This window comes from Megalobrama amblycephala, linkage group LG13 (genome assembly GCF_018812025.1).
Source record: "Megalobrama amblycephala isolate DHTTF-2021 linkage group LG13, ASM1881202v1, whole genome shotgun sequence".
Classification (NCBI taxonomy): domain Eukaryota; kingdom Metazoa; phylum Chordata; class Actinopteri; order Cypriniformes; family Xenocyprididae; genus Megalobrama; species Megalobrama amblycephala.
Window position 1 is genome coordinate 34,877,059 of NC_063056.1, and position 144,179 is coordinate 35,021,237.

The 144,179-nt window shown below is 37.4% G+C and overlaps 4 protein-coding genes across 8 annotated transcripts in view; 1 reads left to right on the forward strand and 3 right to left on the reverse strand.

Moving 5' to 3' along the window:
- Positions 1-24,693: 24,693 nt before the first annotated feature.
- On the reverse strand, positions 24,694-86,716 carry bcam (basal cell adhesion molecule (Lutheran blood group)). Of its 2 annotated transcripts, XM_048152419.1 has the most exons (17): positions 86,496-86,716; positions 43,229-43,356; positions 42,502-42,715; positions 39,372-39,448; positions 38,197-38,293; positions 37,040-37,222; positions 36,821-36,942; positions 36,588-36,738; positions 35,507-35,622; positions 34,231-34,372; positions 30,946-31,070; positions 30,697-30,835; positions 29,707-29,745; positions 29,180-29,200; positions 28,696-28,837; positions 28,262-28,361; positions 24,694-27,484 (listed from the first exon to the last, which is right to left on the reverse strand). In XM_048152419.1, the coding sequence occupies exons 1-17, from the start codon at positions 86,557-86,559 to the stop codon at positions 27,479-27,481; spliced, it is 1,866 nt and encodes a 621-aa protein (XP_048008376.1). In that variant the 5' UTR covers positions 86,560-86,716; the 3' UTR covers positions 24,694-27,478. The 2 variants fall into 2 exon arrangements, with proteins under 2 accessions (XP_048008376.1, XP_048008377.1); XM_048152420.1 differs by lacking the exon at positions 29,180-29,200.
- A 29,285-nt stretch (positions 86,717-116,001) lies between these two features.
- On the reverse strand, positions 116,002-122,657 carry rps19 (ribosomal protein S19). The gene is made up of 6 exons (XM_048153622.1): positions 122,581-122,657; positions 121,852-121,928; positions 121,636-121,736; positions 117,395-117,578; positions 116,929-116,983; positions 116,002-116,058 (listed from the first exon to the last, which is right to left on the reverse strand). Exons 2-6 carry the CDS (start codon positions 121,926-121,928, stop codon positions 116,032-116,034), a joined length of 444 nt encoding a protein of 147 aa, XP_048009579.1. The 5' UTR covers positions 122,581-122,657; the 3' UTR covers positions 116,002-116,031.
- An 8,377-nt stretch (positions 122,658-131,034) lies between these two features.
- Positions 131,035-132,726, forward strand: LOC125244184. Its single transcript, XM_048154221.1, has 2 exons — positions 131,035-131,623; positions 131,826-132,726. The coding sequence occupies exons 1-2, from the start codon at positions 131,283-131,285 to the stop codon at positions 132,664-132,666; spliced, it is 1,182 nt and encodes a 393-aa protein (XP_048010178.1). The 5' UTR covers positions 131,035-131,282; the 3' UTR covers positions 132,667-132,726.
- Positions 132,727-135,756: 3,030 nt separating this feature from the next.
- The window catches only part of cadm4 (cell adhesion molecule 4), a 155,598-nt gene continuing 147,175 nt past the window's right edge, over positions 135,757-144,179 (reverse strand). For all 4 annotated transcript variants that reach the window (XM_048154218.1, XM_048154219.1, XM_048154220.1 and 1 more), the window contains 2 exons: positions 142,134-142,262; positions 135,757-137,374 (listed from right to left, as the gene is read on the reverse strand). In XM_048154218.1, coding sequence (XP_048010175.1) covers positions 137,265-137,374; positions 142,134-142,262 — 239 coding nt within the window. In that variant the 3' untranslated portion in view covers positions 135,757-137,264. The remainder of the gene's footprint in view (positions 137,375-142,133; positions 142,263-144,179) is intronic.

The window sequence follows — 144,179 nt, forward strand, 5'->3', positions numbered from 1 at the left end:
TGTAAATATTACACAAAATAAGTCTACATCAGTCATCCTGCATCTGACATTGCTGAAACTGATAAGATATAACATATAGGCTTAGATTAAGCCAGGATTAGGCCTTAGTTCAATTAGGATGTTTAAAAGTCCAGTGTGTAATATTTATGAGGACCTATTGACAGAAATACAATAAAATATACATAACTATGTTTTCAGTGGTGTATAAGACCTTACATAATGAACCGTTTCTATCTACATACACCGCGGGTCCCCTTACATCAAAGTCGCCATTTTGCGCTGCCATGTTTCTACAGCTGCCCTAATGACTTTTGCTAGCTAACAGGTGGGCTAGTATCAACGGCTAAAATCATGCAAAAAGTTTTACAACTAACCAGATTGTCCGATTTCTTCGCTTATTCTCTTCCAGGCAAGGTCCTTTTTATTCCTGTCTCGATAAAAAATATAATGACACATCATAGAGCTCAGGGTGGCCACACACAGCGACATCTTTGTTCTGGTCTCCACCACTGATCACATCATAAACACGTTACTACCAAAGCAGAGTCCCTGATTGGTTAACGCGCCGCGAATTTACGCCAAAGTTCAGATTTTTCAACTCGGGCGTTTGGGCGTCAGACGCTCAATTCGCGCGTCAACGGCCGATTCGCGCCGCGCTAGACGCTTGATTCGCGCCGCAGGACACCTAGACGCGCGTTTAAATTGACTTAACATGTAAATCAGACGCCTCAGACGGCCCAGACGCGTTCGGTGTGAACGCAGCATAAATGGACAAACTGCTCTATAGAACGCGTTTGCTTGACTGGCTACTCTCTGCTGTATCATGCCCTGTTTACACTAGTGCGTTTTCGCCAGGCACGTGCACAGGTAGGGCTCAACCTGTGCAGAGCACATGCCCTTTTTGTCCTTTCACTCCGAAGTGCCCTTTTTTTGGAGGCGTTTTATTTTATTTATTTATTTTCTTCAATAAATCAATGCTATTGGTCGCCGTTTACGTCTGTCTGTCTGATTTACAAATATATTTAGCCTAATAAAAGTATTAAAACGAGTTTGTGACAAAATCTTTTTGGATCCGCTCAAACTGTCAGTCAAACCTCTTAACTCCGCCCCCTAAGTGCAGCGAACTGAAGTTCCACAGCAGAGCAGCTGAACGTCTTACAACGGTAAATAAATATATTGTTGTTTGAATAAGTAGGCTACAACGTTGTTTCTACGAAAGAAACACGAGTATGTCTATAAAGTGTCATATTTTATGCATTTTGAGGCCTGAGACCGGTGGCGGAGAGAGAGGGAGGGGGCTAACATTTGTTAGTCAATGTTAGTCATAGCCAATAGCCTACAAATAGCCTTAAATTGCCTGTGCATACAGTACAGTAGTATTACATCTTTTATAAATTGAGATTTTGGCCAAACGTATTTAACAACCGGAAAAACTGAGCGCTCATAACCTATTGATGATGACGTAGCCTAATGTGGTGATGTTTTTGCACATTGCACATTTGCACACATTTGCTGGTCAAAAACCATGTCAAAAACCCAGCATAACTGCATTTGAGTTTGACACAAGCGACTGAGTGATCCTCGTCAGCTAGGTAAAATATATTTCTAAGAAATTTCTTCTTTGATTTATGATGGCTATCTGCTGATACACTTAATTCATTAACATTTAATCATATTATATGGTCACACAGTATGGTTAATGTTTACGATGTTAATATGTATTTGCTCGCTAGATATTTTTTTTTTTTTTTTTTTTTTTTTATGTGGTATTGTATACTCCCCGCTCGTCTTCACACGTATAAACATGGTTTTACTACAGTAATGTAAACTAAAAACATATATATATATATATATATATATATATAAGCGTTTGAGACTATTATTTTGTGTTATTTATTTGGTGGGGTGTGGGGGAGGGGGGTGCCCTTTTTCAGTTTCAGCACATGCCCCTCAAAAGGTCTGTGCACGGCCCTGGTTTTCGCTTTAAAACGCATACGTTTTGCTACGGTTACGCCTGTCATTTTACACTAAGTTGACGTTTTCGAACCTTGAAAACAGAGACTTTTGAAAACGCTGCAGACCACATTTTAGTTTGAAAATGTTGTGTTTCTATGGAGCCCTGGACATGACATGCAGGGGGAAAAATGTAGGCTAAATCGGGCGCACAATTTATTAATTCGTTCCCTCGATTTACTAAAATGTGCGCACGATTTACTATTTCACTCCCTCAATTTATAAATCATAATTTATAAATCGAGGGAACGAAATAGTAAATCATGTGCACGTTTTAGTAAATCGAGGGAACGAATTAGTAAATCGTGCGCACGATTTAATTTTTTTCTTGCATTTCATGTGCGGGGCTCCGTACATTTCAGTATAAACTCAGACGACAACATCTTTGTCCTGTGTCGGCCACCGTAGCTTCTCTAAGCGCTTCAAAAGGTGGAGGTGGACTGAGCCGTTGGTGCAATTCGAAACCTCACCGCTAGATGTCGCTAAAATTTACAAACTGCACCTTGATGTAGCTTTCATAAATGTGCCTTAGAAAAAAGCATTACTGGTGTGCATCTTGAGACAAAACAATGGCACTGACATATTTTAAGATATGTCTATGTAAGTTGCTTTCAGTTAAAACTGCTCAAACATGCATTTTAGTCTTAAGCCTTGTCTGTGGAACCGGGGGATAATTATTATGCAACATCAGATTGACTTTTTCAACTATGCTGGCAAACCTTCCTCAAGTATCTGTCCACATATCTGTGACACAGTCTTCAGTGTCACATGATCCTTCAGAAATCATTCTAATGCTGCATGTGGTGGTTTCAGTGGTTTGGGGCAGAAGATGATCAGGGAATAACAACTTAAATTTCAGTCTGTTCTTAGAAGAGTTGGAAGAGTGATTGAGACAGATTGGCACAGCATGAGGGAGAGTTAATAATGACTGTACTATTTCTTTATGTTTCACCCCATATGAACACTGCAACCCTGTAGTCATGCTCTCTATACACACTCATTTTAGGTTAAAATATTTATAAAAATATTTTAAGTGTCGGCCGTGGCACACAGCATGCAGTGTTCTTTGCTCCGGGGCAACAGCTGAATTCAGATGAAAAGCTTTCTGAAAGGGATTCAAAACAACAACCTTCCTGTTTAGCCACCTGTCACATCAAAAATACAATAAATATCATCTATCACTTTCTACTGAGAATTGATTGATTTCAGATCTCCATTCTCCGTTATAATGTCAAAATACAAGTGTGTTATTAATCTAATTCTGTTTATATATATATATATATATATATATATATATATATATATATATTCTATAATATTCCTAAATCTGTATAACTAATAGATTATAAACAGTATTTACAGACACAAGTGAGTTTTATGGGAAATGCCACTTTCATTGACTAAGCCTGATAAGAAAAACAAACATGAATGTACTCTGATAAAATTGTGCAACAGTGACGATCAATTATTAACTGATGTTACTTACCATCTTGTTGGCAAAATGATTGCCTGCCTTCACATTGCATAAAAAGAGGTGAAAATACAGCAAAAGTTAACATGATGCTGATTAGCACTATTTAATAATCTCTTTTGACATTAATTTATTTATTCTTTTATTTTTAGTTCTTTTAAGGTTTGGGGAACATTATTTGGTGGACCTACAGGGAACATTCAGGACATTCTGGGAATGTTTAGGGGACTATTACTATAGGACGTTCTGCAGCAACGTCCCGAATGTTCTGTAAAAGTCCGGAATTTTCATCACCTTTTGAGAACTTTTAAGCACACGCACACTCTGAGATCAAATCTGTGCGTACGTACACTTTATAAATGAGGCCCTTAATGTCTTCTTTTATCTTGAGTTGATTTCATCTAAGACTGTGGCTGAAGTCAGTTGTAGCTCTTGTGTTTCTGTTTGTCTCTTTTTTTTTCTGTTCTCTTCTTTCCTTCAGTGATTTTGCTTGTTAACAGGCTTGTTAATGCTATGATGATTCTATAAATAATATATAAAGATTTTGTGGCTCAGATAAGGTCCAGTTCTGGTTTATTTTTTTGCCCTTGGCTGACATATGGCATTGTTATGGCCTGCTTGTGGCTCAGATCTGGTAAACAGGAGCAGTCTGCCCAAGTGCCATCATTCCACGCCACATGTGGCCCAGATCACTCGTGGCAGATGTTGGCCGGAATTTAGGCCGGCACAAAGTTACTATCTGGGGAGTGACATTTGGAACTCATTTATAGAGTTATTCTTATTAAAAATATATGTTGATAATGATTAAACACTTCAGTGCCCCCCAAATGCAAATGTGTGTTTGTGTGTGTGCGTGAGAGAGTCTGGTGGTCACTCATCCAATACGTGAGAGTACAGATAATGCATCTGTGTGTGTGTGTGTGTGTGTGTGTGTGTATACGTTTACGTCTGACAGACTTGCCAAAAACACAAGCCAAAGTCATATACTGTACTGTACTTAGCTAACAGAAATGAAGTCTTATATTCAGATTTAGTTACACTCCTTTCTAATAGTTACATTTCCAATACATTCTTGTGAGAACTGAATCTTACAGATCTCCCTTCTTCCTCCCTTCACTGTCTTCATCGATCTCTCAGTCTCTCTCTCTCTCTCTCTCTTTCTTTCTCTGAGATTAAACTGTGGCTCCATGTGTTCGTATAAATAAACATGTTCTCTTTGCAGACAGCACCTGAAAAATATATAAATAATAACCAGAAAAATCAAACAATAAAATTATGCTAATGTGTCCTTTCTTTAATGGGTTCTTTATCTGGAGGAGTGTCTCCAGGCTAATTTTCTGCTCTCAGGTGTTGAGCAAGTGTTTTACATTTCTCTGTTTTTCCATTGATGTGCAGTCCACTGGGATACCTCAGGTTTTCTATCCTTCATGCCTAATTCACTTTGATAAAAGCCATTAATGCTGCATGAGGAACACACACGCACATACACACACACACACACACACACACACAGACAGAGAGAGAGAGCTGTTTCTCAGGTCTTTATGTTTTGAACTGTATTAATCTTTGCTTTTAATGAGCTCACTAAAAATTTTGGCCAGTGTTATTTACATGACCTATGCATGTTTGAACAAATCTTTGCTTTTTCCTTTATCAGCACTAGATGGCAGCAGATCAATATTATTATTTTATGACTCCAAGGCCCCCATTATCTTGTTTTAGGTCTAGATTGCACTTTTAAAATGAGGCTATATCATATATCCAAGTTTTCCAAGACTGTGGAAACCCTGGTTCTTCAAAGAAAAGAAAAGAAATGTTGAGGGGTACATTACAATAAGAAATATCTTCCTTTTTAGCTGTTTTACCTCGTTGTAAAACTTGTTTTGTCTTATTTTAAATTATTTTAGGCCATCTTGAAGTCTGCTTGGTTGTTTGCTGAGGGCCCAGACACCCTTGTTGAGAACCACTGGTCTATAATACCTCTGTCTGTTAGCATTACTATTCATAATAAATTATTAATATTTATTAAATTTATTAAATAACATGCATAATTAATGTTTATTTATATTAATAATAAACAAAAAATGTCACTGGTTAAACATCTAATATAATATAATGAAATACACTATATATTTTGCTTTATATATATATATATATATATATATATATATATATATATATACAGTGGGTACGGAAAGTATTCAGACCCCCTTAAATTTTTCACTCTTTGTTATATTGCAGCCATTTGCTAAAATCATTTAAGTTCATTTTTTTCCTCATTAATGTACACACAGCACCCCATATTGACAGAAAAACACATAATTGTTGACATTTTTGCAGATGTATTAAAAAAGAAAAACTGAAATATCACATGGTCCTAAGTATTCAGACCCTTTGCTGTGACACTCATATATTTAACTCAGGTGCTGTCCATTTCTTCTGATCATCCTTGAGATGGTTCTACACCTTCATTTGAGTCCAGCTGTGTTTGATTATACTGATTGGACTTGATTAGGAAAGCCACACACCTGTCTATATAAGACCTTACAGCTCACAGTGCATGTCAGAGCAAATGAGAATCATGAGGTCAAAGGAACTGCCTGAAGAGCTCAGAGACAGAATTGTGGCAAGGCACAGATCTGGTCAAGGTTACAAAAAAAATTCTGCTGCACTTAAGGTTCCTAAGAGCACAGTGACCTCCATAATCCTTAAATGGAAGACGTTTGGGACGACCAGAACCCTTCCTAGAGCTGGCCGTCCGGCCAAACTGAGCTATCGGGGGAGAAGAGCCTTGGTGAGAGAGGTAAAGAAGAACCCAAAGATCACTGTGGCTGAGCTCCAGAGATGCAGTCGGGAGATGGGAGAAAGTTGTAGAAAGTCAACCATCACTGCAGTCCTCCACCAGTCGGGGCTTTATGGCAGAGTGGCCCGACGGAAGCCTCTCCTCAGTGCAAGACACATGAAAGCCCGCATGGAGTTTGCTAAAAAAAACACCTGAAGGACTCCAAGATGGTGAGAAATAAGATTCTCTGGTCTGATGAGACCAAGATAGAACTTTTTGGCCTTAATTCTAAGCGGTATGTGTGGAGAAAACCAGGCACTGCTCATCACCTGTCCAATACAGTCCCAACAGTGAAGCATGGTGGTGGCAGCATCATGCTGTGGGGGTGTTTTTCAGCTGCAGGGACAGGACGAATGGTTGCAATTGAGGGAAAGATGAATGCGGCCAAGTACAGGGATATCCTGGACGAAAACCTTCTCCAGAGTGCTCAGGATCTCAGACTGGGCCGAAGGTTTACCTTCCAACAAGACAATGACCCTAAGCACACAGCTAAAATAAAGAAAGAGTGGCTTCACAACAACTCCGTGACTGTTCTTGAATGGCCCAGCCAGAGCCCTGACTTAAACCCAATTGAGCATCTCTGGAGAGACCTAAAAATGGCTGTCCACCAACGTTTACCATCCAACCTGACAGAACTGGAGAGGATCTGCAAGGAGGAATGGCAGAGGATCCCCAAATCCAGGTGTGAAAAACTTGCATCTTTCCCAAAAAGACTCATGGCTGTATTAGATCAAAAGCTTCTACTAAATACTGAGCAAAGGGTATGAATACTTAGGACCATGTGATATTTCAGTTTTTCTTTTTTAATAAATCTGCAAAAATGTCAACAATTCTGTGTTTTTCTGTCAATATGGGGTGCTGTGTGTACATTAATGAGGAAAAAAAAATGAACTTAAATGATTTTAGCAAATGGCTGCAATATAACAAAGAGTGAGAAATTTAAGGGGGTCTGAATACTTTCTGTACCCACTGTATATATATATATATATATATATATATATATATATATATATATATATATATATATATATATATGTATATGTATATACATGGCTACTTCTGAATTGCAGTCAATAGAGAAAGAGGGTTTTTGCACCCACATGGTGTATACTCACTAGCAAAACCTTGACCTCTTGATTTCGTCATATCAGCTGCAAAACATGGATTTGTCAAACACTGAAGAGGGAAACAGGGATAAAGTGGGAAAAAGAAAGAGAATGAAAGTCAAATGTTTCAAATTCTCATCTTAGGAGTGTCAGTAATTCACGCATATCTCCCTTGCACTCGCTCGCTTGCACACGCACACACACACACACACACACACACACACACACACACACACACACACACACAGACAGAAGTGACAGCTGTGTCCATTAATACTTCTACCAAAACTGGAGTCACTCCACCATCTGTCTTTCCTCCACTGTCATCTATTTATCTTGTTTTCTTTCTCTCACTACCTCATTCTTCTCCACCCATCACCCATTCCAAAAGATCTCTCCCTGCCTGCTCCATCCTTTCCTCTTATCTGTCTTTCAATAGAAAAAAAAAAAAAATGAAAAGAAAAATCGAAAATTATCAAAACATTCTTTGCCCTTTTTAAAGACTTTCTTCTGTTTGTTTTAAGCATAAACTGATTTGTTATTATTATTATTAAAAGAACAATAAAACAATTTTCATTAACAAATAAGCTTAAAAATTATTTTTTTAAGGATTTTTAGTAATACATTTTATTTTAAGTTTTATTTTAAGCTCTTTATTTTAAGGTCTTTTCTTTAAAAAATGTTTGACAAAATACAATATAAAATTAAAAAAAGTTCAGTAATACTTAAAAAAAAAAAAAAGAAATGTCAATGGTGTATAAGAAAAAATCATTTTTTGTCTTTGTTTCTGTTGTGTCTGTTTATTTTTGTAAAACTATCTTATACCCTTTTCTTTTTTTTCATTGCTATATAACCCACCTGCATAACGTCTGTCGTTTATTCTCATTTACACAGACCAGTGCACTTGTTTTTTAAACGCTCTCAAACAATCTCTCACACATTAAATGAAATTCCTCTCTATTTATCTGAATTTCAAGCTTAAATAGAGATGGAAAGCAGACTTATTACTGTACCAGGAGTCCAGGACGCACATTCCCCTGCTAGTGGTGTTCATCATTCAACAGACCCCACACACTGCATTTCTACTTTCTACTTCATAACTTCATTTCAAAACTCTCTCATGTGTCTTGTCTTTAACAATAAACTGAAGCACATTAGCAACAGATTTCTGACAAAGAGAAAGTGCTTTTTGTGTAGAGCAAATGCTTCTGCAATATAAATGGTCTTTTCTTTCTATTTGTCTTTGCCATCTCAAACTAAAGGAGTGTGTAAATACGTATCTCAGTAAGTGCTTTTTCATCTCACTTTACCTTCTCTCTCCATCTGCTCTCTTCTCATTTTCCCTAAATCAGCTACAACACTGTATTTGGATTCCCATTCTGTCTAAATACACATGCCTCATTTTAGACATACAGCAAGATAAATGGTTGCAACAGTGACTACAGTATAAATGGTGCTGGATTCTGTCGCCCTCTTTTGCATAGCAGATAGACTGTCCACCTACCTCTGTTTATCATGTGGCTGTGTAAACTCTCTGTGGTCATTTGCTCCATGCCACCCCTCCCTCCTCCATTGTTTCTACAGGCTGCTAAGTGAGTGCTGATTCTCTGTTCTAATGGTTTCATTGAAGGGCTTTTAATACTGACTGAGTGATCTAGAGTCTTCAACAGCTACCATATTGATCTCAAGTGTGTTGAGATAAAAGGACACCTGTGTTTCATAATAACAGCATTCATTCAAGCTCAAGGTTTACCAACATAATAATACGTTTGGTGACAAGTGGATAATGCATCACGCTCGTTTGTATTTTATGCTGGTAATCCACACTGAAATCGCTTTTTGTTTTTGCTATTTTTTTTTTAAGTTGATTGGCTTACCTTTCTAAATAATTCAGATTACAGCACACTTGTGAGTGTGATATGGCTTTTATACAATAGTTGTATAAGTTTAATGTAATTAATTTAGAGTAACTTAAATTTCAGACAAAACTTGGCCAGCTAGTTTGTGATTTCTTCTCTGCTAATGAAAATAGTCGTCAAAGATGAAAAATGAAAAAGTTTGTTTGATGAAAAAGCAGTGAATACATATTAAAACCACTTGTTTTGTAAAATCAAATCAAAAATGAATCATGAGGGGTTTTTTTGTTTTGATTTGTTGATTACTTCAATATTTACATAGGGGCAAATTATAATTTTTAATTCAATTATAATTATAATAAAAAAATGTACAATATCACAAAACTGCATGAGCAAACTAATGGAAAATGGAAGCTCACCTCTTTTTTATTTGAGTGGAATTTTAAACTACTCAGTCTTGCTGCTTTTGCATTCAATTGGCTTTTTACTGGTAGAGGATCCAGAGAGATCAAACGGTTTTGGCATTAATGTAGCTGAAAAGCATCTGTAATGAAAACAGCGGCTTCACATCTCAAATCGACGACTGTGATAGTAGCACTCTTTCTCCTGCTTCCACACAGATACATATTTATCTACCACCTATTTAATCAACACAATTTTACCGCATACCAAAAGCAGTAAACAAATTTTGTCTACACTGTAAAAAACAATAAGTAAAATTTACGTAATTTTTCTTTTTGCACGCATATTTTTAAGCAAATTTCAAATATGGAATTAAGTAACTCTACTTAACTAAGATACGTAAAATTAACAAAGAAAATAAGTAATTTTAACTTGGCCAGGAAAAGGTTGTTAATTTCTATTTTGAAGTTTCTTTTGCAATACATTTTATTCAAGCAATATAACATTGAATTAAACCATGCTTTTAAAGTAGAGTTGTGACGTTCGCGAACGAACCGATTCTTTTAAACGGCTCATAAACATGAACGATGGGAGCCGAGTCGCGGCTGGAGGGGAGCCGTTCTTTCTGTCGTTCTTTTTTCCTATGCGTGTTTCACACAGATGCACACAAATGAGCTCCTCCGCGAGACAGAACAGTTATAGGGGGAGGGGCGCACCCAGCGCAGGCCAACCCTTTATAGCGTGATGATATTAGTTATTAGTTGTGCACGCATCCTTCACGTGAGTACTCCAGTGGAAAAAAACCCTGCGTTCCTCTGTCATTGGGTAGGAGCGGAGCCATGACGTGTAAACAAAGTTTACAGTAGTAATAGTATGTAGTATGTAGACATTTCCATTTTATTTATTCTAATTTTATCTACTTTAAATATTTTTTGTTTTCTATCAAAATGTTCTTGTGTGGAAGTGTTTGTAGTAAAAGCTGTTTTGCTTGTTTTTGATGTTTATTTGTGAGTAGGTATTGTATGAATAACATAAGTCAACGTAGCTTTACACACACACACACACACACACACACACACACACACACACACACTTTGTACTAAAGGTAAATCCAAAATAGTGATGTCACTGTCTAAGCAGAGGGATTTGTGCAACCCTATGGAATATAGTCCACACATGACAAATGAGGTAATAATCAATATTTCAGAATAATTCAAACTCAGATATTGGTGTGTGATATCCGAGTTTTAATTATTTGACTACAAATCTCACCTCATCATTCCTCCCAGTGATTATTTCCAGGATAAACTGAGATGCCCCCAAGCTGGCTTCTTAAAACTGACTAAATATTTAAAAAGAGCCAAAAGAGGATGAAAGGAACGGATCGCGAAGATCCGGATCCCCTCAAAGAGCCATAAATCCCATCACTATTTTAAAGTGTATGCTTTACATAAAAACATCTAAGTAAATAATACATATTTTCATAATAAAAGTAACATAGTACCTGTTCTAAACACAGAGACCTCAGTATTTGGTACACAATACACAATGATGGTAACATTCGATGGATCGCTTTGAGTGTGAATGTGGCATTTTGAGTAGAAAATGAACTCCAAATATCACAAAATGACAAGTTACTAAACATAACCACAAAAGCAATGATAAAACAGTGTAAAAACAGCTGGAAAACAGCTGGAAAACTTAACCTCATTAATTATTCAAGGCCCAGTGCATGATAGGAACACCAGTATCAGAAAAGTTGAGTATTTTTAATTAATTTTATAATGTTGATATTTATGCTTTAATTTCTACAAGCTTAAATTGAGTACTAATATAGGATTTACTTAGTTTTTTAAATTCTTGCCTGAACTAACTTTTTCATGTAAAAATTACTTTTGTTTTTTCTGTAGTATATACTTCACCATGAAATCATTTTTTTTACAGTGTACAAAGTAAAAGTTTAATACAAATAAAACTCTCCTTCTTTTTTGTTTAAAACAATTTTCTTTTTCAATTTATTTGAATCACTGCCAGTGCATATAGGGAGCCATATTGATGAATTCATTTTTGCCACTGCGTTTTAAATAGCATGTTTACTTAACCTTTGGTAAGATTACAGAGAATTGTGTAGAACAAGCTGCATCTTGTGTGTGTGTGTGTGTGTGTGCGCCAGTCTGAAAATACATTGCTAAAAGGCATGACTGTGTGAGTACTGTATAGAGATGTGTGCACACACATCCAGTGTGTTCAAAAGACCCAGAATTTCCTATGCAAAACACCTGTGTGTGTTTTATATAAAAGAATGCTGAAAAGAACTTGTAGCCTGAGGACATACAAAACTGACACACACTTTTTACAACAACATAAAATACCCAGAATATTTTCAAGAGACTTAACATAAAACATGTTCAAGAAAAAGGCAGGAGCGAATAGATATACTCTACAGGTCACTTACACGCACACGTACACATGCATACAGTACATGAAAATGTGCAAAAGAACTGACAAGACCTGTCATCGGCAGTTTATAATGGCACTTACAGGAATTCAGATGTTAAAAGCACTTTTTACGCCATTGCAAACAGAACCCTGAGGCGGAACACAGCCTGAGTGACAGAGACAGGCTTTACTTTTCATGAATAAAGTTATTCAGATATCTTCAGTGTTTGGGGGAACTCATTACAAGTAACCTGAGTTACGTAGTCAGATTACTCTTTTTGGTAACACTTTACAATACGGGTGCACTAATATGCATTAATTTATGCTTAACTAATTGAAGTACATGGCTCCAACCCATTGTGGTAGTTAACACATTAATTTACACTTTTAGTTAATAAAATAAGTTATTAAGGAATTAATACATTATGACACATTTAATTAATAACAATTCATATATTACTTAATCTATTAATCATATAGAATCTTTATTAGTTGCTGATGTAGTAAATATTAATGAATGGTTTAGTTCTTCATGAGTCATACATTAACACATGATTATATGTGCATTAATTAAGCATGAATTAATGCATATTAGTGCACCGAATTGTAAAGTGTTACCCTTTTTTCAAGTAACTAAAGTAACGCATTACTTTTTCAATTCACAACAAAATATCTAAGTTACTTTTTCAAATAAGTAGCGCAAGTTAATTTTCACAGTTATTGACTGACAGCTCTGGTAGCCCGTTTCCGCCAATAAATAAAAAACAAAACAGTAATTGCGACTTTTTATCTCAGAATTCTGACTTTATATCACACAATTGCGAGTTTATCTCGCAATTCTGATTTTATATCAAGCAATTGCGAGTTTATCTCTCAGAATTGTGACTTTATATAATGCCATTGTGAGTTTATATCTCAGAATTGTGACTTTATAACTTGCAATTGTGAGAAAAAAAAGTCACAGTTGTGAGAAAAAAAGTCAGAATTATGAGGAAAAAAAGTCACAATTACTGTTGTTGTTTTTTTTTTTTTTAGTGGCAGAAAGGGGCTTCCATACACACTATTAGCCCAGATAAGTTGAATTTACTTAAAAAATTTGAGGAAACTGGTTGCCCTAAAAAAATTAAGTAATGATTAAGTAATGTGAACTTAATAATTCGAGTTCATTTAACTTAAAATGTTTTGTAATATTAATTACTTTGTAGTTATTACACCTAGTATATTTAAGTTCAATGTACTAAGCAAGTTAACTTGCCACCAATCAAAATTCATCCATGCCTCCCATCATGCATTGCTGCATGAATAAATTATGAGCTGAATTGTCTTAGTAATTTTCTTAAATATTCTCACTATTTAAATTTTGCTGTTTTTCTGTGACTTTTTAGTAGCTTGTTGATCTGTTTATCAGAATATGTTGCTTGTCACCGTTGTTGAGATTCATACGCTGATTCTTGATGTCTGTGTGTCTATTTTTTTTTGTGTGTGATAAGGACAACTTTTAAAAAAAAAAAATTTGTATTGTAAAAGTTGATCTTCTGCTGTAGAATCACAGTGCTGCTGTAATCAATAGTGTAAATTTAACTCAGAGATTGGGCTCTAAATGAGTTCAGTGATTCAGATCAAATAATGATTATGTGAAAACATAATCAACACCACCTGATCATCTTTAACTTTGCTTGTCTGGTTGGTTTTAATGCAGTTAAAACTGCCCAAACAAAATCTAATATTAAAAAGTCAAGGGTCAAGAGCTCAACTAAAACAAACCCTGACCTTGATGATGGTAACTTAAAAATTGTGATTTTCTCCTTTGGTGAAAAACTATAAAAAGGTAAATGTTTGGAAAAAATGTCTGTAGAACAGCCAAAACAAATGTTCCAACTGCTCATCAACAGCTCCTTGAATTCACACACACCACGACAAAATGGTGTCATTACCTGCCGCAAACCAGTGTGTAGGAGGCGTGGTCAGGAGAAAAAACTTCATAATTTAAGTGCATTTAACTTACATTTATTAACACATTCAAATATGCCCACAAATTAGTAGAATATACTTATATTTTATAAGTAATGCAACCAAACTTAAATATTTTAAGTATATTGTAATTATATTTTTAAGTAAATATAAAATCCGGGCTAAGAGTGCAGCACTCCTTTCCCCATGTTGAAAGAAATAAAGTGCAGAGGCGTTGTGTGCGCTGTGTGAACATGACGGTTATTGTAGTTCTAGACTAAATGTGAACATGCATTTATTCAATTTAACCATAATAATAAGCAAAAATGACTTTAGATTAGATTTAGAAATAAGAGTTTGAATTTCCTTCTCCTGTATCCTATTCTGCTTTAATCCAGAATGGCAGCACAGCTGAAAGGTTTGTGTTGCGCCCTCTACTGTACAGGAGTAAACATGTATTTCCTTCAGTCTGACGCTTATTCATTTCACTTTTGGTATGAAAGGGCCTTTACATTTTCTCAATTAGTTACTTTTTTTAGGGAGTAACGCAATATTGTAATGTATTACTTTTAAAAGTAACTTTCCCCAACTATGGATATCTTTATTATAAGAGCATCATTAATAGACAGACAGACAGACAAATAGATAGATAGATAGATAGATAGATAGATAGATAGATAGATAGATAGATAGATAGATAGATAGATAGATAGATAGATAGATAGATAGATAGATAGATTGATTGATTGATTGATTGATTGATTGATTGATTGATTGATTGATTTTAAACATATCTGAGCAAAATGCCTCTGTTGTTAAAGTGTCCATTGAAACTCAGGCTAATTTTGAATGACTGCCAACAGAGAAAGATGTTTTTAGAACCAGATGGTGTAGTTACAGCATTTACCAGCAAGGGCTAAAAAGCCAAACCTTGACCTTGACCTTACATACATGTGAGTTATGTATGTGGTCCCTGGAAATGTATTTGAGATGCATGTTAATAACATGTGTAAACAGTGGGATGGATGTTAATACCAATGGTTGGTTGACCTAAGACTGATGAGATATCATTATTAGGCTCTAAAGTAAACCACTTAACCACAGGGAGGGATTGTCTTTGCAATGCACAATGTAAACCCACAAGACGAAAAGAATGTTGACATTGCTATCCTGCTCCTTGTTTTAGTAAAAATATTGAGAGACACTATTCAGAGGTTTACCATTACTCTCCATGAGTGAGGAGAAGAAACTATCCAGAGCTCAAACCAGGCACTACCAGTGTGTGCAAACTAAATAAAGGGATATAGAAAATCACTCACAAATTCATTAATTCACACTCCCATTGTATAAAAATGTCCCATATGTGCACAAAATTATTGTATGCATAATCTTTAATGGAAGTAGAGATATCCTAAAACAAATCTCCCTTTAATGTTCTTGTCATTTAGGAAGAAATATGAAAGAAACACATTCACATTCACTCTTGAGAGCCAGACAGGTCATCTCGAGTGCTCGGCGGTGGACTAAAGCCCAAGTAGTACTGATAAACAGAGAGGGCTCAGCTATGTGAGTAATGTCAAGGCTTTTCTGCTATCTCTTCTTTAAAGCATGAGAAATTCCCTCCCAAATACTGACAACCATAATACACCCATACGCCTGATGGTTCGGGTGTTTCTGACATCTCTTCTCATCAGTCACAGAATCTAATTAAAAAACAATAAACTCATCACAAAAGCAGCTAATTAAAAAAAATGTCTCACTTGAAGTAGCAAAGCGAGATAATTTTGCTAATCTTCAAGGCTGGTTTGATAACATTCTGCTCTGAACCCGAACACAGCAGGGGATGTAATGGAGGGCCGAGTATAACGAGAAACTGAGGAGGTCTCGCTCACTGCGTCATTAATGAGCAAATTAAGTGTACACGCAATGACATGTAACATGCACACACACACACAGATGTGCAATTAGCAGTTTAAGAGAAATCCCAATGAAATCAAGCCACAAAGCTCCCTCCGATGACAGAAAGGGATTATGGGTAAGAAAATATGAGTCATTGGAAAGAGTATGAAAGCTCATTAGAACACAGCCCTGAGTGTATGGAAAGAACTGTACAGGCATACCAGTAATTTAGTCATATCTTGATATTTGCATCTTCATGTTCTTTGCCTAAAAGGACTGAATGTTTACAAGAATATTACCTTAAATCAGGGGTCTCAAACTCAAATTGGCGGGGGGCCATTTCTGTGATTGACACCTCATAGGAGGGCCATATTAACATTCAAGCGCATGAAAGCGCAAAATTTCAGAAAATTTACTTTCCTTTGCATTATTTCTCATTTACTTCAAATTTCATTAGGCCTACTAAAAAATTTTATACCTATACTATAAATATTTTATTTAGCCTACCATACTAAATGTAAACAGCAGTGTCTCTCTCATTGTTACAGAGTGTAATATAATTATATAATACTATTACTAATATAATACTACTTATAATACTACTAATTTAATACTACTAATATACTAATATAATACTATTAATTGCAATAGTCTGGTGCAACTTCTCACATCCAAAAAGGTGCATGGAATAAAAAAAATTGTAATTTAGGAACAAAACCAGCAACACTTGTGGCGTGGAGGGGTCAGAAATAAACAAAAAACTGGAGCTATATATATATACTTTATTTTGCCAAAAAATAAAAATCTCTCATTGTTACATACATTATTAGTTTTTAACATTTACACAGCTGAGACACAATTGTCCAAGGTGCCATTTGAGCATCGGTAACGTTTAATAGTTGCATCGGACGCGTTTCGGTGGTTTAAATCGACGCTCGTGATTTAAAGTCGAGTGCTTTTACTGTAATTTAGGCAAGCGCGCTCATAATAGAAGCGACGCGGTTGAGAGCGCGGCTCATGGTTGCATAGCAACGACAGACGCCACTGGAGCGAAAGCGCTTTGGAAATAAGGAGAATGGGGCGCGGCCGCTTATGTGACGCGATATGTGAATGCCCCCATAGAACGGTGACTTTTTCTTTGCATATCAGACCGGTAGCAACTAGTGAATAATAATAATAATAATAATAATAATAATAATTTAGCGGGCCGGATTATGTTTTATTTTTGAGATCGATTGCGGGCCAGATAGAGGGGGAGGGCGGGCCGTAAATGGCCTGCGGGCCGGCAGTTTGAGACCACTGCCTTAAATGCAAATGTTTAAGCAGGGTTTTTTCTTGTCATACCAAGCACCCTTTTACATGTCTATGTGAGACAAAACTCTCTCAGACACTTGTGCTGAATGATATAACAGCAGGATAGCACAGACTGATGGCATGTCCAGGCAGATCATACAGCTGCCCTCAGTTCCAAAGAAACAATTTAACATTTTTTTAGGGGAAGTTCACACTGAACACGTTTTGCAGTTAATGCGAGAAGCAAGGCAGCGCACAAAATCCAACACAATTTCCAGTTTCCAGTAAAAGGGCTAATGAGAATAAAGTAAGTAATATTCAGCTGGTCATGTGATCTCATCACCAACAATTTTTACAATAAGTATTCAAATTCATCATCATATATGATGATGTACTCATTTTTTAATGAGGAAAAAATGACTGAGTGTACCTTTAAGTGGCATAATTCGGTTTCAGGCAGTGTTGTTATAGTTAGCTAAGGGGCCGTTTGCATGATGCCGTTTTCAACTAAAAACGGAAAACTTTTTGTGCTTTGGCTGTTCATATACACGACAACGGCATTTTGGGTGCCTGAAAATGCAAAGGTCTGGAAACGGGTTTTTCAAGTTTTTTGAAAATGGTCTCCGTGTAAACAACAAAAACGCGAATCTGTGAAAATGATGACGTCATGCACATGCACATTATATGTTCAGTCTATAGTGTTTCATCGCCATCTGATGGCCTGCCAGCAGAAGCGTTTTTGGTCATTTTCACAGATTCATGTGAATGGGGATCGTTTTGACAATGGTGTTGTCTGTATGCGGAAAACTCAAAGGAAAAACTTCTCACTTTTAATCATAGGTTATCATTGTTGTGTAAACGTACCCTAAAATTAAAGGTGCAATATGCAAAAATTTTGCAGTAAAATATCCAAAAACCACTAGGCCAGTGTTATATATTTTGTTCACTTGAATACTTACAATATCCCAAATGTTTGCAACTATTTGTAAATCATGAGAAAATTGCGATTTTAACCAAGTCTGATGTGTGAGAAGTCGCCTGTCAGTTGCGTCATACCCGTGTTACCCTCGGTTTCCGGTTTTATTTCGTAGAAACCATGGAAACACCAAAGACGCTTTAAAATTTACATGTTATAATAGGCAAGGGAACGGCTGTTTTGATATATTTATAGACAGAAAACTAATTATTGTTATATAGCGCAACACGTTTAAATCTAGTTTTCTTGATTTTTTTGCGAGTATCATACTTCACCATGCCTCAGAGAAAAACACTATTTTGTGAAGTAGCTAACATAGCATAATCAGATGCAGCTTTATCTGTAATAACGGTAATACCGAATTTTCTCCATCATACAATACGTTTTAAAATTAACTGCATGCCATTTATCAACATAAGCCCTCCAGCTTTTAATATGATATTCTAAAATCGATCTAGCTTACTGCAGTGTGCAACAAGTGTCTCACAGCAGCTGCTGAGCGAACGCACAGAGTAACATTATAACATTTTCAACACTCAAATGTATCTAATATGATAAACAGAGCTGTGTTACCTCATTCTCATGACCGGAAAAGCGGAAGCAGCGCCGGTGACTGTGGCATAATAAAAGTTATGTTGCTCGTTTTTTGCGCAATTGCTCCAGCAGCCTTGTTCAGCTCCCACAACACTACAGTAATCTTCATACTACAGTAATGTTAATAATCGCATCCATGATCATGATTTCTTCCCGAGTCCTATCCCAATTCTTTTCCACCGGCTGTTGAGGTGAAGACCACATGTCCCAAGATTCTGCGTCATCAAGCTATTCCTTTTTTTTTTGAATAGGCCTCTAGCGACCTCTATCAGACAGAAAATATTACATAATATATAAGAAAAATATTCTCTAAAAATATTCTATACGAAAGACATTTTTATTTATAACACGTGAGTAAGGTATTTTATTGAACAGATAAATTGCCATATGTAGCTCTCTAACACCATGTCTATACCGGATGTGAGCAGTGCAATGTGACAGAAGACAATAGAACTCATTATAATCAGTGATATCGTCTACACTGGATGTGGCGCCATGCCACGCAACGTGACACGACGCAACACAACGCGACAAATCCCCGACAGTAAACAGATACCCCATTGTATTTCTGACGTAGTCCAAGTGCTTTCCAACAGTCTCTTGTTGCGTTCAGTGTAGACAGCTTTTAGCTGTTGTGGTGCGACGCAATAAATGTCTTTTCTGGTGTAGACACTGTGCAACAGAGTTCATTGTAAAGCATTATAGTGAAGGGTCATTTCATTATGGGTTGTTGTAGTGCTGTCCTGGAATTTATTTTCAAGAAAGTACAGTGTCTATTAATGAGTATAGCTACAGTAACATCTTCAGCTAGTCAGCTTGAGATCCTTTCTATTTAAACTGGCTATGTCTCTTAGGACTAGTATTCAATGTTTTATGAGCAGTAGGATAAACTCTTTTTTTCCTAGTTATGAGAAAGAAACATGCAGAGCCAAAGCGCAGCCAAAACAATGTTCTTCTGCAAAATGCATGCAGTACATAGAAGTTACATAGTGTACCTTTAATTACTCACTCACATAGCCTAATAAATAAGTATACATAAAAAGTACAGAGTAGATTAGTATTGGCAGAAGGAGAGTCACTTGCTTTGATGAGGGAGAATCATCATTAAATCAATGGAATAGAGTCAGAATTTAGTGTCTCCATTCACTAAATGAAATGCACAGCAATGTGCTTGAGAGCATCTGATATAGCTGACTCACTCATATCCTCTCTCTCTCTCTTATTATTCACATAATTATCCAAGCATCCTTCCTAATTCTATCCATAAGAATATCTACTGATCTAAAATGGCTTTTTCAACTGCAGCCTGTTGGAACACGTCATTTCCTTTCCTATTAAACATCTCTTCTTATCTGCAAACAAATATGATTTCATTTTCCATTTTCCATCCTTATTTTCATCCCAATATCAAACTGCATTAACATGCATTTGTTCCTGTGCTGATGGTCTGATGGGTGAATGAGCTGTCTGAATCAATGATTTACGAGGGATCTTTAATGTATATCTGTCTCATTCCCCAAACTCAAGCGGACAGCACAAGCAAATAATGTTAATCACACCTGAGGGTGTATCTTGCTGTCTAGTATGTATTTAAAATGATCCCCTTACATGCAAATTTCAACACAGGAGGAATTTCAGTACCTTGACAGATACCTAGCAAGCCGAGACAAGGATGAACAAGGCTCTATGTGAAGATTTGATGACATATTGGCTGTGTCAGCTGTCCAAATATACCGTCTATTTTAAGACATAACTATCTTGAGGGTATGTATTCACAGTTTATCTAGTACATCATCAAGGTACTTTTAGTGCACTACACCTGCATTTTTCAGTGTACAATACAATGCTCACACTACTACTAAATGGCATAGAATATTGCATACTATGCAAAATGGGACCACCTTCATTCTGATAGCTCAATAAATATTGGTGCTGTCACATTTACCATTGTTCTGCACATTTTCACGGGCAAAATCAAGTCATTTCAATAGGAATTCACTTGATCATGAATTTTGCATAAGTACACAGTATTTCCCAATGCAGATTTTGCAATGGATTCAACTCAAGTTGGTCACGCATTGACCATCAGAATGCTTCTTAGTTAAAAAGCAAATTCTGAGTGAGTAGCACTTCTTTCAGACGAACACAATCAGAGAGATATTTAAAAATATCCTTAGTCCTCCAATGTTTATAATGGTTGTGAATGGGGTGCCACGTTTTGAAGTAAAAAATAATGCATCTATTTATAATAAAAAAAAGTAATCCATATGACTCCAGTGGGTTAATAAAGGCCTTCTGAAGCAATATGTTTTTGTAAGAAAATATCCATAATTAAAATTTTATAAATTCAAATAACTAGCTTCCAGCGGATGCAGAATGCTCAAGTCAATTTGCGGCGGAAGAGTATAGAGGGTATGCACGTGACGTCACCGTCGACCGTTACGACTGCGGTCACGCTCACTGAGTGGCAAAAGACTGAGCGGCAGCATTGGTTTTCAGCGTGAATATCACGAAAAACACACAAAACACTTCCAAAACAGGAAATAGCTTTGACACAAAACCTGAGGTATATATTTAAAGACTGCCGAAAGCTATAGAAAAAAGAAGCAAATAGGTCGCTGCAATTCACAGAAACAGCTGGACTCCAGCAGAGAAACATGAATTTGTAGTTATCATTTTGTGTCAAATTGTTGGATTTTGAGGTAAAATCATAGCGTATATATTGTATTGTTATATATTGTTGATAACTCATCAATTAAATATTTTCCATATTCTGCATAATTTGGGTGTTTTTAAATAAACAACACTGACAAAAAACAATAAAACTATCTATGTTTTAAGGCTGGACAATATGACGATATAACATTGATATAAGTGATTACGAGGATTTAAACCTACCTATATTGTAGTTATATAAAATATTCACAGGCAGATTTGCTTTATGTATTTCCCCAGCGTCAAATCAGGCACATATAAATGTCAGGAAACACGACTCCTGGCTGCATGTCAATATCCATGGATTAGGTTTATTTGACAAGTTGTAAGGAACACATTAATTTCCAACCTTTAGTGTAATCGTTTGTTTTACTCCAGTTTTCGCAGTTTCCCCTATTAAATCCAGTCATGCAGCAGGTTCTTTTGCCACTCAGTCCAGCGGAGGGAGCGCGTTTTCGGCGGGAAAGTGACGTCGATGCATACCCTCTATTCGGTTAAGTCTGACGTCACGCGGCAGCGCTTCCGGGTCCTAACGCTCTATCTCATACCTCAAGAAAACAACAAACGATGCTAATATACACACACGATATGGTGTAATACTACAAAAAAATTATAATCATAACCTTTATTTCCATACCAAAATTCCAGATGGCCAGACAATGATTCATCTTTTATAAATCGTTAAAATATTAATGTCTGTGATGCTGTGAGCACGGAGACTGTTGTGTAGACTGTAAGTATTTAAAATGTTTAACTTTACAAAATGATTGATGTTTAATATGAATATATAGCGCTCATAAACGGCCGTCGATGGCATTCTCAAGTGAAATGTGTCAAGGCTTGGACCCGGAAACGGCGTTCCTTACGTCACGACTTAACAAGCGGATAGTTTGACCTGACACACAACGTAATGACAGACACAGAGGCACAGAGGATAGAGCAAAACAAATCACCGGTCACGGATTATAAATCTATAACGATCATTTTTAAAGAAAAAATTTGGAGGATTTCGATATAATGCTGCGTTCACACCGAACGCGTCTGGGGCGTCAAATTCTCGCCAGACGCGTCTAGTTGGACGCTTGAACATTTTGAAGTCAGACGCTTCAGACGCGCGTAAAATTCGCTCAATTCGCGCGTCTAAACAAAGTGTGTTCAGACGCGAATTCGCATCATGGGAGGGGCTTTCATCTCTTTCTGCACAGATCCTCTGAATAAACACATAATCTCGTCAGTTGGAAACCTGTAGCGGCAATTTTACTCGGTTATGCCGGCCGACTTTTGCTAGCTAGAAGGTGGGCTAGTATCAACGGCTAAAATCATGCAAAAAGTTTTACAACTAACCAGATTTCTTCGCTTATTCTCTTCCAGGCAAGGTCCTTTTTATTCCTGTCTCGATAAAAATATAATGACACATCATAGAGCTCAGGGTGGCCACACACAGCGACATCTTTGTTCTGGTCTCCACCACTGATCACATCATAAACACGTTACTACCAAAGCAGAGTCCCTGATTGGTTAACGCGCCGCGAATTTACGCCAAAGTTCAGATTTTTCAACTCGGGCGTTTGGGCGTCAGACGCTCAATTCGCGCGTCAGCCGCGTGAACGCTCAATTCGCGCCGCGCCATTCGCGCGTCAACGGCCGATTCGCGCCGCGCTAGACGCTTGATTCGCGCCGCAAGACACCTAGACGCGCGTTTACATTGACTTAACATGTAAATCAGACGCCTCAGACGCCCCAGACGCGTTCGATGTGAACGCAGCATAAGAGAAGAGGAGCTTAAATTTGTTGCACAGCCCTATTTTGAACCGCGAGAGGCGTCTAAGCTTACAATACTCCTACATCCTGCGTCACACATCCCGTCAGAAGATTACCCGTTTGCTGAGCTTTCTTCGTGCGGTCATCCACCGGAAGCTAGTTATTTTAATTTATAAAGTTTTAAATATGGATACTTTTCTTATAAAAATTAATTGCTTCACTTTAGAAGGCTTTTATTAACCCTCTGGAGTAGTATGGATTACTTTTTTTATGGATGGATGCATTATTTTTTACTTCAAAATGCGGCCGCCATTCACAACCATTATAAACCTTGGAGGACTAAGTATATTTTTAAATATATCTCGGATTGTGTTCGTCTGAAAAAAGATAATAGCTATACACCTAGGATGGCTTGAGGGTGAGTAAATCATGGGATAATTTTAATTTTTTGGGTGAACTATCCATTTAAGTGATAAGCCTAACTGTCACTGCAAATATTTTTCTGTAACGACCGGCTAGCTGGACATTATCAAGCTTATTACATGGCTGCTAACAAAATAAATGATTAAACATTATTTTGAGTTTAAATTATTTTATGTAATAAAAGATGGGGATAAATGTGGAGAGTCCAAACGTATATCATTACTAGCCTAAATGTTTAGGCTTTTCCAAACTCTGGGTTCTCTCGGGAGTTTAGGTTTTTGATTTACAAGTAATATAATCTCTGTGGTTGACATTGCTGAAATTTGAAACTTTCACGTTTTGTTCTACAATTTAAATATCATATTCACAAATCAAAATGAATTTGAAAATCTGAAAATCCAGGTTTTAGCAATAGCCTATATAAACATGTTAAAGGAAGTGAAAGGCAGGTTTAGCAGCGTTACAATCGTGTCACTCGACACTCAATTGCAAGTGTGAACACAATCCTCAGCAAGGTTCCTATAGCTGTATTTCACTAAATACGACAGTGTATTCTCACAAAGATGAAATAACCAAACCCCACGCCTATCAGATTACATAATGTAATGATCATAGTTAAATGTCATTCAATTACGGAAGCGTGTATCTGTCCTCCAAAGCGTCTTTACATGTAAAGAGCCCTTAGGGGGGGTTTGCACCATCATTTAACGTTTAACAAGATCATACATGATATACTTATCTGACGGTTACAAAAGATTAAAGCCTGTTAAATCTGAACTGTCATTAGAAGTAAAGAACAAATACTGAAACCCCAAAGGGAAACTTGAAATGAATGTTAAGGCGAGAAACAATGTTTAACATAGGCCTACTCAATTGATTTAGCCATTTAAATGATGAAGTTACCTCAGGGTTACAGCAAATTTAGAACGTTTTGGACACAAAACATGAGACAGTTTGGGATTTGTTGTTGTTGTTGTTGCTTTTTTTTTTTTTTGGGCAGTATAAACTCTACACAGTTCCAATCAGAAAAAGACAAGCTACAAAGTTCACAAATGTGTACCACAAAATATACAGTAGACCTGGAGGACACAAGCAACTGCAGACATCCATAAAGTATGACATCTTATTCAAAACTTCTTTCTTATCAGCGAAATTTGCAAAATCATTCAGTAGTTAAGACATGTAGCCTATATCCTCCTTAAGAAAAGTTTTTTCTTTCACAATATTCTAAAAAATTGGTGTTCAAATATTTTGGTATGCAAATATTGACCATAACTCTAAATCACACATTGCATTGACAGAACATACGACTACATTTTGCAAAATGATATCAATAAATGTGAAAAATAGCATTAAAATAAAAAGTAAAATATATTCCATGAGGAGTCTGAGACAGGGGCCTTTACAAACTGGCCATCATACTTTTTCCAGTGTGTGAGATGTTCAGATATGTATTAGCTCATGTTCCATGTGTCTAGTGGACAATTAATACATACAGATTCATTAACACTCAACTACACACAAAGATTCAGTAGGTAAAAAAAAATAATGTTATATCCAAGCAAAACCCTTTCTCACCCTCTATCTATCTCATTTCTCCTCAGTCCTCTCTTTAACCTCATTCAGTTGTACTAGAATCACTGTTTTGTTGGAACAGAAAAGCACTGAATGTATGTGTATGTGTGTCTATGGCCATATTGAGAAATTGCACAAATGTTAGAAAAACTGTCCCTGGGTGTTGCTCTGACATGCAGAGGACCCGACTCAAAGAATAGCAGATTGTGAATCTATCATTTGAAGCAAATAACAAGGCCCATGGCTTGGTTTAACATTAAGGCCTGGGAAAAAATGACAGGGTGTTCCAACAACATAGTGATTCTAGAATGTTCCAGCTGTGCCATCTGAACAACAGTGTGCTATTACTGAGAAAGATACAAAATACATATATAAGCTAAACACAAAACCCTGGAACATCACATACAAGCTTAAAGAAATTGTTTTTACACCCTATGTTCAAATTTTGGTTTAAAAAAAACAAACAAAATGAAAGCTGCAATGAATATCAATATTGATAAATAACAAAAAAGATCATCACTCTGTAACAGCAGTGGAAAAATTCTGGTTCTGTCCCTTACATTTTTCTTGTTTATCTACTTGCTCTCAGAATTTAAAAGTATAGTTCACCCAAAAATGACAATTATGTCATAATTTACTCATTTATCCTCATGTAATCGCAAACATATTTTAGAAGATATTTTAAAAATGTGTTTTGTTGTTGTTTATACAATGAAAATGACAGGGATCTGGTGTTGTTTGGACTCCACTAACTTTAATTATGCACAAAAACAGATAAAACCTTCTTTTGTGTTCCTCAAGAAGTCCTCTAGGTTTGGAATTACATGAGGGTGAGTAAATGACATAATTCATTTTTGGGTGAACTATGCTTTTAAAGTATAAGTTTCGCTAAACACAGAGCAACAACTTTTAAGTTTTTTTATTAAAAAAAAAAAAAAAAAAAAGGCTGAAGGTGTTTAATTTGATTTGTTTCTCTAAATATATAAATAATGCCAACCTAGTGATATTAAAAGCATTGGTAAAAGAAAATTTAGATTTGTGCTCATTCAGTAGATATTTTCCAATCACTTTTTAGCACTTTAATCATTCAAAAAGAAAAGTTAAGGTGAGAATATATAAACTAATGCTTCGGGAGCCATTTTAAAAGACAAAAACCCAGAAGATAGGTCTGACCTGTCCCATTACTAACCCATGTTTAATAATTACAGAGTTAGGTTAAAGTCTTTGAACATGTTTGAGCTGTCCAGTGGAATTCAGTACAGTGCAGAGGAAATGAGATGATTGAGTTAGTTGTGAACCACTTCTACAACTTTCAGACTTGAGCTATTGGGCTAATGGGTCTGTCCATTCAGATATATGGTTTGATTCTCACACTCTTTCTTTCTTTGCGCCATCACTGGCTTTTGGTTTTAGGACATTATCGTGTGGAATTTAGGACATGGTCTAAATTATGGGCAAAAAACAAATGTTTGACTATACAAAGGCTGATATGAATAACAGAGTTTGATCATTTCACCAGTGTTGAATGTACAGCCGGACAGTGTATGTAATGACACATTCATATGCTCCATGCAGTATAGTGGTCTGTAGGGTCTACTACTCAGGATAATGTCATGTGTGCAGTTCACAATCAAAAATGTACACAGTAAGAGAGTGCACTGTAATGCAAAAAAGAGTCTGTACTGCACTATTCAATAACATGAACTAATCAACATAATCAGGGTGCAGCACAGTAGGAAGAGCAACCCCCAGTGTCCACAGTGACTTTTCTGATTTGTTTTGGGTAGATGAACACTAAGCTGCATTAAGCACACTTTAGAGTCGTATTGCCTAGTCATTCTGACTGGACAAATATTGGCTTGATTACACAATCAGGACACAGTAGAAACCCTTATCAAAATAACGCAGATTTACATTTATTGCCCCTCCCACTTCTAAACTGAAACCCACCCTCAGTTCAACACCATAGCCCCTTCATACAAACCTCCCAACTCCCCACCCCGGCTCCAAAAAAAAAAAAAAAACTGTACAGCCAAAATGAATTCATCTTTTCGGTCCTCCATCTTCTCTCTTCTCCTCCATCAGAGCACTCTTAATTCCACCACATCATCCTCTTTGCCTCTGGAGAGATCATGTTCTTATTTGTCTCTTATCTTCTTCATTTTAACACTGTGAAAGAGGAAAGGTTGTTAATGAATACATGCTATTGTTACAAGCCATAATTTAGCTGCTTAAAGTAATATAATTCTTAAAAGTGACACTGATGCAGTGAATTATTAGTCAAAAAAAAAAAAAATCATACTATGCAGTTCATGCTAATATTAATATTTTTTTTTTAATTCTTATAGTTAATTAAAACTATAAAAAAAAGTTTGCATTAATTGACAAAGCTGAAATAAAATAAAATATAAATATTAGTCGAAAAATGTAAACTTAAAAAACTTAAATTGAAATGTTGCCTTGGCAATAAACTGAAATAAAATAAGTTGAGGTACTAAAATGGCTAAAAGTAAAAATGAAATAAAATAGATTGAAGCTATATAGAAGTATTTAAAGAATAAAAAAAAATGACAAATTAATTAATTACTAAAACAAACTAATTTTAAAATGAAAACTGAAATAAAAAATAAAAAAATAATTCAAAAAGTTTATTAATGTATATGTGTGTGTGCGTCTGTTCAGTTTAGTTTCATTATCATCATTATCAGTCTGTTTTCATTCATCACATGTGTTTCTTTGTTGGACACCATGGACACAAACTAATCATCACAGCTGTTCCTCATTTGAGTTAATCATCTGTGTATTTAAGTTACTCTGTCATTGAATCTTCATCATCGTTTTCATTGGGAAGAACCTTAGCGTTACAGTATATATATATATATATATATATATATATATATATATATATAAAACCAGAACCACTATGCTATATGCTAAACCCCTCACCTGTTCTGGATGTGGTTTGTTTAACAGACCAGTCTCTTCATTGCCTTTCTCACTGGACTTCATCTCCACCACAATACCACTTTTCACATCCCCAGATGGCCTGCAAAGAGGAATAACCAAGAAAGAAATGATGAGAATGAATATGTGGACATGTGGCCTGCAAACAGTGCTTTTTTCTCTAGATTTAGCAACTTCCCCACCCCTTTTAAGACTTTTTTCAAAAGCCTAGCAACAAATCTAGCAACTTCTTAGACAAACCTTATTTAGATTCTGTGACTTGCCCACTTGTCTATATTTATATTAATATAAATCAGTGGACTCGCCAATATGACGTCATCTAGCGACATTTAGCGACCAGTTTTTAGCTACTTTTAACTGAAAGCAATTGTCAACACTGCCTGCAAATGTTGGTTTTTATGGTTTGTGCTACTTACACATCCTTCTTGTCCTTTTTCCCACAGCTCAGCTTGCCCTTCTTACTGAGGAAGAAGAGCAGAGCCACCATGATGAGAAGCAGCAGAACACACACCACCACGGCGATCACGACCGCACTCGAACCCCCCTGCTGTTTCTCCGCTGAGAATAACGAACAAGAAGAGAGTTGATGAGAAGTTGATGGTTAATAGTGAGTGTGAAGAAGTAACACAATTGGGTGGGAGAGGAAGAGAAAGGGGGACACAGGGGGATCGAGCGTGTTGAGGAGGGTGGGGAGGAAGTAAATCAGAACAATAAGCAATTGTTCTTATGTCGACAGTAAATGCAAGACCCATAAGGTAATCGTTGCCAAATATGGTCACAGTTTGAGAAATGATATACAAACACACAAACACTCTCACAGCTGTAAGCAAACAGACAATCACATACACACATCATTTTATTCACACGCAAAGACAGAAAAGCAGCAGGGGTTATACAGACCTGTTTTAAACACGGGGTTTCCTTCGAGCAGCATTATGGGAAAGAGAAAGTTGAGTCCCATTGAACAGCACACGTAAAAAAAAACACTCCAGCATTAACCCACATACACACACATAACGAGACCCATCGATGAGATGAAGACGAACACACACACGCACACACACTCTCTCTGAAGTGACCGCACAAGCTAAACATTGGACAGCACGCTCAAAGATGGAAGGAAAGGACATTGGTATTAAGTGACAAACACCCCAGACACAGAGAGGAAGGAAAGAGAGGAAGGTAAAATAGAACAGAATCCTTTATTGTCCCAAATAAGGGAAAAGTTAAAGGTGCAGCATCAACAAAATAGAGGACAGACATCATACAAAGGTCACATACGTAATACAATATACAATATACACAGTGTTTGGTAACAGTACATAATATACAGTGTAAAGAGCTGAAGAGTTAGATCACGGAGTATGTACAAAGAAAGAGTCCTGAGAGGAAGAGGAGGAGCAGATAGAGCTGGGACAAGTGTCTACCTCGGTTAGCGGCATTGGCATCTTGGCTTTTGTCTGCATCTGCACAGAAGAAATAAAAGAATGAGGTTTAGAGAACAGCTAACATTTTACATCTGGGTCTGTTGAGAAGATACAAGGTATGTTCGGAATTGCATACTACATAGTATTAAAACGATTTGCATTAAGTATGCAGAAGCCTCATGCCCATTTAAATTGTGGGCTGACAGTTTGAATTGTTTAAAAAGAGATTTTACATGTTATTTCTTAAAATTTCAGAGGTCTACAGAATCAATCTGCTGTTCAAAAGTTTGGGACACTTTCTAGATTTTAACACTGAAGCCTGGAGTATTGATGCTGAAAATTCAGCTTTCCCATCAGAGAAATATTATTAGCATTTTAAAATATATTAAATCAGAAAACAGATATTTTAAATTGTAATAATATTTCTGTTTTTACAGCATTTGTGATCAAATAAATAAATGCAGCCTTGATGGGCATAAGAGACTTCTTCAAAAACTTTAAAAAAAAATTTAACAGTTTCCAAACTTTTGATCAGTAATGTACAAAACGGACATGATTCTGAAGTATCTACAAGGTCAGTGCAACTCAAGCACATAAAATCCATGATTTTTGAGATCTTCTTGACTAAAATTCTCACATTCTTACACAAAATGGGATAATAATAAAAAATAAAAACTTCATAACAGTATTCATATGTAACTGAGATATCTGGTTGCTACAGGCTGAATTTACCATACAACAATAAGGTCATGTGACTGTGTACCAAGCACTGTCTGAAATGTATATCCCTGCATATCAGAAGGCAGTATACAGCATTTGCTGGGGTTCTTTTTGTGCAACCCTGCTGCTGGTTAATATGTATCAAACTAGATAAAACTGTAAGTTTCTATCTGAGATTTACCCAGTGGGTTATTTTTAACCCAGTCATTTTTAGATTGTTGTATTCCAATCCTAACATTGCCCCAGTTTGTATGAGTAGGAAGCACTAACCTGATTTGTCGATCATGAATTTCATGTTGACTTTTCCATGCTCATTGTATGCTTCACACAGCACACCATCCTTCAGAACCGCATCTGTGGCTTCAAGAGTGACTGTGCTGATCACCCTATTCCCCACTACAGTCACTGACTACACACAGACAGACAGAGAGACAGATGAATAACATTACAAAATACAATGAATACAGTTTTCTCTGATGTAAAGATCAAGTTCAAACCTAAACTATTACGCACACGCACCTCTTTACCAGAAGGTATCCATGTGAACTGTGGAGCAGGATAGCCAAGGGCAGAGCAGTTGAGAGTGACCTTCTCTCCCGCCTTTGCAGAAAAACCATCCACTGAAGAATCAATCTCAGGTTGACCTACAAAACAATAGCATATGTTTATTGGAAGTTGCCAATCTTTGAGTTCATTTACTTTGAGTTGTAAATTACCTTGATATCTTTGTTGGCCATTCAAAGGGATGTTAAAATAAACCTACTACCAGATCATCTTAACAAATTTGACATCTGCTTTTTTTGACGATTCAGTCCATGGCTAGGGGTGTTCGATTATAGGTTTTTCTGAGTCGACTCCAATTCCCAACTCCCACTGTAGAAGTTGACCGAATCAACTCTCGGAATCGATTTACTTTAAGTCAAAACATGGTCGGCAATAAAAGAATACAAGATTGCCGTCACTATTGCCACAAAATGTAGGCTTTTCTTTTTTTCTCACACAAAGCCTAAAGCATGACTGGCCAAATTAGTCCAGTTTAGAGATGACATTACCTTGAAATGATGCGTCACCATTGTTTCCTAGTTGTTGTTAATACCTAAATTTAAAGATGGAAAGTCACGAGAAAAAGCTTTGGTCAAATATTATTTCAGAGTTAAAGAAATGAGAGAGAAGGTAATGTATTTTTTAATGAATTCATCTAAATCATTCAAATATTTGGGTGAGGGTGAAACGACAAAGCTAGCACAGAGGTAGCCTATGTATATATTTCCAACATACATTTTATTGTACATAAGCTACATGTAGGATAAAACTATGTGACTGTGACGTTGTTTCTGTGATAGCTTCAGCTCTCTTATGTACAAGTGAATGATTTCAGACACAGAGTCAATTCCTGTGCTGGAGTCCACTCCGACACACCCATCACTATCCATGGCTCTGAAACAGCTACATGTACATGTACAGTAGCCATGACTTCATATTTCATGTACTCAGTACCAGGGGAGAATTTATGTACCGCACTGTAAATGCCACACCATCCTTTCGTGGAAACCAGGAAGGTGTGAACTACACCCATGAACACTTTAAATGCCATGAAGGCGTATAGAACAAAACCAGGAAATCAACTATAGAATGAAAGTTTTCCTGATTGCACAGATAAGATAAATGACACATAGTGTTCCTGTATATGTCACATACTGCAGGACGACAGTGTTTATCAACTCATGTTAGAGTTTTATTATTGGAATTAGCTCAACAGTAACTGCTCACATTGTTAGTGGCCTTGGAAATATATCTTCCATTGATTTTCACCACAGGCATTTCAGGAAGTTGCCTTGAACCAAATGAAACTGCTCTGAGAAGATTCACAACATTCTATTTGAAGCAAAAAGTCTATGAGGATTAGAAAACGGATGAGTTGTTTTAAAATTCTTCTAAAACAACTCTAATGCTTTAATGCAACAACATCCCATATTGGCTAGCTAAGCTACCCTAGCAAAAAAGTAATATATTTACAATACATTTATGTCATACTAAATACACTTAAATTCTATTAACATATTTACTGACATATCGCTTTAGACTACTGATATAAAAATTTGTGTTTTAATGTCACTAATGATGAGGATTGTATGATATTTTAATACTATCGGCCTTTAAATGCAAAGTGTACCTAAAGAATACTTGCAATATCAAATACTTGCAAAAATCACTTTAGCACAATCAAATTTACCTAAGTATATCTTAGCTGGAGCTCAGCACAACTTCCACACAATTAAAGTGCATTAAGTACAAAATTACTTGTTCCAGTTTAGCAGACTTTAAGTATACTAGTTTAGCATACTAAGGTACAACTGCAGGGTATTTTTATTGAGTACATAATATGTAAATGTATTTGTAGTATACTTAGCATGAAATACATGTATTTCAAATACATTTTATTATATTTATTTTTCACTAGGGTAGCTTGGAATTCTTATCAGAATAAACGTATTTACAAATTACACACAAACGGCTTAATTAAAGTCTGGGATTATTTTTTTTTTCTTTCACCCTGAGTTAAATTAAATTTGTATAGTGGAAGCAACTTGTTATGGATCATAATTAGCTGTAAATGTGAATGTTGACAGCGCCATTTAGTTTATAAGCATTTTGTTTACTGCCAGAAAACCCAACTCATTTAGCTGGCTTATGAGACAAACATCCCATCATCCTCCGTGGCAGCACAAGAATGATAAAACACACAGATCAGCACCAATTACACACCTAATGTGCATCTGTTACTCTTCGTTATGGAGCATTAGTGGTAAAAAGCTTACTGGCTTTTTTTTTTTTTTTTGAGGACAGACCTAGATAAATATGAAATTGAAAAAATAGCTCCAAATCACTTAAGAGCACATCATGATTTCCAAACACAGAAGAAGGAGTTTGTAAGGAGACCTGAACGCACTATCTGTTCCCATTTTCATGATAACGGAGACTTAAGGATTATAGGTGACTTATGACTTCTACAGGAACATACACACTACTGTTCAAAAGTTTGGTATATTTGGGTTTGATAAAGAAAAGAAAAAAAAATATTCAGATGCATTAAATTATTTAACAGTGAATCATAGATATTGTTAATGTTACAAAAGAATTCTATTTCAAAAAATGATGTTCTTTTGAACTTTCTATCCATCAAAGAAAAAATCTCTTGAGCAGCAAATCAGCATATTAGAATGATTTCTGAAGGATCATGTGACGGCTGGAGTAATGATGCTGAAAATTCAGCTTTGCTATCACAGCAATAAATTACATTTTAAAATATATGAATATAGAAAACAGTTATTTTAAATTGTAATCATATTTACACAATATTACAGACTTTTTTGACCCAAACTTTTGAACGGTAGTGTACCATCATTTGACAACATAAGAGCCAATTGTAGTTTTGTCTTTAAATGTTTTTATAATGTTGTTTCATATCAGTTTTGATATGGAGATTTTGAATGGTGTTTTACTTACTATTGAGCTCAACAGGTCAGCCATGACACTGGTCTGACCAACATTTTAATATTCTTACAATCGCTGCGAGTTACTCAATATTTTCAAACAATCATGCTTCAGTAAGGCTGTTTTCTTCTGACACTGAACTCCTGCCTTTATCTAAACATAATATCCACACAACAGAAACCAGCTGGTATAACAAGCATCGACTGTTTGTTGACAGCCCATAGTTGAGTTCTATCTCTCAATCTGTATTGACACTTTGCACTGATCAACCACAACAAAGCTGTATGCATCTGTGTGTGCACTTCATACCTTTGACGTTAAGGGTGATATTGGCTTGTTTCTGGAGACCTGGCACTGAAGGTACAGCTCCGACACATAAATACACACCAGCGTCAGCCAGAGTAACTGACTGGATAGTCAACACACCATTTTTTGACAACTCCTTTGAGTCCTATGGTATACAGTGAGATGAGATGAAATGAGATGTTGATTCAGACAAGATCTAGTATAACCCACTATTTTCATTAGCCACAAAAGTATACAGCCATATAAAATAAAAAAAAAGAATTTTCTCAAAATTATGTCCTTCCAAAACCATAAGACTTTGGTTCTTCTTCGAAACACAAATTAAGATATTTTTTAATAAAATCAGAGGTTTCTGTCCTTCCATTTAAAGTCCAGTTGACCAAAACTTTGAAGATCCAAAAAAGTTGTACAAGTGCCATAAATTGAATCCATATGAATCATTAGGTTCATTAGTTAAACATCAGTTAATGTATTAACTAACATGAACTAACCACGAGCAATACATTTGTTACCGTATTTACTAATCTTCGTTAACGTTAGTTAATGAAAATACAGTTGTTCATTGTTTGTTCATGTTAGTTCACAGTGCATTAACTAATGTCAACAAGATTTTATGTTAATGTTGTTAATGTTGAAATAACATTAACAAAGATTAATAAATGTTATATAAGCACAGTTCATTATTAGTTCATGTTAACTAATGTAGTTAACGAATGTTAACTAATGAACCTTATTGTAAAGTGTTACCAATCACACAGTTTAAGACATACGATCGCTTTATATACGACCTTTCGTGTTTACCAAATGTGATGTGCTCTCTTTTTTTAACTTGAATGAAATCTGTTCATCATATAAAGGAAAAGTTTCTCTTCAGAAGACTTAGATTAATCCTCTTGATTCACATAGATTCATTTTATGATGACTATTAACTTTTTGGATCTTTAAAGTTTTGGTTACCTAGACTTTCATTGGAGGGACCAAATCGAAGATTAACCTAGTCTTATGGTTTTGGAACAACATGAAGGTGAGCAAATGATGACAGAATCTTCATTTCTGGGTGAAAAGGGGTTTAAATTTGGGTTTTACACTATCTGCCAAAATGAAAAAAAAACTGAAAGGACCTCCAAGGGCAGACACAACATAGCATCATTATGACTAAAAGAACATCATTCAGAGACCGAGGGGGAAAAAACATCAGAGAAAGATAAATACAGAGAAAAGTAAGGTACTCTAGGCACAGTTGGAGAGGGGATGGAGGCTTGTTGAAATCTATACTTGCCTTTTTCCACTGCATGGTGTGGGCATCAGAGGACTTGGTCTTACACTGAAGCTCCACAACATCTCCTTTATTAACAATCAAGGGGCCTTCTGGAGTCACTGTCACAGGGTCCATATCTGACAGAGTGACAAAAGAATGAATGTAGCTATGAGGAGATGGAAAATTCAACAAAACATGTGAACTTAACAACTGATCCTTTTCTTCGCCCTGCCCTCAAACATTACAGACCAGCCCTAACAACTGTTGCCATTTGCCATTTTCAAGCTTTTGCTCTTTTCTAATGTATCTAAATATAGAGAGGATCTGGGTGTTTCAGAATCAGAAGAGCTCCAAACCTTCTGTGTTTGTATAGTTAGACACTATCCAAAAATATTGTAAAATGTGGTTGAAAAAACTGTAATTGATTGAAGTCACTGTAGTGTTGATAGTAACTAAAGTGTTCACAGTACCAGAATGAATGTGTTGTAGAAACATTAGGAACAGTTGTGTCCCTTGTAATCATTTTCAAATTATGCTCTTTTCAGTTGATGTTGAGAAGCAGTGCTGTTACTGTAAACTAAAACTAAAGCTTTTAAAAAGCATTTGAAATAAAGCTGAAATAAAATAAATGTAAGATGAAAATGTAACAAATGAAAATTAGAGAAACAGAAATGTTACTTTGGCAACTAAGTGAATTAAAATAAGTTTAAGTAAAACTGAAATAAAATTAAAGCTAAATGGAATTATATAAAAAAAATGAAAAGCATGAAACAAAACAAAAAAACATAAAAATAATAATGAGAAGCATTTGCCACAATTTTGATTTCATAGTTCTTAATGAAGTTAGTGTGCAATTTTAATAGTTCTTTAAAGAGAAACAACAGATAAAATGTCACAATTCATTTCAGACCATGTAAGAATATTATCCAGCCCCTTTTACACTTCATGAGCACATTTTACTGATAGCACACTGTTATTGTTCTGTAAAGTTCATCTGAATTAGTGATGGTAATGAAGAAGAAAGTTTAATAATCAGTGATGCATGTCATTTAGCAACTTGCCCACTTTTGTATTTATTATAGTGTTTGGGATTGATACTTACAATGCACATGTAAGGGTAGAGTTTTGATAAGTTGGACATCTTCTAAGGCATCAAAGTCCAGAGCTTCACACTTATAGGTTCCATTGTCATTTCGAGAGACATTCTTTTTATATAATGTGCCTTTCTGGTCATGAGTCCTCAGTTGTACATCCTTAGAAGTGAGTGAGTAAATACGTGAGTGAGAATAATATACCAGATCATTTGGTTGTGATTTAGCATTCATAGCCTCTCACCTCTTTATAAAATTCAAACTCTGGCTGAGGGTTTCCATCAGTCTTACACTCCATCTCCACATCATCCCCCTCTTTGATTGGCCCCTGATTCTTCACTTTAAAGAACACATTTTCTGTCGAATCTGAGGAGAGAAAAGGATGAGGAGTTTGAGGCGTATAGTTGATGCATGTGGCACGGGTTACTGTTTCTTTCTAAGTGTGTGTGCGTGTCAGACTCACAGAGCAAAGTGAGGCTGAATTTATCAGAGCTCTCCTGTTTGTTCAGGCCGCCTGGCATGCTGTACTCCACCGTGCAGTGAAAGACTGATTTAGCATCAGCTTTAACCGGCTGCATGAACAGCGTGCTGGTCATGGTGTACAGGCCTGAGGGTTCCTTCACCGAACTAAGTATCATGTATGTTTCTGAGAAAAAGAGAGGAACAAGATTAATTTTACAGTAAGAGATCTAAAAGTGTTGGAGGAGTAGTGAAATTCTAATAATAAATTTGAATTATATATATATATATATATATATATATATATATATATATATATATATATATATATATATATTATGCTCACCAAGGCTAACATTTATGTGATAAAATACAGAATAAACTGTAAAATCATTAAACAAATCTATTTAAAATAGCTTTTCAATTTTATATAATTTTCAGGAGCCATTACTCCAGTCGTCAGTGTCACATGATCCTTAAAAAATCATTCTAATATGCTGATTTGGTGCTCAAGAAACATTTCTTATTATTATCAAAGTTTAAAAAAATCTGCTACTTAATACTTGATGCATTTTTTCAGGATTCTGCATTTTTTCAGGAAAGGCCTTCTGAAGCGAAGTGATGCATTTGTGTAAAAAAAAAAATATCCATATTTAACAAGTTATGAAGCAAAATATCTAGGTTCCACCAGACCGCCTTCCGTATTCAAGTTACGAAGAAAGTGTATAACTGGTGTCGGAAGCACTTTCTTCAGCTCATACTCGTGAACCCTGTTCACTGCCATAATAAAGCTCGGATGCATCAGGATATTTATTAACATTTCGCCGATTGTGTTAATCAGAAGGAACAAAGTAATATACACCTAGGATGGCTTGAGGGTGAGTAAAGCTTGGGCTAATTTTCATTTATAAGTGAACTAATCCTTTAAAAGAAAGTTAAAAGGCACTGCATTTATTTGACTTTTTTTTTTTTTTTTTTTTTTGCTGTCACTTTTAAACAATTCAGTCCAATTTGAATAGTAGTTTACATAAGTCATCCATTTGAATCTCACATTTTTAGATCCTATTATGATTCCAGTAACACTGCAATGGACGGGAAAGATAATTTAAAGGACTCTAAAGAGCTGACTTATTCTGACCCCTTTTCAGATTCTGCACTTACTTTCCTTTTGGCTCTTTTCGTCAGGCAGTGGAGTGTCATCTTTAAACCAGATAATACGAGGCTCAGGGTGAGCGTTCCTGCTGGTGCACTTGCCCACCTAAACCAACATACCACACAGAAATTTGACATGCTAGATGTTGTTATAAGATTTTTGACAAGCTTTTCATTAAAGGTGCCCTAGAATTAAAAATTGAATTTACCGTGGCATAGTTAAATAACAAGAGTTCAGTACATGGAAATGACATAAAGTGAGTCTCAAACTCCATTGTTTCCTCCTTCTTATATAAATCTCATTTGTTTAAAAGACCTCCGAAGAACAGGAGAATCTCTGTTACGTAACAGTCGGGGTGTACGCCCCCAATATTTACATATGCCAGCTCATGTTCAAGGCATTAGACAAGGGCAGGACGTCTGGATGTGCACAGCTGAATCATCAGACTAGGTAAGCAAGCAAGGACAACAGCGAAAAATGGCAGATGGAGCAATAATAACTGACATGATCCATGATATCATGATATTTTTAGTGATATTTGTAAATTGTCTTTCTAAATGTTTTGTTAGCATGTTGCTAATGTACTGTTAAATGTGGTTAAAGTTACCATCGTTTCTTACTGTATTCACGGTGACAAGATTATTATATTATTATTATCGTTATTTTCATTTTTTAAACACTTGCAGTCTGTATAATTCATAAACACAACTTCATTCTTTATAAATCTCTCCAACAGTGTAGCATTAGCCGTTAGCCACGGAGCATAGCCTCAAACTCATTCAGAATCAATGTAAACACCCAAATAAATACCATACTTACGCGATTAGACATGCTGCATGACGAACACTTTGTAAAGATCCATTTTGAGGGTTATATTAGCTGTGTGAACTTTGTTTATGCTGTTAAAGGCAAGCTTGAGCTCCGGGGGCGGAGAGCATGAGAATTTAAAGGGGCCACGCAGAATCGGCGCATAGTTAATAATGCCCCAAAAATTAATTTAAAAAATCTATGGGGTATTTTGAGCTGAAACTTCACAGACACATTCAGGGGACACCTTAGACTTATATTACATCTTTTAAAAAGACGTTCTACGGCACCTTTAAGTCATTGTAGGGCAAAGTAAATGCACATTTTAAGACTCAAAGCTATCATATATAGCTAAAAACATCTACACGAGACTCACCTCAGAGGAGGATGTAGTGTCATGACTGACAGTGATGGCCTGAGTATTGTCTGTTATCACTGGCTTCTCTGGAGCAACTGCGAGAGGAAAAGGGAAGTTCATTTTCATTAATAACTTAAATCAAGTCTGAGATACGGTTTCCTAAACCAATTACATGCATACACCCAATTGGCCATATAAATACAAACACATTGAGCAGGAATTCAATAAAAGAATCGTGGCAGCTGATAACTGGTTCTTTAAAGCTGCAGTCTGTCAGTTTTGCCTCTTTGTCGCCATTTCTGTTTGAAACCTGCAATTGCAGTTATTTGTGGAATTATCATCTTTAACGTGGGTTGTGCATCGGCACGGCTCCTCAGCGCAGACGAATCTAAGGTTTCCTGGATTACAATCCGCCATCAAAATGATACGTTTAATTATTGCAGCTGCTGTGAGAAAAGGCTATAAATGATCCGCAGCATCCTCACATGCCATATAGCCTACTAGCTGGGCCTCCTTTATGTAAACAGACGTGACGTAATGACGCAAAGACTAACGGCTGCGTGCTCGAATTTCCCGCTGAAACCTACCAGTGCCAATTTTCCCTAGAAAACATTATTAAAAACTTACCGTTGTGAATCGGGCTAAGGTAAGGAGAATGTTTTGAACACTGGCTGGTTATGTACTTGCTCAAAAATTGATTTTGGATCATTTTTAACCGAAAAAAGTTACGGACTGCAGCTTTAAAATGTGTGCTCAAATATAATAGGCTACACAGGATGCCCAGTTCTAATTTTCTTCTTCATCTTTTTATCATTATTTTATGAATAACTGCTGCCAAGATCAATAGAAATATACACAGACATCTCTCTTAATAAAATTCAGCTTGCCACCTGCTTTCTGTGGGCGGTAATACCATAACGTTAAATGTGCCAGGCAAATTGTGCTGAGTTTTGTGAATATGGCACAATATAATGAGCCTAATTTGCATGCAAAGTGCGTGTTTGTGCCGAAAAGAATGACATTCACTTAGTTTAAAACTGGATTGGAGCTAGTTGTTGAATAAGAATCAGGTTTTTGCATTGAAATTGCCTTGTGCAAAAACTTGTTTAGTGAATTTGCCCCTAAATTTTGCAAATGGAAACATGAAAAATTAGCTAAACGTGATAAAAAGCAAACATTGATGCATTAACACTGTGACACTTCCAGCTCCCTTTCCAAATCATGCTGCAACCACTCCCCCACCCACCAATTCACACGCAAGGTCACCATATCACTGCTCCCAGCTGTCATCTGGTTCAAAAATAAACTGAATCATTTTTAATAACATTAACAGTCATGCCATTCTTCCTAGAGCACTTAGTCAGTCTCTCTTCTTCTATGTCCACATGATTTTTTCAATCACAAAAGCATCACCCTCATGTCTTAATCTTTCTCAAAATACTTGAAAAGACCAAGCACAGAGAACATGTGAGTTTGCACGGAGATAGATGTCTTTTTCTCTCACTACATAAGGACATGTCCCTCTGGTGCAGCCATTAGCCATGAAGCAGGCAGCATCATTCGTCTCCTGGGAGGAGGTGCCATTGTTTTCCGGTCCCACTTCTCTCATTCACAATTATTACAGCCATTACTGCCTCTCTCACTCCATGCAGTCTGGGATGGAAAATAAACAAAGAGCCTGTTCTGCTGTTTTCTCTGGTCTGTACACACACACACACACACACACACACACACACACACTATACCACGCAGCCTACGCCCTCCTACGCACAAACAATTGTCTAGTTTTTCATAAAGTGACCCCATCGCACACAGCTGGGGGAGGGTCTCTAAAGACATAATGAATCACTGAGCAGGGGGCTGAAAGTTCAATACCATCTAATGCAGGCCAATTAGAGATGCAAAATAATAATAAAAAAAATCTATAAACTGTGCTAAATTAAATATACCATATATTGTGATAAATATGCCATGTACCCTGACTAAGGTCTACAATATACAATATACATGCAGTGTTACACCACCATTTACAGTAAATGCAACGTTCATTCTATGAAATGGGTGCCATCTCATAGCTTATAGTGATTAAATATAAATGTTTAAAAGTAACCATTTGTAATATACTTTTGTCTTTTTTTCAGAATAAATATCTAATCATTGATATCAAACCATTTAAATGAGATTTATTTGTTAATCTTATTAAAATATTTATATACATTATAATATAATTAACAACCATGAAATCCATTTATGATCTTTGAAGAATGGAAAGTTCATGATAACAGCATTTATTTGAAATAGAAATCTTTTGTAACATTATAAATGTATTAATAATTTACTGTCACTTTTGGTTAATTTAATGCATCTTTGCTAAATGAAAGTATTAATTTCTTAAAAAAAAAAAAAAACACTTTTGAATGGTAGTGGATTAAACATCATTTTTCTTAAATCAATTTATTTATTTTTACAAATGTTTCAATATTTTTTACAATTTTTTTTTTACTGTGAATTTTACAGTTGTCAAATTCTGACAGTTGCAGTTCTGACAAAAAAAGTCAATTTATACTTACATATATTTTAGTTTATGTATCATTTGGTGCACAAGGAACATGATTATAATATCTAGCTCTATGTTTTACATCTTACTTTTGTGCCAGTCTGCCAAGTTCAGCAATACACTATCATGAAGACTCTACAGAAAACACACCTCATCCCATCACTGATTATGTTCCTCCATTAATTGTGTTTTTATCAGTCTAAGATCTGACTCTCTGCGTTTTGCAACTTATCTGGGATCAGCGAGGCAAGGACAAGCAGCTCTCTTAGGTCAGTGGTCATTAACACAGTGCTCAATGCACATAAAGATCTTTGGCTCTCATAACCCTTAAAATGACATCCATCAAACATGACAAGTGCAATCACTCTATTAATCAATTGTGTCAAATGCAATCTGTACGGCCATAATTGACCCTGGGCCAACTCACAAAAAACACCCAAGGCTAATGAATAGGGGTAAAAGTGGCTGGCCATATGTCCCATTTAGTTTGTGGAAATTGTTAGAGGAGTGGACACAAGCGCTCAAACCAAGCAGGCTAAGCTAATAAGGATGGAAGAAATATGATATGCATTGGTTTTCAGTCAGACTTACAGAAAACCTTGACCTGGGTCTCAGCTTCAGACACCCCCACAACCCCTGCGGTCACTTGGCAGAAGAAGCTTCTCTCATCTTCCACCATGACTGGTAAGATGGTGAGGGACAAGTCCTCTCCCACGGTTAAGCGACCTGTCAATGGTGTGCCAGCATCAACTTCAAAACCTTGGGAAGACTTGTAAGCAATTTGCTTTCTTGCACCTGTAACTTCCTGAGGATGATGGAAACACAAATTCATCAATGTACTGTAGTACAGCATTCAGTCATTAGGAGTCTTTAACTGCTATGTACTTCCATAAAAAAAGAAATAATTATTAGGTACAATTGTGCTTATTGTTTTTATGTTGTATTGCAAAACACTTTTACTGTTGAGGTGGGAAACGGGTAAGGTTGACAGGTTTGGTGGTATGGTTAGGTTTAAGGGTGGGTTAAGGGGTAAAAGAAGGGTCAACAGTGTAATTATAGATGTAATTACAAAAATAAAAAAAGAGAAACAAAAAATAATTACAGCTGTAATTACATGCAGGTTTTTTTAAGTACAGTGTAAAATGTTTGTTCACAGTAACTGCATTGTATTAAATTATTAAAGGATAGTACGTAATAGTTCAATATACTTAATATAAAGTGGGACCCAGTATTGGGTGATACATGATCCATACATAAAATATAAGATAAATGAAAAAAGTGATATATTCTAATAATATAAAGTCATTCATCTACTCACAATGAACCATTGGACCACAATCTCAGAAGCTTCTGCAGAGATGGTGTAACTGCATGGCAGTTTGGCAGTCTCTCCTTTAATCACTTCCACCTTTGGAGTCACAGTGACCTTGACAGTAGCCAAACATACTGTAAAGAGAAGGAAAAAGAGACCAAAAATTACATGTGTGATAACAAAGATGTTTATTTTTATTAAAAATTGGACTTGTTTTGGCGGGAAGGATTGAGAGCTGGATGGGCGGCATTGAAGAACAGTCATAATAATTTGCCAGACGGCTTTTCACTGCAGCAGCCTCGGAGTCACACGCAGTGAGAAATGATCCACATGCTGTGAGACTGAAACAGCCATTGTGTTCCCGCTGCCTCCAAACATGAAGCCCAGCTGCACAGAACCAGGTGCAAGAGAGAGCAAGAAAAAAGACTGCCGATAACCCTTTGCTCTCTTGAAATCGGGTAGTAGGAGTCCACAGTAGGGCTGGGCGATATGTTTTATAATTCATAATATAATTGCAAAGATTTTGAAGGCAATATAAATTAGGAAACATCATGAATATTTAATATATTTTAATGTATTTTTAATTTCTCCATTAAGTTTCTTATAAAAACATTTTTTATTTTGTTATGCAACTTGAGATATAATGACGGTGAAAAATATTTTAAATGTGTCCATTTTAAACCTCAAAAGCAAAAAAGGTGTAGAAATTGTATTCATTTTAATGAATCTTTTTAAATAGTTCGTTTTAACAAAATGAATCTGATTGCTGTTTTTATATTTTATATATATATATATATATATATATATATATATATATATATATATATATATATATATATATATATTACTTTACTGTCAACTTTGATCAATTTAATGCATCCTTTCTTTTAAACAACAACAAGAAAAATCTTATTGACACCAAACTTTTGAACAGTAGTATATACTGTGCATATAAAGGAAAATGATTAAATATAATTTTTCTTTGTGTTCGTTCAGCAAAAAAACTGTGTGGAAAACATGCCTTGATTATTTATTAACTAGATTTTTCACTTCATGTAGTTAACATTTTATGTCCTTGGTGGAAATAATGGTTCCTTTGACTGAAAAACAAACACCCATAAATATTAAGTATCGCCAAAAGGCTGAACAATAGGGTAGTGAAATAGTTTAGTAATTCATGTTTATCAAAACACTTTCAAACTCAGACTACTTTTTAGTGTGCAAGGTAGAATGAAATGCAGACTAAGAGTCGTTTTGTGTGTATGTAAAATGACCATGGAGTTGCCTTGTTTAGAAAGATCACAGGAGTGATCTTTCTAAACAATCTGATCTTTCTGGATGTGGCATCCAGACAGACAATAATCTCTTCTAAGATCCTCCCTCTTTCCTAGATCCCACTGGCTGATAGACAACACACATAAGCACGCCCGCCAGCAGATTCTCATGACTCCCACCCAGAGCACAGAACACAAACAAACAACTCGTGATCACTTTTATACAGTACGCGAGCAACTTCACATACTGGGCTCTGAAGAAACAGTGAAACAAAGAGAGGCTGTACTTTCCCTTTAAAAATGAATCAGCGCAACACATGAACCAAAACACACCAGTCAGATCCAGAAGTTCTGCATTAGCACTCAACAAGAATGAAATAGACTGATATGGACAACATCAGTAAACTGTCATAATAAAAATGGTTGTGTATATTCGCTACAAGCTTTGCTTGCAGTGGTGATGTAATGCATCACATACTGTTTTGTAATATCCACTGTAAGTTAAGAATGATCCAAGAGGACATCGCAAAGGTCACAAGTGCACATTAAAGACCCATTTTACACCAAAGACGATAACTGCAACAACTATAAAGTTTTAATAATCATTACACTTCATTTAGGGTATTGAAGTTCACACCAACATTATAGGCCCTATCATACACCCGACGCAATGCAGCGCCAGACGTGACGCAAGTGTTTTTTTTGCTAGTTTCAGCCCGACGCAGTTATCATTTTCACATTCAGCACCATGTTGTTTAAATAGCAAATGCATTTGCGCCCATTTGTGCACCCATGGGCGTGCTGGTCTGAAAACAAGGTGTGTTCAGGTGCATTGTTGGCGTGTTGCTATTTTGAGGCAACTGAAATAGACTGCGCCATTGACCAACTGAAATCTAGTCTAAAGTCAATGGCGCAATATTTGTTTTGTTATTTAAAGAGCGTGTTAGTAATATGCACCTATAAGCAGGTACACAGCATGCATACACTCTGCTTATTACACACACACAGCAGCTTACAAACATGCCAAATATTAAAAATAAAAGTATTACAATGTAAAAGATTATTATTGTGTGCATAAAGATAAAAATGCTTTGGTGGAATCCGGCTTTTCCTGTAGATGGTCTGCAGATCCGCTAGAGAAGCGGTCAGTTTTTCTGCTTTCAAATTCCGCCATGTAAATATCAAATCGTTCATGGCGAGAGCGCAACTGGCTTTTAAAGGGAATTGGAGATGAGACTCTGATTGATTTATTACACGTTACGCTCAAAACACACCCATTACTCATTAAGAGAATAGGTACAACCCTTTTAGACCATGCGCCAGGCATGCAGACCATTTTTCCTGTCCTTAAACTAGCAAAAGTGGATTCGGACACGCACTAAGTGTACTTGCGCTGTGCGCTTTAGACTATGTGCTTAGATCGTTAAAACAGGGCCCAATAACTATTATGACAAAGGAAAGATATCATTGGAATTACTTTCAGAATGATTTTTACCAGCTGAACAATAAAAACACTGAAAGCCAATCAGAATCCGTCCTGCTTTAAAGAGCTCAAGCATTTAAAGCAGCAGACGATACATGGAAGGGGTCGTAGGAATGCTTTAGAAACCAGTATGGAAACAATGTTTATTTTTGCAGTTCTGTTCTGTTCTTTCTCTAAAGGAACAGAAATTAAACATTGCACCTTGAAGATGTTAATTGTTGTCTGATGAAGCGCTACGAATGACCACATGACATGCAGTGCTTAAAGTAGAAAAATAAAAGTGCCGGTACTCCCGATGCTCAGTTCAAAACACGTTACTGGAGAAGGGCTTCCTTACGTCAAAGACTATAGAATAACACAAGACGCTTCACTCGTATTGTTTTGAATGGGAGAAAGTGTAACGCGCAATATGGCCTAATAAGTCCCGCCTTCTAAATAAGAGCCAATCGCCGACTGGTAAAGTCATCGCGTCACTTCAGCGGCCGTTAGAATCACCGGTTTCTATAGAAACAGTCAGACGCGCGCCTCCGAAAAGACCATTTAGGTCTGCGCATGCGCATTAGCTTGATCCAGCCTGAAAAATACAGTTTTTTGTCAAGATTCGAGCGTTTAGAAACTAAATTTATGAGCTGGTTGTTGTTAGATTTCATTGGTGATTTCAAATATGAAATTTAATCGTAAGGTTGGCGAACAGTTTTGGAGAATTTGATGTTTCCCCATTCAACGAGATAGGAGCTGCATGATGCCCAGGATGCCCGAGAGGCGTTTCAAAGATGGCCGTCGAGTGAAATGACTTGTCTTAAAGGGACTTTGCTTACGTTCAACGTGTCGGAAGTGTTGGTATGCAACGAAAACTGGCGGTACGCTAAAGGTAAAAAATGAGAAGAGTCAGTTCTGCGTACCGGCCAACTGCGAACTCTGATGTCATTTAAAACTGCCAGATGACATCAGAGCCAGTCTCATGGGTGAGAACTATCCATTTTATTTATTTATTTATTTATTTTTTCAGTTCTAGTTAACTCTAATAACATTGAATATCAAGACACCTTCCATGGTGGCTGTTAGCCAAAAAAAAAAAAAAAAAAAAAAAAAAAAAAAAAAAAACACTTCAAAATATCTTATCTTTTATGTTTTTTTATATCTTTTTTATTACACAGAAGAAAGAAAGTCATACGGGTTTGGAAAGACATGAAGGTGAATAAATGATGAAAGAAATTACATTTTTAGGTGAACTATCTCTTTATGTCTGTTTAAAACTCTCACTCCAATTCCACCTTTCTCTTTTATTCTCACTACTCTTGTCTGATCAATACTACTTGTCCACTCTTCTTTTCTGCTTAGGGGAGCAGCTGGACAGACATAGGGGCAATTAAGGGGCAATTAGTGCCTCCTCTGTTCAATCTCCCCCTCAGCAGGGGCTGGAAGGGGTGCGGTCAAGGGTACGTGCGGGTGGGTGCGAGTCATAGCGAGCGGTAAAGATAATCGGATTTAAAGAAAGAAAGACAGCACGCGTGATGAACGGCGAGAGAAGCAGATGGAAAGGAGACTTTCTGACTGTGAGCAGCAGACACATCGACAGACACTCACACTGAGAGGAGACCGTTCGTACACACACACACACACACACACACACACACACACCCTCACATTCAGTATTTATGAAGCGCATCAGGTCGATACACTGCATTCTGAAAACTCAAGGCAGTTTTCAGACAGATGGATCATTTCAGTACCGGCAATTGCTGGCAAGACAGTTACAGACAGAACCGGGCCAGACAACTTCTGAGAGACGGAGAGCTGCCACTGTCAAAGATTTCTGCCGTACCCCTGAAGTTCTGCCCCAAAGTCTGAATACTATCCCTCACACGGGCGCACACACAGTGGGAGAACAGACGCCGCTGTGAAAAGAGCCAGCTGCCTCTCCACTTCAGCTTTCAATGTCTGTCTTTTATTTTTACCTCTTTTTACTACTTATCTTATATCTCTCTTATTACATAATAGTTCTTGTCCTCGATTTTGATTGGCTCAGTGAGCTGATATACAGTTCAACAGCACTGACTTTTCAGCATTTCAGACAAGTAAGTCTGTATATTAGAAATATACATATACACTGCAAAAAATGCTGTTCTTACTTAGAATTTTTTTGTTTTTAGTCAAAATATCTTAAAGTTCTTAAATCAAGAAGCATTTTCTTGACAAGTACAAATTATTTTCTAGTTTTTAGGAAAAATAAATCAAAATTAAGCATGTTTCCTTAAAACAAGCAAAATAATCTGCCAATGGGGTAAGCAAAATAATCTTAGTCCAAACTGAAAACAATATTATATAGCTTATTCTTGGTTTGAAATAAGATTATTTTGCTCAATAGCAATTTCTGTTGTATGTTGACTTTTTAATATTATTTGTGTAATACAGTACAGTCCAAAAGTTTGGAACCACTAAGATTTTTAATGTTTTTAAAAGAAGTTTCGTCTGCTCACCAAGGCTACATTTATTTGATTAAAAATACAGTAAAAAACAGTAATATTGTGAAATATTATTACAATTTAAAATAACTGTGTACTATTTAAATATATTTGACAAAGTAATTTATTCCTGTGATGCAAAGCTGAATTTTCAGCATCATTACTCCAGTCTTCAGTGTCACATGATCCTTCAGAAATCATTCTAATATGCTGATCTGCTGCTCAAGAAACATTTAATGTGTACAATTGTACAAAATATTTGTGTACAATATTTTTTTTCAGGATTATTTGATGAATAGAAAGTTCAAAAGAACAGTGTTTATCTGAAATCTAATCTTTTGTAACATTATAAATGTCTTTACTGCCACTTTTGATTGATTTAATGCATCCTTGCTGAATAAAAGTATTAATTTCTTTAATTTCTTTTCAAAAAAATAAAAATAAAAATTCTTACTGACCCCAAACTTTTGAACGGTAGTGTATAATGCTACAGAAGCTTTGTATTTCAGATAAATGCTGTTCTTTTTAACTTTCTATTCATCAAGGAATCCTGAAAAAAAAAGTACACAACTGTTTTCAACATTGAAAATAATCATAAATGTTTATTGAGCAGCAAATCAGCATATTAGAATGATTTCTGAAGGATCATGTGACACTGAAGACTGGAGTAATGATGCTGAAAATTCAGCTTTGCATCACAGGAATAAATTACTTTGTGAAATATATTCAAATAGAAAACAGTTATTTTAAATTGTAATAATATTTCACAATATTACTGTTTTTACTGTATTTTTAATTAAATAAATGTAGCCTTGGTGAGCAGACGAAACTTCTGTTAAAAACATTAAAAATCTTAGTGGTTCCAAACTTTTGAACTGTACTGTATGTTTTAAATATTCTTTCATACTATATTTTAAGGCAGGGGCTATTTACAGTGTAAATAGTGATGAATACCAAGTGTACAAAAGCAACAAATAGCATCAGGTTTACAACAAGTGCAAATAGTAATAGATGCTATAAACAAAAAGTGTAAATTTAAGTACTTAGAGGTAGTACTATAGACAAATTGTCTAAGTAAAAGTGGACAGACTCCATTTTTAATCTTACAATGTGTCCTCCCTTCTTTTTTTTAACCATCTTTTTTCATTTTCTGGCTAATGCCAACACATGCACACACACAGAGGGACAAATAAATGATGTGTATACAGTAACCTTTCCACTGGGCGGACATACTGTACACTCGTTCAGACACATACACAGGTGGAAAGGTGATCGCTCCCTCATGGTCAACAGCTTCGAATGTAAACTCAATTTTCCATTAACACCCTGTCATTCGTACATCACCTGTCTGTTCTCTGAGGGCTCAAGCAACAGGAGCAGTGGTTATTGCATGTGCTTCAAATGGTGCTCATATGCTTGAGTCTGGCTCACAATAGTTGCTTCGCAAATCTTATTCCTTCATTATTTTAAAATGGCCATTAGGTCAAAAGTCATCTCTCTCCTTAAAGCTATGTTGTGGTTCAGTGAAAAACAGAAAACTATGAATTATCAATAGACTAGTTTAGCGTTTGGATGCTCCACACAGAGGTTATGAACTGTGAGAAAGAAGTGTCTCATGAGAGTGCATTTGAGATGTGGTGTGTATGTGTGTGGTTAGAAACAAAAATTACTGTCTAAGGAGCCCTGTGGCTGAAAAGGAGCCCTGTCTAAGGAGCCCTGTGGCTGAAAAGTCACACATAAACATGCAACCATCGCTGCCCACATACTCTGATGTAAAATTAAAATAAGCTGATAATCTAACCTAATAATGCTCTGAAAATATCTTCACTACAGTATTTCTATATCTGCTTATCCACTTTCAGTTTACTTTTATTATCAAAATAAAACTTGACCTTTCACGCTTTTCATTTTATTCTGACAACCTTTATTATATATAGTCTTCAAAATAACCTCCTGAAGCAAATCCTGTTCAGAACAGACTGAATGGATGGATGGATATGTCGGTCTAACTGCATGTGACAGTGGGTGAGCACAGCTGAGCAGTTTCATTTATTCCAAAGGTTCATATGAAAACTGTCTGTGCAACTGACACAACCAGTGACCACAGGCTGAAATCAACCACTGGGGGCAAATCTTTTTTTCTTTTTTTTTTGTCTGGTGAAAATATCTAAAAATGGTTAATAGGGAAAATTTACTTGAGAAACTGTATAAGACATTATCATAGACTTTTCATAGAAAAACTTAAGAGAATTTATAATTAATTAAACCAAAGACTATACACTGTAAAAAAAATACCAGTAAAATTTACGGTAAAAAACCGGCAGCTGTGGTTGCCAGAACTTTACCGTAAAAAATACAGTAGCAACGTAAAAAAAAATCTGTTAAATTTACGGTAAAATAACGTATTTCATTAACTGATATAATGTTAATTTACCAACCTAATGAAGTACTAATATCTGTTTTTTACCTTTATAATACACTGACAGTCATCAAACACAGTGGTGATAAGAGTCACATGATGAATCAAAGTTCATCACAAGCAGATTTTCCACAAGCTGAGGAGGACAATACTAATATATAGAAGGTGCACACAGTGTCATTCACACACACACTAAACACCATCATGGTAACATGCATGAAATTTTATAAATGCAATAAACATTAATTTAACAACATTAGATGTAACATAAAACCCTAATGTACATAACTGATTAGAAAAAATGAGAAAAACTAAGAAGAAACAGAGTTATTTCAACGAAAATATATCAAATGTGAAGTGTCACGCAGGGAATTGTGGGAATGTCAATTTACGTTTTTTCACTGTAAATTTTACAATGAAATTTATTTTTCACTTCCAAAAACTGTGAATTTAACGGTATTTTACCGTAAAATTACATTAAATGTACCATTAGATCTATTACAGTTATTCACTGTATATAGTACGGAAACTTTCTGTAAACCAATTGACAGTTTTTCACCGCAGCATTTTTACAGTCTTTTACTGTTAAAATCACGGTCATTTTTTACAGTGTAGAATAACACAAGACACGTCACTCGTATTGTTTTGAATGGGAGAAAGTGCAATGCGCAATATGGCGGTATAAGTCCCGCCTTCTTAATAAGAGTTATTCGCTGATTGGTAAAGCGGCCGCTAGAAGCTCCGGTTCCTATAGAAACAGTCAGACGCGCACCTAGGACAACGCATGCGCAATAACTCGATCCAGCCTGAAAAATACAGTTTTTTTGTCATGATTCGAGTGTTTAGAAACAAATTAGAAACAAAGACAGTTATTGTCAGATTTCCTTGGTGATTTAAAATATGAAATTTAATCGAAAGCTTGGCAAACAGCTTTGGAGAATTTGATGTTTCCCTATTCAAAGAGATAGGAATTGCGCTCAAAGTGGCATTTCAAAGATGGACGCCGAGTAAAATTACTTGTCTTAAAGGGACTTTGATTAAACTTCTTTTTTTTTTTTTTTTCTCAAACCCCACTGGAAAACTGTTTTTCCTGTTTTAAGCATAAATCTATCAAAACGTACTGAGATTCATGCTTTTAAATTCTCAAAAGAAGTTCAGGTCTAACTTAAAACTGTAGTAAAATTGCTTATAAAAGCAGAAGTATACTTTAACGCATATAGACCGTTTTATAAAGAATTTTAATTAAATTTAACCTCTTTGAGAAGTTGAAAGAAAAATCCTCAAGTATGGATTCTAGATAGGCTACTAACCCAAGCAATGCTTATATTTAAATGATATAAACAGAAATGCATTCAGACACAAACAACATTAATATTCATGAGAAAATATCCACCCACACTCATGTACAGTACACAAACAGAAAAAGTGTTAACCTTGCTGATTTTTATGGAGCGCTGTAATTTTTTGTTATTATGCTGAACACTATTGCTATGGCAACAGGGTAGCAGGGAAAAGCAGTGAGTGGGAAGGGATGGTATGGGTGCTGCCTCAATGTCAGTAGTTACAGCTGGATGACATTCACTACTGCGGATGCTGACAGCAGATGTCAAGACTTAAATTTCAGTCCTTTTGACACACAGTGTTATTGTATATATTCATACGTATATAAGCCATATGGACCATTTTTAAGAAGTTTTATAAAACTAAAAATATTATTTCAGTAAATTGAAATGAAACTGAAATAAAATAAAAAATATTAGATGAAAAATGTATTCCTACTAACTAAAATAAATAAGTTGAAGTTGAAGTACTACATTTGAATAAAAATAAAACTGAAATAAAAATAAAGGTAAGAAACCATTCAGGTTTAAAACAACAATGGTAAAATAATTTATTTTCATCATAAAAGTGTCAAATAAAAACAAAACCAAATGTATGTAATCATATTCAGTATGCAGTCTGAAGACTCACAAGGAGACCTCAGGAAAAATATGTGTAAAATAAGCGTAAAGCTAATCACAAAGCACTAAAAACAAAACAGCAACTTCAAAACAGGAAGTGGGCAGCAAATTTGGAACTTCCTTCCTGACATCTTCAAATAAGCTGCCAAATACAAAATGAGCAAACTGTAGATAAAGAAGGCCCGCTGTGAGCATGTGTGCGTGTGTTTAATGGATGTGGAGGGTGGAGAGGGGCATGATGGGTCCATGTAAGGCTTGACATCAGTCATCACTACCATGATGAGACAAGAACAGGTGCAAGAGCACCAACAGCAGCTGCTGGCTCTTTCATTGACTTTGACACACACACTGGCACACAAACCCTCAGTCACAAGGCAAAGAGAAGAGATCAGGGTGAGCAGAAAAAGACAGACATGTACTAGAGCAGGAGAAAGAGTAAATAAGTGAGAGAAAGAATAAGAAGTGAAACTGGAGTTGGGTAAAAATATGACAAAGGTAGCAGGAAATTGCCAAAGGCAAAAAGACAGAACGGAAAATGTAAAAAAAACTAAACTTTGTTTAGTCCGTAAGTTGACCGTAGTTTAGCAACACTTAGAAAAACAACAAAGCCAGACATTTCTCCTATAGTCACCTATTACACCAACAAGCTGAGACAAATTGAAACCGTGTGAACTTGAGTCACCGGTCAGACCTTCTGAGCATTTGTTTTGTATCTCAGTATGTTTTGTGAAGTGTGTGAGCCAGTCATAGACATCAAACGAAGACATTCCTCATGATCAATACAACTTAATTGATAATTCCTGTTTGAGTTAAGCACATGACTGCCATAAACCAGAAAGTGGTCACATCTGAAGCACATCTTCCCTTGGTTAGAACGCACTTACAGTACACTTTCACTAACATAAGCCTAAAGATTGAATATTTATCTCAAGCATTTAGGCTTAACCGAGGTTTACAGACTGTCTGTGTGTGGTCAAAGTCTTCTGCTAAAACAGGATAAGACATGTGGGAATTTATCTTTTGGCTTCTGCCGAGCGATACATTCTTCCATCTCATGCATCTCTGCCGTTTTCCTTTAGGGACCGCGCACCTGTGACAAATGACACTATAGTATATATTTACAGTCATGCTCTTATGATTTAGGCATGCTATCGGTTGTTAAACATTCAGCCATACTTGGCATCATTCACTAGCCTTACACACTTCTCTGCACTTCAGGGACTGTGCACAAATCTCAGAGGTCTCCTCCCATTCTCTGTTCCTCTTTCTCACTTTTGCTTGGTTACAGTTCTTGTGAATTGCAGTTTGAATGTGCAGTTTTTGTGAAGTGATGTGCTTCTGAATTAAAAGTGCATTCAGTAGTTTAGTGCCAATTTAAAGTTTGGAGCCAAATTACAAATAAATTGTGTTTTTGTGAAGAGTCATCTGAATGGTGTCCACTCACATAAGACTCCACTATGATAGTTTACTTTCAAAAGCGTTTTAATTATGTATGATGTGAGTCATTCCTCTAAATGTATTTTGTCTTGTTGAAATGACGTGACCCACCGTGTTTGACTAAATAGCAGAAAAACTCCTCAAGTTCACTGATACACCACCTCTGCAGATACACTAGACTTAAAACTGATGCAAAATGAGGTTAAGAGCGAAAATCAGACAGTGGAACAGACATATTATTGAGCTTTAGCAACGGAGATAAGAGGAGAATCAGTACCTGTAGAGCCGAAGAAGCAGAATAGGTCTAAAGGCAGAAGGCAGAAAGACAAAGACAAAAAAATGGGCGCACACATCGATACAGCATACACAAGATGGAAAGATTTGACGATGGAGAAAAGTAGTGATGCCTAAGGGCTCATTCACACAACGCATTTTTGCTTTGAAAAACGATGCGGGCAGTGGAACAAGGAAAAAATGTCTCGAGAAAAAAAGGTCTCGAGATGCCTTTTTTAAAAGTTGAACTGATTTTAACTTGAGGACCGCATTTTTAGAATGCCATGTTAAGCGCGAGACGCTGCAAAAGACGCAAGACGCGAAAGCAACGGTTTTGTACGTCCGGCTATCGCATGTTTACATAAAAAAACAATGGAAAAGTAGCGCATTGTAACGCATTCTGTGAATGGTCTCTAAGTAGCTTCTTTTTTGTTGGAAAATGAAGGAAATTAATTATTGTGTAGACTGATCTTTAAAGGTCCCGTTTTTCGTGTTTTTTTGAAGCTTTGATTGTGTTTATAGTGTGCAATATAACATGTGTTCATGTTTCGCGTGTAAAAAAACACAGTATTTTTCACATAATTTACTTATCTGTATACCGCTGTTTCCACTGTCATAAAAACGGGCTGATGACTTCCTTGTTCTATGAAGTCCCTCCTTCAGAAATACGTAACGAGTTCTGATTGTGCCAGCGGTTCCTGTGTTGTGATTCGACAGCAGCTTAGCGAACCTTGCCCGGAAAAGTCACGCCTCTTACCATAACGTGGAGATGAACGCGCTCAGTGTTATTGTAAACATGTCTTTAATTTTACCCTCTCAATTTGAGCCGGAATCAGACCCGGTGATTGGACTGCGGGATGAAAATAACAGCGTTTCGACGACATGGCGACAAACACACTCTACAAACGCAACTCTTGTGTATTCCTGTGGGCGGAGGTTAGTCAAAAAACTGTTTTAGTGACGTCATTAAAGAAGGAAGTAGAGGGATGTAGTCCAAACTGGCCGTTCGATGTAGGCGACTTCTGTTCAATAAAATATCTCGCTTGGCATTGAACTTTGAGCTTTAAAATTTTACAGATTTTATTTATACTCTAACAACAACATTACACACTAACTAAAGTTTGAAACATGGGATCACGAAGAACGGGACCTTTAAAACTCACTAGTATCAGTGTAATTTACATAAAACTCAAAGACAATCACGCTGCTCCAAGTTGAGAAGGCAGTGCAGTATTGCGGTATCAGTACTTAAAGTAAGCAAAGCACAGCAATGTTAACACTAGCTAAAGAACTACTAAATTTACCTTTAAACATAAAATTCAATGAGGGAAAAAAATATGACTTCCATCTCATCCTGTATCGGTCGAGAACTGACTGGATTGTGAAAAGTCGGCATTACAAAATGAAGCCAGATCAAATGCTAGTTTGCTAAAACCATGCTTGAATAACAATTTTGCTTTTAGTTAAAATTATTTAATAGCCTGCGTTACCTAAGTTACATCAGAAGAAAAGGAAAGCCAGATTAAAAATTTCAAAGATTTCTTAAAGGCTGGAATACACCACACAACTTTTACAGATTTTTTTCCCCAATTTGAGTCGACGCTAGTTATGAAAGAAAAGCTAGAAATTTTCAGCAATCAGAATTTGACAAATTTGTCAAAAAAATTGCATGGTGTATGATGGGCACAGACTCTTTCAGTGCGTCCAAAATCACGTAATGTCTGAGTAGGTACTACATTTGAATTTGAACTTACTTTGCGACCGTGTTCTACGTAGTATGAATGTAATCCGGACGTACTACATCCGCCATGTTGTCATTGACCTACCAGCATCAGTTGCGTTGCTTTACCTCCATTGATAAATCCCCACCTGTGGCCTCATGGGACAGTAAAGTGTCCATCGAATGCGCACTTTTTGTCTACTGTTTTTTGAATACTATGTATTCGGACATACTACTCTGTTGGGGTACTGTTTTTCACATGCTATATAGTAGGGAAGTATTCGATTTCAGACACAGCTTCAGATTCTATTCATTCGGACGACATCAACCATGTTTGATATTTTGAGCCGAAACACGTTCACAAGTTCACACTTACAAATGATTAGATAGAATAAAAAGTGTTGATTAAAAATTACAAAGACAAACTTTTGGAATAATTAATAGATTGTGCACAATAAAAGCTAGCATGTACATTAGAAAAGCAAAAACACCAAGTTTTCCAGGCCCTCTCTCTCTCCTGATGATATGCTTTAACATGTAAACCCAGGACACTCAAGTTTTCTTATGAATAGGTAAATAATCTCAGTCTCTTGATGTCTGAGGATAAACAGCGTGAAGTGGGCTACAAGGTCAGTTCACACTCGGTCTTTTGTTCTGCTGGCATTCCACCCCGCTACTGCCGTCGTCCTGACAATGGCATCGTGAGTCAAACACATTCAATCTGAGGGCCAGCACAAACTACATGACATGAGAGAAAGAGGAAAGAGATAACAGAAACTACATTTACACAAATAAAATGGAGCGATGTGAAGATCACATTACGATGATCAGTATGATAAATGAATAAAAGATGGGTGTTATTAAACATGCACTTCATCATCCTATACTAAATCTGTGTAGGGGATATATTAAAAGCTATCCAATACACTGTTCTGCATCTATAATTTATAGTTTGGTTAGTTAGGCTGGTGCATTTTGTCTAAGAAGGTTATGCCGCAAATTCTGAATAAATAATTCAGACAAAATATATCCTCTGCAGCCAACACAGCTGATGTTTTATTCTTTTTTTACTTAGTAACTTCAAATTCCTACAAGAGGAAAATACACAAATCTTAGATATGTGAGCTTGCGCTGCAAAACTATTCATAGAAGCATATCTGTTTGCCAAAATGACACAAATTGTATCTATATATATGATGTATGTAACTTAATCTGATTATAGTTCGTTATGTGGTCAACAAGAAGGGACGGAGAGCAATATTAGGGCCCGTCTCAAAAGTTTCAAATTACCCGTATCGGGAAACTCGATTTGAAATCGCCTCTAAGGAACTGGAATGAACCTCACATGACATTGACAAAAATGAAGAGATGGGATTCTTATTAGGGCATGTCAGCAAAGAGGCAAAGATGAAAAAAGGAGTTAATATTTAATGCTGAGGGACAACTCCTGCTCTCCCGATCACCTCACCGGCCCCCAGGCGGTGCAATTACAGCCCCGTATTCCTAACTTCGGCTCCCAAAGCAGAGACCAACGTGAGAATGAAATCTGGGGAGGGAGATGGGGAACTCGTTGGGGGTTGGGAGGATATATTTTAGAGTGGAGAGTGCAAAAAAACCAAAGATGGATGGATGCAAATGGGAGAGTATAAAAAGAGACAGAAATGTCTAAATTGAAGGAGTCTAAATGCTCCAATTGCGTGCATGTATGCACTCCCCCATTCATTTTCACAAAAAAAATGAACATCCATAGCAGAAGCCAGATATATGCATTGTTTGGCAGAGCAATCAGTCAGGCTAGATGGCAGTTAATGGTGGAACAGCCAGTAATGGACATCTAAAATGAAGTGAATTAAATAGGAGAGCTCTAAGAGAGAAAGAGGTGGAATAAAAACTGAAAATGGAAGCAGGCACCAATAAAACAAATAACTTGATTGACAGCAGTAGGGTGGGAGTGGATGAAGGGGTTGTGTGGGGTGTATTAGTGCTGACAGTTACTGCACGAGAGCTGCCATGCTGCTGGTGTGTTTTAATGCTACAGCTGCCGCATCCACAATGCAGACTCTGCTGTACCACCGAAACTCATTATTGAGATAGAAGGATAAGGAAAAGGGGAGAGAGAGAGCTGAGTCAGAAGATAAATAGTAGGGCCATGTGAGAGAGACATTACGGCTTGAGTTAATCTCGCTAAAAGGGTTAGGACAGCGAGCTCTGCCCCCTCACTCTGTCTCTCTTGCTCACTCGCTCTCTCTCCATCCAGAGCCACTTCACTTCTCTACTCCATCTCTCTTTCTGTGTCCCAACATTCCCTTTATGCAGCAAGGTTTTTTTCCAAGGGATAAGAGTAAGTTGTATATATAAGTATTGAGCAGACAAAGCCTTATGTTTTGGGTGTAGATAACCAGAAGGAAAAGGGGTTATCCTGGCTCAAATGATACCAGATCAACAGAGCTTTGTTCCAGCAGGAAATATGTTTCTGAGGAATGAAAATAAATATAAACCCATAACTGTCACATGTCTGTTTGTTTTGGACTCTGTTTTGTTTGAGTTTTTATTAGTTCCTGTGTTTCTTTGTTAAGTTCCTGCAGGTGGAGCTGGGGAAGGTGGAGGGTTTCTGAAAGCGAGCTGCACTGCTACAGCAAATGCTAACAAGTATTTGAAAGTTGAGCATGCAAGCTCATTGGCTACTGTTAAAGCAGGAACCAATCAGCTGTGTCCTATAGAGAATGATGTGACTTGCAAACAGGTTGAGTTAAGGCAGGAACACACAAAGCTGATGCCGACGAACTAGTGGCGACGAAAGCAGACTGCGTGGTTGGCTCAGGCTCACGCTGGCTCACGGCAGAGTCTGTGTACAAAGTTGCCCTCACACACCAAACCAACGCTCGACAGCCGACGGCCAAGTAGCACGTCCGTTCTGTGCCTGCGTAAGATGAAATGCCTTTCTGAACCAGCAGGTGGCAGTAGCTGAACAGCCAATCAGAATGATCCGATGGCTCAACGGACTGATGAGCTCCAACGCGATTCAACATGTCGAATTGGCCAAAAAAAAGCCAACGAGGACCAACTTCAGATGACGCTACGGAACACACTGAGAAAACTTAGTCAGCCGACAAACAAAAACTGCCCGATGGCTGAGCGTCAGCTTGGTGTGTTCCTACCTTTAAGGACCTATTACACTTACAGGACTTGAATATTGTAAAATAATTAGATACAAATAAGTAGTCTGAAAGCCAAATCAATTACGTCAACCACAATGCTTGACCTCCTTTTAATCTCCATGTCCAGAAGAAAAATGAAACTAGTTCCTCTCTCCTTGTTTTCTTACTGGTCATTATGAAGTTCAAACGAAGGTCTGCTTTCAGACAGGCCACACACAAATACATGCTCCCCTCCTCCAGCCCTCTGCTGCATGTCAGCTGTAATGCTAGTCTCCTGACTTCAGTTAACACTTCTCCTTTTGTCTGCTCTTTCCCTCTTTCTTTCACACTCTGTAAGCTCCACATTTCTCACACTCAGGTGCTTTATTAGCTGGACAATGGTGCGGTTGACTTTTGGAGGGGCTATTGGGGGGGACTTGGCGGGTGGCTGGGACACAAACTCCATATATATATGTGGAACGGTCAAGTAAACTTTACTTTAGCTCTACTGTAAACTGAGGAAGTAACAGGATCCCACAAACAAACAAAATGATGAATTTTAGCCCACATTTCATTCTCTTCTTTGGCTTTTATAGGAAGAACTACTGAAAATGAATCTAATTAGAGCAAGAACTACTTTTCAGTGAAATTAAAGATTTAAGGAGATGATTATGCAGTAGGCCTACACCATATTTTGTTTTAGCTCACAGTTACGTTTTTCACCAGGCCAGTTTTAACACTGGATTCAGTAACGTTTCACATTTGTCATTTTGAAAGGGGGTTGGCACCATTTCTAACCCTGGGGTATGAAGCCCTGCTGAATTGCTGTGCCAAAACTGTACAGTGTGAAACAACGCGGCGCTAGAATGTTAGACAGCCAATCATAAACGATACAATGCCTGTCTCATTAAATATTCATGAGCGGTGCACAGAAATTTTCATGCGCTTTGTTTAGTTTCAGCGTCTGAGGGAACCTGTAAAAAATGTCAAAACATATTAACTGAAGTGATAACATTTCCACAAATGGAGAAGCAGATATTAAAACAGGTTATTTGCTTGTGGCATGCTGTATTTGCCCGATCCATGTTATTAAACGGTATAAACATGCAAATAAGAACGATAACCCAGGGTTTACTGTGTAAAATTTCAAGATTTCAATCTAACAAACTGCCTACAATTAATTACTAATATGCCGTGTGAAACTTTTTTTTTTTTTTTTTTTTGATTGATTAAGATAAGGATTCAGAGGATAAGCAGTACGGAGAATGGATATATGTGATCATTTTAATTAATAATTTTCCTCAATTCTACACACTTCTCTCTCTCCCTCCCTCATCTTTCACCCAGTCTGGCAGGAGCCTCATTCTATTTAGTCAGGAATCCCTTTTCCTCTAATGAGCTTCGGTTTGGCAGCAGAGAGGAGAAGAGGGAGGGAGGGAGGGAGGGAGGGAGGGAGGGAAGGAGAGTGACTCCAATCCCTGAGGCGGCTGATGTTTGACTGTACATCCCTGGGCCTGCTTTCCTGTCAACCAGCATATAGTTAAGCTGGTGTAGTTTTCCTTTCCTGTTTCCAGGTTGGGGAGAATGGGAAGAGAAGGAAATGAGGGAAGGATATAAGAAAATGAGCATCTGTTGTGGGCCGAGCGATAAACGCCGAATGACTATGCATAATTACATCTGCAATGCGTATATTAACAGCTTCACCCATGAGCGAAAATTTAATCAAATGATACGGTGTTAATCCGATAGGATTAAAGGAGAGTGTTATCGTAACATTGCACGTCTCCATGGTGAAATACAATGAGAGGAGTCTTGTCGAACCGGTCCCGTGAAAACAGGGAAAACGAACACCGGGGAAGATCTCATGAGGTCCACTTACCGGAGGCCCTGCCGCTGTAGTGACCACAGCGTGTGTGTGTGTGTCAGAAAAAGATAGCAAGACGCATTGGGCCGTGTAAATCTCAGCTCTGATGGACTAAAGCTCAATCTGAGAGAGAGTTTTAAGAGTCTGAGCGGAAGAAGGGAGGACAAGGGGGATGAGAGGGTGAAGGACAGAGCGAGAAAAGAGGAGCAGGTCAGGGTTTGCTTGTTCCCTGCTGTTTCTAGCGCAATGTTATTACAGTCAGTCCTGCACCTCTCTGCCTCCTCTCCCCTCCACTCCAGTCTCTCTCTCTTCACTTTTTCTCTGCCTCACGTCTCTCCCTCCAGATTTTCTTTTCTTCCCGCTGCTTCTGCCTCTCTCTTATATATTTTTTTTCTTTCTCTGAGCCTGTCTCCGGTATAAAGTGAGTTTGTTTACAATGTTGACAGTGCTAACAGCAGACTGAGGGCTAAAGGTCAGAATCACACACACACACACAAACTTTCAACACACCTTTTCATCTTTCCTCTCCACTGTCTCACTCACTGTTCGGCTGCAGATCAGAAGAGTTTTTCTATTCCCTTTGCAAAAAAGTACTGTGGTGGTACTATGGTACAGTGATTGTATCAGATGGTAAAACCAATGGACTTCAGTAGGAATGTGTAATATATTGGGGACCATTTCAGAATCATAATATTGCTGTATTTTTTTACTGGTATTTTTCTGCCATTAGTCTGAAATGGCCAATATTTCATGCTAATAATATAAGAAAACCTTTCTTTTGTACATCATAATGTTTTAATGCCGCATTTCAGGTTTTCTTAAAGGGTCACGAACAGCAAGCAAAAGCGATGCTAAATGCAAATAATACAATGCAATTAACCGTATAATTGAGCATTTAGGATAGCAAAATAAGCATTATCTCTTCACTTCATGAAGATGGCGTGTCTACATGCAAATGAGATTAAATCAAATATGGGTTACAGGTTTGGTACTACTTTTTTTAATGCAACAGGCAAGAGTAAATATTCATAATATTGGCCAATGGACCACCCACAAAGTATAGTGTTATAAATTTACATAATTTTTTTTAAAACGAAAAAATGTAAAACTTTTTTTACAATGTTAATAACTGTGCAACCGTGTCATTACAGTCTGTGAAAAGGATACATACATTGGTTATTGTTCAGTAACATAACACATTATATTACATTATATTAAATTCAAGTGTACTTAAAGAACACCATGTTATCATTATGATACCACTGTCGAAAAACATGATAATATCGTACTGTTGCAATTTTTTGCAAATTTCCTTGTTATTGTCCATTCCCGAATGATTTTTATCAGTGTATTCCAGTGTTTGGAGGGGATTTATACATGATTATGGCTGGGTCTAGACAGGCAGGACAAAACATGACATGCCATCATCACCCGGGACTCTCTGTACAGGTTATCAGTGTCTCGAAGCAAAAACACAGCGCTAAGCCTGTAGTATAAAACCACTCTTCCATTTTATCCCTCCATTTTGCTTGCTCTCCTTCACTACTAAACCAAGACCTCTGTTTTACTCTCTCTCTTTTCCCTATTAGTGCGGATTAGCTTTATAATGCTTGAATGACCGTGAGTAAGTGGAGGGTAACGAGTCACGGTCTTACAGGCGCTTGTGGTTTGTGTCTGTAGCTCTGTAACTAAGGGCATTGAGCGTGTAAACAAGTCAGAGAGTATGACAGAGGGATCGATGCAGCTCATGGCCGGCTTATCCATCTTATCCCCGTTAGCGTAAAGCACTCTATCTTTAATGATTCCACTTCTCTCCTGTGCAATTACAGCACAGATTCACATCATTCCTCATCTTTCTACTGTACTCTCTGCTTTTCTTTTCATCCTCTCCATGCCAAGCTGTCAAGGTCTTGTGAGCCACTTTGATTGATTAAAACAGAGGGTCACCTAGCACAGAGGACGCAAAAACACACAACCACACGCACAGACACGGAGGGATACTTGCAGACCTTCATTCATTTTGGCAGGAAATTCAATTTGTTGTGAACTGAACTTAATTATGCTAAATATTAGCAACAGAGCATGTGAGCGGTGTGGAGTAAAGGCAGAGCTGTGCGATTTTGCCTGAAGTGGAGTGTAGTCAAAGTAATAATGACTGTTTGACAGTACTTAATGCTGTTAATTAGATGACAACTTATCAAATAGATACACTATATTGCCAAAAGTTTTGGGACGCCTGCCTTTACGTGCACATGAAATTTAATGACATCCCATTCTTAATCCGTAGGGTTTAAAATGGAGTTGGCCCACCCTTTGCAGCTATAACAGCCTCAACTCTTCTGGGAAGGCTTTCCACAAGGTTTAGGAGTGTGTTTATGGGAATTTTTGACCATTCTTTTAGAAGCGCATTTGTGAGGTCAGGCAGTGATGTTGGCGAGAAGGCCTGGCTCCGCTATAATTTATCCCAAAGGTGTTCTATAGGTTTGAGGTCAGGACTCTGTGCAGGCCAGTCAAGTTCCTCCACACCAAACTCGCTCATCCATGTCTTTATGGGCCTTGCTTTGTGCACTGGTGCGCAGTCATGTTGGAACAGGAAGGGGCCATCCCCAAACTGTTCCCACAAAGTTGGGAGCATGAAATTGTCCAAAATGTCTTGGTATGCTGAAGCATTAAGAGTTCCTTTCACTGGAACTAAGGGCCCAACCCCTGAAAAACAACCCTACACCATAATCCCCCCTCCACCAAACTTTACACTTGGCACAATGCAGTCAGGCAAGTACTGTTCTCCTGGCAACCGCCAAACCCAGACTTGTCCATCGGATTGCCAGACAGAAGCGTGATTCATCACTCCAGAGAACACGTCTCAATTGCTCTAGAGTCCAGTGGCGGCGTGCTTTACGCCACTGCATCTGACCCTTTGCATTGCACTTGGTGAAGTAAGGCTTGGATGCAGCTGCTCGGCCATGGAAACCCATTCCATGAAGCTCTCTACGCACTGTTCTTGAGCTAATCTGAAGGTCACACAAAGTTTGGAGGTCTGTAGCTATTGACTCTGCAGAAAGCTGAATTCAATGATTTGGACGGTGGTCCCAATACTTTTGGCAATATAGTGTATATAAATTGACACAAAGAGTATGAGTATGAATTTACATTAAATCAGTGATTCCCAAACAGGTGCGCATCCCCTGGGGGTGGGGGGTGGGGGGGTGTTATGAAAAGCAGGGCACGGTAAGGCAATGGGATAGTGCGCAGTCAGCAGATTGTTATGCAAAAGAAACCTCTTCAGGGTGATACAAGACCCCTGTGTGAAATTGTCCAGCATATATTGCATTATAATCAGTGATGCTGTCTACACTGGATGCAGTGCAGCATGACACAACACAACAAATTTACCACAGTAAACTGATGCCCCGTTCTATTTCTGACATACTACAACCCCTGGCGTAACTTCTGAGACAAAGTAGAAATAGATTTGCAATGTTAGCTTTGTCACGTCCAGTGCCAGCCTCAAGAAAATATAATGAGGCATATCTCGCCCTCGGATTTACCAAGTGGGTATTGAAGAGAGAACACAGTGTGTGCGCGCCTCAAATATAGCTTCTGACAGTATGGAGCCGAACAAGTTAGGACACCACTTAAGAGACTTTACATCACAAACACAAAGAAAAGCCTGTTGAAGTTGTACTGTATTAATTACGTTTCAAATAAATCATATAGGATTTTGCAAGCAAGGGCATGCATGTCAGAGAGTGTTTTTATGTAGGTGCATGTAGGTGGGCGTCTTGAAAATATTGTTCTCTACAAAAGCGGGGCCCGTCAGAAACAGTTAGGGAACCACTGCATTAAATGATTTGATTACATGAGAAGAAAGAGACCACTGAGTGCTACCACCAAACTGAGCAAATAAATGCAATATTAAATGTTACATAACTATTGTGTTTGCGTATTATTTTATATTTATTTATTTATATATTATTTTAGAAGCTCAAATATACAGTTTAATTGTCATATACAAAAATATTTTACTGCAGGATGCTGCAGTATTCCAGAGTGCCATGTAATAATATGAAATGTAGACACCTGTATTTTCTCTCTAAATTAGTTTCAAAACCTCTCCATCATAAGCTTAACACGTTAACAGCCCATAATGCATTTGCACGTCAGCAAAAATTCAATAAAGGTTAAAAAGTGTTAATGGAGCAGTTTCATAACCATACCAACTCATCGCTCTCATAAATGTACAGAAATTGCACAAAGATGATTTCATTTAATATGTCTGGTGCCCATGAAATCTGATAAAACAAACAAAAAAACATCCTGAAAGAACTTTACAGAGAAACTAACCCAAAGCGAGCAAGGAAGAAGACATGGAGAACCAGAAGCGAAGTGGAAATGAACCGATAACAGAATGCTTTTAGTGGACGAGGGAAATTGTCGATTCACTCCACTAACAAAGTCTGATTACAGACACACAACAACAACAACAAAAAAGATTACTTTGTCTTTATGTACATGCTGAGTGCCGGAAAGGCCTTTTGTTTTAACATCTTGCTTCATCTAATGCGCAAACATGAGATAATAACATCACATGTTGCACATGTAATCACATTTCTGTAGTGTCTTTTTGCATTATCTGCTCTGGGACAGTAGGGGTGTTTGGTTCATGCTTTCATTACCTGCATCAGGTCTGAGTTCTGTGTCATGTGAGCAGCAGCATTCCATACACCTCATCCATATATGTAATGAAGTTTGAATTCCATACATATTGATGTTAACGGATAGGACACAGCACTGAGACACAGATAAACAGATAGGATAGACGAGGGTAGACACATGAGTTGCCCACCAAAGCATTTCCTCTGTGTATCTGTGTGGGATATTCAAACCTAATCTGTCCAATTATGAGACACCAGGCATCTATCAGTCTGTTAACACACACACACTCAACCAGCACATCCACTTGCCCTTTCCATCCCTGTTGCAAAAAGGGGTCCGTTATATTTATACATACATAAAAAATGAGAAATTTGCTTTATATCCACTGGGAAAAGCCCTAAATTTGAAGGGCGGAGAGGACAACAATGGAATGTCAACAAGGTTACAAGCAGGGGGTAATTGTCTTCATAGGACAGTCACTAAGGGGACAGAGATAGATGGGGTGGGTGTGTCTACTTAAATGGACGGAGACAGGATGGAGGATTGAGATGGGTGGAGGGGTATAGGGTGAGGTCAGGTCATGCACAGGTCTGTCCTTAGTGATTGCATTAGGATTGTCAGATTGAACACTGCTGGAGGTTATAAAGCAGAGATCAGAGTTAAGACATCACAGAAGAGCTATCAAAGCCATTTAGCACCTTCTTAAAATCAGCATGAAATCAAATTTGACCCGATTTACTTTCTTATTAGACATTTCTGGTCTTATTGTGCATTAATACAAAAGTTTTAATATGTAATTAAAATATAATAACTTGCTCCAACTTTTCCCTAATGCCAAATATCTTGCTTATCCTCCACTCCAACTACTTGGCTCTAATTTCTTAAATGAAACCAAACTTTTTCAAGATTTAATCAAGTCCCAATTAATCAAGGCCCACCCTATGTTTTTTCTCTGTGAATATTCTGCCTCACTCTGAAATACATCATAATATAAAAATGAAATGGGTGTTTATGGGTATATGTATATCCTGTCTCGCTTAGAAATATGTCAGCACCCATTTTATATAGCCTATATATATATATATTTATAAAACGGTTAGTTCCTGTCCTTGATTCTGATTGGTCAATATCTGTGTTTTATTCACGATAAAACACGGTTATGACCGCTTCACCCAACGGCTCTGTGTATCACTACACAACACCCTTAGCAACCACTCTTAGCAACGTAAACTGTATGTTCTCAATTGATATTGTTCATTAAAGCTTACTGTATTATGTAGAAGATTACTGTGAGAAAGAGATCGAGTGAGCGAGTTTATTACCTGCATTCAGATTTAGCATTTTCCTTCAGGTCAGTCAGTAAAAAAATCTGTTTAAATGTCCAATGTATTATCTTGTCCTTTTAACAGTTAAAGGTTTTTCCCGTGACTGACAGCGCTAGTCAAAGCATTTGTCAGTTATGTCTTGTTCCGTGTTCACAACATTTCAGTCTTTTCAATGTAAAAGTCTTCGCTACTGACTGACACACTAATAAAGACAGTCTTTGCCGCCATGTAATGGTGTTATAATGTAACTTCTGTTGCTGTTCACGGTCAGGGACTTTTTTTCCGGTGGAAGGAAGGCTTTTAGTGACAGTTTACTTCATGCAAGTTGCATTGATACATATTTTTGGCTTTAATATTTTTATTGCGTGGTAACCGTTTTATAAAAGCAATAAGGTACTCGAGGCTAGTGCTATATCGTGAATAAGTCACATCTGAAGAGGTTGCTCCGCTTCACGTCATGCCTAACAATGCCCTTCAGCTGTGACTTATTCACACTACAGCACAGCCTCTCATACCTTACTGCTTTATATATATATATATATGGGCTAAACAAAGTTTTATGTTGACTTATATTTAGGATAAGAAAAACAATCTCATAAAACTAGTTCAAATTAGTAACATAGGAAGCTTAATGAACAGCAATGTATCATCGGACAAAGTAATGAGTTATCTTTAAAATATGTGAGTGATAAACATTAAAGAAGGAAGAGTTAATGAATAGTCAGATACTGTTATTATTAGTAGATCCACATGGAAGCTGTGAATCCACATGAAGTCACACAGATTTCTAAAGGCTTTGAACACTATCAGCTCTGCACATTTCCCACCCCCTACATGCTAATTTCTAAGATATTTTGGCTAATTTGATTATGATTTCAGCTACCAGTAAAAATGTAATACACTCAGCTACAGGGTTTAAATCCATTCGACGGAATTCCAAAGATTTTCCTTCCAAAAACTAGCAGTAAAACACCTATGTTTTAGTGAACTATAAAAGCACTGTAAAAGTTTAATAACAGAGCCGAACTCAGCCTCTGTTTCGGTACAGATTGAGATCTGCAGTGTGAACTGAAGAATCGTCCTTATCTGCATTAGACATAACACGTCGCAACCTGCAGGAGCCAAGAACTAAAGAGATGACAGATAGAATGAGGGGGAGGTGGAGAGAGCGTCAGGTATAGAGCGCTATAATTAATGAGCAGAGCCAGAAAAGTCTGTAAACACAAAAATGGAGATGAAAATGGAGTGTCAGTACACACACACAAAAATTAGGGAGGTGGAATAAAACATTCTGCTGAGGACCACACATGGAATCTATGACACCATCCCAGACTGAGATAATCACACACACACACTCTCATTGCTGTTTAAAATCTGTCACTCAATGTCGGATGTGGAGACAAGGGTTCCTTAAGGCTGTGGACAGGATATAAGGATCGGATGTACGTATTATTGCATCTTTCTCTCTTTTTATGATCATACAAAAGGATTCCTCTGTTTCCTGCGACACTGCTTGTTACTCACACCTCCTTCCTTTAATGCTGTTGTCGGTAAACACATCTTTATCTCCGTATCCGCCCCTCAGATCTGACTTTCCACTCAGATCAAGACATTCCACTGCTTATTGAAAACATGGTAAACTCCTTGATTTACCTTTCTTCCCTTAAAATAATATGTATCACAGCTGGGGTCTTGTACGATCCTGAAGGTCTTTGACTTAATATTAAGGTTACATACAAAAGCAGTGTAAACATTTAGTTTCCAAAGGTACTGTTTAATGTCCAAATACAGAAGTATTTGACCGCAGGATGCTGCAATTGTTCAGTCAGAATTAAGTATTCCAGAGTGGCATGTAATAATGAAATGTATGTCTTTTCTGCTCATACCAAAGACAATGACAGACATGGACAGAACAATAATCAGATGTCAGACTTTCAAGGTCAGCTGGAATACTATGACTGCCTCACTGAAGTCACAAACATAGAAACTACAATAAAGCTTGTCACACCGATAGAACGTGCCTACAAAATAGACTTATAAACACGGGCTTGAAGAGGATGGACGGGAGGAGACGGGCTGAAGAGTTCATGGTCTGCTGAGAATCAGATAAGTTTAAAGACAAAGAGTAAAGAGAGAACAATGACATGAAGGAAGAACCAGCATTGCCAGATCAAAAAAAAAAAAAAACATGACAAATTATCATTTTAATCAGAATTCCAGCTGGACAAGAAGAGAGAAAGTGAAAGAGAAAGATGGGGGGGGGGGGTCAGAATTGAAAGGTTGGGGTGGTCTTAAAATATAGCGTAAAAGAAATGAATACATTTCATGTCATGAATACATTTACCACACAGCTGACTCATGAAGATTGTCTTGAGTGTTACTGAACTAAAGCTTTGTATTTTCCAAATACTGAAAAATACTATGCTGAAATGCCGAATAATGCTGAAAAATCCCACAAATGTAAGATCACAAACCAGGCTTATATAAAATAATACAAATATAAATATACAGATCTAAGATTTCAGAAGAGTAAATGCTTAAACAGAGAAAGCAAGTTGTTTTTATGTTTAGGGGCAGCCATCCGAAACGTCAGCCCTCCAACCCCCAAAGCAAACCCCCTTGAAAGTCATTGTGTAATGCAGCCATGTTAAAACTACAGCTTCTAGCAACAGTGGGAGTGAGATCTGATTCTAAAAGGAAAACAATGAGGAGAAAAGCTATGAAAAAAAATGGATGAAATTGAACAGGCTGCTCAGCTTCAACTGTTCTGGCAGGATGGACAGAACCTTGGGCATGTACTGGAGATAAGAGGAGGGATAGTCGGAGAGAGCCGTAGAGGAGGGCAGTGAGCCGGAACCTTGGGTGAAAGAGAGCGATAAGAACAGAGGCTACTGCTGCCTCCTCTGTGTCCCATTGTTTCTTAAGCAATTCAGAATCAAGGAGAATCATAAAGTCAAACAGCTGCGCCAATTTTGACTCGCAGTATTTCAGCTCGAAAACAAATTCTTGTGCTGTGTTACCTGATTGGAGAACCTTCCACATACACAAACATGATAACATTTCAAAAGTAAAATGAGTGTGACGCAGAGCTCAAATATGAGAAGTATTTGGGAAAACATGATAAAAACAAACATTAAAAGGAGCGTGATGTAATCTCGGTCTTTCTTCTGTGCTGTGATTCATTGTCTGACTGGTGAGGTAGGCGAATACGTACACATCTGACATGAAAAGGCATGTCACAGTTTATCCACTAAACATCACACAAACACACTGTCAGGGTGACTGGAGCTGTCCACACTGCGTGGAAGAATGAGAGGAAAGTGTCAGTCATGGAAACTAGTCCTTTCTCCGCTCTATTAGACCTGTCACTAAATCCCTAAAGAGCTACTGTGTCATGAATAATTTACCTAAGACCCCAGGGGGTAGCTGTTTGTATTTCCTGAACAAAAACAATCATATAAATATGTATAACTGAACATTTCTATAGGCTAAGCTAACAGGCTAATCAGTTAGCAGTGTGCTAAGATAGTAAGCTGAGCAGTTAGCTTGCAAAAAACAATATATACTTTGATTATACGTAGTATAGTATATATTATATATTATATAGCTAGTAACTAGCTTGAATCAACTTAGACCAGCTACTGTGTACCGTGTTCTAAAAAAATCTTCCATCTTAGTTTTTACTGACAGGGAAGAACACCTGGAGAAAATTGCACGGCCCCAGGCTGTGTCCTAACTCTTGGGTAAAGTGTGGATTTTAGTATGTTTGCTGAAGGTGGGGGTTTAACAAGACTGGGGGTTGGGGGGACAGGGTCCATGTTTGGGCAGGTATGAGGAAGAGAGAACAGAGTGACAGAAGAAAAGAGAGTAGAAAACAGCCATCTTGTCACCTTAAAAACAAGGGATGCAGAGGGAGAGAAGGGGGCAGGGTGTTGAGGCAGTTTCTGCCTGTCTGTCACTCAGTCTGCACCCTCAAGATTTTTCCATGTGCAATCCGCTCCATTCTTTATAAATGAATGACACGGCAGGGGCTTGAGGAGTCATGCCTTTAAAACATGTTTCCATTTGAATGCCTGTGTGTGTGTTTGTAAAGAGGGCTCACGGTTACTGCCCCAGAGCAGTTTCATCTTGTTTTCATGACTTCTTTGTTTAGTTGTGTGTTTGATGTCAGGCTTGAGCTCCGCTCCGGACAAACCAACACAAGATGGCAACTCTACCGTAACACATAGCACTATGTGTGTAGGGAGTTTGTTTGACTGAAACAGAGCAATGATCCGAGCAAATAAGAGAAGTGGAACGAAAGAGACGTTGGGACAGAAAGAGAGGGAGACTGCAACCAGACATGCCAGTGAGTTAGTGTAAGCTGATCTTTGGAGCCATGAGTGTCCAGCTGTCTCACTCCCTCTATGTCACTCCATCCAGAGCTCTACACAACACTTTAAACTATCATTCCCAGAGAGAGAAAGATGGAAAGATCAAGAGATAGTGAGAGGAAGAGGGAGCGCAACAGAAAAATGACAAAGAAAAGAGCGCACAATCTTGCCTGTTCCAACCATATAGACCTTAGTAGATGCCATATCTAATCTGGAACAAACAAAAGCATCCACAAAAACATATCAATTTTTTTAATATATCTAGACATTTATCTGTATGCTCTGAAATGACTTAAAGTGAAGATTTTTGATCAGCTAACCCAAACAGAACTTCAACCAAACAGCTACTGTTAGTTGTTTAACACAAGAACTTAATATAAAGTAAAAATTTAGTTAAAATAAAGCATGTTTCCACACTGTTTTTCACTAAATGAAAAGGAATAATTGTATTTATTTTTATATTAAAATAAATAATAATAATAGTAAAATATTATTATATATGGACCAGTTTAAAAAGACATAGTGATAAACTAATATTTACAACTTGCATAAATAAAATGAAAAATGAAGTCTTTCATGAACATTTTTGAATGTTCAAAAAGTTGAGTTGTGAGTTGGACTGGATTATCTGTTTGTCAACAAATGACAGATGAGGGGAAAAGATTATTATTTTTGCAATTTTGTTTGAAAATGGCAAAGTAATTACACACAAAATAATAAAATAAAATAAAATAAAATAAAATAAAATAAAATAAAGTTGAGTTGGGCTGGATTATCTGTTTGTCAACAAATGACAGATGAGGGGAAAAGATTATTATTTTTGCAATTTTGTTTGAAAATGGCAAAGTAATTACACACTTCAGCTTTAAATGAACTATAAAAATTAAGAGTTTGATGTTAAATGTGGTATATATTCTATGGTAAGGAAGGTTTTTCTGAACAGCAATCTTCTGGAATTGGTAAATTTTTGATATGGGACACCCACAAATGTTAGATGAAGCCTCAATCGATTCGTCCGTCACATACAGGAAGCAGATGGAGAGATGGGTGGGGATTCTAGGAGGGGTGAGGGCAAATCATGGGGTAGAGAAGGTTGACTTTGACATTGATTACACCACCTTGTGTGTTGGAAGGGATATGTAGTAGTTAATGCCAGGACATGTTGCTGGTTGATGCCACCTGGCCATATAGCAGAGATGGCACGACTGACATTGGTTGGCAATGCTGCCCTCACCATGGAAGCACCAACAGGCAACCCCCACCTTCCCCCGCCTGCTCTCGTCCTCCCTTTCTCACACACACAGATCCATGGCAGATCCAATCACCAGCTGGTACTGCTATCGTTATGCTGGGACCTCCCAGGCATTCTACTTCCTATTTTTAAATACAGTTAAATCCAAATTCCTCTCTGGGATGAAAAAAGACCATTTTCACAAGCTCCTGTTTGATAGCAATGCACAAGCACCTCTAATATCAACATACTGTAATATTAGTTATGTCAATTATAAACACATTCCTGAAACACACACACTGTCAACACTGCCCCCCCCCCCCCCCCCCAACCCCCGTCATCATTTACTCACCCACGTATCATTCCAAACCTGTGACTTTTTTTCTTTTCTTCTGAGGAACATAAAAGAATTTCTGAAGACATTTTCATGCAGTTATGGAGACTGGAGCCTTCAAGCTCTAAAAAGGACTATGAATGTATATTAAAAGCAGTCAATTCAATTTATGCACTATATAAATCCTCTGAAGTGTGAGAAACAGACCAAAACTGATTTCAATATATAACTTGACTGGATCATTGAGTCTGTGATTTGAACTCAACCAGTCAGAATCATTAAGAAAGGTTTCATGAATCAGATCAACACATCCTTTTCAAATAATTCGTTCACAAATTAGACATCACTACTTCTCATTAACTCTCATGACAGTACAAAAGAGAGCTAGGGCAGATTTTTAGTGCATAACTTAAATTTTTGGTGTATTTCTTATACAAAGATATTGTACAGCTTCAGAAGATTTAGAAAATATTACATGAGTCACATGAGCCAATTTTTAAATAATTTTAATTGTTTTTGGTCCCTTTTTGAAGCTTTTAGTTCCCATTCATTGTACAGTAACTGCATGGCAAAAACCAGAAAACACAGTCAGTCGTGACAGAATGTTCATTTTTGAGTGGACTGTCCCTTTAAACCTAGGAAAATAAAGTGACCTTTGACCTTCACTAACTCAGAATCCTCTCCTCAAAACAATATCTCCTCCTCATTCTGCAATATGTTCCCTTTCTGTACCTCAATCTGTCCCACTCCATCACTCCCTTCTCCCCTCATTTTCCCCCAATCCAACCCTTCTGTCCTTCTTTTTTCCTTTCTATCATTACCCCCACCCTCTCTGCGCTTGTTCTCTCTCTGTGTCTAATCACTCCGCATTAATACCTGCATTCCAGCAGCCCCAGGAATGTCTTAACAATGTAGCCTTGTCCTTTAACTGCTGTGCAGGTACAAGAGCATGTGTGTGTGTGTGTGTGTGTGTGTGTGGCCACATGTATACAGAAAGTGAGAAAACAGACAAGGATTTAGATGCCCTGGACCCACATGACCAATAAATAAATAAAAAATAAAATAAAATAAATACACAACCATTGAAAAGTTTGGGGTCGGTACAATTTTTTAAAAATGTTTTTGATAGTAGTCTCACTAAAAATGCTCACTAAAGCGGCTTTGATCAAAACTTAAACAATAATATTGTGAAATATTATTAAAATCTAAAAGAACAGTTATTTTAATATATTTTACAATGTAATTGTAAATACAATAACATTCTGTGCTGCTAAATATTTTTATGGAAGCCATGATACATTTTTTTCATTATTCTTTTAATAGAAAATTCAAAAGAACAGCATTTATTTAAAATAAAAGTCTTTTATAACATTATAAATATCTTTACTGCCACTTTTGATCACTTTAATGTGAATAAAAGTGTAAATTAATTAAAATGAAAATGTACGGACCCCAAACTTTTGAATGATAATATATGAATATATATGTCAGAACAAAACTGTAACTGAATTCAACAGCCATGAGCTGCATTTTTGTAATTACTCCAATTGGATTTTATTTTCTATGTTCTAATTATACTGGCTTGCATGTATGACTTTAATGACCTGTACTATATGATGTTACTGTTTACAGAATATAGCGACTGAGCACCTAAAGAGAAGAAAAACAAAAAGAGAGAGAGGGAAAGGGGCTTCCCCAGACGAAAAAGAGAGATGTTAACAAAGGGAGTGAGAATGAATGAAGGACAAAGGAAAGGACAGGGCAGTGTGAGAAAGTTGCCTTTAGCCCAATGAGGTACAGTATCACACTCACAAATGAGCAACACAAGCTTTTTTCAAAGAGACGGCAAGGGAGGGAGGGAAAAAATCTCCAGATCTACCATCTGATCCAGGATGGATGATTTTAATGAACATGTGTCCTCTGTTCTCGCTCTGTCAGCCCTCCCCACTGCACAAGTCAATATGCGCCCACATGCCCGCTCCTACTCCCACTCCAACTGTTAATTGACTAGGGAATTCCACGTGCCTGTCACCATGGTTACTTGGCAGGGAACGGAGGGGTTAGACTGACCGCTGTCCCAAAAATGTTCAGCCATGGTGGGGAGTCACAGCCGCCACTGTCAGCGGGCGTTCCACACCCCATATGGGACACAAGGAGGACCAAAGACACCAACAACACCAACAAAGTCTCTCAAACATATGCCCAACAGATTTTATATTCCAGTGCGTGTCGACCTCTTCCCAAAATAACAGTCTAATTAAGTCAGTCTTAAAGAGTTAAAGCCCTGTGTGTCTTAGTGCAGAACCATTTCATGAGCTTCTGTGTTTTTAACGAACTGAACTAATCCATCGTAAGCCAAATGCCACCACTGTCTGTTTAATTGTCTTTTAAGAGATTCTGGACTCTGCGAGGAATAGACAGCAAACAAAGAATTACTGGCCCTCACGAATACTTAATTTGATCGCACAAAGCCCATTTCCTTAGATAATACATAACAAGATTTTCATTTGTGCTACATTTTAGTTCTCAAAACTCGATAAACCTGTATATTATGATCTTCTGTGATCCTAGAGCTGGTAAAAATATCCTTCCCAATGGAGTTGAAGCATAATGGGAATCTTACAAACTTCATCTGCGTTCTCTGAAAAATGAAAATTACATCCAAAACCAATTACTGTCCATTAATAAGATTACATTTAAGAGCAAATGGATGGCTACAACCTTTAATAAATGACAAGGTATGAAACCTGAAACTCGATAGGAAATGTAGCCACGCTAGCTGTCAGTCATGCTAGTATACCGTACAGGGAAATCCCTGATTGGTTGAGATTATGCAGGGGGAGAACCAATGCTGGAGCCCCGCAGGCCTGAATATGATTATCAAGCTGTGTGTCAATCAGGAAGGCAACAGAATTAGAGTTGGCACTGCGTTCCTTGGGGTCCATCAGACCACCTCCCCGATTAGCTATCAGCCAGAGACACTCATTAACCACAAACTAAAGCAAAGTGCTTGCAAATCTACAGGGATGAAGGGTTTCGATAAAGAGGGAGAAGGGAAGGAGAGAGAATGAGAGCAACCCCCTCCCCAAAAATAATTTTCTTTATCATGATGTCCAGTGAAAATGAACATCTTTAAAATAAGATAATTGTATTTAAGAAGCAAAATTGCATGAGATTGCATAGGAGTCCTTGTCAAAGACATTAAGTTTATTTTCCCTTCCTTATTTGCATAAATAGGCTATATGTTAGCAAGGGTGCAATATATTGATGAAAAGTGATAGTTAAGACATTTATAAAGTTTGATGTTAAAGAAATGAGAGAATCCTGAAGAATCCTGACAAAAAGTATCAAAGTTTGCACAAAAATATTAAGCAGCACAAGTGTTTTCAACACTGATAATAATAAGAAGAAATGTTTACTGAGTAGCAAATGAGCATATTATAATGATTTCTGAAGGGTCACGTGACACTGAAGACTGGAGTAATGATGCTGAAAATCACAGGAATAAATCAGATTTTAAATATAATGAAATAGTTGTAATAATTTCACAATATTACTGTTTTTACTGTATTTTCTATCAAACAAATAAGATTTCTGTAAAAAACATTAAAAATCTAGTAGTAGTGTGTGTGTGTTTGCATATATATATAAAGATAGATATTCTCTGTGAAAACAAATCTTATGCAATCGTTTGTAATTTTTGCTAATAAAGTACATTTATCAGGTTTTAATGATGTTTACATATTCTCAGTGGAAAACGAGACAAAAACACTGATCAAGTAAGTGAATTTTTAAAGAGCAAGAGCAAGGAGTTGGTAATACGAGTCTTCAGCTCCTTGCTATATAACTTTTTCTAGCGCTGGTCATATGTAAAGTCATGTTCACACAGGTTTTACAGCACACGGTAAAACAAAGTGTGTGTTACAGAGACAGCGCAGGCTGTGGGGGTGGAGGTTGAGTAAAGTGAGAGATGCTGTTCTCCCGCAGGTAATCACCTGAATATGTGTCTCCTGAATGAAAAGTGATATGTCACCCAATCTCAGCGTGTGAACAGGGAAGCCCCGATCTCAGACATTCAAACCCTCCCCAAATGTCTGTCTGACTCGCACACAGTCCCTTCGGTCATGTAATGTGCAAATATTATAAATGTTGTTTTACACAGTTGAATGGCCAGAAACCACCTTGCTATTTTGCAGCATTTTTCAATCATGTAATGCACCTCAGACACATACATACTCACAAATGCACTCCATCCATTTTAAATTCATGGAATTTAAAGAGGGCCTTTTGGTGCTTCACGGGTCAAGCACTGTTAAAGCAACAATGTGGCTAGTCAAACAGTGACAATTTTCATTGAAGATGTTAACAATTCTCAGCTAACCATTAACCCGATTTTTTTTTTAAATGGCAAAATAGTGTCTCTTGGGGAAAAAAAGTGTCCTTCATGTTTAAGGCACACGCTGTGCAAATGGAAAAAAGAATGATATGATAAATCACAGTCAGAAACACACAAACTCAAACACAAAAGTCTAGTTTCACCCACTGAACTTAACCTGAACAATATTTAAACAGTGATAAAAAAGTGCGTGATGTAGAAGTGAACATCAAATAAGGACCAAACTTGTTGGGGTTTGCGTGTATGTTTTTCAGGTGGTGCGAGTGCAAACAAAAGATCAGGATTACAAATAGTGTTGTGTGTGTATAATCTTCAGTGAGACCACATCTTGAAGGGTCTGTCGAGTGCAGGGCAGTGAATAGCTCGACTAACCAAACAGCCGTAAGCTGAGGGCTATAAAGGCTTTTCTCTGCCTTGCGTCAGTAGACTGTTCTCCAGGGAATGTTTGCCAGATGATAGTACGAAGACAATGGGCACAGTCTGTGTGAGGAAAGGGATGTTTGAAGAACTCTTAAACAAGTACTGTTTCAACATTACTATGTTTTCAGTCATCAGGTAAAGCTGGCACAGTTTTAACCAGGTGCGGTGGAGGTCCAACTGAGATATGACGCAAATGACTAATGGCGAGAAAGCAGATTGTGATCGACATTTTGATGATTTTGCTGGTGTTAAAAAAACAAATTGTTATTTCAATTGGCCATTGTTTACTAAATTCTCAATTTTTCCTTGTTAACCTGCAAATATGAGTGTGTTAAGACTGGCATCAGAGTTAATAAGTGTGATTAATGTCTGTGAATCATTTAGTAAAATAAAGACTTGATTATATTTAACTTTTTTTAACTGTAACAATGGCAGCAAAAATCACAATTTTAAAGCAAATAAATGAAAGCGAATACATTTTTTATAAAATATGGATTTTAAATTGTTTTTAATTTGTTTAGTATGCAGTGTTGGGGGTAACGCATTACAAGTAACTTGAGTTACGTAATCAGATTACTTTTTCAAGTAACTAGTAAAGTAACGCATTACTTTTTCAATTTACAACAAAATATCTAAGTTACTTTTTCAAATAAGTAACGCAAGTTACTTTTCACAGTTAATGACTGACAGATCTCCTGTCCCCATATTGAGAGAAACAAAGTGCAGAGGATGTTGTGTGCGCTGTGTAAGCATGATGGTTATTGTAGTTTTAGACTAAATGTGAACATGCATTTACTCATCTCAGTTGCACGAAAACATTCAGTATTCCTCAAAATGAATAAAAACAGTGAAATGCAATCTCAGAATTTCTGCAAACCTGTAATAATAAACTATATTAAATTACACAAATATACTTTATGTATTTAATCTAAATTATTAACCAATGTCTTTACTGCTGACCTTCAATATACCTAATTCAACCAATTAATAAGCAAAAATACTTTAGATTAGATTTAGAAATAAGAACTAGAACTTCCTTCTCCTGTATCTATTCTTCTTTAATCCAGAATGGCAGCACAGCTGAAAGGTTTGTTTGAGCTGCGCCCTCTACTGTACAGGTGTAAATATGCATTTCCTTCAGCCTGAGGCTTATTCATTTCACTTTTGGTGTGAAAGGGCCTTTTTGCCAAAAATATAACTTTTTTTGTTGTTATTAAAAAACAAACAAGCAAGCCCAGCCCCGGTGAGAAAAAGTAACGCAAAAGTAATATAACGCATTACTTTTCATAAAAAGTAATGAAGTAACGCATTTAGTTACTTTTTTAGGGAGTAACGCAATATTGTAATGCATTACTTTTAAAAGTAACTTTCCCCAACACTGTTAGTATGTATATAAAATAGTATACGTATAAACATATTTTTATTATGTATTTATAGAATATATATAGTACTGTGCAAAAGTCTTAGGCACATCAGTATTTTCACCCCCCAAATAAGGTTTTAAGCCAGTTATTTATATCTTTTGCTGTTGTGTGTCAATAGGAAATATCCGTTCACATATATCCGAGTATATATATAGAGAGAGAGAGGATATATATATATATATATATATATATATATATATATCCCTTTATTTGAATATTATTAAATATTTGGTAGAGACTTTGTAAGCATATAGCAAATACATGTGAAAATTTGAATGTTAAATGTTAAAAAAAAGAGTGTGTATATATATATATATATATATATATATATATATATATATGTGAGTGTGTGTGTGTGTGTGTGTGTGTGTATATATATATATATATATATATATATATATATATATATATATATATATATATAGTAATTATACAGTACTGGCTGGCTTAGGAAAATTGACTTCTTCTCCCTTTATTTGAATATTATGAAATATTTGGTAAAGATTTTGTAAGCATATAGCGTAGCTGTGCTTAAAGTCAATTGTTTTATTTGTGATACTGCAATAAAACATGCCAAATTGTCCAGACATCATTTTGGCCAGGATGTCATACAAAGAAATTATGAACACATGCAAAAACAAGACAGAACCAAATAAATGTTATTAACTGATTAATGTATGGGTTTTCCTATGAGCTATTGTTTTTCTATGCTTTTTTTTTTTTTTTTTTTTTTTTTTTTTGCATAGTAAAATAAAACCTGTAGCTGTTGCTTGCCTCTTTTTTGCCAAACAATTTTGTCAGATAAAATACCTGTCAGATAAATTACTATTTAAATAATAAATAATATATACTTTTTTAAGCTATACCTCCCAGCCCTATATGTAATTAAGCCACAAAACAGATCACAGACAACAGAAAACAAGCTATATAAGTGCATCAAGATGAAGCATTTCTTGTAAGCCAAATCCCCAAACACTGTTAGGATAAACAAATCAATGCAGAACAACTAATGTCCATCACCAAATCGATACTGGTATAATAGAGCTAAGGGAAATGCGGCAATGTACTACAAGATGGCCGATAGTGTAGCATGACCTAAGTTCCTCGCTAAAAAACGATATTTTTCCCCAAAAGGAAACCCATCAGCCCTGAATCCATTAGGAATGCCTGAGAGAGGCCTCAGGATTTGCGTTGGCCAATCACCCTGCCGATCTCCACAGCTAAATGGATCAGCCGCTCTTAACCTCGTCTCCCCAAAGAGCCTCTGAAGCGCATATTCTTCAAAGCACTATGCCCCAACACACAGATGCAGCTTTTCACTGTGCCTCATATCCTTCGGCTCCCCACTTTAGTATCAGACCACTTCAACATCCTTCACAGAAAACAGCCATCACACACACACCCATATCTTCCACGTACTCTGTTTCCTGTATGCCACTAATAACAGCCTTGAAGCTGCAGCCTTGGAGAAATCAAAGGGCAGCGGGTGATCGGACTTCCTCATCTCTGTTTCTGCCATGCCAGGATGCTTTGTAGTGTGGGTAGAGTGTTTGAATGCTGAAGGACTAGGCAGGACCCAGATTTCATGAAAGATGGGTGGATTGGTGGGGGGCTTGAATGCAGACGGAGAAGAAGAGGGGAGGAGAGATGGATGGAGGGATGCTGCTTTCTTTTTTGAAGGAATGACTCTATCAGCAGTGCTGGTTATAAATTCTGAGTGAAAGAGCTCAGCAGGTCTGCATGAATAAATTCTTTCCTGGTCTGTCCTCTCGGTCAACCTCTGTGTGTGTACGAGACAGTTATCTATGCCGGAGCACGCACAATACCAACCGTAAATCATAGAAAACATCAATGGTCACCCACTGATCGTAAACCACCACCATTACTGAAAACAAAGAGAGAGACTAACAAACACAGAAGCAAGCCAGACAGAGCTAATCCACAGCATTAAAACTCTCTGTGTGTGTGTGTTGTGTCTGGGTGTGTAACATCTGCAGCAGCATCAGATCAGTAATACGTTAACATGCACTTCAAAAGTTCAGTTTCCGTTAGACCAAAACAATAATTCGTCTTTTTAGACTTTAGCCCGACTGAACTTATTGAAAGACATAGTTCAGCCAAAAATGACAATTCTGTCATCACTTACTTATCCTAATGTTGTTCCAAACCTGTATGACTGTTTCTTCTGTGGAACACAAAATAAGATATTTGGAAGAACTGTTTTTGTTCATTTAGTAAAAGTCAATCAGGTTCTAGTCTCAGCCTCAGACATCACGCCCACGGACTGTTGGCTGAAAGTCTGATGCATATGGCACACATAACTGGAAAACACTTCAAGATTTTCGATGTCGTGGTTGGTTGAATTCTACAGGATTTCTGGGAGACGTGTGTGTCGTGTTCTTTAACGGTCCGCCTGGAAACAAATGCTGTGAGCCAAACCCCCTCATGGAAGAAGAACGCCATTGTGTTTGGATTTCCAAAAGTGTGTGATGTTCGCGGCTCCATTTGAATAATTTATTAGATGCACGTCGGACTGTTATTGTAGGGACATTGACTTTACATTTTCACGCCCCTAAACATGATGCAGAACAAAACGAACTGTGATTGGTTGCATTACATGTCAGTCAAATGTTCTCTTGGGCGGTCCTTGGCCAATGAAAGCTGCGATAGAGTCCAGACCTTCTGCTGTCAGTCTGAAGGTCTGGCTATGCGAGACTAATCAGGTCCAAAACAACAGTGACTATCACAACATGGAAAAAGAAATGAAGCCATTTCTGAAAATTTGTTGTGTTCCACAGAAGAAAGAAAGTCAGGTTTGGAACAACATGAGGATGAGTAAATTACAGAATTTTAATTTTGGGGGACAACTATCTCTTTAATAATTCCCAACACATAAAACCAGGTACTTGATTTTGCATTATTAAACCTATGAAACATACTATAATACAAAATGATTATAAATCAGTTTAAAAGTGAAGTACTGTAATAGTGACAACCTTCATAACATTAAATGTACGGCTAAATGATATCCAACTTACATATTATAAAAGGTAAAAAAGTAACACAATGTCAATTAAACTTGTGCTTTACTGATATAGTTGTGGGGATACATCAGACAAAAAAGATCAAGAAACACTGGTTTAGATTATGTTAAGATGAAAAGATGGGCTGCTTAGTATCTCTCTTTCAGAGTGAGCATGTGGTTGCAGCTGCTTTGTGCCAGCAAGCGGTGAGCTTTCCTCAACCCGACTGCCAAAAGTACTGCTGCCAATCCAAAAACAAGCTTTCATGATGGGTCTCAAAACAATTAAAACAAGCCCAAATGCTCTTCGTGATTATTTAAGGTGTTAAGAATCATTTAATAATTCTATCAGACTTTCTTCTAAGAAGTAACACCCTGTGTCCGAATATGCCTACTACATAGGTGAAAACAGTACGAAAAAGAGAAGTATACCTGAATTCACAGTATCCATAAAAGAATAGGCAAAAAGTACCCACATGACCTACTGCTTTTGCCGAGATTCTGAAGTGTGCATAGAGTGGACACTTTACTATCCCATGAGGCCACAGGAGAGAAACTGTGAATGCACTGTAAAAAGAATTGTTGGTTTAACTTAAAAAAGTAAGTTACTTGGTTATCTTGGTTATCTCAAGATATGCTATCTGAACCACATTAATTATCTAAGTTGATTTGACAAAAGAAAAATGTTGTGATAACAAATCATGTAAATAATTGTTACAGTGTGGCAGTGAAGCGGCGCAATTGATCCTGCAGGTCACGTGATGAGATGTCATAATTTCTTTATTTTCAAATTTTTATTTTCTGTACTCTTTATTTAAAAGCACAAATTAAGTTCTTCATCAAATGTTGTAACAAATCAAATAGTATGCGTATGCAGCTACAGTTATGATTAATGCAATTACGTCACTCTATAAATGGCATTTTTTTAATAACTGAATCTAATTGCCAAATGCTATGTGGTCAGGGGGCTGTTAAACCACTAAAATGTGACCTATGTGTAAAAAATGTTTTATGGTCTAACAGCAAAGTGCCATATTGTGATCTTGGATCAAAACCAGTGTGTTGTGGTTGCGTGACTTGCTTTCACTGGCAGCCTGCGCGTCCATCTGTGCCTAACGAAAGCAAGACGGAGAAATAGAGACGGGATAGAAAGAGAGAGAATCCGGGGGGTTGAAGAGTCAGGGGGCGAGATGTAACCTGTCCCCTGCTGAATGCTTCTCATTCCAAGCAGTGACTCCCCCCTCCTCACGGGCATGAATCACAAAGCTGATCCGAGAGACTGGGGCCCACAGCAGAGAGCCAAATCACACACTTTACCAGCTATCATCATCACCGGCCAAATTAGCACCTTGGGTTTGAACAGTTACACAATGTATGGGTTTAAACTGCACACACAGGTGTGCGTGACTAGCTTTATGCGCAGGTGTGTGTGTGTGTGTGAGAGAGAGATGGATATCTAGGAGCTTTGAGCTCGCAGAAGCCACCTCAGACATAAGATTGGCTTTTATCTGCTGGCCCAGCACAAAGAGCAGGTTTTAATTTGAAGCCTCCTAATACCATAATAATTACTGCCGTCTGCAGGGGGTGATGTGTGTGCGTGCACGCTTTTGATGCCGCTGCGGTTGGGGAGGTTCTGCTGAGGAGAAAATTTAAGCAAGGAAATGAGCGGGGGAAATAGACAAAGAAGGAAAGCGTGTTGTTTCTGCGCAGCTTCTTAAACTCAGCTGACAAGCTGTCTTTACGATTCTTTCCGCCACCTTCTGACATCCCACCACGATCAAACACGCAGTCACCGGGGTGCTGCACCGACACCACCTAAGGATACTCAACTGGGGCTCGAAAATGCAAATAATATTGTTTAAATATCATCTGAGAGGGTATTGCTTGGTATCAGCGCTGGTGGTTACAGTAACAAGGTCGTGAGGCTCCAATATGATGCTGGACGGGAACCATTTTAAATGCTAATCACTGAGACTTCCATTATAAGGCAAATTATATGAAAGCTCTAGCAGAGGCTGGCGCACCTCTGGGAGAGGTAGGCAACAAATTGAAATGAATGGGCAGAGTTCCAGCGGCTGTCATTTGGCAGTTAAACGCTACAGATCAATTGAAATGTATGCCCGGAAAGAGGATAAAGTAATTAAAACAAGTTTTCCTGTTGACACGCTCAAAGAAAAGAAGCTGCAGAGTTTATGGAAGTGTAGCGATTTTCAAACCCACTGAGCTTGAGAAGTCATGGATCATGTGGTATGATTGGCAAAAACTGCCAGACAGGTCTGAGCATCAGATCTGACATGGCTTTGACATCAAAAGAAAGTAACTGTGGAGCCCATGATCAGCCCAATTAAAGGACATGCACAAAAAAAAATATGTTAATTCTTAATGACGTTCGAGTTAAGAGAGGGAGGAAAAACAGCTACAGAAGAGAAGATCTCAGAGGACCTGCTTTCAGAGCAACAGAAGCATCACTGATCAGTGCACTAAACCCCAACGCAGCAGCCTGGAGCCTTCAGTGAGCTCATCAGAAGAAACACTTCATCTGTCTGTTGCTCCACATGTATTTTCAAACTGTGGACATGAGAGGAGTCTCAAACAACGGAAGAAAGGCAGGGCGCAGAGGGATAAGATAGGTAGGTAAAAAAAGACTGCAGATAGCCGCAGAACTGAAAGAAGGTGAGAACGCTGGAAGAACAGTAAGGGAGGGGAGTGAGAGAGAGAGAGAGCTTTAAGAGCAGATAGGAAGATAAAATGCAAGTACCTCTGGGATGGAGAGGAATGTCTGCCTGGGAGGGTATACTTTTTATATGAATGTTTTTACTCATACAGTCATGTTGAAGTGGAAAACATGCAGGTTCTCAAAATTTTCGTCATAAATGTAAATTTGGTATCAAAATTAAATCTTATCCACAAGTCAAACAGTGTGTTACTTTGCATTTAGGCAAAGTTGTAATGCATCTGCATATAGGCTACATGAGAAAGGTGATAAAGACTGTCGGTAGGAGGCGGAGCTAGAGGAGGGGCCACGGTGCCCCTGTGCTGAAACATGATTGGTCATTGGAAGCCAAACACTTCAAAGCAGAACAAAACTGCGCTACTAACTGAACCGCAGGGTGCAGACAGTCACGGCCCAATGGTCTTGGTAGCACAAAGCAGGTTCATATATTCTGACAGAATACTAACAGATATTATTTTACTTCTATAGGCTACAGTTAATTGGGATAATTTAACAAAGGAAAATTGATATATGCATTCATCAGACCTTAACTGGTTTGTGTATTGGTCACAGGAAAATTAGTTCTTGCATATACCACATTTTAACTCTGGTATTGTACATAATAAGATCATGGCACCCACACAGCACACAATTCTGTATATGGTAGTTTTACATATACACAAGATATCTGTAATAAATTCAATAAATATAGTTTTAAATGTCGAAAATTGTGAACCCCATTGTAAAAACAAAGTGAGTTAAAGAAGATTTCGATTTACGCCATTGATTATATTATAGGCTATTAAATAGATTTTAAAAAAAATAAATAAAATAAAATAAAATAAAAGTCTAAGAATGAGATTGCAATTTCAAAATTCAACAACACGTACTAATAATCAAACTGGCGTAATATGAATTTAGAGTCTCGCAGCCGCACACTTGAACTCGGATGAAAGAAAGCGCGTCTGTCCGGCGACAGTGCGCGCGGAGCAGGAGCGTCCCATCCCCTCCTCAAAGACCAAGACCAATCCTGACTTAAACATGAGCTTCTGATCCTCAAAGACGCCAACAGCCACAAATAATCTGTTTTAATATGTCCTCAGGTAACGCCTCGTAGACCCCTATAAGTAGTTTCGACACTTCAACTTGCGCTCACGGTAACAGGTTGTTTTAAGAACCAACAGAAAAGTAACCTGTTCTTAATTTACTCCACATTCAAACAAGCCTTTTACGTTTAGAACGAGAAATTATGAAGTAAAGTTTGTGATTTACAGAAAACAAAACATCAAAAGGCTTTTAATTATAGTAAAATCGCTAAATTTCTTAGTATTTTCATTAGTTCTTACCTTGCAGCGCTACAGCAAGCAAGGTGCAGCAAATCCCGAACCGTCCCAGCATCGCTCCTTCCATAGTTGCTCTTAACTTGGCGGCTTTGTTTCGCGTCGCGTCGTAGTATTTCTTTGCAGCGTCTCTTCTCGGTACAGCTCCTTCACCCTCTGCTCTCGCGCTCACACGCAGCAGTGTAGTGCGCACCCCCGTCCTTCTTGGCGCAAGAAATCTGATGCGGATGGCAGTGACTTGGCTGATATATTTGCACAAAAGGTGACCGTGCGCCCCTCCCCTCTCCTCTCCTCTCCCTTCCCAAACGAGTAAAGTGCTACTAGAGTGAACACACACGGCCAAGAGACGAGAAAGACTTTTACACGGTATCACAATTGCAAATTTCTAAAGAAAAAAAGGTGATATTGTGAATGAATGTGATGCGATTTAATTTTGAAGGAACTAATAGGGCTGTTTTGGTATGATCTCTAAATCTGCAGTAGCCTAACTTACAGATTACTCTTGCACAAAACATATATAGGCTAGATCACAATTTTTGAGTGATTGACAAGGATGCACTTATATAATTCCAGCTCTTCCATCAGTTTAGACCATGCATTTGTGTGTCCCTTTGGTAATAATAGTCTCTCAGTTCACACTGGGTTTCAAACAGGCATTCCTTGGATAGCTGGAGCAAAACAGCTGCTTCACTTTTCTCAGGGCAAGAGTGGGGTGCACAAGAGAGAGAGAGTGCGTTATCGAACCCGATAAGAGGCGAGAGGCTTGGGAAATGGAGTAGGGCAAAGTGATGAAAGAAGAGGAGAGAGAAGACAGGAGGGTGGAGCTTTTGTGTTGAAGGGAGAGGATGCTGTGTGATATATTCAGCTGTGTCATTACTGTTACTTTTCTGTTACTATTCTTGGGTCATGACAGCACAGCAGTGTATTAAACTGCTCTTCTCATAATGCCTGAAGTGACTCTTTGCACTTCAAAGTTCACATAGACACCGGCTATGCACAAGCATTGCTCTAATGCCTAAAATTCAGTTCAATGTATAAGTTAGGGAATATTCCATATTCAAATATTCTAGGGAAAATGGGTCAAATGCAATCAGTTAAAGTCTGTTTTCAAGAAACAGCGGTACTGATAAGAGCTTGCTTTGGGAAATTTCTTCCAAAAAACATATTTTCCAGTGACAACAACATCAGAGATGAGGCAGACTGATATGAACAGCCTGGTTGTTAAAGGGATAGTTCAACCAGAAATGAAAATTCTGTAATCATTTACTTACCCTCATGTTTATACGAACTTGTATGATGTTATTTTTCTGTGGAAAGCAAAAGAAAAATGTTGAATTTTCATGTAGCCCAATAACAGTTCGTAGTAGTTTGATAGTACAGATTATTCACAATAGTCAAGCTCCAAAAGGACTAAATCAGTGGCATGTGGTTTTCTGAAATGAGGCAAAATCCTCATTCTGTCCTCCAACTTTCCTGATCCCATTCTCAAATAAATGATTTTTAAAAATAAAAATAAGAATGGGCAGCCATATTTAATGTATATTTTACTACTGAGACCACCTTTATTTTGAGTTTATTTAGATTTTTATTCTAAGGTGATTGATTGATTGATTGATTGATTGATTGATTGATTGATTGATTGATTGATTGATTGATTGATTGATTGATTGATTGATTGATTGAGAGGAACTGCCTCCCTGGCCTCCAATGAGAAAACGCCACTGGACTAAATGTATAAAAGCACCATAAAAGTAGTGTCAAAATTATTAATAATACCACCCGCCATTGAAGCTCTATAATCTCAAACTGCTTTGATGTTTATGATGCAAATGCCATTGGTTTTCATGTGGCCAATCATAGCCTGCCAAATTGAATATATGAAATGGAGAATGAGATTTAAATGGATGGTTCACCCAAAAATGAAATTTCTGTCACAACTTACTGGCCATGTACACATTGTTTCTGGAGTGACAACCGCATTTAAATAAAGGAGTGAATCCCCTAAATTATCGTTACATAAGTACAGAACACGACTAACTCTAGAAATTCAGATGATTGACAGCAATGTTCTGGCACCTCTTGTGTTTGTGGTCCCTTTATGGGAGTGACAACCGCATTCTACAACCGAATTAACTCCCGAAAGTAACTGCATTTACAGAAATTCTACGTAATGTGTAAAGAACCGAACTGAACAACTAGTTGTTAATGACGTACAATGAGAGATATGAGAGATGACAGACAAGAGATACATTTCTGATGCACCAGGTGTGGGACGCAATATATTGGTCTTATTTTCAGCATATTTTGGTCTTATTTTCAGCATAAAGCAATTCCATTTATTTATTTTTAATATCTCCATAAACTTGATCACTGTATGATCGCCAAGCGATCAAAAGCTGCACAGATTTGTGAGTTGTCCTGTCTCAGCCAGGACAGATACACATACTAGTAATTGAAACCCACTCTGTGACCTTTCCACTGTCCAGACTTTGCTCTTTGAAAACATCAGAGCCTCATGTTGACCCCGAATGTTGTAGTGATCTAAAGTGTGTGTGATTTTCACCAAAAGTGTCGTTTTCTTTGGGAACAATACCATCAGAAGTACTCTGCAGGGCTGGATGATGGAGGGATGTAATGATAAAATGATGAAAAGGGAGAGAAGAGGTTAGAAGAACTCTTTGATTCTTGTGTCAGGGTGTGACTAGCATGGGGCCTGGGGGAACAACGGGATACAGAATAGAGGCGCGGAGAAGAGAGAAACAGAATGATAAATTGGGGCTTAAGGGAGAGGAAAGAGGACTGCAGACCAGGCAAGTAAATCAGAGAACGAGTAAAGACAGACCAAAAAGAGCATGGACAGAGTAGCAGAATTGAATTTGATGCACTTTTTACATTATTTTCACAATTATAGGTTGTTTTTACGTAAACTGCTTTCACACACGGTCTCTCTATTTTGTATTCGCCTACCTCTTTTCAGTCGTGTATTTGTTTACCCTCGCAATCAGTTTTATTATAAATGGTATTCCTGCAATTTTGTTGTTTTGGTATAACTGCTGAATACAAAAGACACGCTGTGGATATAAAAAAAAATCTTGTAACCACATTTATTTATTTTAAATGTATCTTTTTATAAACAAACTTGGTATAGAAGCAGGGAAAATAAAAGTATTCTGAGCCTAAATAAACCAGTGCAAAATGCTTTTAAAAAATGGTAACACTATTTTACAGTGTCCGTGTTACACATTACATTAATGTAGTAATAATGCATAATTACATGCGACTATCCCTAAACAAAACCCTAATCCTAACCTTAACCCTATATTAAGTATATGTATTTAATTAATATTCCTCATAAATGTATTTAAACATAAATGTAGGGTTACACTTTCTTTTAAGGTGTCCGTGTTACAGTGTAATTATACATTTAAGTACAGAGTAAAAATAATTAACTATATGCATGTAATTATGCATACACTCTAAAACATGCTGGGTTAAAAACAACCCAAGTTGGGTTGAAAATGGACAAACCCAGCGATTGGGGTGTTTTAACCCAGCGGTTGGGTTAAATGTTTGCCCAACCTGCTGGGTAGTTTTATTTAAACCAACTATTTTTTAAAAATTGCTATATGGCTAGCTTAAAATGAACCCAAAATAGTTGGGAAATTAAAAACCAGATGCAATTAGAGGCAACAATAATAGACAAAAGGTGAATTTTTATTAATAAGCTTTAATATTTTATTAATATAAATGTAATAGTTTAATAGTTTATTAATATAAATGTATTAATAAGCAATTTAATAAATGTTTATTGTTTAATAATTATTCATTGAACATTAATAAATGTTCATTTCCAACATACTTTGTGTTAATTTTAATTAAGCAATACAGTAATTTTTAAACAATAGTTGAGTTAAATAAAACTACCCAGCAGGTTGGGCAAACATTTAACCCTACCGCTGGGTTAAAACAACCCAATTGCTGGGTTTGTCCATTTTCAACCCAACTTGGTTTGTTTTTAACCCAGCATTTTTTAGAGTGTAGTTTATAGTTATTACTACAGTAACTACATGTAACATGTGTAACAGTGACACTGTGAAATATAGTGTTACCAAATAAAGTGTAACCAAAATCCCCCCCTTTGTCACTATATTTATATTTTATATAATATTTTTCACATCAGAAATACACATCGAGATCGTAATCACCCTGTCAGGCTTTATTTTGTGATAATGACTGGCATTATTGCCTTTAGTGCATGGCTACAAAACCAAATGAATAAATATGTGGACATTAAATATTGATTGGAGTTCAAATTGTTTTATAATCTTACCTTTACAAAAAAAAGTCCATTACAAAACAATCAGACTAGCAACAAGATGAACACGGCAACAATATTCTAATCATCATATTACTGCTGAAGTCCTCTGAGATCATTTTAAATACAATCAACAATTAAGACATAAGATGCCGCCAGTTGCATTTGTAACCGCATGATGGCCTGACAGTGAATATTAGGAAACATGTTGGTTATACCAATTGAACCTTCGCAAAGACCCGCCCCCCCTTAGTTACTGTTGCTTTGTCTGACAAGCCATGGCGCTGTCACGCCACACAGAGTGAAAAATACAGGAACAAGGAGGACACTGGCAACACGTCAACAGACAAGACAGAGCAGGTTATTTATGATATTAAACAAAGTCCCAGCTTTCAAATTGTGTAATTTTTTAAGAAATTCGAGCAATAAAAACTGTTTTGTGTTGTGACAGATTGCTGTAGCACCTCATCTCAAGCGGCTTGTGAACCGATCATCTCTCATACTAGTTAATTAATAGCATCAAATAAACATGAATGAACATCAGAAGGAATGTTGTTTCAAACGTGGAAAGATGTCAGTACACACCATTTTTCAAGTTCATGTCCACCGAGGTTAATCTTCTAACTCCTGACTGCTTTGTCGGACAAAATGGCAGATTCGGCGTTATGATTGGTTAGATCGCTTGTCAATCAAATTCCCGACGAAGGGTCAGTTAGTTTCCAATATTAGAGAGTTATGCAACACTTGATTGCCACTGTGGTTACCAAAACAACATGTAGGGAGTGCACAAAGTTCCTGCAACTGAGGGTTTAGTCAAGGACAGATCCATATTCTGCTCTACTTTCCATGAATGACCGTCCCCACACTAAGCCTACAAGCTGCATGTATCCTTTAGATCTAGACATAACAGTCTGTCATCATGGCGGCACAGTGTCGGGATTCAACCCAAAAAGTTTGCATATTTGTATCAGTCATTTTGGCATGGCACGTGGGCGGACATGCTGACATTTCAGCTGCAGGGTTCATCCTCATGGGGGCTTTCAGTAGAACAATAGAGCCTATCATTCATTCCCCTCACAGCCTGACTGAACATCTTTCTCTACACACAGAGCAGATTATCATAAACTACAGACCACACAGATCAGAGCTCAATGTGGGTGAACTGACCTTAACTCATGCCAGAGGTCAAAGAGCAACTGAGGAAGACATGGAAACTGACGGTGATCTCAATATACATGGCAGATTAAGAGTTCACGATGGAAGCTCAAGAACAGCCTCATTAAACACGGTCAGTGTACAGAACGGGATTCATAGCTCTGTGCACAATGACACTTACGTTTACTGTAAACTCAGATGACTCACTCAGAAGAACTGTAGGTTTCAAATTCACTGCCTGTGAAACAATACACCTAATAAAAGCCTTTGTTTAATACTCACACACATACTAGAGGGTTTTAAATTAGCATATGACATCTTTTCATTGCAGTTCATGATGGTGTTACTGATGTAATGATGTTTTACTGGTGTGTGTGTATATATACAGTACAGTCCAAAAGTTTGGAACCACTAAGATTTTTAATGATTTTAAAAGAAGTTTCGTCTGCTCACCAAGGCTACATTTATTTAATTAAAAATACAGTAAAAAACAGTAATATTGTGAAATATTATTACAATTTAAAATAACTGTGTACTATTTAAATATATTTGACAAAGTAATTTATTCCTGTGATGCAAAGCTGAATTTTCAGCATCGTTACTCCAGTCTTCAGTGTCACATGATCCTTCAGAAATCATTCTAATATGCTGATTTGCTGCTCAATAAACATTTATGATTATTTTCAATGTTGAAAACAGTTGTGTACTTTTTTTTTCAGGATTCCTTGATGAATAGAAAGTTTAAAAAAACAGCATTTATCTGAAATACAAAACTTCTGTAGCATTATACACTACCGTTCAAAAGTTTGGGGTCAGTAAGAATTTTTATTTTTATTTTTTTGAAAAGAAATTCAAGAAATGAATACTTTTATTCAGCAAGGATGCATTAAATCAATCAAAAGTGGCAGTAAAGACATTTATAATGTTACAAAAGATTTGATTTCAGATAAACACTGTTCTTTTGAACTTTCTATTCATCAAATAATCCTGAAAAAAAATATTGTACACAAATATTTTGTACAATTGTACACATTAAATGTTTCTTGAGCAGCAGATCAGCATATTAGAATGATTTCTGAAGGATCATGTGACACTGAAGACTGGAGTAATGATGCTGAAAATTCAGCTTTGCATCACAGGAATAAATTACTTTGTGAAATATATTCAAATAGAAAACAGTTATTTTAAATTGTAATAATATTTCACAATATTACTGTTTTTACTGTATTTTTAATTAAATAAATGTAGCCTTGGTGAGCAGACGAAACTTATTTTAAAAACATTAAAAATCTTAGTGGTTCCAAACTTTTGGACTGTACTGTGTGTGTATATATATATATATATATATATATATATATATACACACACACACACACACACACACACACATTTTAAAAAGAGACGGGTAAAGACTTACATTATTACAAAAGATCTGTTTCAAATAAATGCTGTTCTTTTGCATCCTAAAAAAATGGATCATTCTTTCCATAAAACTGTAAAGCATATACAACTGTTTTCATAATTGAAATGTAATAAGAAATGTTTCTTGAGCACAAAATCAGCATATTGAGAGATTTCTAAAGGATCATGTGACACTGAAGACTGTAAAGGCTGCTGAAAATCCAGCTTTGCCATCACAGGAATAAATTAGATTTTAAAATATATTTTTAAAAAAAAGAAAGAAAAGCTATTTTAAAGGCACACTATGTAGATTTTTGCCGCTAGAGGTCACCTATTCAAAACAAAGGCGTAGCTTGATGACCTTGTCTAATAAAAACAATAATATATTAAAGCATCTTAGGTCTTTCCATGGTTTTTACAAAATAAAACCGTAAATTGAGGGTAATGCAGGTATGACGTCACTGATAGGCAACGCACACAGTTGCTCATCTCTCTGGAAACCGTCCATACCGGCATGATGAATACGATCCTCAACTGGATGGAACTGGAATAAATACTTTGAATGTTGCGATCCTATCAGACTTATGATAGCAACCTGAGTCGTAACAAAACACTGTTCGCCAGAGGAGAACTAAGCCTGGTTTCTCCCAAGGTTTTTTTCTCCATTTAACACCTGTTTGCCACCTGATGTCACCTGTTGGAGTTTAGGTTCCTTGCCGCTGTTGCCTTTGGCTTGCTTAGTTGGGGACACTTGACATTTGATATTCAACAGTATTCTTGACATTTATTTAACAGTGCTTTGATCTGCCTGCATTGACACTATTCTTTAAGAGCTGCTGTGCAGCCAAATTATATACCAGTTATCAATGTAAAGCTGCTTTGACACAATCTGCATTGTAAAAAGCGCTATATAAATAAAGGTGACTTGACTTGACTTGACATCTGGGATAATGTAAATACACAAATCAACAAAATATATAACTCTTATAGTGGTATTCGGATATTTTAATCCAAAAATCGTACATATTGCGCCTTTAAATTGTAATAATGTTTATTATTACATACATTTCACAATATTCCTGTTTATACTGTATTTTTGATCAAATAAATGCAGCCTTGGTAAGCATTAGGGACTTCTTTCAAAAACATAAAAAAAATAGCTAATGGACAAGTTATGTTTTAGGGTACTTTGTGGGTTTTTCTACACAAGAATGTCATCAATAGTCTAGTAGAAGAAACATAGTAACTCTCTCATTTAAAAACCTTCCTCACATTCAATTCCATAAATGAAATCATTTCTCTCTGAAAAAAATATTGAAATATTCATACGCTGAAACAACATGCCTGGAGAATTTAAACCTTTATCCTTTTTTAGCACTCTCCGTTTCCACACACATATGCCTGAAACACGCCTGAGGTCCATTTCTGCACAGAGTCGAGAAGAAGTGTATGTGAGCTTGAGTAGAGATGGGGGTGTTGGAGCTTAAGGCGAATTCAGTGAAAATTCCTCGACTCACTTTAAAGAAAAATAATAAAAGTTCCATAAAATGAATTAAGTAGTAATTATGGATGAACCAAAGCATAACTTTTTTATGTATGAAGGATATTAATGAGGCAGCAAGTGTGTGAGTGTCAATAATGCCAGCCACAAAACATTGCATAATCCCAACACAAAAACCGCCATCTGATCTGTGGGCACATCAAAACATATTTACACCTACAATACAGCTCAAGTTCTCACAGTTGCACATGATGATTAAACCAGTGCAGCATGCAGCAGAAACAAGAGCTTTTTTTTGCCCGAGCGCTCTCTGAGCTCAGATTTCTTGTCTCTAGAGTCAGATCATGGCAGTGTTTGTCCACCTGTGCATCCATTAGACTGTGCTTCTGTCCGTGTGTGTTAGATGGTTCACATCGGGGCCCCATCTGTGTGCAGTGAGGCTGTTTCAGTGCCAAACCCCTCTGATTTCACCTCCCTAGAGTGGCCTCCTCCTTTGAGGGGACCCCCAGACTAACCGAAATCAGTGCACACACAAACTTCTGCTCTTTATCGACCCAACCAGTGTGCTAATCCTTGCCCATTGCCTAGTTTTCTTCTCACAATCGTATTTTCTTCCACATTTCCTTAAAGGATTAGTTCACTTTAAAATGAAAATTACTCCAAGATTTACTCACCCTCAAGGCATCCATATGATTTTCTTCTTTCTGATGAACACAATCTGAGGTATATTAATAAATATCCTGACGTGTCCAAGCTTTATAATGGCAGTGAACGGGACCAATGAGTATGAAGCTCAAGAAAGTGCATCCATCCATTATAAACATACTCCACACGGCTCAGGGGGGTTAATAAATGCCTTCTGAAGTGAAGGCATTTTTAACAAGTTATAAAGTAAAATATCAAGCTTCCGCCAGACCGCCTTCCATATTCAGCTTATGAAAAAAGCATAACCGACGTCGCGTCAGTTACATTTTCTTCGTAAGTTGAATAAGAAAGGTGGTTTACTGCCATTATAAAGCATAATAAAATAATGAATGTAACTCCAATAGTTCATCAGAAAGAAGAAAGTCAAATACATCTAGGATGGCTTGAGGATGAGTAAATCTTGGGGTAATTTTTATTTTAAAGTGAACTAATCCTTTAACCTAATCTCCTTCCATGTTTCGCCTCATTCCAGTTATCCTTGTTTCTGCTTCCTCTGTCACCCAAAAGCCCTCTCTTTATCATTCCATATGTGTTCATTTTGCTTTCACCCTCTATTACTCATGATGATGGTCATTATCTTATTAGCCGCCAATGACGGTGCTTTTAGGGAAGAGAACCTATGACACACGCTCTGGCACAATGACGGAGCGCTGGAGCAAATGCCAGTTTGATGCTGAGACCGAAGAGAGAGTGCTGGAAATCCCAGCCTGCAGCAGTCAGTGCAACCAAGATCCCCTTACCACCATGATTTAGCACTGTGATCTCTGCTGCCAAGCTCCCGGCGTACCCGCTCATCAGGACGAGTGTGGCAGGGCAGCGGATTGACCACGTGCTCCTTTAATCAACTTACCAGCTGATTCACTCGCGTCTGCTGACGGAAATAATTTGCAGAGATCTGCAAAAACATGACATTATTCAGGTTAAAAGCAAACCGCCGTTTTCCAAAGCCAAGGACAGCATAATGTACGCTCACTGCAGTAATTTCTTGAAAAGGGTTGATACTTCATTTACTGCTTAGGCACGGTGACAGGAGCATAAATCAATAGGAATCATAATCAATACTCAGCATATGGTGAGGCGCAGCATCCCGCGGGAGAGAGTGTGTGATTGTGAGTGTGTTCATCAGGCTTGGTTGGCTTGAGCTGCTTCTGTCCCTTTGATCAAGCAAGCGGGTCTCTGTCAGCCCCCCTACAAAAGCTCATGCTCACTCAGTATCTCTCTCTCTCTCACTCACTCACTCACTCACACATTTCAAACGCTTTATTTGGATTTACAGTTAAGTAAGCATTAAGGGACGACGGTGGATGACGAATTTTTAAAAGTTAATGCACATGGTGCTAATGCAGCCACAACGTGAAGCAAACACAGCTTGTGTGTGCATTAATTATCAATAATTCAACACCCAATTATTCTGCTTACACCGCAGTAAGCACATAAACATATTTTCTGAGGAGAACTACTCTCTTAAATTAATTAATCTTGTTTAGAAACAACCCCAAATGTTGTCATCAGAAAAAGAGAGAGGGGTGCTTTCCATATACACTGAAAAAAAGTTTACTAGAATTACATGATTTAATTTGTACACCGGTCCCACATGAATCAATAAAGTTAAACAAACATAATTTGAGTCATTTTCAGTGACTCAATTAAGCATTCTCAAGGTGTCACACTATCAACTCTCTCCCATTTCTCATCTTGCTCAAAAATACATAAAATAACACTTAATTTCAACATTTACTGTACTTTACTGTACACTCTAAAAAATGCTGGGTTAAAAACAACCCAAGTTGGGTTGAAAATGGACAAACCCAGCGATTGGGTTGTTTTAACCCAACTGTTGGGTTAAATGTTTGCCCAACCTGCTGGGTAGTTTTACTTAACTCAACTATTGTTTAAAAATTACAGTATTGCTTACTTAAAATGAACCCAAAATATCTTGAAAATTAACATTTATTAATATGTTTAATAAATGAAGATTTTAATTTAATTTTAGATTCATTTTAAGTCAGCCATATAGTAATTTTCAAACAATAGTTGGGTTAAATAAAACTACCCAGCAGGTTGGGCAAACATTTAACCCAACAGTTGGGTTAAAACAACCCAATCGCTGGGTTTGTCCATTTTCAACCCAACTTGGGTTGTTTTTAACCCAGCATTTTTTAGAGTGTACTGTAGTTTCAGTCAATGCAACACAAATCATTCATGTAATCTCAACAAAAACGGAATAAGAAAATTTCAATTTTGCATTCATTTAAGTGGATTGAACAAAATCAAGTTAAGTTAGGACAAAATGTGTTGCTGTAGCTCATTTTAATTAAGCAATTTGAACAAGCAGCAAAAATCTTGTTTTTTTCAGTGTATAAAAATGTAATTTATAAATTAATTTAGAAAGAAATAGAAATTGCAGATTTATTTGCAAGGAAATAAAAAATAATTCAATTCAGTCTAGATCTGGAACTACTTCATACAGCCATGCTAATAATCAAAACCTTAAAACATCTGTCAGCCAATCAGATTCAAGCATTCAACAGAGGCATATAATATTAGATAATCATTACAGAATACATTATACAGTTAGAGAATCTGTTCATATTGAGCATATTTACAGGTCACTAGTAAAATGACTATTTGTACAACAGTTCACTGAGGATAAACCGCATATCTAATAATAAAGTCCTCCTTTTTTCCTAGTCCATCAATCTGAAGTTTCTGTATATATAGTTCAACATGTCAAAGATACCAATTATCGAAATAACCACATGTATTACTTTCAATTAAGGCTGGTATTTACTAGGAGTAGTACTAAAACACTACACAATATACAGATCAAAAAACAGCCAATAAGTGTTTTGTTTTCTTCTTTCATTTAAGCATTATAGTACAATAGCAACAGATCATTTCTTCCATTTGTGAAACAGACTATCGAAAAAATTTGCAGGGCAGGACTTGTCTCTATCCATTGGTTGTTGATTTGCTAGGCAGATCTGAATATGTCAGCAGACAGTTTGACGTTTCTCCTCAATATCAAGTTTTGATTGCAAAATGTAAAAAATAAATAAATGAAACATATGCATAGATAAATCATCCACAACAAGATTAATAACATGCATTTAGAAAGTAGATTTCCATTCCATGGCGACTTTAAATGATAAAAAATCATGACAGAAGTGACCTCAAAAAGTATGTGGGAATTAAATAAAAATTATAACCAAGATTATTTGTTTTAAAGGAAGAAAGCACAGGGAAATTTGAAAAAAAAAAATGATAAAAAAAATAGGTACTTTTCAAAACTGATATAAAATCCAAACTCTTTCTGGTAACAATAGTGCAACATGTTTTTAGTAGACGCGATGATATATGGAGTGTAAATGGTAAGGGAACTGACTTATTATATCCACCTGAATCACCTTGAGACCAGATAATTAAAACTAACTGCAAAAATTGCTCCGAAAAAAAAAAAAATTCTAAGAAAAGTTCCGTTAAGTCTGCTTTAAGTGTCCAAATATTTTTGGGGCCACTGTAGGCCTATATTTTTGCCTGTGTTTTGGAAATGGTGCAGTTCTTCAACACTATGCAGAGCACATACTGTATGCACACACACTCACAAGCACTTCAGCAATTCCTCTCTTCACAACCACCAAACATCTGACTCACATTCTTACATCCTCAACTTCAACATCTATCTAACATTATTAACAATAGATCAATTATTCTGTCATAGAGAACGCTGCTCACCACTTCCTGGTAGAATAATGCAGCCTAATGCTCTAGGTTTATGAGTAATCTGACTCAGCATCTCTCACTTTTCCCGACAGAGATGACTGCAGTCCACAGAACGAGCGCTACCACTGGCAGGAATATAAGAGAAAAGGGGAAAATGCAAGAACAATCGATCGGTTTATAAGTGGAAATAATAGATTTTCTTTGAGTGCTTTTTAAAAGCATACAAACAAATATACTCTTTGTCTTTCTTTCCTCAGTTCTCTCACCCTTTCTTCTCTTTTACTCCTCCAAATAATCCCTCATTCCCTCCTCCTGTCTGTTTGTGCTTTTTCCCCCACGTTGGGCTGATCCACTCTTCATCAGCATGCAAAGCGGTTGGGGTCCAGCTGTGAACAAGGGATTGAAATGGAAATAAAGGAGAGCAAGAGAGCAGATTACACTCCTCCAGCACACGTTCTGCCTCGTGGTTGGAGAAATTGGGGAGAAGGGTCAGAAGAAAAGGAAGGGTATTTAATTCAGGTCAGAACTGGACAACTTAGGCTGGTACAATGCAGGGCACAACACACATAGAAGAGCAATAACGAGGGCAATATTTGTGTACTTAAGCTGCTAAGAGCACAGGGTGAGTATTAAACAATGAACAGCATTAAAAATGTTGAAAATGGTAGTTTAAAGGCAACTGGAAGGTCTTAAAGGAGTATTAAAGCTAATGGAGGAACAAGTGTACTTTGTGGCCTTAAGAAAGTCTATTATCTAGTGGTCAGTGTCTGTCACTCATTTGTCACAGAACTAACTGACAACTACAATTATGTTACGAATAAAGACATATGAATATATATGAACTAAAGACAAGATGGCTGATTAATACACCACAATAATAAGTTTATAAAAATTATTCTAAAAATTGTTTTGAATATATTTTAATATGTATGTGTGGTCCCACTTTATATTAGGTGTCTTTAACTACTATCTACTAACATTTAAAGGTACTAAAGAGGATGTTTTGTTTTATACATTTTTGCAATATTACTTGAAACTGTCTTTACTAACTGTTAAAAGACTATTTATTAGGTGCACTGAAAGGAATAATACTAATATACATAAACTGTGCACGAGGTAGGGCCTTAAAAACATCAGCCAATCGTTTACGCGATGATCATGTAAACGATTGGCCCTCTGGCTTGTCAATCACTGCCGTGACATTCCTTGTGAGAGACGTGCGCGGATTGGCCCTCTGGCTTGTCAATCACTGCCGTGACGTTCCTTGTGAGAGACGAGCGCGGCTGCGCGCTCCAGTAACTTTCCACACTCCACAGGCGCTGCATGCAATGTTTTTGTCAGGAGACAGGAGTAACAACTGCAGATTATGAGTTACCTGCGGTGAGTCCGACATAATGAATCCACTAACACGACACAGCGAATGCCGGTGGTAAACACTCGTGTTCCAATACGAGTTTTGGGAGGCGTTCCTTCGAAGGAGGGGGGTTGTTCTTACGCATGCGCTCATTTCAAAAACTCAGTAACAGTCTTTGGTTTCTCAGTCGACGAAAAGATCCTCTTTAGCACCTTTAACTTAATTTCATACACTGCACTTATTGTGTACATCCATGTTTTATACATTGTACTTTTATTTTTTTTTAAATAATACCCTCACACCTTAACCCACCCTTAAACCATAACTATACCACCAAACCTGTCCCCAGTCCCTTATATATATATATATATATATATATATATATATATATATAAAATATAAATATAAAGTCATGATATATGGTTGTTGATGTACACATTTAGTACAATTAATTATACCTAACAAAATGTAAGTATGAGAACATGATGATGATGATGATGATGATGATTACATTTGCAATAATGATTATAAAATAAGATTTTTCATAATTATTAAAATAGATACAATTTTAGACATTTAATAAGATCCTCTGACAAATACATACATTATAAATTAAGGTATTTTTTAATGATCAGAACAATTCAAGCTTGAAGTACCACCTTCTTGTTTTAGCGTACATCTACATGACAAGGATGCACTAAAAATGGAAAAGTTTTTCCTTTGCTTATTTCGCATACAGACGAAAGCATTACAGTCAAAGCGTTCCCCACTCACAAGGATTCGCGAAAACGACTAAAAACGCTGTGTTATGCATACCAGGCCAGTAGTTGGCGATGTCACTTTGTAAAGAAACACTGCACACCTATAGACTGAACACTTAACAGCATGTGCACAACGTAACCGCTTTCACCAATTGCCGTTTTTGTTGTTTACATGGGGAAAATAACGGTATCGTTTTCAAAAACGTACACTTGAAACCTGTTTTCAAAAGTTTGCCTCTTTAGGCCCCCAAAATGCCACTGTCATGCAAATAAACTGCCAAAACTGAGCATAAAATGCTCTCAGTTTTTAGTTGAAAACGGTGCTGTGTAAACAGCTCTCTAGTCTGCAGTCAGCCCATTTTCAGCTGCTACTACAAGCGATATGCCCCATACTAATGTTTTTAAACTGATTTTAACTTGACTGTCTTAAAAATATGTAGCTCATGCTGACTCTAGAGCAGGGGTGTTGAATCCTGCTCCTGGAGGGCCACTTTCCTGCAGAGTTTAGCTCCAACCCCAATTAAACACATCTGAACCAGCTAATCAAGGTCTTACTATGGGCTAGAAACTTATAGGCAGGTGTGTTGAGGCAATTTGGAGCTAAACTCTACAGGACAGTGGCACTCAAAGATATTTGTTTTATGTATATGTACATAGACCAGTTTAAGCAAATAAATGAATAAAAACAGTTTAAAAAAAATTGCTAAAATGACTGCTATGGACCGCAAGCCATATCCCACGATTTACTGCAACTATGTTGACCTTGTGTTTCCCTGTCTTTTGTTTAAGGACTTTTATGTTGAAGTGTTTTTCTGTTCCCATTGTTTCTGTCTTCACTTTCTATGTTTAGTTCCTGTTTGCTTTGTGCCTTGTTAGCTTAGGTGCGTTCATGCCATGTCGTAAGTATCTTAAAAAAATCTTCAGGTGCTTGTAGAACTTGTAATTACAACATCTAAACTCATCATTTTCTGAGAGCTACAACTTGTACTACATGGCCGCCGTATCACCTGACCACTGCAGATTTAAGGTGCATCTCCATAGTTACCCTAATTTGTTTCCATAGCTACTCACTGCCTACACCTATCCCTCATTATCCCCTTGTAACCTTGTTATACACTAGTGCTTTTTCATTTTAAAACGCATAACTTTTGCAGTGGTTACGCCTGTCGTTTACACTACTCCGGCGGAGACTTTTGAAAACGATGGCGTGGTTGCCCATATTCGATCTGTGTATCCTTGACGACCGTGTAAACAATAACATGGAGACTAATCTGCAATCTTTGCTATCATTTTTAGCAGCCACTGTGCAGTTAAACTGTATTTTTTTAATACTGCAGCTACCTACATGCGCAAGAGGCAACTGTTTACACTTGCACGTGTATGCCCAGGGTGCGTGAGTGTAACCACTTCACCCAGGTCCTACTCGCCCCGCTCTGTGTGGGCCTCGAACCTGGGTCTCTGGCGTGGGAGTCGGACACTCTAACGAGGAGGCTAAAGGCTGCAACCCCTAGCGTCAGTCGCTAGAGCATCTCTTGAGATCAGAGGAGTGAGGTTTACTCGCACAGCAACTACGAGCTGGCCTCCGTTACATGAGCGAAAACGCACTAGTTTAAACGAGGCCTGAGTGCACTCAGCGTTACAAATGCAATGTCTAAAATGATCTTCTTCACTTAGGGGCTTTTCTCAAGAGAAATTATTCATACATGATTAATTAGATGAACATTTACTTCCCATTTTTAATTGAGTGACAACCCTAATAAATAAATTCATTAGACTCATCTTAATAATCATACATAGTAAGTACAGATCAACTTAAGTCATACCTATGCCGAACACCCAAAGAAACTTATTCTGCACTAAAGTCAGGGCTGGAAATGACACAATGGGTCAACAAACGGAATAAAACATGCTATTGCATAATTTTTTTTAAATCAGGCAGCAGGAGAAGAGTGGCAGTTATGCTTGCAGGTTGCAGGCCACTTTAATGGGCAGAGTCTTTGTACTCACCCAACCATTACTCCCATAGGGCAAGGAATAGTAGCAGTGTATTGTTATTCATGAAATGCTGTGTGTGCTGTGCTACAGATTTAAAACACAGCCAGACATGAGACACAGCTGTAACAGAAGCTGTGATGAAAAATGAAAAAGAGGGTCATTCATATATCAAAAGACAGGGAAGCACGACTCCCCATTACTGTAGAGGAGAAGAGCCTCAGGCAAACGCATAATGTAACACTAAATGTCTGTCTGTTACATTCGCACAGCCCTAAAGCAGGTTCAGGCCTTTCATCTGCTTCTGAGTATGCAGATGACTTTCTGAACGGGACAAAGTGAGATGCAAAGTTATCATCTCTAACACAGTTTTCTCTGGAGAGCGCAGAAATTATTCAAGTACGTTAAATCCACATAATTCCATTCCTGTTCTGTAAGTCACTCTCCTAATTAACCTGTAATGTAGCAGACACCTCACTTTCATTTCACAAGGTTTAAAGTCTCTTCTATCCCTTTGAAAAGACAACGATAGGATATGCAACGCAGCCTGGCATGCTAATGGATCTCATAGCAATGACACAATGTCTCCTTTCTGGAACACTGTCCCAAAATTTCACTGTCCTGACTTTGACTGCAGCATTAGCATTCCATGCGAGCTCTCTCCTGAGCTTTCTCCTTCAAAAGCAAGGGGACAGTCAGTGTTCTGTATCCCAAACTGTGGTCTCAATGTCTCACTGTGGCTCTGCACTACCTGACAGACAAGCTCAAAGACTGGAAGATAAAAGATCTCAGACCTGGTCACTCTCTCTCCAGCTCAATTCTCCCTGTTCTGATACAGCTCAACCGCATGAACACGCAACCTACAGACTGTAAAAAATAACAGGAAATAGAGCGAGAAAAGGAATGACAGAGAATTTAATTGAAAAGACGACCACTGAGGGCCACGAGCCTCTTACACTACCATTCAAAAGTTTGGGTTCAGTAAGATTATCTCTGTTGTTGTTTTTGAAAGTAGTCTCTTATGCTTACCAAGGCTGCTTTTTTTTTTTTTTTATGATAAAAAAATACAGTAAAAACAGTAATGTTGTAAAAAAAATTATTACAGTTAAAAAAAAACTTTTCTATTTTAATGTGTGTGTGTGTGTGTGTGTGTTTGTGTGTGTGTGTGTGTGTGTGTGTGTGTGTGTGTGTGTGTATTCAGTGTCTCATGATCAGAAATCATTCTAATATGCTGATTTGGTGCTCAAGATTATTAATGTTGAAAACTGTTGTGCTGCTTAATATTTTTATAGAAACTGTGATCTTTTTTTTTTTTTTCAGGATTTCTTGATAAATAAAAAGTCCAAAAGATCATTTATGTTAAATATTTATTTTGTTTTCCTTGATGAATAAAAGTATTAATTTCATTAAAAAAGACATACTATTGAAAGGTAGTATAACTACAATAAACAATTTAATTGAATTTCCAGAACACAAGATGGTATGAGGCATATTATATTCACAATAAAAACTATATCTTATTAATCGGAGAAAAAAAAAGTATGATTATGGTTAGAGGCAGGTGTAGGTGTAGTAATGAGCTTTAGGTATAGGGACAACTCATCCTTCCCAAATTCATGCCCAAAGGCATAACCAACTTGAAGTTTTTTTAATAGTCAAAAACTACTGACAAACCTTGTCAAATGGACAATGCACATTTTCTTTTTTAAAATATTTGTTTGAATTTAAAAATCAATGCTTTGTGAAAAATTAAACAAATCTATGTAATCCCATTTGTTATCCTTAAATTATATTTAAAATGAATTTTTTAAAATTTCATCATTCACTCACCCTCGTGTAGTTCCAAACGCTTATGACTTTCTTTCTTCATCAGAACACACAATAAGATATTTTGAAGAATATTGGGTTCCAAACAACACTGGACCCCATTGACTTTCATTGTATGAACCAAAAACACTTTTCAAAATAACACGTGTTCTACAAGGGAAAAAAGCCAAACAGGTCTGGAACAACATGAGAGTGAGTGATTTATGACAGAATTTCCATCCCTATCCCTTTAAGGGCCAACTGCCCTTTTGACAACTTGTATTGGTGAACCACTACAAAAAGTAGCTTTCTCGACTTGGAAAGAGAGTTAGCAGTCAGAGAGAATGCCAATGTTACAGAGAAATACACTCTGTCCAACGCACACACATATTTCACGTACAATTTCTCACCACTGCATCCACCCAATTATCAGGCACTCCTACTTACAAACAGCATGCCTGAACTCTGAAGGGGCATGAGGGGAGAAAGAAGTGGAAGAACTTTGCCCCAAGTCAAAATTTCATTTGCATTATTTCATTCAACACATTGCTAAAGCTGGAGAAGAACTATCTTACTATCAGCACTGACCAGCCATAAATAATCCATTCCTGTCTTTCTAAAAAGTTCACCCACTTTAATAATCCTAACTCATGCGTGTCTGTTCGGGCTGCTCTGACCAACTGCAGGGATCTGGACTGTCATACGAGACTTAATAAATAACTGCAGGTATGTGCATGGCTTATGTTCACATTTCTCCGGACACTGTTCGAAGTAAATATTTAATACCAAGATGTTGCAAAATTCATATTCCTGCACGGAGGAGTGAGATGGTGGATGTGCATTGTCTGCATAAGTGAATGGGAGAGGAATGGGCTGATAGGAGTAAACGAGAGTGGGACTCTGGGTCAGAAGCTGTTAAGATAAGACCACACATACTCGTGGGGGGATCAGAGCAGCTGAGGGCTTATAGTGAATGGTGGTTTAAGTTGAAAGAGAGGTGAAGTGATGGTGGCCACTGAAGGGGGTAGCGCAGGTGAGAGAAATACAACAGATATAGGAGAACTTTCTGGTTCTGATTAGATAAGGAGGACTTGTTTAAGAGCAAAGACAGAGACAACCCCTTACTAACCCCAAACAAGCTTGTGTGTAACTGTTGGCTATTTGGATGGGTGGGAACAGATTATCCTTCAGAATGTAGATGTTTTGGATAACACCATGCTGCAAGAACACATTCTAGGTGTCATCTCACACCTTACTACAGTATATAATTCACTTTGGATTAGACATATCTCCTGGATTTACTAGATGTTTACACACTTGTCTTAGTCAATCTCAGCTTTATGAATGTGTGTCTGTTTTCTTTCTCAGATTTCAAACTTGACGCCAAAGACCCTCGAATATTATGATCTCTTTACGAGGGACCTCCTTGCTGAAACAAAGAAAGGTGTATTATGACTTATGTGTGAGACAAACCGTTCCAGCAAACATTGGTCCGACAGCAACGTCACTGGCCAAAAATAGTCGCAGTAGGACAGTATAAATCTGTGAAAATATGTAACATTTCCTAAAAATGCATTCAGATACGTTTGTTCATGTCTACAGTTCTCTGGGGTTGCGTGTATAATGGTTACTTTGACTTTTAGCTAAGTGTAGTATAATATATAATACTTTTTAGATAGTACAAACCTGAAGGGAAACATCTTCAATTCAATGTGATTTGTTTAGCACTTTTTTCAATAAATACTGTTCCAAAATAGAGAATAGTAGGCTACCTTAAACCCCTCAGTAAGCATGATAAAGGCGACAAGGACAAAAATAAAGTAGAGAAGCTATGTTCATTCACTGTCAGTTTTTGTGATTCAAAACGTAGGTGTGAATCTCAAAATGTTCATTTCTAACAGCAACTTACAGTAGTGTCTCATACTGTCTGTATGAACTTACAACGGAAGTCAAGCTCGTATTCTCTTACCAGTAACCGACAGTGACAAAAGTAATAAATAGACTATCCAAGATGGCGACGTGCATAAAACTGAAAAGTCCTATCACTTTTGATACGACAATAGTCCAATCCGCGAGTTCATCAGTCAAATCTTCATTAAACGACAGCTTTTAATGAGTGGTGTGTAGAACACTAAACTAACAGGAACAGCTCCGGTGAAAAACAGTGACTGGATCTAAAACCTTCAGATGACAGACAGCCATAGGCGTAATTTGCGAGTGGGACAGGTGGGACACGTCCCCACTACTTTTCACCAGGGTCGATATTGTCCCTACCACTTTTTGAAGCATGGATGTACCTAATACACATGAAACATCTCCAGTTGACTAGCAAAGCATTCATTTCATTCATTTGTTAATTCAAGCATCACTTACTCTGATGGTAGTAAATGTTTTCAGTCTATTAAATAGACTATACATGGGTGTTAAATAGGCCTATGACAAATTGCAATAAAATGGTAACTTTAATAATAAAGGTATCAATGCAATAGGCTTATTTATATGAATACAGATTAATATTAATATAATGCAATATTTACTCTAATTATTTCACTTATATATTAAAATATTATTTAAATGTCCTTTTTTTGACTAATCATACCAAATTGTCATGTTCAATTGCCAGCCTACTTTATATCTTCCTAATAGTTTTTCTTCCTTTAAACTTGACTCTGCTCTGGTCCATCCTTTGACAGGTGTTTCACTATGTCTGGCAAACATATATGAACCCAGATCAAGTGCCAAACAGACACACTCAAACATAGTGTTTCTAACCTGCATCTGTTCATAGCTCGCCTTTTGCCCTCAAAACAGGTGTTATGTCCAAGGGAGCAGGCCATGCCATGTGCCTGTTGAGTAAAGACAACACAGGCTTGTCTGCCCTGAGGCTGTGCCACACACACAGGGAGACATCACAGCCACACAGAAGATTAATACACAAAAGCACCAGGACTTACTACACCACCTGCCCCAAACACAAACAGAGCATGATGGGTAGATTAACAAAGACGCCACACAGAAGCTGAGTGTCAGCGACAGTCAGAGAGAAAGACAGTCTCAGGGACCATTCACTCAGAACGCGCTGCTGATGAATGGAAAAGAACATGGATTCTCCTGTAAAGGTGGTCATATTTAATGTTGCTTGACTCATTTCCACTAGCAAAATACAGTCATTTCAATAGAGGAAACTACCCACTGCAAGTTTTCAAGCGAGATTTCTTTTTTCAAAAAGACATTCAACACCAACAACAATGGCTGTTTACTTCAGCTAACAGACGGTAAGATTAGATTAGCCATGGCCAGGACAGAGGGAAAAAAAATAATATTTACCCACACTTCAACAGTGTGTGAAATGGAAGAGCTCTGAATAAATGGAGACACATAACCACACAAAAGCTTTGTTTAACAGGAACAACTGATTATATCCTTAATCTTTACCAGCCCTGTCATCCTGACCCGCTTCCACGGATCTCTCTATCCTGCAGAAAAACAGAAGAAGGGTGTTGAGTGGCTTTGAGACTTCACTGATAATAGAGTTATTTTTGAGGAAGCAGCGTGCAGCCCAGAAATCCTCCAATCAACACATCACAGTGGAAAATTTCATACAGCAGACATTCTAATAGCGCATACGAAGTAAGCATTTAGATGATGGAGCCTGTTAGAGATAGGGTGCTTCCGAAACATGCTTTGTGAAGCTTTGAAACCTTTGCAAATCGTTTGTTTTGAACCATTGATGCGGAGCATGTATAAAACTGCCATAGTCACGTGATTTCAATAAACATGGCTTCGTTATGACATAACTGTTTCGAAATTTCAACAGTTTGATGGTTCAGTGGACACATTTGTATAGGCTAATAAAAAACGTTTTTTAGTTAATAGTTTCTTATTGGCCTGGTTAATCAATCTAAAAAATGACACATTATACAGACACTTCATATTTAATGGTATTAGATGATTTGAAAATTGCATTTAATAGATATACTTTCATTTATGTTTCTCCCATCACTACTGTTAACATTTAGCCACAATTACAGAAGTTGTGATAGTCTTTTCTTCCCTGTTGTGACATATTCAGTTGAAACGGCTTCTCAAACAAATGTAGGTCGGGACTTGATTTTGTCCATCTGGAATTGGATCGTTGTGGTTTATTTGCTATAGAGTGCAACATTTGGAATCCGGAAGTAAAAACTCCATTCATTTTCTCCATAGGGAAATTTATTTTGAACTCTAACTTATAATCCTTTAAAGGCCCACTGAAGTGCCTTGGAACACGCAGCATTATTTAATATGCTGACGTAATTTGAACTGAAACAGGAAGACAGGGTGGGTACATATCAAGCAGCTCCTTCCCTTTTTTAAAATAGCCAATAGCATTTAGTTTATATCACAGCACAGCCAGAGCCGTTGAGCTCGGTAAAACCTAAGTTTCATTCTAATCTCGATCCGTTTCTTCTCCTAATCTCCTCTATATTGCTTTACAATATGTGCAAAATTCAGGTCCAAAACGTTTTGTGGTCTCCGCAGACTCGCGGATATGATCCGGTCCGTGCTTTCGTGTCTCTGGACCGGAGCAGACTGCGTACGCTGCAGTTTACGTGACATTATCACGAAACCAGAGTTCAATCGCCTCAACAGAAAGCATATTTACTTAATCATTCCCTATCCCCTATATAGTGCACTATGTGCCATTCACCATGTAGAAAATAGTAAATGTGTGAACAAGTGACCGAATATACCTTTCAGCATTGATGGTGCCTTTCCAGATGTGTAAACTGCCCATGCCACACGCACTCATGTAACCCCATACCATCAGAGATGCAGGTTTCTGAACTGAGCGCTGGTAACAACTTGGGTTGTCCTTGTCCTCTTTAGTCTGGATGACATGGCATCCCAGTTTTCCAAAAAGAACTTCAAATTTTGATTCGTCTGACCACAGAACAGTTTTCCACTTTGCCACAGTTCATTTTAAATGAGCTAGAGAAAACGCCTGCGCTTCTGGATCATGTTTAGATATGGCTTCTTTTTTGACCTATAGAGTTTTAGCCAGCAACGGCGAATGGCACGGCGGATTGTGTTCACCAACAATGTTTTCTGGAAGTATTCCTGAGCCCGTGTTGTGATTTCCATTACAGTAGCATTCCTGTATGTGATGCAGTGCCGTCTAAGGGCCCGAAGATCACGGGCATCCAGTATGGTTTTCCGGCCTTGACCCTTATGCACAGAGATTGTTCCAGATTCTCTGAATCTTTGGATGATATTATGCACTGTAGATGATGATAACTTCAAACTCTTTGCAATTTTTCTCTGAGAAACTCCTTTCTGATATTGCTCCACTATTTTCCGCCGCAGCATTGGGGGAATTGGTGATCCTCTGCCCATCTTGACTTCTGAGAGTCACTGCCACTCTGAGAGGCTCTTTTTAGACCCAATCATGTTGCCAGTTGACCTAATAAGTTGCAAATTGTCACCTGTCCCAACTTTTTTGGAATGTGTAGCTCTCATGAAATCCAAAATGAGCCAATATTTGGCATGACATTTCAAAATGTCTCACTTTCAACATTTGATATGTTATCTATATTCTATGGTGAATAAAATATAAGTTTATGAGATTTGTAAATTATTGCATTCCTTTTTTATTCACAATTTGTACAGTGTCCCAACTTTTTTGGAATCGGGTTTGTGTGTATATATATGAACAGTGAATAACACTGATTATCTCTTCATCACAACAAGGCTCATTGATGCGTGTGGGGAGTGAAGGCTGGCCCATGTGGTCCGATCTGCAGACCGGTCAGGGTGCCCATGCTGACCTGTCCATCGCCAAAAGCACGTAAGCATCAGAACTGGACCACAGAGCAATGGAAGAAGGTGGCCTGGTCTGATGAATCACGTTTTCTTTTATATCACATGGATGGCCGGGTGCATGTGCATCACTTACCTGGAGAACATATGGCACCAGGATGTAATTGGGAAGAAGGCAAGTCAGCGGAAGCAGTGTGATGGGTTCTGCTGGGTCCAGCCATCCATGTGGATGTTACTTTGACAAATACCACCTACCTAAGCATTGTTGCAGATCATGTACACCCTTTCATGAAAATGGTATTCCCTGGTGGCTGCGGCCTCTTTCAGCAGGATAATACGCCCTGCCACAAAGCAAAAATGGTTGGGGAATGTTTTTGAGGAGCACAATTAGTTCCCCAGATCTCAATCCAATCAAGCATCTGTGGGATGTGCTGAACAAACAAGTCCGATCCATGGAGGCCCCACCTCACAACTTACAGGACTTAAAGGATCTGCTGATTACATCTTGGTGCCAGGTACTACAGCACACCTTCAGGGGTCTAGTGGAGTCCATGCCTTTGACGGGTCAGGGCTGTTTTGGCAGCAAAAAGGGGACCAACACAATATTAGAAATGTGGTCATAATGTTATGCCTGATTGGTGTATTTATATATATATATATATATATATATATATATATATATATATATATATATATATATATATATATGCATATTTTTCAATAAACTTAAAATATATTGCTTTTATGCCTATATATAATCATCATTCGTGAGTAGTTTTATATTTCTCCATCGTATTTAAATTGATTATGCAGTTTGCAGTTCTTTTCCTCACTAAAGCTGTTAAATACACCTACCAATAATACAAACATTATTGGCCTGCTCCAGCGTCAGCATCACACACATATGTCGTGCTGCTCATGTGTACAGCTTCGGCCAATACTGAGTCGGCGTTCTGTCGTAGAACACGGAAGCTCTGCACTGTGTTTACTATGTAACAACAGTGTAGAAGACTGACGTGGAAGAAAAGAAATTGTTGAATAAAGTCGTTATTTTTGTGTTGTTTTGTCGCTTCATAACATTAAGGTTGAACCACTGTAGTCACATGGACTGTTTTAACGATGTCTTTAATACCTTTCTGGACCTCAAAAGGTGCAATGACGTTTCTGCCTATGTCTGGTTCAGAAACCCTCGGATTATAAAAAATATCTTAATTTTGTTTTCCGAAGATGAACAAAGGTCTTACAGGTTTGTAACGATACGAGAGTGATTACTTAAAGGTGCTCTAAGCGATCCTGGGTGGAGTAACTTCTTGTTGACGTTCAAAGTGTTGTCAAACAAAACAGAGGCTAGCTAGACCCTCCCTCCTCCGAATCCAGAATGTCGGTGTTTTTCCTCCCACCACCTGCATAAAAACTCCCAGCCGTCTACAGGAGAAACAGAGTACCTCAGGGATGACGTGTTTTTGTAGGCCAACTCGGAAGTTAGCGGCGCACGGGTTCCCTTCATCGAAAGCCTATGCATGTTTCCCATAGACTTTAGGAAAATCGCAAAAAAAAGCTCTGTGTTTAACAAAGGGTTATGACACTTACACGTTTTGTCTATCAAGATAATACATTTGAAGCCTCTAAAGTCGTCAGATATAAAAAGCTAACAGTAGGCTATAAACGGACTACAGCACACCATGGTCAAGGATCAACGTCACCACCACGAAGCTTCCTCAAACTTTATTTATAAAAACAATTTTAAAAACATGCTCGCTGATTATGATGTGCTGTGTATGAATACTTATCCACTTTTTCATGAGAAATGCTGTCCAAATGTCCTGTTTATCATGATTACTTCTAAAGTCCCAGCCAAAGGAAGTAGTCCCCTTTAGCAACTTGTTAGCAACTTGTTAGCCGTTTTTAAGACACAATAAAAGTTTTTAAAAAATCACAAGCGGGTTATAACTTGTGTGTTTTATGTCATAGATCAAAACATGAAAATATTTAGAGGCTTTGTTAACCACAAGGCGATTTAGCAAAAACCAATTCAAAAAACCCATAGACTTTAGGGCGATGAAACCAGAAATCCTAAAATGCGAACTCTCTTCTGGGTTTTGCATACAAAAACAAGTCATCTCTGAGGTACTCTATTGTTTCTCAGGGGGACATAAGGTATTTTTCACCATTTACAGACGATAGTCTGTGATTTTATTGCTGTCCAAATCCAGAATGTCTGTGTTTTTCTCCCACCACCTGCGTAAAAATTCCCAGCGGAAATACCTACTGTTTTTGGACAAACTTATTTGTACAGATGGCTACATGAGAAACAATTACTGTCCGAATAGGGCTTATGTCATGACATAAGGAATGCTCATTCCGGGAGGGGAAGTTATTTTGATTATAAATTATGATGGCACATGAATTACATAATAATAATAATAAAGGTGATGTGCACAGATAAATTATTTATAATAAATAGACTAGGCTACTGCAATATTCCATTTAAAAGAAATTATCAATTTTGATTTCATAGTGACTTTAAACACATAATACCTATAAGTGCACAATAACTTAATTACGTAATGTCGTAATTTTAATTGTAGTAATTACAGTTTTTAATCTCCTCTACATATACCCACAAGCTCCACAATTCCCTGAAAAGTTAATAGTTGTCGGCGGCGGCATCGTTGGAAGCAAGTGAACAAACAGCAACACCTTCTCAGCCAGCATTCTTGACATTCTCCTCTATCGCTCAAAGACATGTTTATCTTTCTCTCTTGCTTCCAAATTACAGGGTAGAGACAGAGAGAGGGAGGAGCTCAGGTGCTCTCAAACAGCTGGCGAGATGAGGGGGGGAGAGAGGTGGATATGAAAATGTTACAAATGAACATCTCTTGAGAGATGAAGGGCAAACGCAGAAACACTAATTATGTTGATGACTGAGTTTGTAAAAGGAGATTCATATTTACACGATCATTGATAAACTGGCGCGGAGCAGCATTGTGGACACAGAGAATGAAACGGCTTCCCAGGGAACATCTGAACACACATAGAGTAAAGCAAACACAGTACAGTAAACAACACAAATCAGCACTCAAACACAAATCACCAGTGGAACATCTCCACTGTCTGCAGTGACACCGACGTGAACAACATGTGTGTTCTTATAATTTTGAAGATATGTGATATATTATGTAACAACCTATTTTCTACTTGTTACATCTTTCCTTAAGGAAAGTAATGGTGCGTTAGAAGTAGATTTTATTTTGATGCAGATCAGCTTCGCGGTCCATTCAAATCTTGATCTTTTCTGCCCTCTGGCGTTCAACTAGAGTCCAAATCAACTTTTTTTGACACTGGTGAATTCAAATTTGCCGGTCTTATCCAGCCATTAACTGTACAATGCTATTTCATTAACGATATATGTTATCCCCATTACTAAGAATGTATTTCCGCTGTATGTCTTTGGCTAAATTCAAAATAGCATAACTTATTTTACCAGAGACGCACACTGGATTGTCATCCATTAAGATACACAGGATAAAAATGTGTAATAAAGGTCGCTGGGTCAGAGCAGCTATTTTTTTACATTTAGCCGTCCTGACTATCAGACTGTAAACGACACAGAGTATTGAAGTTATACATATGTTCTCAATTTTACTGAACCGCTTTATTACCTCACCAGCTCTTTGTAGGGTTTGTTGAAATCTTCCGACTTAACAGTCCCACCTACCGGCCGGAACAGGTACTGTTCAGAGCAGTTGAAACTGCAGCAAGGGCCGGTTGCATAAACCGCTAAGATTAGTAAGTTATTTTTTCTGTTCTTAACTGTTCATAATTTTAAGGCCGTTAAAATAAAAAGATGGCCATCTTTTTCTGTTGCGCGACCTTTCATTTTTATTTTTTTAAAATGGCGAGTCAAGACGTTTAACTTCACCCAGTCTCATCATGGCCAAATGATTTGAGAAATTATTTTTTCCCCCCTATACTACGGAAGTCAATGGGCGCCATCAACAGTTTGGTTAACCATATTCTTCAAAATATATTTTGTGTTTAGCAGAAGAATGTATGCAGGTTTGGAATAACTTCAAATTGATTTTTCCATTCATCCCTTTTTAAGTCACCAAAATCCTAATTGTGAATTTATTTGTCAAAAGACCAGAATATGTCTTAAATCATACCTAATGAACTAAATGAGAAAATATTTCATCCATTATTTAATGAAGCATTTTCCACAAAGCTATAATTGAGTTAATTTATCACCAAGCTCAAAGAAGTTACTGAACAAAGTTTGGGAAACAAAACAGCAACATTTCATATTTCCCTGCACATTCGGGAATGGAATAATGTTAGATTCTTGATGGGGAAGATCAAGACCATTGGTTTTAATATTCTATAAACAAACAACAACAAAAAAAAAAAAAAAAAAAAAAAAAAAAAAACACTTCACTCTCTAGTTTCAACATTTGAAACAAAACATGACCCACCTTCTGCCAAAACAAAAGCAGAGCAAGAACATTCCCCATAGAGTGCATGTACACACCTGTAATAAAATTATGGGATGATTTGGGCAGAACTCTGGCTGCCATCACAAACCAAATGGATTTTATATACAAGGCCACATGATGGCACCGTTACCATGCAGCGGTTTGACTGCTATGCATTCATCCATTAACTGCTCCAAATTCCTCTGCCAAAACTAGCAGAAGGGAAATAAAGACACTTGTCTTAATGAGTATATCAATCAGCATCCTTGCCAGTTACTCAAATCCAGCCTTACTGTTCAGATTCAAGCAACCTGCCTCAAGCACCAGAGACTGAATTAATGCAAAATATGACTCAAAGAAGTGAAAACAAAGAACATCAAGTTAAAATATGGATTGAGGGGAGGAACAATATTTTTTTTACAGAACATTAAGACAATGTCTTTAGAAAGGTTAAAGTACATTGTTTTTAGCTTTTGTCCCTGAAGGAAACGAGCACAAAAACAAAACGAGACAAGACAAAGACAGTGGTTGGTTCTCAAAAAAAGTTTATTTTACACTTCATGATTTCTTGCTTGCAGCAGCAACCTGCAACAGATAATGAAGAAAAAGATCAGGATTAAGAGACATCAGTCTGGTTATTTCCTGCACCCTGTCACACCAAAATCCTTGATAAACTAATCAACAGTAGGGAAACATTCAGGAGCCTTTCAGGTTCTGGACACGTTATTAGCCAGGAGATTAGGAGCAACATTGGGTTCTACACTGACTCTGTTTTTGCTCATGCCACCAATGAGCAGCCAAGCATATCAACAGTGCTCTGGAAAGAGTCAGAGTGCAGAAAACACAGCCAATGCAAGCACAACAAGAAAATCACGTTAACTCATCTGAATTCAGCTCATTAAGGGGATCAGGCAGAATAAAACGCCGCCATACGGCAGCCCAGCGAGCATGAAATTCAATCGGCTTGTTTACTTCCTCCAGCATCGGATTGGCGCACAGCGGTAGCTCGCAGGGAAAGCGGAGGACCAACAGAGGGGCGAAACGCAAGCAAAGGCTTTGTAGGGGATGTGCATGCATCTCCTTTCTGAAGATAGTTCTGTGTCCACATATTAAATCAAAGCTACTGCTGTCAAAACTTAATCGTGAGGCCTTTCAAGTGAAAATAGGTTCACCACATTCAGAACCTGGATCTGCTCTCACTCGTGTTGCTTTTGTGCAGCAACATCATTTAAATTCCTCTGAAATTTTAATTTACAACTAAGGCGAACAGTAATTCATATGCATTCTGAGAACCGCCATCTGTTGTACGCCATCTAACTTCACAAGCCTGACTTGACTAAAATCAATAGCGTCTTAAATGCAATTTTTGAAAGGAGAAAAAAAAAAAAAAAAAAAAAAAAAAATCAATGTTACAAATGCTCAAGTTTACAAATACAGTAATACAATAACACTTACCTGCCCAGCAATTCTGTCCAGGTCTCTGGTCCCCTGAGGGGTCAGTCTACGCCCACTGTGAAAGCAACAATTTAGAATTGGTTGGAAACACTATGAATCTTAACACATTAACAATATAGATCAGGGGTGTCCAAACTACTCCTGGAGGCCCACTGGCCTTCATAGTTTGGCAACAATTTACCTCAACAAAACTGTCTGGGAGTTTCTAGTATGCCTAATGATTAGCTGGGTTCAGGTGTGTTAAATTGGGGTTGGAGCTAAACTCTGCAGGACAACGACCCTCGTTAGGACACTCCTGATATACATCATACATATAGTAGTCAACATTTGAAGTGGATCAAAAAAAACGTTAAAAGTTGGGACAACTTAGTTCTTAGGACAAGAAAAAGGTTTTAGGACAACTTTGATGAAAGGTTTTGATCCACTTCAAATGCTGACTACTGTCATTAAAAACAAGTCTACTCACCCATTTGGGTCTTTCTCCACCATCTTGAGACCCTCAAGGGCCTGGAGCACTTTACGGGCCACGTTCTTAGAACCCACGCTGAAGTGAGAGGGGCACACACCATTCCTCTTACGCCCGCCGTAGATCTTGGTCATAGAGCCCACACCAACACCTCCACGCAGGTACAGGTGACGCACTGTGGAGGCTGAGACAGGACAGAGAGAGTCAGGAGAAGACATTTCTTCAGGGAGTACAAAAGGCAGCAATATGCCAAGAAACGCATCACTTTTTTTTTTCTTTTTTTTTTAAAAAGAAAAGGAAACCACCAAACGCAAATCTATTCAAACTCACTGCAAAAAATGCAGCACACACAGCGTAAAATCTGTAATATCAGTTCCTAACTACTCAAACTCAGCTCTTAAATTTACAGTGTTTCAAGAGGGATGTTTGTTTGTTCCAGAAAGACTCAGTTTCTCAGCACAAACCAGAAACTGCTGACACATTAACAGGAAAGGGTCATCAATAATTGAGCCCAATCCTGACACAATCGCTTGCTTTTACTATCCATTGTTTTCCACCAGATTCTCAGAGTAAACATTTAAAGCCACTAAACTTCGTCATCATTTGAAAAACACTACATTTCTGCTTATAGCACAAGGCATTCAAATGGATCATCGATCACAAAACAGCAAAACAAAGTTTTAACCACACTAATGAGCATACCAGAGGGCAAGCTAAATGCATTTGCTAAAATTTGCATACCAATAAAATGCAAAAGCAATTCAACGCCTTCATTGCTCAAAATGCACATCTTAACCCTCTGGAGTCTGAGGCTGATTTGGGGCCTGGAGAAGTTTTGACATGCCCTGACATTTGTGCTTTTTTCAGTTGTTCATAAACATATTAATGGAAAAAGTGTCATTACACTGTATTCAGCACAAACTAGGCTACAATAATATGTGAGGAACATGTATGTACATGTTTGTGTTTTTGAAGGAATAACATTTATGCGTGGTTATTGAAAAAACAAAAAAACTTAAGTCACTGAAATAAGGCCAAAAAAAGTATAGTAAATCTGTGTTTACAATACTTTAGGGTATTGGAGGTTGTAAACTAGAGTTTTTGCTTCAAAATTATGTAAAAATTATGCTGCCTACTCCTTCATATAAAACAATATATTGATTTAGTTTTTGTAAGAGCGGTCCATCTATCACTGTTTTCCATGTTTAAAGAGTTAGTTCATGGAGTAAATATATAAACCGTGTACACGGCTTTAAAAAAAAAAAAAAAAAAAAAAAAAACGGCGGGTGCAGGTGTTTCGCGCGCTTCACTGGTAATTCCTTTTGTGCTGGGTTAGACCTTTTACATTCTTAAGTAGTTGTGATTCGCTTCTCGCAACGTAACTTGCTCTAAACACACCTCTTAAAAACGCAGAATAATGTAAGTGGATATTTTTCCTTGTAATCTTGCCTTTAACGATTATGAAATCGTGGCACCCGTAATTGTAATCGTGATTAGAAATTTGATTAATTGTGCAGCCCTACATTTATTCATTCATTAATATATTATGATCTGATCTGATCCAGCAAAATGAGTCACAGTGACCCAAATTTCAAAATTAAGATTTTGGAAAGATGAGACAATAAGCTTTAAAATGATATCCTAGTCAAAGTCATACCTTGAATGGTTTTAAAGAGATACCCATTTGAATTATGGTCATCTGCCCTCTTTTTCCAATTGAAAACCTGAGAAAATCGCTTTTAAAGTTTTTTGCCCATTTTTTTGTTGATATCTTTCAAAATCCATTGCATTTAAAAGGGATAAACTATTTATTTTACAGCTTAATTTGACCAAAGACATTTTTATATATATAAATGCTATTAAACCAGGCTGAAGCTCAAATTATTTTAAAGTATTTATTTGAATTAATATTTTATAAGGCACTTTTACAAAGATTTACTAAAGGGGGTGTGTGTGCGAGAGAGAGAGAGAGAGAGAGAGAGCAAATAATGCTAGCCTATGCAATCATATCTTTGTGTAGGCTACTTGACAATAACAGTGTAAAGCTCAGCGCCACAACACGTCTTAAAATTCGAACGCATTGTTTTCTGGGCGCCGCAGACAGGTGCCGAGTGTCGCCGCTGGTGTGCGTACACTCATAGAAAACAATGCGTTCGAATTTTAAAGATGTGGCGCGGCGCTGAGCTTCGCGTCCGGTGTGCGAGCCCCTTAAATTCAAAACGGAGATACCAGCGCGCGCTAGTCTGACAGGAGGATGGCTGGACCAATCGCGTGCCTGTCAGTCGAAAAGGGGCTTCCCATTGATAAAAATCAGCGTTTATGTCAGTGTGTTTACATTTCTAAGCTTTTTGATTGGTTCTATACAACATGTAACACCATATTTGGAGAGCAGAGATAGTGACGTTTCAGGGGATACCGGGAAATGCTCATAAGTGACCAGAGGAGTTGAGAAGTTCATTTCCAGCGAATTTACTAAACCAATGTCAAATTTAATAGCCATTTAAATACCTTTACTCAATTATCTGGACTACAAAACTTTGGGAGATTATTTTTGAAAGTCTGTTCTTTGAAATTAGCTTAAAAAAAAAAAAAAAAAATCGATTTTTTCATTGTTTTTCCACATTATCGGCCAATATCTTAAAATAGAACATTGCGACTTCCGACTCATTTCGCCAGAGCAGGTCACGTGTGTGTGTGTGTGTGTGTGTGTGTGTGTGTGTGTGTGTGTGTGTGTGTGTGTGTGTGTGTGTGTGTGTGTGTGTATATATATATATATATATATATATATATATATATATATATATATATATATATATATATATATATATATATATATATATATATATATATATATATATATATATATATATATATATATATATTATATATATGTGTGTGTGTGTGTATGTGTGTATGTATGTGTGTGTGTGTATATATATATATATATATATATATATATATATATATATATATATATATATATATATATATATATATATATATATATATATATATATATATATATATATATATATATATATATATATATATATATACACATACACACACACACACACATATATATAACTAAGAAACACTTTCCACTGTATTTAAATGAGTTCATATGTAACATTTCTCAGTGTTCCATACCATATTAGTGCATATTGAAATGATCAAGAACCATGAACCTTTATTGGTATTGACCAAACAAGTTCATTATTGCCAATACAGACACTTGTATTAAATCTTAAATCTTATCTACTGTAAACCCATTCAAAACAATTTACAATTTTGTGCAACAAAACTGGGACCATGTCATAATGTTCAGTATAGAATAATTCAATATAAAATTTATATTGTCACATTTAACTGGCTTTAACACATTTAACGCAAATAATTACACCACTTTTAAAGACAAAAATATATTCCACATGCCTAGCAGAAAGCCTAAAGGGTTAGTATACCCAAAAATTAAATTTCTGTCATCAAGTACTCTCCCTCTTGTCATCCCAAACCCATATGACCTTCGATCATCTTCGGAACACAAATTAAGATAGGATAAAATCCGAGGGTTCCTGAACCACACATAGGCAACAACGTCATTGCACATTTTGAAGTCAAGAAAGGTTGAAATACTTGTTAAAATAGTCCATGTGACTACAGTGATTCAACCTTAATGTTATGACAAGAATATTTTTTTGTGCACAAAAACAAAAAATAACCACTTTACTCAATTTCTTCTCTCCTACGCTGTTGACAGTGAATGCAGTGCAGGGTTCTACATCAGAACAGGGACTAATTTTTGTCTCCTGTGTCAGCATCACACACATGCGCCTTGCTGCTCACATGTACAGTGTTGGCCAATACTGAGCCAGTGTTCGGACGTAGAACCATGAAGCGCTGTCTTTACCATGAAACCATGTCTTTACTACCTTTCTGGACCTCAAAGGGTGCAATGACGTTGCTGCCTATGTGTGGTTCAGAAACCATCAGATCATTTAATCAAAAATATCTTAATTTGTGTTCCCGAAGATGAATGAAGGTCTTACGGGTTTGGGATGACATGATGGTGAATACTTAATGACAGAAATTTCATTTTTGGATGAAGTAACCCTTGTGGTACATGGCTTAAGTTAACTAATGCACAGCCATCATCCTTGTTCTCCATTATTTGAGGTTCAAGCAACCTTTTGAACTCTATGCATGTCCATGAGCTCTTGTAAAAGTAATGGCACACTCACCAGCTCTGATGTAGAACCAGTTCTCATCGCAGGGAGCCAGCTCTTTATGCTTGGCCAGCTTGACAATGTCAACCCAGTCCGGCACCTTCAGCTTCCCCGACCTGTCAAAACACCAGGCTACAAAATGAACTACAGCATAAACCAAAAAAAAAAAAAAACGTCTAAAACATAACGGCAGGGATATGAATACAATCAACACTGAACAGTTGAACTGACTTCTTGAGGAAAGCTGCCAGCGCGCGGACAAACTCCTGCTGGTTGACGTCTTTCACTGTTACACCACCGCCTGGCATCTGAAAATGATAATCAATATTACATTTAAGTCAAATATAGGCCTATTTTACAGTTTTCTTTAACAAGAGCAAGTCACATGTAAAACGTTTAGCTAACACGAATATAAGTTACATATTTATGAAAGCCTAAGGACAGTGTTGTTTATTACAGACACAGAACAACCCTTATTAATAAAAGCCTAAATATAATAGTAAGCGCAAGTGTTCGGTTTTGTGGGTGGTTGGCTGTTAGAAACAGCGTGTTAGCAATACGGCTAACGACCACGTTTATACCGAGGCGAAAGAAAATGTACACAAACAAGACTTGCAAATAACAAATGATAAGTTCGGTGTTTTAAACCATGCAACGACTATTTGTTTTCACTATTAATTCACGGCTTTTTTATCGCAGTAAAGTAAAGTGATACATGTTGAGTGACCAGGCCTCAATGCTAGTGCATGGGCGCAGCCATTGGAACACCGGGCGATCTTAGCATGCGATCTAATTTCATTTTTCAAAAACACTACGCGGTTCATTTCTGCGTCATTTCATTGATTGTCCGGTGTTAATATGATTACTGCTACATAACAAGGTGGATGTAGGAGCAAACTAGTGTCCAAAAAATGCTTAAAAGCCACTTTATAACCTAGAAAGATACGGAGTATGATTTACCTTGCTTGTGGACAGCAAAAGGAAGAGGGACGTGCAGGGTTTCCTAGGCGTGTTAACAGGGGCGAATCGCGGTTGTTATCGCGAGATTTGAGTATGGCGCAGCGAGTGAGGTCGTCTATTCAACTTCACCATATGTGCAAATTTGGGGGTCTACTAGTAACAATGTTTTGTAAACAAAAACAATTACTTATATCTAAATATTACAGTTTAGTTCAATTTAGTATAATATGGGTTCACTGGGCACACATAAATAAATTTAAGTGTTTAAAAACGTTTGGTTTCCATTTCCACCTATACAAAGTAACCTTAAATTTGAGACAAATGACTAAAACAAATGTTCTATAACGGGGGGTGGGAGGGCAGTTATGTGACATGCAATCAGAAAGTTGAGCTCTTTTCCTAATTAAACCTTAAAGAAAAAAATATATTTAGTCTGTTTTTACCATCTCAACAAACTAATGAAGGGAGTAAAATTCGTCACGGTCCACAAATTTTATGTAATATTTCTGTTCTTGAATCTGTTATTGCTAAATCTCTCTGCATTAATACGCAGACACATGCACACTGCAAAGCTTTGGAAGTGCTAGTGATTATGACCTTAGCAACATCGAATACATGGATGGCAAATTAACAAATGTGACTTTTCAGCTATTTTTGAATAAGCTAACTTGAGTAGAAGTAGTGTATTAGGTATTTAGAGTGGGTTTTCGTTGTCAAAATACATGTGAATGAATGCAAGTTATGTCTTTTGCAGCTGTTTGTAAATTAACTGTGACTTTCTTTGACATTTCAGGTAGTGAGTGCTGAACATTACCTTTGATTTTCAACAGACCAAGGTTGTTTATTATGTGTATGTTTTTACACATTTCATGCGGTGAAATAGAAGCTAACATACGCTCTTAAAAATAAAGCTTTCAAAAAGGGGTTTTCACAGCGATGCCATAACAGAAGTGCAAAGGCAGTAAAAATATCTTACAATGAAAATGACCAAGTTACAAGGTTCCAATTCCAATATGACTTGAACAGTATAGTATTTCACTGGTACTGAATGTAGACTCAAAGATCCACTAGTCCTTAAGAGACATGCCAGTGAAAAAAACAAGAAACAGTTGATTTACGATGAGAGCAATCACGTTTATTTTCTAAAGTCAAAATAAACTTGAACACCTCAAAATTTCAATAAATCAAGATCACAACAGACTCTTAAACATCTACAAACACTCAAGGCTCAGTTAAGCTCAAGTGCTCACAAAGGGAATAAGTAAACCAATATCCTTCAAAAAGGTCTCCTCAATATAGCAGATAAGATGTATATGGTTTTGGCCTCATCACTGGCTGCAAGCATGTCCTCATCTCATATGAAACATCTGTGATTCAGCAACTGTTAATGCACTTGCATTCACGTAAAGTAGCCTTGTTGACAAGTTTGGGTGAATACCGGCAAAAAATGCATAAGATATAGTACCTTTAATGCGCTGTAGATGGTGATATCACTTCTTTTCACCTCAAGCCATCCTGGGAGTATATGACTTTCTTCTTTCTGGTGAACACAGTCGGAGAAATATTAATAAATATCCTGACACATCTGAGCTTTATAATGGCAGTGAGTGAGGATCAATGAGTACGAGCTGAAGAAAGTGCTTTCATCCACATCCATCCATCATAAACATGTACTCAACACGGCTCTGGGGGGTTAATAAAGACCTTCTAAAGCAAAGCAATGCATTTGTGTTAAAAAAAAATAAAAAAAATCCATATTTAACAAGTAATGAAGTAAAATATCTAGCTTCCGCCAGACCACCTTCCTGGCGTCGCGTCAGTTAAGCTTTTTCCATAAGTTGAATAGGGAAGGCGTAGTGCAAATATTTTGTGTTTTGAAATCGGCCATCACTATATAAGTAGTTATTTAATTTTTTTGGCGCACCAAAAATATTCTCGTCGCTTTATAATATTAATATTGAACCACATGAACTGATTTAAATATGTTTTTAGTACCTTTATGGTTCTTAAGAGAGGAAATGTCATTGCTCCCTATGAAGGCCTCACGGATTCCATTTTTGGGTGAACTAACCCTTTAAATACAGATTTTTTTTATTTTTTTTTTTACACAAACGCATCGCTTCGCTTCAGAAGGCCTTTATTAACCCCCTGGAGCCATGTGAAGTATGTTTATGATGGATGGATGTGGATGGAGACACTTTCTTCAGCTCATACTCATTGATCCCGCTCACTGCCATTATAAAGATCGGATACATCAGGATATTTATTAATATTTCTCTGATTGTGTTCATCAGAAAGAAGAAAGTCATATATACAGTCGTGCTCAAACTTATTCATACCCTTGGTAAATATGACCAAAGAAGGCTGTGAAAATATATCTGCATCGTTAATACTTTTGATCTTTTATTTAAAAAAAAATCTACAAAAATCCAACCTTTCATTGGAGAATATCATTTTAAATGGGGGGAAAATCTCATTATGAAATAAATGTTTTTCTCTAATACACGTTGCTCACAATTAATCATACCCTTTTATTCAATACTTTTTGCAACCTCCTTTTCCCAAGATAACAGCTCTGAGTCATCTTCTATAATGCCTGATGAGTTTGGAGAACACCTGACAAGAGATCAGAGACAATTCCTTCATGCAGAATCTCTCCAGATCCTTCAGATTCCCCAGCTCCATGTTGGTGCTTCTTCTGACTCTTCATCTCACATTTGAAAACTAACTGACACTACTGGAACTTCAAACGAGATGGATTCAATGGTCAGATGAAACAAAAAATTAGCTTTTTTAGCAGATGGGTTTGGTGCACACAGGGGAAAAAAGTACACCATGTGTACAATGAAATATACTGCTGTATCTTTAATGTTGTGGGCCTATTTTTCTGCCGGAGGTCCTGGACATCTTGTTCAGATACATGGCATCTTTCTATCAAATACCAACAGATAAAAATTCAAAACCTGACTGTCCCTGTTAGAAGTCATATAATGGGCTGTGGTTGGATCTTCCATCAGGACAATGATCCAAAACAAACATCAAAATCAACACAAAAATGGGTCACTGAACACAAAACAAAGCTTCTGCCATGGCCGTCCCAGTCCCCTGACCTGAACCCTAAAGAAAATGAGTGGAGTGAACTGAAGAAGCACCAACATGGAGCTGGAATCTGAAGGATCTGGAGAGATTCTGCATGAAGGAATGGTCTCTGATCTCTTCTCAGGTGTTCTCCAAACTCATTATAGAAGACGACTCAGAGCTGTTCTCTTGAGAAAAGGAGGTTGCAAAAAGTATTAAATAAAAGGGTATGATTAATTTTGAGCAGTGTGTTTTAGAGAAAAACATTTATTTCATAATGAGATTTTCCTCCCATTTAAAATGATTATTCTCCAATGAAAGGTTGGATTTTTGTAGATTTTTAAAATAAAAGATCAAAATGATTAACGATGCAGATTTATTTTCACAGCCTTCTTTGGTCATATTTACCAGGGTATGTATAATTTTGAGCACGACTGTACCTAGGAGGGTGAGTAAAGCTTGGGGTCATATTCATTTGAAAGTGAACTAATCCTACAGTAACTAATTACATTTACTCAAATACTTTACACCACTTATAGAAGAATCATTTTGGGGTCCCCCGAAGAACCTTTCAGTGAACAGTTCTTAAAAGAACTTTTTTATTCTAGATTTTAAGTAGAAGAACTTTTTGTGCAAAGTTCCATGGATGAAAAAAAAAAAAAGCTTTTATTTTAAAGCGTATATGACTTTCACAGGCCTTCTGCAATGTAGGTCTATCAGCTGCTGCCTGCATGCAGCTAGGGTCTTGATCAATCCAAAGTATGCCCATCACCGCATCCGTCCATCACTCTAGACCAGGGGTGTCCAATCCTGCTCCTGGAGGGTCGACGTCCTGCAGAGTTTAGCTCCAATACACCTGCCTGGAAGTTCTAGTGAGTCTGAAGACCTTGATTAGCTTCAGTGTAATTAGGGTTGAAGTAAACTTTAGAGGACATTGGCCCTCTAGGAAGCCCTTGTGTTGAAGGTCACTTTGAACCACATTTGATATTTAAACTGCTTGAAACACAGGTTAAACTATTTATTTCTCATTCAAATTTTGTGACTTTTTATTGAATGTGCATGTAAACTTTTGACACGTCTGGTTTCCATGCAAAACCCCCTTTGGTTTCCATGCAATTTGCCAAAAATAAACCCTTTGAAAAACAGCAAAGAGTCAAAACATAAAACCTTTACTGTATCTTGTCAAAAACTTAAATATCAATTAATACAAAAAGCATTTGACTTATGTTAACTCGAGATTCAAGGATAATTCTTCAGATTTGAGTCTGTCAAAAAACAAAAATCTAGTTTTTGGATCTTAATTAGTCTGATGAGATGCTGAAAATAAGTGTGAGAAGCATTTTAACCTCACCAAGGTTTGAGATCCAGACATACCAAAATACAGAAGTAAATAGCAATAAATGCTGTTTACACTAATTACAAATTTATTTACACAACGGGAGGGCTTGAATACTTTCCTAACCTTAAGACTGTCTTGTGAAGGTCAATAGGAATCTTATGTATTAGTACAGTCTGTGTGGTTTTTTTTTTCTTTTCTTTTTTCCCTTAAAGAAAGCAACGATGCAGCCTTATTGAACCGTGGAAGAAATCTATCATTTCATACCCTGCTGAGAACTGAATTAGTTCGTGTGCATCGACACCTAAACTCCCAAACAGATAAGCCCTTCCTTTCCCCTTCATTCTTCTTTCTACCCAATCATTCCTGCCATATCTGTTTACTTTAGAGATAGAGTCCTGGCGTGCGCAAATCGGTGATGGTGTGTGTCAGTCCCAGACTGTGCATTTCTAAGTGTGTATATGTGAGCTGGGGTCTTTATGTGTTCCTGAATGAGATTGATGTTTATTTATGGTGGCGATGCTGCCCTTTGTACTGGCCAAATGGAATGGGCAGTTCTCCTCACACACTTGAATGGATTGATAAGCCTGCGCACACTGTATTGAGTTGTGGTAAAAATGGTTTATGGTTATGCATTCACTCTGTCCATAAGCACATTTCAAAAGCACGGAGCGTGTGAGAGGAATTAGCATTGGGTGACAGACAAAAATCCCAGAGCTGACAGATTCATATGCCCCATTTATCTTCGCGTCCAATTACGGTAGGCCTAATTTCAACAGCTTGTTTCTCTCACCTTTTTATTCAATTGTAAACGTGTTGGTTTATTAATTAACACGTTTCTTGTTCCTTTCGCCATTGGAGAACCGTGAATCCGCGAGTATTTGTTGCATCGCTGGGCTCTAGTTGATTAGCAGGAGAAATTAATTGTGCATAGAGTGAAGTGCAGAAGCATTACAATGAGAACGGCACAATGAGACGACTTCTAACTTTTACACCATTAATTATTTCAGCTAATCAATTTGTTTGAGTGGGGGAAACAATGAAAGAAGAGCAAACCCAGCGGCCCAGCCCGCGCGTGTGAGCAGCACTGGATTAAGAGATTGTTCATTACTACGAAACACTCGCAGTCATTCTCCGACTGATTACTGTCAGCGGCTGTTGAAAAGGTCAAACTCATTATGATAAAAAAGACAGGTGGCATATTCAAGCGTTTCGGGGGATATTTTAACAGCTATTTTTTAACGCAAATATGCATTTCCCTTTGTCTGAGCACAAAATGAAATAACCTGTCTGTCAGAGCAGCGAGGCAACGTGAATGGGTTGTCACAGGGGCTGTATAGCTGCGCGTGACTCCTCTGTAGTTTGTGATCACATCCGCTGTCTGGATGCAGTCACAACAATCTACGCTAACCTTTTCAATTGTGTGTAAACTACGAATGCCATGAGGAATATATCTTTTTTTTTTTGTCATTTACTGCCTTCCTGTATGCAGCTCGTTTAAACGCATATGTGAGCCAAAGCATTTTTAATTCTATAAAACTACTTTTGTCATAGAAAACTAAGCTAAGACTTCCACATATGGACAGTCTCTGCAAGTAAACAATGTTATGCACTTATACTCTAAAAAAGTGATAGTTCACCCAAGTGATAGTTCATCCAAGTGATAGTTCATCCTCAAGTTCCAAACCTGTATAATTTTCTTTGTTCTGCTGAACACAAAGGATGATATTTGGAAGAATGTCAGTAACCAAACTGATCTCGTCCCCCATTGACTGCCACAGTATTTTTATTTCCTACTATTGTAGTCAATGGGCTTGGTTAGAAACATTCTTCCAAATATCTTCCTTTGTGTTCAGCAGAACAAAGAAATTTATACAGGGTTGGAACAACTTGAGGGTGAGTTAATGACAGAATTTTCAATTTTGGGTGAACTATCCCTTTCAAAACAACCCAAGTTGGGTTAAAAATGGACAAACCCAGCAATTGGGTTGTTTTAACCTAGCGGTTGGGTTAAATGTTTGCCCAACATGCTGGGTAGTTTTATTTAACTCAAATATTGTTTAAAACTACTATATTGCTGAAGTATGTTGGAAATGTATTAATTTGTTTAATAAATGAACAATTATTAATACATTTAATGATGAATACACTCTAAAAAATGCTGGGATTGGGTTGTTTTCACCCAGCCATTTTTTTCAACCAATTTTGGATTTATTTTTTTAGCCAGCAATATAGTAATATAGTAAAAGGCATGTTTTTGCTCACCCCCAAATAAGGGCAAATTTTTGGGGTATTTTAAGCTGAAACTTGACCAGACGAGAGACTTATATTACATCTTGTGAAAGAGGGCATAATAGGTGCCCTTTAACCCAACCTGCTGGGTTTGTCCATATTTAACCCAACTTGGGTTGTTTTAACCCAGCTTTTTTTTAGAGTGTAATTAAATAATAAACATTTATTAAATTGCTTATTAATAAAAGTTAACCTTTTGATTATTATTGTTGCCTCTAGTATTTATGTGTCTGATTTTCAGTTTCAGGTTCATTTTAAGCCAGCCATATAGTAATTTTAAACAACAGTTGGGTTAAAGCTGCAGTCCGCAACTTTTTTTTGGTTAAAAATGATCCAAAATCAACTTTTGAACAAGTACATAACCAGCCAGTGTTCAAAACTATCTAATTATCTTGTCTCGATCACAACAGTAAGCTTGTAATAATGTTTTATAATAAGAGCGACATGGCGGATTTCCGCGGGAAATTTGTGCATGCAGCAGTTCCTCTGTGCGTCATTACGTCACGTCCGTAAACAAAGGAAGGAGTCCCGTCCAGAGGCTAGTCAGTTATATCATGTGAAGATACTGCCGCCGGTAGTGGCACATTTATAGCCTTTTCTCACAGCAGCTGAAATAATTAAACTAATAATTTTGATGGCGGATTGTAATCCAGAAAGATCCAAATGACAATCATCAGTGACAACTGGAGATTCACCCATAGCCAAAAAGCAAAAGACTTTGAACTGCGGAGTGGCTAACGTTACAGAAATTGAAATCTATAGGTAACGCTAATACACACTAAATACACAGTCACGCAATGCTGATGTTGTTAACAATAACAATTTGAGAACAATATAACAGTAATAATAATTTGCACGGTTTGGCATGATCCGAGCTAAGCGATCGTTAGATTTAATCATCATTGGCAGCGCGATTTATTGTAGGCTAATGCTTTTTTCCTCAGTTGGTCAAAACAAAAGTGGCAGACATGTTACTTACTTGTTCAGATGATATTTTCCAGTGAAAATTCTTATATTGGTCATACTTTCAAGATGTAGAATCTGTGATTCTGAAGTTCAGTATCCACCGGTGCGGTGACTGACAGCAAGCATTAGATTAATCCGCGCTGACTAGCTGTGCCGAGGCACAACGCACGTACAGATAACTGTTCCGCATATGACTGCAATCGCATTCATACATACGCGTTTCAAACAGAGATGGCGACAAAGAGGAAAAATTGTGGACAGCAGCTTTAAATAAAACTATGTTGGGCAAACATTTAACCCAATCACTGGGTTTGACCATTTTCAACCCAACTTGGGTTGTTTTTAACCCTGCATTTTTTAGAGTGTACATATAGCCGACAATTACATTACAGACAATCAGCGCATTTACCATTGTAAGACCATGTTTATTGAATAGCCTACCATAGTCAACAAATACGGGTCATGCACAACCCACAAACATAAAATGATACAAATTCTACAATATGAATTTAATTATTATTATTGATTTATTTAAATGTTGATACGGTTGATTATAACAATTATTATTACCATTAATTTACATCACAATATTTAAATGATCATGTTTTTATATTAATAATGTATTATTTATTATAATAAATATTCAATATTTATAATAATAATAGTATGATTGTAATAAATCCAACTAAATGTGAAAATAGTCTATTTGGATTTTCCTGGAGTGCAAGATGACACATACAAATTATAGCTCAAAAATTACAATGGCAGGTCATTTTTATGTTTTGGTGTTAACACCACCTAGGGTGTGGACAAGGAGGGATGACCAGAACTTTTTCCTAGTCTGGGCCCCTCCAACAATTTATAAGAGTAGCAGCAGCAGCAAGGACCAATCATGCTGTTGATATCATGATCAAAATGACATTTATATTCATTTGGCATACGCTTTTATCCAATTAATTTGTATTGAATTCTTATATATTTAATTCTTTAATTAATTATCATCATCATCTCCCTTTCTCTCATAGGGGTCATGTATGTTATGTGGCTATATTCCTTGATTCAGTGTGTAATAGCAGTGCTGGTGATGGGAGTGAGTGTGCGGTTGTGCTTGGCTGCTGGTTCTGCTGCAGCTGGGGCAGGAACTAGAAAGTGGAGCACATCTGCATGCCTGAAACTTTGCCTCGGCTTGGTTGGGTCAGTGGGCAGTATTGTGGTCGCTCCTGTGTCTGTGCTATTAAACCTGAGGAGTTCCCAGTGCCTGTACACCTGTATCGCCATGGTCTCCTGCCCCCTACTGGTCAGGCAGTTCACTGTGTGCCTTCTGCTTCTACTCACCCTTAACACACACCTGCAGTGCCGCCTGGGGAACAGGTGAGCGTGAACATCCCGACCTTGTTTTGCAGTGTTTGTGAATAAGACGTTCAGCAAGCTCTCAGCTATTTTTATTCTTGCATTGAGAATATGTGAAATAACATTAAAGACTCAGTTTGTGCTGACTATAAAATCAGAGTATTAAAATGTGCTGAATATGCTTAATAGTAAAAATTCAGGACGGAACTTATGTTTCTTTCAGATATGCAGGCTTAGTGACTCGCAGGCGGGTTTTGTGCTCGGTGCTGCTCTGCTGGGTCATTTCGGTGATCACCGCCTTCGGCCAGTTCATCATTTCCAACTCTTCTGATGCTTGGGGAATTTCTGAGAACGACGATACAGCTGGACTCGGGATGGATGAATGGCCTGAAGAAAATTACACCACCCCCGCCCTCCCTCCCAAACGGCCCTACCCCCAGGATCGCTCTGTAATCGGCCAATTCTTGCCTTATGGAGGTTTTCTATCCAAGTTTCTGGTGGAGGACAAGGAGAACTTTACTTATGCAGAGATCCACGGCAGCCACTGGGGCGTCTGTGCCACCGACACCGTGCTCAGTCCGGTGTTCCTTGTGTATGTTTACGCTATCACCGTGTTTGTTATTCCCCTGTTGGTTCTGTTGGCCGTGTATCTGGACTTGATGTGCTTCATGCCACAGCAGGTTCCTGCGAGCTCCTCATTTTCTCAGAAACAAAGCTCAGTGTGGTCTCGCTCCTTGGCTCTTTCCGTTTCTCTCCTGGTAATGCTTTGCCTGCCCCTGCACATCACCCACGCTTTGTTACTCTTCGCCCCGAGTGCCACTAGACCCGACTGGACCTCTCTGACAGCCTCTGTTCTTTTCCAGACGTATAGCGTAGTGCCCCCACTCCTCTTCACCAACACCTCTCAGCAGCCAGGCATGGAGTGCTCCTTGTTATCCGTACCCAACCTGACCTCAAGGGTTATCACCTCTCGAGTCAAATCTGTGGGGAGTGCTTTCAGTTCAGTGGAAGATTACGGTCACCCTGGGCCAACACCGAAAGGCAAAGGACCTCCAGGGATATGAAGAGGGCACTGAAAGTTATCTGTAGAGTCCTTGCATGGGTAATGTGTAATTATATTCAGCAGCTGAGTAAAACTAATCCAATATTAGCTAATGCCAGGCTTTATTTGTATTAGGGTCGGTCCAGATGGAATTAAGAAGGAATTAAGAAGTGTATTACTGCTCAACTATATTGTTCATACTTTGTGTTATTTGAGATCTAAAACATAAGTATTAATGGACTTTTCATATTTTTCTGGCCCCCTTAAATTATTGTAGACCTATGCCACGTTTCTCCTTTGTAGTCATTAGTTACATTTAAAGGGGCACATTTTTTTCTGTTCACAATGAATTCATTCCGGTTCCAAACTCTGTTATTCATTTCTGCTATTTAAAACTTCAGGATAGATAGTGAGATCTACATATTCCGTGTCTTATATACTGTGACGAATAGATTTAAACCATCAGTTTTGTTCACCACAAATGTAAACTGCATCTTACCTCTTTGATTCCTTCAGAAAAAATGAGCCTCTTCTGTGGGAGATTCTCAAGGACATTTGTACATATTGCTGACATTTAATCACATAAATGACATTTTAAAATTAAAACAGGAAAATCTGCAAAAAGGTTACAGTTTTCCAGCAAATTTTCATTTGTGCAACATAATGATCAAAGGTAAAAACATTTTTGATGTTGTTCTTTTCAAAATCCACTTGGCTCAAAAATTTACATAGTATAGTACAGAACGTCAGGAAACAAACTGATGAGTGTTTACATGTCTAGGCTAATATTATCAAAGTTTTACACCAGCCATTTCAATCCAAATTAAATTTAAATCGGATTTGGTCAGTTTATTTTAATTGCCGTGATTACATGAGATATTTTTATATGGACTTGGCTAAATGAGTGACTAAAATTAGCAAAATACTGTACCAAACCTGACTAAAATGTCATCTCACATTCTGTTTATGGACTTGCAAATTTGACAAAGTCAATCAAGACTTGTTCAAATATCAAAACACATTTATTTGTATCCTTGGTTTTGTTTTTATGATTAGGGCCCCAATACCACCCATGTCTGAAATGTTTTTAGGGGCCAATTATGAAGATATTTGAACTCAGTGGGGACTCTGAACCAATTGGATTTGAAGGAAATAAGTTTGTCTATGTATCTACCAAATCCCACAAGGGTATCAATGCAAATTCTTGAGTTATCATTCCCTAAACATGGCTTCCCAGATATGAGTTTTTTGGCATGGAAATAATGAATACTTCAGGGGGCTGAAAAAAGATTATTGCAATAAGCAAGAAATATTTGCCAGACCTTAGTTTTATGTCATTAGCAACAAATAAGCAAGGCATGAACAAAACAGGCCTTTTCTGATTGGATGTGATTATAAAGCAGTTTGTAAATGTATTATGTTGCAAAAATGGTCCAATAAATATTGAATTGCTGCCATGTTTAATCCTAGTGATACTCCAGGATTACATGGTAAAATCTCAGAAGACTGTTATGTGAATACATTAATAAGTTTGCATACTTGTGCTTAATTAAATATAGTATATCAAAATGTGTCCCATCAATGTTCAAACCCAGCACAAGCTTGTGGTTTGATCTGAATGTTTAATTATAACAACTACAATAGCATATCAAGTGGGAGAGACCATTTAAATGCATCGAGATAATTAACCACTCAATAACTCCCAGGGAAAACAGGATTCCATAGCTGTTTTGATTAAATGCGTACTTCTTATGTGCAGCTCGAATAAAAGCCCTGTTTCACACTAATTGGATTATTCTTTTTGCTCACATGTGCCAGTGCTAGAGTAAGAAATGACTCCTTTTGTATCTGAATATTTGTGTTATGATCTTCATTTCTTCTTCTCTCTCCTCACTGCCTCACTCCCCCAATCCACTCATTATTCATCCAAGTTTCAAGCACGAAATCCTCCATCTAATGTTACTTTTGCTCCTCACTTTGTCTTTGTATAGCCCGGACTTTGATTTGTCTGGCGCTTTTTCTTTCTTGATCATTGTCTTCCACCCATTTTTCTTGCAAATGCGTTTCTCTCTCGTTAAAGTGCGCACTAACCTCCAATGTCGAGGTGAATTATTGAGTGAAGTTGGACCGTCAAAAAGGAAAAACAAGTAAAAGCTTTCCCTAACCGAGAGCTCATTCGATTGTTCTCTTCGCTCGAGAGCCTTTAGCTTCCTGCCGAAATGACAAACTTTCATCGCTAAAGCGGCTGCAGTCAATTCATCGCACCTGCTCTAGTCCACATCCTCTTGAATGGGGTCATTACAAGGAGTACGGAAGCTTCAAATCCTTCATGCAGAGAACGCAATGCTCATCGTCCTTGGATAAAGCCGAAGGATGCGCTGTTTGACCAGCATATGGTTTATTTACCCATGGATCTGCCTTTGAGATGTCAGCCGAGGTCCAATAAACAAAATTACAAGAGATTGATGAAGTTCACATCAAGTCTATATGGCTGTCATTTTTCATTTGAACTCTGCTTTGGAGTTTGTCGGCTCACTGAAGCGTAGCTAGCTTCTCGGAAGCCCCGAAATTAGCAACTCGTCTCATCTGATCGTGCTTTGTGAAGCATTAACTCATACTAAAAGGAAATTGCTAGCATATGTCCTTCTTTATCTAAGGAGCTGCTCAAAGCGAGCAGAACAGCAGGTAACGCAGAGTGCGCTTTGATTGCCATGTGACAGTTACTGTTTATGACAGCTTTCTGCAGAGCCTCTCCATCAATAGAGGACAAACACATCGATCAGTCATCCTCCCCTCGACTTTAAAATCTAATCCCACCCCTCCCGAAGCGCTCAGCAAGTGACTTCTGACACAATCGTATATTGATTGCAGTGGAATAATGGAGGTGTACTATTTTAATGCACCTGTTCTCTCTCTCTCTCTTTGGTGTCTCTGCTCTTTTGTCATAAGAGTCTTATGATTCATCATCTCAGTCATACAGCTTTCATCTCTGCTGGCTGCTTCTGCTAATTAAAATATCCTCCCTTTTTCCTCGCTGCTTTTTTTTATTGCCGCTGGTGAAACTTGATTGTGTCAGCTTCTCAAAGTCAGAAAATCAGTCTTTCACGCGAGATTCTTTAAGTATTTTTTATTTTTTCGTGCTTGGTATCTTTCCCCTATAAAGATGTACAGTTAGCTATATCAACAGCGACGCGAAGACTATAAAATAAACAGGAAGTGAAAGACAAAGAGGAGACGTGAAAGACAAATAGGGAGAAAGACACAAAGAGGATCAAGAAGGAAGGAAGAGAATGAAAGAGGAGAGAGAAAAGTGGGTACACAGCTGTTTCTACTGGTAAAACTAAAGCATGGGAAGTATACAATTTATAACATTTACAATTATAATAACAGTAAGAATAATAATAATAATAATAACAATAACAACAATCATAATAGTCCAAATAATATTTAATAAAAACAATTAAGACCTTCGATATCTTTTAAAGACAAACGAAATATATATTTTTGTGAATTTTGATTTTTTTTTTTTTTAAAGATGACGTAACAGTAGTTTGTTCAGTTTTGCACCTCTAAGCTAATAGTCTGTGTTAGTACGATAGCATCGCTTGGTAATGCGCGCAAAAGTAAATGTTTTTTTTTTTCTTAAAAGAGTCATTTAACTTACTTTGTAGACTTTTTCATACAAATAATGACTTTAGAGATATGTTTCATTGTGTAAGTGTTTTCGTGTTGAGCAATCAAAAAAAAAAAAAATCGAAATTTCTGACATGTTCTCTACAAACTCCCTTCCTGTTTTGTTTCTCACCCAAGTCGAACTCCTCGCGGTTCCACGTTCCCAATGACTTTTTGTGATAATTAAGCCCCTTTTTAAAGCATCAGAGCGAGCGGGCCGCTCCAATTCATTCCGCTCATAAAAGAGAACATGTTTAATCCCTTAATTATTAACAAACAATAGTGGAGAGATAAAGGAGGGAGAGGAAGGAGCATTGGAGAGCGGGAAACAGAGAGTCACCGAGAGAGGATCAAAATGAGAGGAACTTTTCTTCACAAGTCAACAGGTTTTGGCCAACGTGAGCAGATAATGGAGTTGCCGGATGAAAAGCGCCGATGAATACTTTATGAGGACGGCTCTGCGCTCTCAGTCATTGGAGGAGTTATTCTCTACCAGCTCAGTCTCTGAGGCCCATACAGTACGCTTTGGCAAATGCAAGGGATTTCAATTTGCTCACACTGGGACATTCAATAGCTCATAAGCCCTTTGCGGCTTCCAGCAGCAATGCAGTCCTGGCTGGTTATGGATCGGCCTATTTTAAATGGACACTTTTCTCTCCTGGACCTACAATTACGGCTAGTTTCCTATTGTACACGCCACTAAAAACCGAAAGAGTGTGTGTGATGGTCTCTTTCAATCATAATAATTATCCTCTCCTCTCGGCTTTCTCCCTCTCCACCCTGCTCCATTAACGTCTCCGTCCTCTCCTTCCCACTCCATCTTCATATGGCACGATTGTGATTCCCTCTGGTTGTCGTTGTGGTGTTGTGTCTGTTTGGGATCAGTGTGTGTTGCGGTGTGCACTCTGCAGCGGTCCAGTGTTTCTGAAGAGCTCCACTAGGGCGGCGCTACAGTAGGTACTCCTTCTTGCCCTGGCTGGCATCATTACCGTTGAGGAACGCCTCCTGAACCTCACCGTGTTCATCCAACCCACTGGCCTCATGAGTCAAATATGAACCTACAGAGAAAGACGCAATTTAATCAAGAATAAGTTTCATACTTCGTTGCAGGAATTAAAAGAAAACATTAAACGCATTAAATCGCTCGCTTGAATCAAGTGCAATTTAATGTATTTCAATTGAAGCAGGACATATTGAAGAGCTTGTGCCTATTTTTGTCTTAAAGGATTAGTTCACTTCTGAATTTAAATTCCCTGGTAATTTACTCACTCCCATGTCATCCAAGCTGTTCATGTCTTTCTTTCTTTAGTTGAAAAGAAATTAAGGTTTTTAAGGAAAATATTCTAGGATTTGTCTCTATATATAGTGGACTTCAACGGCTACCAACGGGTTGAAGGTCCAAATTGCAGTTTCAATGCAGCTTCAAAGGGCTCTAAGCGATCCCAGCCGAGGAATAAGGTCTTATCTAGAGAAACGATCTGTCATTTTTCAATTTTTTATACTTTTTAACCACAAATACCTGTCTTGCACTACCTCTGCACCATGTTGGAAAGGTCTTGTGTGACGTAGGCAGAAGTATCGATCCAGTGTCTACAAAGCGAACGTGCAAAGACTAAGTCAAACAGCCTTTACAAAAAAAAAAAAAAAAAAGGGAAAATAACGATGTCGAACAATTTAAGTTGGAGGAGAAAATGAGATGGAGTTTTTCATTCTACCGCGGTACTTCTGCCTACGTGACCTTTCCAACATGATTACGTAATGCGTGACGCATCACAGAGTTAGTGCAAGACAAGCATTTGTGGTAAAAAATATATAAATTTTTTTTTTTTTTTTTTAGAAAATGACCAATCGTTTCACTAGATAAGACCCTTATTTCTCGTCTGGGATTGTGTAGAGCTCTTGGAAGCTGCACTGAAACGGCAATTTGGACCTTCAACCCGTTGTACCCCACTGAAGTCCACTAAATGGAGAAAAATCCTGGAATGTTTTCCTCAAAAACCGTAATTTCTTTTCGACTGAAGAAAGAAAGACAAACATCTTGGATGATATGGGGGTGAGTAAATTACCGGGGAATTTTAATTGTGAAGTGAACTAATCCTTTAATTATTGTATCTTCCTCTATTGATTTTCATCCAATTTGGGACCAGGGCTATAGTTGAGGTGTTTCATTTAAACAACATAGTCCTGGCACCTCTCCGTATTTTCGTTTTGCTAGATAAGACCTTAATCCTCAGCTGGGATTGTGTAGAGCCCTTTGAAGCTGCATTGAAACAGCAATTTCGACCTTCAACCCATTGGTAGCTGTTGAAGTCCACTATTATGGAGAAAATTCTTGGAATGTTTTCCTCAAAAACCTTAATTTCTTTGGAGTGAAGAAAGACAAACATCTTTGATGACATGGGAGTGAGTAAATTATCAGGACATTTTCATTCTGAAGTGAACTAATCCTTTATTTATTGTATCTTCCTCTACTGATTTTCATCCAATTTGGGACCAGGGCTATAGTTGAGGTGTTTCAGAAACACCTAAACAACCTAGTCCCGGTACCTCTCCATATTTCTGTTTTTTTTTTTTTTTAATGTTTTCTCTATGTATTTTCTTTCATGTGTATATCAGTCAACTTAACTTTATGTCCTTTTCAGGGCTTGACATTAACACCCGCCAACCCGCCAAATGCGGGTAGATTTCAGCTGTGGCGGGTAAGACAGCCACTCCCACTAGCCACTTTGGCGGGTTGAATATAATTTCAGTTTACAGCCAAATGATCGCCGAAGATCGTCGTAGCACAAAATTACAATCCAATCACACAATTCGTTATTTACGTGCAGTTAGTGAAGGAGGGATAGGCAGAATTGCGTGTTAAAATACACGTGCACACGGATGTCTAAATGTCCATCGTGTGGAGTATCTCGCGTGAATACAGTCGGTTATGGCTTAAGTGGACGTAAACAGGTGGGTAATAACTGGATATGCGTCAGTTACGTCCATGCATTCAGCAGCCCAATTAAATAGGCCTACCTGTCTGTCATTAATGTTAATCAAACAACAAAAGATGTTAAATAAATGTAGGCTATATGTAAAATAAACCTACTGTATCTGAAAAAAGATTATTTTTAATGTACTATTGTTTTTGTAATTTGCTTCTTTGTTCTTTTATATAGCCTAACACAAATAACTTATACAATTTCTCATATTAGCCCATGCTCATATTGTCCGCCTCTTGCCCACCTGTACATACCAGCTGATATACAATGTAGTCTTGATTTGGGTGGTCAATCTGCATTTAAAAGTTTGAAAGGGTTTTAAATCTTCTAAATCAAGTAAAATGACTCAAAATAAAGTAATTTAAGCATAACAAAGTCAACTTTAATCATATAAAATGAAATTTACCAACATCAAAATTGTGGCCAGTGAAAATGCTGGGTGGCTAGTAACTTTGGAAAACCACTAGCCACAGTGGCTGGTGAGAAAAAAAGTTAATGTCAAGCCCTGGTCCTTTTATTGCGTCTTCACCTGCCCCGAGTGTCCTCAATCAGTATGTCTCAACTAAACTGGCCCCTGGGGATTGATGCTGTCGTGTTGGATCGCATCTATCTTACATAGATCTAAACCTTCATCACCTGTTTGGAATGACGTTTCTACCAGTTAGAGTTTCTTTTGCAGGGCCAGCAAAAGTCATCTACTGTAATTTGGGGAACTTATACAGATCAACTTTTAATTATTCACAAAACTCATTAGGTATAATCACCTCTGACATTTTACTGCACAGTCAGCGATATGGTACAGTGCAACCATTTTATTCACATCATTATATGACAATGGTTTTGCCTCTGTGGCTCAGGGACAAATAACTGAAATAACTAAGGCAAAAGTGACTCTATGGCACTGGCACGACACCGTTTAATTAAAAAAATCGATCTTATGTACGTGCAGTTTTGCTTTCTTGAAATGCAAGTGTACAGCAGAGGCTGATGGGGTCATTAAAAGCAGTGATGTCGTGGACTGCGCAGGACAAAGACAATGCATCAGAGCTGTAATGTTCCCTTTCCTCTATCCTAAGATTAATCACTTCCATTCTGCCTTTCCAGGCACCCCAAGGTTAGACAGGATCAACCCTAATGCTCTCTGTCTCTGCGCCGATGGGTGAACTAACTGCTTCTGACTTTGATTGGCAGGTGGGCTCGGGTTCCTCCCAGCCCTCTGCCTCCGCCCCAATTTGCGGGTGCCGTGATCTTTATTGGAAACTGTGACACACTGAGATGACCAGAAGTTCTTAAAGAGTTTAGGGACGAGGTAATTAAGTTTTCTTTATAGATGCACCATGATACGGTTGACAAAAAAAGGCAATTAAACACGAGGGCCGTGCCCACAATTCCACGGGCTACATCTTAATATCACAGGTCTGGCACAGTCCTCTGCAGATTATTTTCTTTCTTTCTCTCTTCTTTCATCTGAACATTTTTACACGTTACCTTTCCGTGTGCCCTCAGGAACAACAAAAAACCCTCCTACATCAACTATTCTCTCCTCCTGATTTTTTTACTCATCCATTACATCACCGTATGAGTGGGCGGCATGATCAAAATCTACAGCAGGATAGCCAGTGATATTGGTTTTATACAACAGGTCCATAACCAAAAAGATAATGTCAAGTAACCTACATTTTATATTACATTTTACCAGTTTTGTCATTTTTTTTTTTTTTTTTTTCCCCACCAAAGGGCACATTTTCAATAGAAGTCAAGATTAAATGATATTCAAGAACAAAGTGCCAGTAAAACAGTAAAACTAATATTTTAACTACTATATTAGTTATACACTTAGTTATAATGTTTCTGAAAGAAATCTCTTATGCTCAATAAGGCTGCATTTATTTGATTCAAAATACGGTAAAAGCAGTAATATTGTGATATATTATTACAATGTAAAATAACCGTTTTCTACTTTAATATATTTTAAAATGCAATTTTCCCGTGATGTCAAAGCTGAATTTTCAGGAGCCATTACTCTTCAGCGTCACATGATACTTCAGAAATCATTCTAATATGCCGATTTGCTGCTTAAGAAACAGGATTTATTTGAAATAGAAATCTTTTGTAACATCATAATCATCTTTACTGTCACTTTTGATCATCAATTCAAGGTGTCCTTGCTGAATAAGATATTTATTTAAAAAAAAAAAAAAATCTTACTCCAAAACTTTTCAATGGTAGTGTTTATATCTAACATTATGTAAGTGAATACTCTGAATTCTGATTGAATGAATGTAAAATAGCAGATAATATATGAAACACCTGTTAAAACACAAATTTGATGTTTCGTTGCTCAGAAACTGTCAACAAAAAAACCTATAACGAACACCATGGGATAAATTCATCCTCACATCTCGCTCTGTATTTTCATATTACTCAATGTTTCTTTATGGCCGTCACATGAAAATAACGTAGGGCAGTTCTCCTCACTGATGCGAATCTATTGCAAAATAAACAGTATAGCAAAATCTCTAAAGGGAGACATTTCTACCATTACTTGGTATATTTTACAGCCCAACCTTAAATCACCATCTACAACTGTTCTGTTTCCATTTCCTGTTAATGCTTGCTCTCACTGCACCAGCAAACACTAACAAACTGGATGAGTGTTTTAACCCGGCTGATGTTAATTGGTGCAATGTAACCAGCCTTTATCTTCCCTCACACACTCTCTTTCTCTCTCTAGTGCTTGGATATTTTTTACTTCCTCTCTCTCCTCAGAAGGTGAGGTGCATCATGTCATTGTGTCACCACAGGATAAGTGCGTAGGGAGAGAGGAGGTCACCTTTCTGTCGGACGGAGCACCAGATGGTGACGATGAGCACACAGATGACAGTGAAGACCAGCAGAGCTAGGATGCCCCCGATCACTGCATACGGAACGGCACTGTGGGTTTCCACCACTGCTCCAGGGTCTGAGATAAACACAAAGAGAAGGGTTTTAGCTTTAGCATTTGAACTAAAAACAATTCAAAGTGACTTGTGAAAACAAAGGAAGAGACAGAAATGTGATTAAAGCACCCTGTTATTTTATTGCTTGGCTTTTTTAAGTTAAAAGAGAATGACAGCAGAGGAAAGATGGCATCAGAGTCTGTGTGTGAAGTATACCATAAAGTTTTTCCTAAACTGACAAGATAGTAAACAGTGAGAGGCAGAGAGGCACTCTGAACCATCAACACATGGGCCTGGACTCCTTAAATATTTAACGACCTGTTGACACCACACAGCGGTGGGTAGAAAAGAAAAATAGGATAAAGAGAGCAGAAGAGAGAAAGTGACAAAATGAGAACAATGTCAAGAAAGAGTGAGGAAGAAAAGTATGTTTGCTTGAAGGGCAATAGTCAACACAGATAAGAAGGTAAGTTTCCATGAGTGCCTGATGGATTTTCAAAAATGAAAAATGCTGTCACTGTTCTGCCACCCTCTTTAGTTCCTAACCTGAATGACTTTATTTCAAAACTACAATGATAGTTCTCTAAAAGCTATAAAAAGGAAACACTTTACAACAAGGTCTAATTTTTTAACATTAGAACATAATTTAATTGTTTGTGTTAGTTCACATTGCATGAACTAATGTTAACAGATACAACTTACAAATATATAAGTAGATGTTAACATTTACATTAATACATATACTGCATAAGTATTGTTCATTTTTAGTTCATGTCAATGCACTAATGCAGCAAACTAAAAACCTTTATGTTGCCTACCAAGTGTTACTAAAAAGCCTATAAACTAAAAAAAAAAAAAACAAAAAAAAAAAACCACACAAGCACCAAAAAAGGTATCAATGTGACTCATGTGACTCTCTATATTTCAAGTCTTCTGAAGCCATTTGAATAAAAATGACATTTTAGTCATTATTCACTGATCATATCTCATTAGAGAGCTGTTAGTAAGTTGAACTGTGATTTGAACATATCATTCAATCCAATTTATGAAATAGATTAATAAGTTAATTGAAAAGAATTTGTTCACTGATCCAGTTCTAGAGTTCAACTCACTCAATGATCCGACTGCAGTGGTTATTGAGTTAACAGCTCTCTGGAGAGGAAGATTATTTTTGAATAATTATTTAAAGGGTTAGTTCACCCAAAAATGAAAATTCTGTCATTTATTACTCACCCTCATATTGTTCCACATCCGTAAGACCTCCGTTCATCTTCGGAACACAAATTAAGTTCTTTTTTGATGAAGTCTGAGAGGTTTCTGTCCCTCCATAGAGATCTAACGCAACCACCACTCCAAGGTCCAGAAAGGTAGACATCATTAAAGTACTCCATGTGACTCCAGTGGTTCACCTCAATTTTATGAAGCCACGTGAGTGCTTTGTTTGTGCAAAAAACAATTCACCACTTTATTTACAAAATAATATCATCCAAATTCATGCAACAATGCCAACTCTCACGTGAACACAAATGCATGCGTCGTGAACACTCATGCATGCGCGTTGAGTTGACGCGCAAGTCTGAACACAACAGGCATGCGTCCTCAAGCTCTCGCGAACGCGCGTTGTAGATCAATATTTTTCTAAGTGCTAAATTATGTTTTTTTTGTGTGTGTGCAAACAAAGCACTCACGCCGCTTCATAAAACTGAGGTTACACCACTGGAGTTACATGGGCCACGTACACACTGCAGTTAAATTCGGTTGTCAGTTCACCTTTTGGTGCTTAATCCTGTTCTGTACACACAGTTCAGTAAAATACAGGAGTGAAAACCGCATTTTACAACCGAATTAACTCCCGAAAAATGCAGGTATGACAACCGCATTTACAAAAAATTCTATGCAGTGTGTACGGAACCGAACTGAACAACTAGTTGTTAATGACG

Bases quoted from the DNA above. Each gene is read 5' to 3' on its own strand.
- bcam (XM_048152419.1), bottom strand. From the start codon at position 86,559: ATGGAAGGAGCGATGCTGGGACGGTTCGGGATTTGCTGCACCTTGCTT. The intron at 43,357-86,495 runs GTAAGAACTAAT...TTCTCTTTACAG, and splicing joins GCTTGCTGTAGCGCTGCAAG to TATGTTTGGCTACTGTCAAG. The intron at 28,838-29,179 runs GTCTGTATAACC...CGTTATTCTCAG, and splicing joins AAACCCCGTGTTTAAAACAG to CGGAGAAACAGCAGGGGGGT.
- rps19 (XM_048153622.1), bottom strand. From the start codon at position 121,928: ATGCCAGGCGGTGGTGTAACAGTGAAAGACGTCAACCAGCAGGAGTTT. The intron at 121,737-121,851 runs GTCAGTTCAACT...GTGTTTTGACAG, and splicing joins CTGGCAGCTTTCCTCAAGAA to GTCGGGGAAGCTGAAGGTGC. The intron at 116,059-116,928 runs GTAAGTGTTATT...TATCTGTTGCAG, and splicing joins TGGACAGAATTGCTGGGCAG to GTTGCTGCTGCAAGCAAGAA.
- LOC125244184 (XM_048154221.1), top strand. From the start codon at position 131,283: ATGTATGTTATGTGGCTATATTCCTTGATTCAGTGTGTAATAGCAGTG. The intron at 131,624-131,825 runs GTGAGCGTGAAC...TGTTTCTTTCAG, and splicing joins CAGTGCCGCCTGGGGAACAG to ATATGCAGGCTTAGTGACTC.